General features: G+C 41.4%; 7 protein-coding genes and 1 pseudogene across 17 annotated transcripts in view; 4 read left to right on the plus strand and 4 right to left on the minus strand.

Annotated features, from left to right (window-relative positions):
• Positions 1-3,060, plus strand: part of LOC142378917 (uncharacterized) — a 4,913-nt gene extending 1,853 nt beyond the window's left edge. Inside the window, exons 4-7 of one of the 3 annotated variants that reach the window (XR_012769635.1) lie at positions 1,262-1,352; positions 1,453-1,528; positions 1,617-2,081; positions 2,704-3,060. Coding sequence is in view for 2 of the 3 variants with exons in the window: in XM_075463907.1 (XP_075320022.1) it covers positions 1,262-1,352; positions 1,453-1,528; positions 1,617-1,866 (417 nt within the window). In the remaining variant the exon portion in view is untranslated. Of the gene's footprint in view, positions 1-1,261; positions 1,353-1,452; positions 1,529-1,616; positions 2,679-2,703 lie in introns of those variants that run through there. The other 2 variants (XM_075463907.1, XM_075463908.1) reach the window with 2 other exon arrangements.
• An 18,541-nt stretch (positions 3,061-21,601) lies between these two features.
• Positions 21,602-36,711, plus strand: LOC142378920 (uncharacterized). 5 transcript variants are annotated; one of them, XM_075463914.1, is made up of 6 exons: positions 21,602-21,645; positions 25,411-25,465; positions 25,636-25,723; positions 35,602-35,683; positions 35,784-35,859; positions 35,948-36,711. In XM_075463914.1, the coding sequence occupies exons 1-6, from the start codon at positions 21,606-21,608 to the stop codon at positions 36,195-36,197; spliced, it is 591 nt and encodes a 196-aa protein (XP_075320029.1). In that variant the 5' UTR covers positions 21,602-21,605; the 3' UTR covers positions 36,198-36,711. The 5 variants fall into 5 exon arrangements, with proteins under 5 accessions (XP_075320029.1, XP_075320031.1, XP_075320032.1 ...); XM_075463916.1 differs by lacking the exon at positions 21,602-21,645 and adding an exon at positions 21,724-21,848 and having other exon boundaries at positions 25,392-25,465; XM_075463917.1 differs by lacking the exon at positions 21,602-21,645 and adding an exon at positions 21,724-21,848.
• Positions 36,712-37,409: 698 nt separating this feature from the next.
• LOC142378919 (centrosomal protein of 95 kDa-like) lies at positions 37,410-51,705 on the minus strand. Of its 2 annotated transcripts, none has more exons than XM_075463910.1 (21): positions 51,521-51,705; positions 50,698-50,826; positions 50,040-50,147; positions 49,813-49,923; positions 49,336-49,456; positions 46,905-47,023; positions 46,359-46,582; positions 45,889-45,955; positions 45,684-45,751; positions 44,772-44,965; positions 44,524-44,653; positions 43,473-43,590; positions 42,999-43,210; positions 42,561-42,650; positions 41,621-41,771; positions 40,762-40,931; positions 40,605-40,679; positions 40,298-40,450; positions 39,795-39,941; positions 39,625-39,696; positions 37,410-38,373 (listed from the first exon to the last, which is right to left on the minus strand). In XM_075463910.1, exons 1-21 carry the CDS (start codon positions 51,543-51,545, stop codon positions 38,197-38,199), a joined length of 2,661 nt encoding a protein of 886 aa, XP_075320025.1. In that variant the 5' UTR covers positions 51,546-51,705; the 3' UTR covers positions 37,410-38,196. The 2 variants fall into 2 exon arrangements, with proteins under 2 accessions (XP_075320025.1, XP_075320024.1); XM_075463909.1 differs by having other exon boundaries at positions 46,359-46,588.
• A 1,464-nt stretch (positions 51,706-53,169) lies between these two features.
• Positions 53,170-85,719, minus strand: LOC142379152 (uncharacterized). The gene is made up of 36 exons (XM_075464285.1): positions 85,639-85,719; positions 84,805-84,864; positions 84,157-84,219; positions 84,003-84,071; positions 83,696-83,752; positions 83,499-83,567; positions 83,200-83,256; positions 82,952-83,020; positions 82,616-82,672; positions 81,289-81,357; positions 80,586-80,642; positions 80,387-80,449; positions 80,150-80,218; positions 79,010-79,066; positions 76,487-76,555; positions 75,673-75,729; positions 75,328-75,396; positions 75,151-75,207; positions 74,613-74,681; positions 74,007-74,051; positions 72,702-72,770; positions 72,283-72,339; positions 71,605-71,673; positions 70,787-70,849; positions 70,136-70,198; positions 69,660-69,802; positions 69,134-69,231; positions 68,825-68,966; positions 60,902-61,117; positions 58,256-58,442; positions 57,640-57,729; positions 56,504-56,584; positions 54,891-54,971; positions 53,919-54,064; positions 53,721-53,821; positions 53,170-53,548 (listed from the first exon to the last, which is right to left on the minus strand). The coding sequence occupies exons 1-36, from the start codon at positions 85,679-85,681 to the stop codon at positions 53,401-53,403; spliced, it is 2,979 nt and encodes a 992-aa protein (XP_075320400.1). The 5' UTR covers positions 85,682-85,719; the 3' UTR covers positions 53,170-53,400.
• LOC142378921 (uncharacterized) lies at positions 58,760-67,027 on the plus strand. Of its 3 annotated transcripts, XM_075463919.1 has the most exons (10): positions 58,760-58,849; positions 59,912-60,012; positions 63,244-63,390; positions 63,819-64,018; positions 64,108-64,244; positions 64,606-64,699; positions 64,992-65,336; positions 65,471-65,657; positions 65,837-65,958; positions 66,544-67,027. In XM_075463919.1, exons 2-10 carry the CDS (start codon positions 59,931-59,933, stop codon positions 66,871-66,873), a joined length of 1,644 nt encoding a protein of 547 aa, XP_075320034.1. In that variant the 5' UTR covers positions 58,760-58,849; positions 59,912-59,930; the 3' UTR covers positions 66,874-67,027. The 3 variants fall into 3 exon arrangements, with proteins under 3 accessions (XP_075320034.1, XP_075320033.1, XP_075320035.1); XM_075463918.1 differs by lacking the exon at positions 58,760-58,849 and having other exon boundaries at positions 59,769-60,012; XM_075463920.1 differs by lacking the exon at positions 58,760-58,849 and having other exon boundaries at positions 59,769-60,012; positions 66,507-66,714.
• LOC142378923 (uncharacterized) lies at positions 60,170-62,142 on the plus strand. Its single transcript, XM_075463921.1, has 2 exons — positions 60,170-60,447; positions 60,791-62,142. Exons 1-2 carry the CDS (start codon positions 60,204-60,206, stop codon positions 62,083-62,085), a joined length of 1,539 nt encoding a protein of 512 aa, XP_075320036.1. The 5' UTR covers positions 60,170-60,203; the 3' UTR covers positions 62,086-62,142.
• A 2,649-nt stretch (positions 85,720-88,368) lies between the features above and the next one.
• On the minus strand, positions 88,369-101,264 carry LOC142378924 (C-type lectin domain family 4 member M-like; annotated as a pseudogene).
• An 11,374-nt stretch (positions 101,265-112,638) lies between these two features.
• LOC142379408 (uncharacterized) lies at positions 112,639-121,373 on the minus strand. Of its 2 annotated transcripts, XM_075464562.1 has the most exons (13): positions 121,184-121,373; positions 120,813-120,902; positions 120,156-120,212; positions 117,667-117,735; positions 116,464-116,520; positions 116,268-116,336; positions 115,553-115,609; positions 115,354-115,416; positions 115,081-115,149; positions 114,851-114,913; positions 113,295-113,428; positions 113,036-113,136; positions 112,639-112,937 (listed from the first exon to the last, which is right to left on the minus strand). In XM_075464562.1, the coding sequence occupies exons 1-13, from the start codon at positions 121,314-121,316 to the stop codon at positions 112,796-112,798; spliced, it is 1,104 nt and encodes a 367-aa protein (XP_075320677.1). In that variant the 5' UTR covers positions 121,317-121,373; the 3' UTR covers positions 112,639-112,795. The 2 variants fall into 2 exon arrangements, with proteins under 2 accessions (XP_075320677.1, XP_075320678.1); XM_075464563.1 differs by lacking the exon at positions 115,354-115,416.
• Between the last annotated feature and the right edge of the window lie 523 nt (positions 121,374-121,896).

Genomic DNA, 121,896 nt, shown 5'->3' on the forward strand with positions numbered 1-121,896 from the left:
CAAGATTCTCAATTCTTTTAGTTGTCACTAACATCTGGACATGTTTTGTTTAAAACTATTTCATTACAGCCTTAGCTTTACACAGCTTTGTTTCTTGCTGAAAGATAAAGCATTGTCCCCATCTCAGATATTTTGCAGACTCCAACAGGTACTGCACTGCTCTTGTGATGTGCCATTTTATTTTTTTGCATGTACTTGTGGGGTGCTATTGTTACTTCCTTAGTTTTAATTTTTTTTAAATGCCCAATAAAATGGCAAAAACAATTGATTGACTATACTGAACGTAATGCTCTAAAAATAATACATACATAATGTAAAAGAAAAAAAGTATCTTGCTTGGCTGAGGATTTCCTATTGTTATGCAGTGTTCCATTTTCATAGCGCTTGTAACTGCCATGAACTCATCTGATTGATTGCGTCCATCCCCACTTTTTGGGCCTGTAGAACTAGTGTAACCAAAGATTTTCCTAATTGACCGTCTCTGGTGTAACATTCAGCTTCAGCGCTGAACTCTCGCGTGAATTCGGAACGAGACTTGCATTCGCTTTCAAATCAATGCAACAATACCATATACTGCTTGGTTAGCATTACTACATGTTGTTACATGGCCAGTAATATTGTTGTAATGTTTTAAATACTTGAACGCAGTTTTTCTAGAGAAGATAATTGCTTCGTATATGGGAGTATCGTCCATTGACTCTTTTGGGCTTTCACATGCGCGCATACCAACAACAGGTAAGTGACGGGCTGTTTATAAAGTTGTTTTGTAACGTCCCCATGCCAGTAATGTGAGAACCATGCATATGGTTTTGATGGTAAGGCTTGTGATTTTATTGTCGGATGGTTTATAAAGTGGTGTGACGTTTCTGCAGTGTGCAAGTTGTTGTTTTACGTGGAAAGTTTAGAATTTGCCCCTTGGCCACCACGTATTTGGCTAGCATGACAGGCTGCGCAAACAGCACAATCGCCGCACAGGGAGCGCCGATTTGCACCAGTCTGTGTCCTACTGTCAGTATTTGACAACCTCTAGCAATGGGATTGCGTTTCAAATGCCCCGGAGTGGTCCTTTAAATAAAGTAAATTTAGGCTGTTTGATTTTATGTTAGAAAACAGAGCAGTTTTTGTTTTCTCTCATGCATATTAAAGTGATGTAATAAGCTCAACATTTCCACCCCAGAAATCATTATTTTTAATTATAAATGTTAAACAGCAGCCTGTTTCCACTCCACTTTCTGATGGGTTTCTGTTCCTCGTCTTTAAGGAGCTCCAGAAAAAGAACGCCACTTGTCAAAGATTACCACGCCAAGAAGAGCAGACGAGATCAACGCAGTCAGAAAACAAAGAAAATAGAGGTGAGTCAACCTCACACTAGTCCCACTCTGGCAAAAAGAGGCGACTCGTCTACAGGAAAAGTTACTTTTGAAAGTAACTGTTGGAAATGATTTCACACAGTTCAAGCAGATGAGGATGAAGAATTCAACACCTCACTGAGCGTGGGTGATGGACACTACATGGTGGATTTAAGAAGGTACGTACATGTAAGTCCTACGATCTTTAACATATAACCTCGAATTGCACAATATTTCCTCCGTTCCTGACAGATTTTTCTCCTTCAGCTCCTCGGAGTTGATCGTCGATGAAGAGTGCATCCTGGAGCTCTTCAAGAAATGCCGGAAATGCAACCGACAGTGCACAGTCAGAAAAAATGTCACAGGACTAAAGCTCGTCGTTAATCAGACGTGCTGCTTCTGTCAGCATCACTTTCGATGGACCAACCTGCCAGACGAGGACTATGACAAAGACGATAGTGACTCCCAGATCAACGGGCAGAATGTGGCGATGTCGCCAAGCAGCAATACAAGTTGAAAGGTTCAAGTTAAACGCAGCGGATGAAGCAGCTGGACTTAAGTTCTGCTGCTTTTCTCTGGATTACAACGGAACCATAAGTGCCTCATTTGCTGATGAATCCACACAAAGAGGAACCATTCCATGAGTCTTTGAGTGTGGTTACCTCGTCTCATGATGGCTGTCTTAGTCATCACTTGTATACTAAGATCATGGAGAAGGATTCGTGCTGGCAGGTAAAGCAGTTACTTAAGTCACTGAGTGAATTAAAATTTCTCCCGCGTTTCTGGATTTGCTTTGATCTAAACAAGCTTTACTTCTGCCTGATGGTTAAGGAGTGTTTTTACAAAACTACGCTCATACGACATTGACAGATTATTGTAAATGCAATGAAAGCTTCCAGAAGAAAACAGACTATTTTGCCTCTCCCAGATGTTTCCTCCTTTTATGTATCCTTTTCTTTGTCCCAGTTAGCAACACGATGAATAAACTTTAAGCAGTTTAAATAGTTGCTTATGACTGATCATTTCCAGGTTAACAAACGACTCCATCATCATCGTGTGTTGGGCTAAGGTGGCAGTGATTGTATTGACTGCAGTAGATTTCTCACACTTAAAGTGTGGTCCTCATTCTTAAAGACTTTCCCAATTCCCCGTCCTGCTTATGTACGAGTGTAGCAAAAGCTAGGGACGGTAGATTATTTGGATTAAAAGATGCTGAACAGATATGAACATTTTCATGGGCACCCATTACCACCTGTGGAATGAATCTTATACATTTCACAATTTGATAGAGATGTAAATGGAACCAGTCACATGAACCATGACCATTTAAAAATAAATTGAATTTGGTTTCCAGATAATCTCTCTTTGGTGGTTGGAACAGCGTTCATCCCCTCATCCCGGCCTGTTCAGGCAGATGGCTGCTTTACCTGGTTCTGCTGGAGGGTTCTTCCTCCTCTAAAGGGAGTGGGATTTTATTTCCCTCCCAGTTGATGCCGAGTGCCTTCTCAAAAGGAAACGTTAGGTTTCTTTGTCAAGTAGTCTTGGTGAACTTTGTGCTGTATGAATAGAACTGTTTTAAGGCCAGCTACAACTTAACTTCCTGGAAGTAAAAATGTATCCTTTTGTTTTGTCAACCATAAATCTTAAAACACTAAATAAATTTGTACCTCATGCAATTCACTGACACATTGAAACTGCAGTAAAGAGTGAGTCGAAACATTTAATGGTTGACAGGGCAGATGGATGCTCACAATGTCAGATAGTGTTTAAATGAACCGGACTCTCGGTCTAATGGTCCAAAACTCACATTTTAAGGTCATGTTGGGAGTGGAAAACAATCACAATGAAGCAGGTTAAGGTGAAGTTGCGACGGACTGATTATCATTACTGATTACCCTTGGTGATCAGATCACACCAGCTTAATTAAAAAACATTAAAGTTAAATAAATAATCCACTGGCATGATTAAAACATTAAAGGATGACATCTCGTGGAAAAGTACAAAGTCTAGTAGGTTAAGTTTTGTCAGTGTAACATTCATACAAAGCAACTTTGCATCTGGTCTTTTTTTTTTTTTGGCAAGAGAAATGACAATTTACTGTTTTTCCACAATGAGAGCACACATTTCCTGTACAGTCAGGGAGTTAGAATATTCTTAGTTAGTTTCTTCAACCCAAGGAAAAAGGGGGACTTGGTCCAAGGTGTCTTAAGTTCAGGTGTAGCAGCTGAGGTGGGAGGAAGATTTAGCTAAATTAGCAAAACGCTACATTTTGTTACTGTGTTTAGTTCATTAATAATCAGCAATCAGGATTTGTGTGAGGTCTCATGTAAATTTCCTGCTCCTGTGCAAAAAACTCTGGAGAAAGACGCCCGAGGAGACTGTTCATGCATCAGATTCTCGTACCCTTGAACAGCTGAGGTCCAGTGCAGCTCTTTCCTTCTACGTTAACCAGCCTTTATTTTGAACACAACGTCTGCAGCTTTCCCGTCAGTGCAGATAGCTGGTGTTGTACTGGAAGGAAGCCATGTGGACCCGACTGCGCAGCCTCTGGACCTCCAGATCCTGGAAATGGTCGTCTTCATCGTTCTGGACGATGACTCTCTGCAGTTCACCGATCTCATGCTCCATCCGGGAACGCAGCTCTCGCTTCATCTTTAAAGCTGCGGTCGGCAACTTTTTTTTAGTTATATTAGCTTGAACTGTCAAGGGATTCTTGAAGTAGAATATTAAATAGGCTGTTTAGGAAAAATAACTAAATCTGTAGCTCCCTCTGAAGCCTGTAATCATGCTTGCAAAAACCGAGCGCTCCCGGCTGTTTTTAACCAATCAAGTTAGGGTGGAGGAATCCTACCTGTCAATCACAGCTTGTGCACACGCTGCTGAGCGTGAGTCTGCCCCAGCTTGTGTGCGCTCACACTGGTGTGAACTCACGTGCACAACCTCGTCCACAGAGGGGGAGGGACCTGAAAGTTGTATCAGTTCGAATTTTCCGACTTTAGACTCGCAATTTTGAAAACCTGCCGACTGCAGCTTTAACAGAGCCTGTAAATATAAAAAGATGGACGTATTTGAAAACTTTCTCAAAGAGGTTTAGGTGACTAAACCTACAAAAAAAAGGGGGATTAACAATAACGGTTTGGTCGCTCTTATGTTTATGTTCCTCAAAGCTTCATTCAGACACAGACTCATGATGTGTGGCAAAAAATAAGGACAATCAGATGAAACTTTAATGTCATTTTATTCTATTCTTTGCTGGTTCTACACTTTGGGTGGCAGGCAAATCCTCAGTTTTTTTTTTTTTTTTGTCAAAATAGAGTGAGGGGAATCTTAAAGTGTTAGTTCGCCATTTTGCACATTAAGCCCTGTTTTGGGGGTATTCTGGGATGAGTTAGAGATGTTCTGATCACAATTTGGACATTTGGTGCTGAACGGAGCATTTAGGTATCCACTGCTGCAGCCCCCCCACCTTTGCATTGAGTCAATGACCACTCAAGCAAACAATCATAAAACGGCATTAAACTTTCGTTTTGCAGAGACATGAAACTCACCGTGTGGTCTGTGGTGGACAGCGATACGTTGGCTCGAAAATCACTGCGAAATACGCTTCCAGAGAAGTTATAATACCATTATTGTCCGTCTTCATGTCTGGATGTCTTGCTGCTGCTATTCAACGGTGTCCGGAAAAATAGGTCCACCAAATGCTAAAACAACTGTTAGAAGGCACATTTCGCTGCGATTTTCGGGTCAATTTATCGCTGTCCACCACAGACCACACGGTGAGTTCCATGTCTTTTCAAACGAAAGTTTAATGCCGTTTTATGATTGTTTCCTTGAGTGGTCATTGACTCAATGCAAAGGTGGGGGGGCTGCAGCAGTGGATACCTAAATGCTCCGTTCAGCACCAAATGTCCAAATTGTGATAGAACATCTATAATTCACCCCAGACTACCTAAAAACAGGGCTTAATGTGCAAAATGGTGAACTAACCCTTTAAAAACACTCGCCCTCTGCTGGACTGCAAGGCAAACCACTTGGAATATTCTATTCGACACAGAGGGGTCAGATAAGGCCAGAATGTGTATTTTTTTCCGCCAGCATTTTGAAAGGAAGACTAAAATTTAAAAAAGAAAATGATTTACTTTTTCTTGAGTCTTTTTCCGAACCTGGATCTCTTCCCGCTCCTGTGCAAGTTTTTCTGCTAGTAGTGAAAACTGAAAAAGAGAAAAGCAACGTCATGCAACTCCTGGAAATGAGCAGTCAGTTTGGAAACTACACAGAAGTACGTGCGACTGTGTTGTGTTTGGGTCTCACTTGGTCTTTGTAGTAGTTCTCCAAGGACTCGATCTGATCCTGGTGTTGTCTCTGATGCACCAGTCGCTGCTCCTTGGCATAAGCCCTCTGTTCTCTTAAAGGACAAGACCGTTTTTTTGACATTGGGCCCTTGATTTCACATTATAACATGATGTTCTACTCAACCCTGCTTGTTGTTGGTAATTTGGAGCTGTTCCGAAGATATTCGAGAGGCGTCTGGCTGCTCTCTTGAGATATTCGGCCATGAAACGGTTTCCTATGGGCAACGTTATACAGGCACAAACTATGCTTTTTATAATTTATTAATTACTGTACACTAGCACTGATAACGTGGAGGTGCGTCGCTTACTTAAAAAAATCCGGGTTACTTTCACTGGAGAGAGAGAGAGAGGGAGAGATGGGGACATTTTATGCCAGAGCATCGATATCTGTTTATTCCCCAACTATTTTCCTCGCACAAATAAAAACATTAGAACTAACAAACCCCCCTTTTTCTACAACTTGACAGTCCCATTGAGGGACAATGGAAGACAATGACACCAGTAACATGTTCCAGTGAAGCAGGTGACATTAGCCCAGATAAGGACAGTCCAGTCTTGCCAAAAATCCCAGCTAAAACCAAGGAGCACACAGCTAGTAATACACAGACAGTAGAGCGAAGTACTGGCTAATTAATGCTAGGAGCAACTTTAAGGGCTGGCAAGTGGCTCAGCCAGCCTGAAGCTCTATTTATGGATTTAGGATCATCATTTTGCCACCGAAGGCCATCAATGTTGACAATAACAGTCTGAAGGGTTATTGTTTTAGCCTCTGGTAAGAATACTGATTTAGGAAAAAAAAGAAAACACATTCAGAAATGGAGAAAAAGACCTTAACAGTAAATTCCTGTAGCTAATGTTGAGAAAAACAGCACAAAAATACAGTATGGGCTCACTGTGATGTATCTAGTACTTTATGGGATGATAGAAATATTACTCAGGTCTGTTCCTAAGTCCAAGTAAAAATCACTGTGAGACATGTTTAATATGAAGGAACTCCACACAGTAAACACATCTTTGAACTTACTTGGTGCAACTTTCCTGGTGGGTTCCTGGTGTCTCTGTCCTCCTGTCGTGTGTGTGCTCTGATGTGTCCTGTGCTGAGTCTTTGTTTTGACTGGCGACCGCCTCGCCACTAGGGAAACCTCCCCTAGAATGGCCTCTCTGTACTCTTGCTCCTAAGCATACACACACCACCAAGCTTTAGCCCACTAGAACAAATTGTTTAACTCTTGGATGCAAACAGCAGACTTGTAACTTTATAATTGCCACTTTGCAGCAGTTTGATGTATTTTCATCACATCTGAAGGTTTGAACTGCAGTGAAGTGCACTTATAGACAAATTTGCAAGAAATATTTAGGAGACATTGGTGGGACACGGCCCAACTTTGAAGTGAATAACTCTTAATGTCTCTGAATGCGATTATGGACAGTTCTTATTTGTTAATACTTGTGAAGATCTCTCAGCCAGGCTAAAGATCTCTACTGTGTAAAAGACAATTGTATGTCTTTGTAAATCTGCTCTTTCACTTACTGACAAAGATCAGAAAGAATTTTGAGTTTTAACTTTAAAAAAGTTGCTTTTTCTATCTTTAAGATGCTCATAGTTCAACAAAGTGCTGGTGCATTGGCAGACGTGATTGTAAATGGATAATTAGCCAATATTTGTCTTGTATAATTATTGTATTGTACAATTATTATATTATAAACAAATCAACGGGATGATTGTCATCAAATCTAAAAGTAAACAATTTACATATTAATGTTAGAAAAAAAATGTTTTAATTTATTCTGCTAAATCAATATAGAAACTGATTTTTTTCAGAAAACCTTCTAGTACCAGGCTAAAATAACCAGGTTATTTAATCTTATACAGTCTATTTGGTTGCTCTTGTTTAATTCATTTGTTTATGTTTATTTAGCCTCCAACAGAAGTGTTAAAGTTTAACCTGGTAAAATGATGAAGACGAATTGTCTTTTTCTTTTGCTTTTTCTGGGGATGCAAGATGTAAATATTTTCCAATTTATTCTTTCAATGACACGGAGGTGTGCTTGCTTTACTCGTACTACAGCAGAAATGACATTACCAATTTACAGCTTTCTGAGCTTTTAGACGAGCCTTGTGTAGTTCTGTCCGTTCTTTGTCCTCGTATCTTCTCAACTCCTCCTCAAAGGCCTTGTTCTCCTGATATCATCAAAGAGGGTTGTTTGTTTTTCCAAACACAGAACATGAGAAATTTCATCTTCAGGTCAGAGATGATACAGCAGTAAAAAGGTTCTTTAATCTGGATTAATTTTTACAGGTGCTACAGATTAATAACTACCACTCTTAGCCTTTATTGTCCACAAAATATTAATTCAGTGTAGCATTTAAATCTATTAAGTTGTCTGCCAACTCTAGCAAGTGTTAATGGCGTACACTGCAGAGATTATGCTGTTATTAAATGAATCTATTTGAAATACATGATGAATTATCTGGTTTATTATTATCTGGCTTTCAAGCACTGGATGACTAATACCAGAAAAGTCACGAGGAATCCAGCACCTACTCACTTTACTGAGAGGAAGCAGGAGAGCCGGGCAGCAGGACCACAGCCGGGTAGCGGGGGACCGGCCGTCCTCCAGGAGCAACTGGAGGAACTCCAGAATCCTAGGGACAGGACAGTGCACAGGGTCCTCACCCCTGTCCAAGCACCATGTAGTGAACAGCCGCCACCTCTATTCATAAAGCGCCAGGGTAGAAGGCGCCCTCGCGTTTAGGATGGTATGGCAGACCTCGCCAGAGCACTCAGTCAGCAGCGGGTCGGGCCCTGCAGTGGCCAGACCCACAGCTGCAGGCGGGATGGGTCGGGATGCCAGATCTGACCCTGCCGCTGAGACAGGAGATCCCTCCTGTCGGGGAGGCGCCACGGGGAACCGCTGCAGAGCCTGTGCAGCAGTGGAAACCACGTCCTCCCTGGCCAAAATGGGGCTACCAACAGCAGCCTGTGGCCCTGCTGGAGGACCCTCTGTATCGTAGGGACTATCAGAGGGATCGGCGGGAAAGCATAGAGGAGAACATCTGGCCAGTCGTGGGCCAGAGCATCCTGTCCCAGGGGACTGCTCTCCTCTGTCAGGGAGAACCAGAGGGGGCAATGGGTCGACTCTTCTGAGGCAAAGAGGTCCACGTTTGCTCTGCCGAAGGTGGTCCAGATATTGAGCACCACCTCCGGATGGAGCTGCCACTCCCCCGGCGGAGGCTTGCAACGGGAGAGCAAGTCCGCCGTCTGGTTGCGTTCCCCGGGCAAATACATTGCCCTTAGGCTGGCTAAGCGTGGTGCTGCCCACAGCAGGAGGACCCGGGATGCCTGCAGCAGCAGTGCAGACCTGGTGCCACCTTGGTGGTTTATGTGGGAGACGGCCGAAACATTGTCCGACCGCACGAGGACATGTCGGCCCCTCAAGAAAGGGAGGAAAGCCTGCAACGCCCTGTGCACAGCCCGCAGCTCTAGTGCGTTGATGTGCTGTGAGCGGTCCTGCGCCGGCCACAGCCCCTGAGCCGTCCGGTTCTGCCACACGGCGCCCCACCCCGAGAGGGAGGCGTCCGTCGTGACTGCCTCGCGACGGGATGCAATGGAGCCCATGGGCATGCCCTGGAGGAGAAACGAACAGCTTCCTCCACGGGGCCAGGGCAAGAAGGCAACGGTGGGACACCGCAAGCCTCCTGTGCCGGTGTCTCTTGGCGTCCAGGTGAAAGCTGTGCAACCACCTCTGGAGGGGACGCAGCGACAGCAATCCTAAGGGGACCACAGCAGCCGCAGCTGTCAGTTTCCCCAGGACGCGTAAGAACTCCGCGTAGTGGAACCGCCTGCCTTCCCGAAACGGGAGGAGGTGGCGGAGGATGTCGTCCACCCTCGCCGTGGCGACGGGCAGGCCATCATGGTGACCGCATCGAGGGTCACCCCAAGAAAAACTGTGTTCTGTGATGGGACCAGGCCACTCTTTGTAAAATTCACCCTGAGGCCCAAACGGGCCACATGGGAAAGAAGACACGTAGTGTCGAGGGCCACCTGAGACTGGGACGGCGCACAGACGAGCCAGTCGTCCAGATACGGCAAGATCTTCATGCCCCGCGACTGTAGGTGCGAAAGGGCTGCCGTCACACACCTGGTGAACACCCGTGGGGAGAGGGAGAGACCAAACGGGAGCACCCTGAACTGGAAATGACGCCCCTGAAAGGCGAATCGCAGAAACTGCCGATGGTGTGGCGCCACAGGAACGTGAAAGTAGGCATCCTCCAGGTCTATGGAGGTAAACCACTCCCCTCTGGAGACCGTACGCAGAACCTCTGCAGTGGTCAACATATGGAACCTCAAGACCTTCAGGAACCTGTTGAGGTTCCTGAGGTCGAGGATAGGTCGGAATCCGCCATCTTTCTTTGCTACCAGAAAGTAAGTCGAGTAGAACCCCCCGGGGTGCAACAGGGGGTCTACCGGTTCGATGGCATCCTTGCCCAGGAGGACGAACAGCCCCTGGGCGAGGGCTCGGGCTTTCGCCGGGTCGCGGATGACAGTCATCCTGACTCGACCATGGGTCGGGGGCCGACGTCGGAACTGAAGTTTGTACCCGTGGGTCAAGGTGGAAAGAACCCACGGGTCCCTGGTGGAAGCAGCCCAGTAGCTGAGCTGCTGCTGGGAAAAAAGGCCGACGGTCGGCCCCGTGGCCTCAGCATCGGGCCCCCCGACCTCTAGAGGCTCCAGGGGCACGACGGGCAGTACGTGAGACCTGAGGTTGCCCAGGGGGCAGTCGCTCAGGCGCCCGAAAGGACTGCGCCTGCCGCTGAGCAGGCTGTGGGCGTGAGTACTGGGGCCGAGGGAGGCCCCTGGCCCATGAGTGGGTGCCGCGCTGCAGGGCAGCTGGACAAAGCTATTCATGAGCTGAGACCCAACTAACCTCTGTGAGCTACTAAATATACCTGATCAAGTTCTTCTAGTCGATGGGAGAGTTTCTCAGATATGTGATGCAGCTCTGTGCTCTGTGAAGATGAGTCCATCTCGTCTTCCATCGCGTGATTGTCTGATAAGATTCGCATTCGAGTATGGGGTACACTAAACACCTATGATGACTATGATATGAGTGATATGACTGATGTCCCACTGATGTCCCACTATGATGTCATGGATGACATCACTGTTTTGTCATCATCAGTCAAAGATTACATAAAGGAGCGTGTGTTAGTTTAGGGCGGAGCTTAAGTTGCTCCGCCTCTAAAGTAATTGTGTGGTTCAACTGAAACTAAAAGGGGATGTTTTTCTGATGACATCACACTTCAGTTCCCCTTCCTGATAATTAGAGTCACCACTGCAAGTGCAATTAAAAAAGGGAAGTAAAAATCCAATCATACATCTTTATAAAAATGACTTTGTAGGCAGGTGACGCAGTGGCCAGAGGAGTCCCTGAAAAACAAAAAAAGAAGGATGTTTGTTGTCAAGAAGAGACACAAAGTTAAGAAATGGTCCAGAATAAAATAGAACTCGCATGGTCTCTGATCATAGATAGATACATACATAGATACAATAGAACAGCGGAACAGAACAGAACAGATCTTTATTCTGAGCAGTTTTACAAAATAATGCAGGAGAGGTTTTTTTTATTAATGAAACACATCTTTATTGAAACTGATTGTAGAATAACTTCAAACATTCAGAGTAACACTCAAACACGTTTTACAAGAATATTTTGCAAGATATTTTTAAAAGCATCTTATCTCCTCAGAAAATAACTGACTCTGTGCCTTACTAAAATTTTCACCACACACGTGAAATTCAAAGTTTTAAAATGAATATATAAAAAGACAAACAGGACTGAGAAGACGATCAAACTTGACTATCTAGAGGAAGTAAAAGTCGTAACAAGGTTACAGCTCCCCGTGAGCTGTCACCTTATCGTGGTGGGGGGGTTTGCGTGCCCCAATGAGTCTGGGAGCTATGTTGTCTGGGGCTTTAAGCCCCTGGTAGGGTCACCCATGGCAAACAGATCCTAGATGAGGGACCAGACAAAGAACAGCTCACAAGACCTCTATGATGGATGAAACTATTGGACACCGTGTTCCTTTGCCCGGGCGTGGGTTACCGGGGCCCCCCCCTGGAGCCAGGCCCAGGGGTGGGGCCCGCTGGCGAGCGCCTGGTGGCCGGGTCTGTGCCCGTGGGGCTCGGTCGGGCACAGCCCGAAGAAACGGCACGGGTCCCCCTTCCCACGGGCTCACCACCCGTGGGAGGGGCCATGGGGGTCGGGTGCAGTGTGAGCTGGGCGGCAGCCGAAGGCGGGGACCTTGGCGGTCTGATCCTCGGCTACTGAAGCTGGCTCTTGGGACGTGGAACGTCACCTCTCTGCTGGGGAAGGAGCCTGAGCTGGTGCGCGAGGCTGAGCGGTTCCGGCTAGATATAGTTGGACTCACCTCGACACATGGCTTGGGCTCCGGAACCAGCCTCCTCGAGAGGGGTTGGACTCTCTTCCACTCTGGAGTTGCCCGTGGTGAGAGGCGTAGAGCAGGTGTGGGCATACTTATTGCCCCCCGGCTGTGCGCCTGTACATTGGGGTTCACCCCGGTAGACGAGAGGGTAGCCTCCCTCCGGCTTAGGGTGGGGGGACGGGTCCTGACTGTTGTTTGTGCTTATGCACCGAACGGCAGTTCAGAGTACCCACCCTTTTTGGAGTCCCTGGAGGAGGCACTGGAGAGTGCTCCTCCGGGAGACTCCCTCGTCCTGCTGGGGGACTTCAATGCTCACGTGGGCAATGACAGTGAGACCTGGAGGGGCGTGATTGGGAGGAACGGCCCCCCCGATCTGAATCAGAGTGGTGTTTTGTTGTTGGACTTCTGTGCTCGTCACGGACTGTCCATAACGAACACCATGTTCAGGCATAAGGGTGTCCATATGTGCACCTGGCACCAGGACACCCTAGGCCTCAGCTCGATGATCGACTTTGTGGTTGAATCGTCAGACTTGCGGCCGTATGTCCTGGACACTCGGGTGAAGAGAGGGGCGGAGCTGTCAACTGATCACCACCTGGTGGTGAGTTGGCTCCGCTGGTGGGGGAGGAAGCCGGTCAGACCTGGCAGGCCCAAACGTATTGTGAGGGTCTGTTGGGAACGGCTGGCGGAATCCCCTGTAAGGAGGAGTTTCAACTCCCACCTCCGGCAGAGCTTCAACCATGTCCCGAGGGAGGTGGGGGACATTGAGCCCGAATGGGACATGTTCCGTGCCTCCATTGTTGAGGCGGCCGACCGGAGCTGTGGCCGTAAGGTGGTTGGTGCCTGTCGTGGCGGCAATCCCCGAACCCGCTGGTGGACACCAGTGGTGAGGGAGGCCGTCAAGCTGAAGAAGGAGTCCTATCGGGCCTTTTTGGCCAGTGGGACTCTGGAAGCAGCTGATGGGTACCGACAGGCCAAGCGGAACGCAGCCTCGGCGGTTGCTGAGGCAAAAACTCGGGCTTGGGAAGAGTTCGGGGAGGCCATGGAGAACGACTTCCGGACGGCCTCGAGGAGATTCTGGTCCGCCATCCGGCGGCTCAGGGGGGGGAAGCGGTGCACCGTCAACACCGTGTATGGTGAGGGCGGGGCTCTGCTGACTTCTACAAGGGACGTCGTGAGTCGGTGGGGGGAATACTTTGAGGGCCTCCTCAATCCTACCGACACGCCTTCCGATGAGGAAGCAGAGTTGGGGAGCTCGGACGTGGGACCTCCCATCTCTGGGGCTGAGGTCGCCGAGGTGGTCAAAAAACTCCTCGGTGGCAAGGCCCCGGGGGTGGATGAGGTCCGTCCTGAGTTCCTCAAGGCTCTGGATGTTGTGGGGCTGTCTTGGTTGACACGCCTCTGCAGCATCGCGTGGACATCGGGGGCAGTGCCTCTGGACTGGCAGATTGGGGTGGTGGTCCCCCTCTTTAAAAAGGGGGACCGGAGGGTGTGTTCCAACTATGGGGGGATCACACTCCTCAGCCTCCCTGGTAAGGTCTATTCGGGGGTACTGGAGAGGAGGATCCGACGGATAGTCGAATCTCGGATTCAGGAGGTGCAGTGTGGTTTTCGTCCTGGCCGTGGAACAGTGGACCAGCTCTATACCCTCCGCAGGGTCCTGGAGGGTGCATGGGAATTCGCCCTACCGGTCTACATGTGTTTTGTGGACTTGGAGAAGGCGTTCGACCGTGTCCCTCGGGGACTCTTGTGGGGGGTGCTCCGGGAGTATGGAGTGCCGGACTCTTTGATACAGGCTGTTCGGTCCCTGTATGACCGGTGTCAGAGTTTGGTCCGCATTGCCGGCAGTAAGTCGGACATGTTTCCTGTGAGGGTTGGACTCCGTCAGGGCTGCCCTTTGTCACCGATTCTGTTCATAATTTTTATGGACAGAATTTCTAGGCGCAGCCAGGGCGTTGAGGGGGTCCGGTTTGGCGACCTCAGAATCGGGTCTCTGCTCTTTGCGGACGATGTGGTTCTGTTGGCGTCCTCAGGCCGTGACCTTCAGCTCTCACTGGAGCGGTTCGCAGCCGAATGTGAAGCGGCTGGGATGAGAATCAGCACCTCCAAATCCGAGACCATGGTCTTCGGCCGGAAAAGGGTGGAATGCCCTCTCCGGGTCGGGAATGAGATCCTTCCCCAAGTGGAGGAGTTCAAGTATCTCGGGGTCTTGTTCACGAGTGAGGGACGAATGGAGCAGGAGATTGACAGACGGATCGGTGCGGCGTCTGCAGTGATGCGGGCTCTGCACCGGCCCGTCGTGGTGAAGAAGGAGCTGAGCCAGAAGGCGAAGCTCTCGATTTACCGGTCAATCTATGTTCCTACCCTCACCTATGGTCACGAGCTGTGGGTAGTGACCGAAAGAACGAGATCGCGAATACAAGCGGCCGAAATGAGTTTCCTCCGCAGGGTGTCTGGGCTCTCCCTTAGAGATAGGGTGAGAAGCTCGGTCATCCGGGAGAGGCTCGGAGTAGAACCGCTGCTCCTCCGCATCGAGAGGAGTCAGATGAGGTGGCTCGGGCATCTAGTGAGAATGCCTCCTGGACGCCTCCCCGGTGAGGTGTTCCGGGCCCGTCCCACTGGGAGGAGGCCCCGGGGAAGACCCAGGACACGTTGGAGAGACTATGTCTCTCGGCTGGCCTGGGAACGCCTCGGGGTCCCCCCAGAAGAGCTGGAGGAAGTGGCCGGGGACAGGGACGTCTGGGTCTCTTTGCTCAAGCTGCTGCCCCCGCGACCCGATCCCCGGACCAGCGGAAGATGATGGATGGATGGAGGACAATATGAATTAAATATATATATTTTGAATTTTATTTAAATTATTGGAGAATAACTTTAAATATCCTCCCCTTGAGCTGTCACCTTACCGTGGTGGGGGGGTTTGCGTGCCCCAATGAGTCTGGGAGCTATGTTGTCTGGGGCTTTACGCCCCTGGTAGGGTCACCCATGGCAAACAGATCCTAGATGAGGGACCAGACAAAGAACAGCTCACAAAACCCCCTGAATAATATTTTTGGACACCGTGTTCCCTTGCCCGGACGCGGGTCACCGGGGCCTCCCCCTGGAGCCAGGCCCAGGGGTGGGGCCCGCCGGCGAGCGCCTGGTGGCCGGGTCTGTGCCTGTGGGGCTCGGTCGGGCACAGCCCGAAGAAACCACACACACGGGTCCCCCTTCCAACAGGCTCACCACCCGTGGGAGGGGCCATGGGGGTCGGGTGCAGTGTGAGCTGGGCGGCAGCCGAAGGCGGGGACCTTGGCGGTCTGATCCTCGGCTACTGAAGCTGGCTCTTGGGACGTGGAACGTCACCTCTCTGCTGGGGAAGGAGCCTGAGCTGGTGCGCGAGGCTGAGTGGTTCCGGCTAGATATAGTCGGACTCACCTCGACGCATGGCTTGGGCTCCGGAACCAGCCTCCTCGAGAGGGGTTGGACTCTCTTCCACTCTGGAGTTGCCCGCGGTGAGAGGCGTAGAGCAGGTGTGGGCATACTTATTGCCCCCCGGCTGTGCGCCTGTACATTGGGGTTCACCCCGGTAGACGAGAGGGTAGCCTCCCTCCGCCTTAGGGTGGGGGGACGGGTCCTGACTGTTGTTTGTGCTTATGCACCAAACGGCAGTTCAGAGTACCCACCCTTTTTGGAGTCCCTGGAGGAGGCACTGGAGAGGCGTGATTGGGAGGAACGGCCCCCCCGATCTGAATCAGAGTGGTGTTTTGTTGTTGGACTTCTGTGCTCGTCACGGACTGTCCATAACGAACACCATGTTAAGGCATAAGGGTGTCCATGTGTGCACTTGGTCCCAGGACACCCTAGGCCGCAGCTCGATGATCGATTTTGTGGTTGTATCGTCGGACTTGCGGCCGTATGTCCTGGACACTCGGGTGAAGAGAGGGACGGAGCTGTCAACTGATCACCACCTGGTGGTGAGTTGGCTCCGCTGGTGGGGGAGGAAGCCGGTCAGACCTGGCAGGCCCAAACGTATTGTGAGGGTCTGTTGGGAACGGCTGGCGGAATCCCCTGTAAGGAGGAGTTTCAACTCCCACCTCCGGCAGAGCTTCAACCATGTCCCGGGGGAGGTGGGGGACATTGAGCCCGAATGGGCCATGTTCCGTGCCTCCATTGTTGAGGCGGCCGACCGGAGCTGTGGCCGTAAGGTGGTCGGTGCCTGTCGTGGCGGCAATCCCCGAACCCGCTGGTGGACCCCAGTGGTGAGGGAAGCCGTCAAGCTGAAGAAGGAGTCCTATCGGGCCTTTTTGGCCAGTGGGACTCTGGAAGCAGCTGATGGGTACCGACAGGCCAAGCGGAACGCAGCCTCGGCGGTTGCTGAGGCAAAAACTCGGGCTTTGGAGGAGTTCGGGGAGGCCATGGAGAATGATTTCCGGACGGCCTCGAGGAGATTCTGGTCCACCATCCGGCGGCTCAGGGGGGGAAAGCGGTGCACCGTCAACACGTGTATGGTGAGGGCGGGGCTCTGCTGACTTCAACTAGGGACATCGTGAGTCGGTGGAGGGAATACTTCGAGGGCCTCCTCAATCCTACCGACACGCCTTCCGATGAGGAAGCAGAGTTGGGGAGCTCGGACGTGGGGCCTCCCATTTCTGGGGCTGAGGTTGCCGAGGTGGTCAAAAAACTCCTCGGTGGCAAGGCCCCGGGGGTGGATGAGGTCCGTCCTGAGTTCCTCAAGGCTCTGGATGTTGTGGGGCTGTCTTGGTTGACATGCCTCTGCAGCATCGCGTGGACATCGGGGGCAGTACCTCTGGACTGGCAGATCGGGGTGGTGGTCCCCCTCTTTAAAACCGGAGGGTGTGTTCCAACTATAGGGGGATCACACTCCTCAGCCTTCCTGGTAAGGTCTTTTCGGGGGTACTGGAGAGGAGGATCCGCCGGATAGTCGAATCTCGGATTCAGGAGGTGCAGTGTGGTTTTCGTCCTGGCCGTGGAACAGTGGACCAGCTCTATACCCTCCGCGGGATCCTGGAGGGAGCATGGGAGTTCGCCCAACCGGTCTACATGTGTTTTGTGGACTTGGAGAAGGCGTTCGACCATGTCCCTCGGGGACTCTTGTGGGGGGTGCTCCGAGAGTATGAAGTGCCGGACTTCTTGATATGGGCTGTTCGGTCTCTGTATGACCGGTGTCAGAGTTTGCTCCGCATTGCCGGCAGTAAGTCGGACATGTTTCCTGTGAGGGTTGGACTCCGTCAGGGCTGCCCTTTGTCACCGATTCTGTTCATAATTTTTATGGACAGAATTTCTAGGCGCAGCCAGGGCGTTGAGGGGGTCCGGTTTGGCGAGGTGGTTCTGTTGGCGTCGTCAGGCCGTGACCTTCAGCTCTCGCTGGAGCGGTTCGCAGCCGAGTGTGAAGCGGCTGGGATGAGAATCGGCACCTCCAAATCCGAGACCATGGTCTTCGGCCGGAAAAGGGTGGAATGCTCTCTCCGGGTCGGGAATGAGATCCTTCCCCAAGTGGAGGAGTTCAAGTATCTCGGGGTCTTGTTCACGAGTGAGGGACGAATGGAGCAGGAGATTGACAGCCGGATCGGTGCGGCGTCTGGAGTGATGCGGGCTCTGCACCGGCCCGTCGTGGTGAAGAAGGAGCTGAGCCAGAAGGCGAAGCTCTCGATTTACCGGTCAATCTATGTTCCTACCCTCACCTATGGTCACGAGCTGTGGGTAGTGACCGAAAGAACGAGATCGCGAATACAAGCGGCCGAAATGAGTTTTCGCCGCAGGGTGTCCGGGCTCTCCCTTAGAGATAGGGTGAGAAGCTCGGTCATCCGGGAGGGGCTCAGAGTAGAACCGCTGCTCCTCCGCACCGAGAGGAGTCAGATGAGGTGGCTCGGGCATCTGGTTAGGATGCCTCCTGGACGCCTGCCCGGTGAGGTGTTCTGGGCCTGTCCCACTGGGAGGAGGCCCCGGGGAAGACCCAGGACACGTTGGAGAGACTATGTTTCTCGGCTGGCCTGGGAACGCCTCACGGTCACCCCAGAAGAGCTGGAGGAAGTGGCCGGGGACAGGGACGTCTGGGCTTCTCTGCTCAAGCTGCTGCCCCCGCGACCCGATCCCCGGAGCAGCGGAAGATAATGGATGGATGGAACTTTAAATATTAAGAGACAGACAAAAACATGGCAATAAACAAGTTTTAAAATGAGAAGCACAGTACAAATAAAATATATTCAAGATATTTATTTTGAAATATATGAAAATACTTTTGAAAAGACAAAAGTAGATCAATATAACTGATTGAAATGTTCAATAGAATTCGCCGCCTCCTTCGTCTTCATTTTAAGGTCTTATTAAAAAAACATTTTATAGATGGTACAGTTTCAAGGCTAGCTTGAAACTGTACCATCTTTCCCACCATTCTCCTTAAAGTTGTTTAATCATATAACGAGCACACAGTGCCCTCATTGAAAGGAAGAGAGAAAAACAGGTGGTGTCTTGCATTGTGTCTTAATTTTCCCCTTACACCCCACCCTTTTGATTATAATAATACCATTATATTAATCAACCCAAAAGAAGCAAGAAAAATAATAACTTTATCAGTAAACATCAGCCTGCATTCGCACACAACGTGAGTTTAAAACAAAGGCATCATAGTTATAAAGGGTCCAATAATAAACAATCAAAACATCAACAGTTAAACAGAAACATCGTCATCCTTAAGGGAGAACCTGAAAGCAAAGGAGTTAATTTAGTCGTTTGAACAACGTGCTGGTTACAAATAATAAAATACAAACAACAAACAGTTTCTGCCATTGTTCACACGTGTGACGATCACGTCGCTTCATTGCAGGTCTCAGTGAGGATGTCTGAATCTTCGGTGTCAGAGGTTACTAGCACTTAACACACCGGTGGAGTACAGCTTTTACTGCTGACTCTTTTCTTTGTCCTTCAGGGCGAGTTGGTTAGGTTGATGTATGTCAGGGTGGAAGTCATCTACTGGTTCTGGCACCTTCTTACAGTGACTGGCTTGAGTCCAGGTTGCTCTTTCTGCGACAGCTGTGTGAGTGACCAGTAGCACCTGGAACGGGCCTTGCCAGCGTTTGGACTTCAAGTGTTTCCTGCGAAATTCCTTCACCACTATCCAATCACCTGGTTGGAGTGGGTGCAGGGGTGTGTCTGCTGAGGCTGGAAGTGCTGCTTTCACTGTCTGTGAAACTTGAGAGAGGACAGTGGAAAGGTTTCTACAGTAAGACAACATTGCATCATCACAAACAGTTGTGGAGGGGAGGGGTCCCACTCCCAGGTTAGGAGGTCTGCCACATAAAACTTCAAATGGGCTGAGGTTCACTCGAGCTCTAATTCTCATCCTCATATAGGTGAGCACAATAGGTAATGCTTTTATCCATGGCAGACCCGTTTCTTCACAGCATTTGGCTAGCTTGGACTTTAAAGTACCATTTTCTCTCTCCACAGCACCTCCGCTCTGTGGATGATAAGCACAATGTGTACGCAAGCTTATTCCCAGGAACTTACCAACCGCGGTCAATGCTGTGTTTACAAAGTGTCTGCCATTATCACTGCTGATCTCTGGAATGCCCCACCTTGGAATGATTTCAGTCAGCAGTGCTTTAGTGACTGTTTGCATGTTTTGCAGGAAAAACTTCAACCCATTTACTAAACATGTCCACTACTACGAGTGCATATTTCTTTCCTTCAGCTGGTGTGAGTTCAACAAAGTCCATCATTAAATGTTCAAAAGGCCTTTCTGGTGGACCCCGGGAGGGTCAGAAGCCTGAGACTCACTGTTTCCCATTCTCGGACGTGGAATGGGGGAATATATTCCTTTACTTAAAGGACGTCTCCAATGAGCACCTTAATCTGTACTCACACTTCTTCGGAGTACTTCAGTCACACTTCTTCGGACTGATTTAAGATTCACTTACCCGTGAAATCTTTGTCACACTAATGACACAACCGGGAAACCGCCTTTTTCAAATAATAATAGAAAGCAATCTTAGCGCATCTATTTTCCCTCCCTTCCTGCAGCCAAGGCTAGCTTGAAACTGTAGCCTACCATCTTTCCCACCATCCTCCTTAAAGTTGTTTAATCATATAACGAGCACACAGTGCCCTCATTGAAAGGAAGAGAGAAAAACAGGTGGTGTCTTGCAGGAGGTTATTACAGGTTATACACAGTAACACTCAATACAATGCATATAGGAATTAATTTTTCCCAAAATCTCCATGGTGACAACTGTTGTTCATTTCATCGTGTCTCGATTAACTTGAAGTCATTAAATCAAAGCCAGCAAGTTTCCTGTTGTGCTGTTTATTTCCACTCTAATTATTAGTCTCATTCTCATCTGTGAGGCTCTTTCTGTTGCTGCAGAAAGTGACCACTGGTCACTACCACTGAGGAGCTGGGCATGGCTACATGGACCCGCATAAATAATACAAACAATAGAAGTTTGTATTTTATGGACAAAAGATTATGATTTATTCATCAAACAGTGCTGCCACCACGATCTGAAAAGGGAGAAGGTGTATTAAAATGACAAAAACCGCTTCACAGACCACTCACTAGCCCCTTTCACACTGCGACCCGCTACCTTAGCGGGTCCAAATTGCACCTTCGACCCGCGTCGAGCAACGTGAACGCTTGGCGTGTTAGGTGACCCGTGTCGCCTGAAGCCGAGTTCAGGGGGCGTTGCCTAGTGGCAGAGTGTCACACGAAACACATAAAATGCTGGGCGTGTACAATGACGTAGGCACAAGCCATGCGTCGGAGGTAGGGTTAAATACACCTAAAAAAAAAAAGGGTTAAATACACCTTGAGGACTCGTTTTTGCAATTGTATACGCAGTTCATGGAGATGTTATTTTACGGGGTGTGGATGGTCACAACGTGGGATGCCGCTGAAGAACATATGCGGAGAATACAAGAGCACCATAGTCCCCGAAATGTGGCGGAAAATAACGTCCTCTGCTCGGAGGCTGAGGAGCTCGCGGACCTCCTTGTCTCCCCAGTTGGCCATCTTCAAAAATGTCTCGAACTTGATGTAGGCTAAAACAGAGTAAAACTTGTCCTCACCTGTCGCTTTTGTTCTGAATCAGCTGTCCATTCTGTCCTCTCTCCTCACGCCACGCCCACGTCCGACCCGGGTCAATTGCTTTCACACCAAACTCGGCTCGGCAAAAAGACTAGGGTCCGACGCGGGTCGAAAGGCGAGTCGAGTTGACACGCCAGCCCGGGTCGGCAGTGTGAACGCAATCAGCAGACACGCTAAATTCGCGGATTAAACGCGGTTTATTCCTCAGTGTGAAAGGGGCTACTGATTCACACCACAAGGACCACGGGACAGACCACTGAGGAGCTGCAGGACCAGTATCTTTAGCGCCCCTAGTGGTAGTGACCACTGGTCCGTGGTAGTGACCACTGGTCCGTGCCAGAGGTTTTCCAGCAGCAGCAGCAGCTTCCAAACGGATGCTTAATGCTCAGTCCCTCTGTTTGTACTTGATAAAAGGTTGGTAACTGCTGCAGCGTGTTGCGTTTCAGGAACCTAAGAGCTGTGATGGTGTTAGATTGCTGGAGCAGCAGGAGCAGCTGATAATCTCTTCTTCTCTGCACTGAAGCTGCTCAACAGTCTGCAAACCCTTCAACAAAGCTAACCATACAACAGTCCTGCTTGTGCTGTTCGATGTGTTTTTATCGTTCACCTAAAAGCAGGTACGCCAATTAATCGTTTCGATTGGACGCCCAACTGTAAAGGTCGTAGCGTTATTTCCTTAGTTAGCTAAGCTAGAAACTCATCTCAGCCGTGTTGGTTTTCTCTCCGTGTGAATGCTGTGATTATGTAGTTTCAGCTCTTAATTTTGGCTGATAATGTAGTTTTCAGGGGCGACATTGGAGTGTGGCTCCCGGTATTTGTCGGTATCTGAAGGAGGACGGTACTCGAATCCTCATATTTACGCTTTATAGGCCGTAAGGTGAACCCCGTTTTCGTTTAGGCTCGCTCCGTGCTCTCCGAACTACATGCCCATTAGCTGATAAAAATGACCAAGTTATTTTGCACTTATAAAAAAAGTTACGCGTCACAGAATCCTGTACTTTTTTTAAATCGAGACGTTTTCTGAAGAAATATTTTCCTCGGCTGAATGACGATTTTGACGTCACAAGACACCACGTGACCGCGCTAGACCAATCACGTTGCCGATTTACGACAACAAACTGGAAAAATGACAACCTGCCTGGTGCTGTCAAATCTAACCTACAGAAAGGAATCTCGCAAAATATCATTTTAATGTGAACATAAAATAATAATTATCAACGATAATGCTTATTCATGTATTTCTGAATTGAGCCAAATAAATTCTAAATAGTGCTTTATTTACAGCACGAAGCACAATTATGCAAGTGACCTTTCATGTTGTCATTTTGATCAATTAATGGAATTCCAATAATTATTGATAACCATCCACGTGTTTGTAACGTGGGCTAAATTAATTCCAAACAGTGCTTTATTTATAGTACAAACAACTATTGTGCAAGTGGATGATAAGGTTACCTTTTCATGTTGTCATTTTTTATTAATGAATGGAAATAATTCTAATTATCAATGATAAGGACCATATTCATTTATTGATTTATTCACTAATAACTATGCAACACATAAAAAAGTCAAAACAAGTAGGGCATACACATCAACTGGCATTTACATCAACCGGCATAAACTTATATACATAACCATGATAAAAGGAATGATACAAATGGAATAGAGGTAAAAAAAAAAAAAAAAGCACGCACACACACACACACACACACACACACACACACACACACTATTCCTCACTGTCAGTGCTGGATTTCTTGTCATCCATGTCACTTGAAGATTTCCATCTTCCAGATGCCAACCATGTCCAGTGGGAGATGGAGTGCCAATCTTTTGCTTTACACATGACCTCATTATTTTAGCCTGATAATTTGCCCTTTTGCAGTGCTGGTGGAGGGCATCACTTGTTTGGGGGATAGATAATTCTGGCAAGGCTGATGATGCCATACAGAAAGCTTTGTACCTATCCTCATTGATGTTTTCTGCGGTTGGCTGATCGTACAAATTGCATACATATTTGCAAAGTAATGCAAATGTAGAGTGGTCCAAGTTAAATTCAGTCCCCAGATTTCTGAAAGCCTTCAGGTAGACATCTTTCTCGCATGCCACAGCAAATGTCTTCTTTTAACCTTGTGGTGTCACACCCAGTGAATGTATGGATCCCAATCAAGGCTGAACACACACTGGCTCCGAGAGCTGATGACACCTTGGTAATGTCCATTATGCGTGTTCTGTTGCCCGTCCCTGTGAAAAAGTACAAGCTGCATGGCAAATCTTTCTGCAGACTCACAGCTACATCAGTGTCAGGGCTCTTGATAATGACAGTCTTATGTTCCTGTGCAGCATGTTGTGCATGCAAAAACACCAGTGTCACATTCTTCGTGGTCACACTGCAGGTCTTCCACAGCATGAACAGACTGCACACCTTCCAGTACAGTCACACAGTGATATTGGTGTTGGTGTGCTATGTACAAGCTGAGGTTTCTTCCCACTGCTGTAAGATCAGCATGTGGCCACGCATCGTATAAGAACTCAGCAAGTGCTTCTTTATTTGTTCCTTCTGATTCCTTCCATTCCACATTGTGCAGGTGAAATTCTGTGTTTCCTCATGCTTAACAGAGGACATGTGCATGTAACAAATCTTTCGGTCGAAATTTCGCCTTCTTCGGTACTGCTGGATGATCGCGCTGCTACTGCGGTGCTGTTTGTTTACCAGCTCAGCTGACATACCAGCTATCCGATTAGTCCATTCTGATGACGTCTCAACCGTGGCACCTCTCGCGAGCCAAACTGTTATTACGCCTGCCGAATATGTACATACGCCTTGCCAGGCACTAGTTATTCCTTTAAACGTTGCGAACTAAAAAAGTACTGTGTTCTGAGCGGCGAAACTTTTTTTTAAACCTCAACATAACTCAATCTTTTTATGAGCTGAAGCGTGTTTGGTACGGAGAGCGTGGAACAAGCCTGGTGTTATGAAGGAGTTTCCGAGGTTCACCTCACGGCCTATTAGTATGGAAGTTTTTATTAGTGTTACACTTGATTCTGTACCCCGATAGATTTTGTTCCTTGGGAAATTTGCTGGCTGTAGTTATCGCGACATTTACAAGATAAATAACTTTGCGCGTCTTGAACTTGTAATCGCGCTAATTCAACCTCCTTATTTTATATTCACGTGATGGATTCACATGTAGGTTTAGGAGAAATCCAAGAAAAAGCGTAGAAAAGTCAGAATTCCTCATTTTTAACGCTTCCCCCCAAAATCAGTTTTACACAGTAATGCCAAACCCGCCTCCAAAACTGATTTTGGCACATTGTGGCTCATCTGTCCCTTTTTTGTTGTTGTTGTTGTTGTTGTTGTTGATGACAAGCTCGGGAACATAGCAAGCCTGAAAGCAGCCACATTTGATCCCCACAGTGATGTTAACTGCTGAGAAACGCTACGACTGTCTTTTGCGTCCCAAAAACCCTGAATTCTTACTTTAGGGTGGTGTTTCAACACTCAAAATGTAATCCTCTATCAACGTATCTCAGTACATTTCAATCCTCATAACCACATTTTAAATAAGTAAAAATGAATCGGTTTCAATATTAAAACATACATTTAGTATCAGTAGTGACTCATGATTAAACCTACCATGACTCCATGAAATAAATACATTGCTAAATGTATTATAATCTGTTACCTTAGATAAATTAGCTGTGAAATAAGGGGGTCGGATTTTGCTAGATTTAATAGTGATTTTTAGCCAATCCAGTCTAAATCTGACCCGACAACAATGGTTGTAAATGAACGTTTTGGGTGAGCCTGCAGCACTGTGTGATGTACCTTCATATTCTCTGTATGGCTGCCTCCAGGTTTGATTGTGACAACGATGACAGGCGTGTAGAAAGCCTCTCCGTTCACAGACACAAGGCCACACACAAATTCTTGCTCCTTTCTGGTGTTTTTCATGAGATAATAATATGATGATGATGGCAGGAAAAGGGAAGGTAAAAAGGCTGCATGTGTCTAAGGTGAACGCGTCTGCCTGAGAGTGAAATTTAGTTGCTCTGCCAAAAATAAGAAATTAAAACTATAGACCTATGTTTCTGAGAGTTATGTCCATTTCAGCTCTTAAGTCTCCTGTGTGTGTGTGTGTGTGTTTTTAATTCTTCAGACTGTGTGTGTCGTTGCAGTTATTTTCCGACCAAATCAGCCGAGACTTGAAAGGCCCCCTTCAACTGAAAGCTGGTGAGGGCGCCTGTGTGTAAAAGTTTTATACAGTCCTTCCTCCTTATTTACTGATAAAATTACTGCTTTCTATCTGATAAACAATCACATCTTTTCTTCTATTGTACTTTTATACAATTGAATAATTATGACAAATACTAAAAAAAAGTATATATATATTTTTTTTTAAGTAAAAGTGTGCATGAAGACCTGTTTACAATGAGTTCAAACGAAGCTGAGCAGGACACAGCTCCTTCTACACAGCCTTCAACAATTGAGGTAAATCTGAACGTCTGAGCACTCTGAGAGTTGAAAGGATTAGTCCATCAGTTAATTACTTTATTTCTTAGTAAAATAAAAACGTATTTTTCCGCTACCTTTAAAGGACAAGACCGTTTTTTTTTTACATTGGGCCCTTGATTTCACATTATAACATGATGTTCTACTCACCCCTGCTTGTTGTTGGTCATTTGGAGCTGTTCCGAAGATATTCGGCCATGAAACGGTTTCCTATGGGCAATGTTATACAGGCACAAACTATGCTGTTTATAATTTATTAATTACTGTACACTAGCACTGATAACGTGGAGGTGCGTCGCTTACTTCAAAACACCCGGGTTACTGTAATTTTGAAATTTGTCGTAAAGTGGGTGTTACTGACGTCATCATCGTGCGCGGGCTGGAGTGACAGCCCACAGACCTGCTTGTAGCAACCCAACGCGAGCAGTGGTGTCAAAAGTACACACATTTGTTACTTAAGTAGAAGTATAGATACTGCAGTTTAAAAACATTCTGGTAAAAGTTGAAGTATCAACTTGACCTCTTTACTCAAGTAAAAGTGAAAAAGTATGTGCTCCAAAACCTATTTAAAGTATAAAAGTATAAAGTAACCTTTAAATAAAAAAAAATTCAATTTTTTTTTATTAAAAACCCACACAAAAAGGTAGATGCCACTATATGAATTGCAAGCTTAATTTTAAAACTGATTAGTTCTACATGTGGGTCTTGGGTGTGCAGAGTTTGCATTGCATTTTCCACGAGTCATTTTTGCACCCGACTATTTCGAAAAATTCTTTGAGATAGGGCCATGGATGAGGAAGGTCTTGTTGGTCTTCGTCTCCATCTCCCGATACGCTCTCGCCATCTTTTTCTGAATCCGATATTGTGGCGTGGCATACACTTTGCGCAGCTTCGCGTTTGCAGTTTGTAGAACACCTGCTTGCTTCTGACGAATGACGATTTCCTTGTGTGTCAGCACAAATTTGACAAATAGCCTAACCGATGAGTGTTTGCGTTATATGATCCATCAAATTACACTCGTTCTCACTAGGTGTGGATGGCGCACATGACGTGAAATACATAAACATTAAACTGAAGCCAAGAGTTAAAAAAAAAACTAAAAAAAAACTGAAGCCAAGAGTTAAAAAAAAAAAAAAAAAAACTGAAGCCAAGAGTAACGAGGCTGTTTGTTTTGAAAATGTAAGGAATAGAAAGTACAGATACTTCTGTGAAAATGTAATGAGTAGAAGTCAGAAGTAGGCAGAAAAATAAGTAATGGAGTAAAGTACAGATACCTAAAAAGTGTACTTAAGTACAGTAACGAAGTACAAATACTTCGTTACTTGACACCTCTGAACGCGAGTGCTTACCGGATGTGAGTACTCCGGATATCCGGGCGAGTATTTATATGCCCAGATGTGCTTTTTGAACATCACGAATGCTTTGCGCTACCACTGCTACCCGATGTGAATCACGCTGTAATCTCACGGTTGACACGAAACAATAACAATATAAGATTAGTACGACGCCGTTTGGTGCTATTGTCTACCATTAGCCTAGCTGTTCTCTGCCGTGAATGATTCTTCATTACCACTACACACGCGCTGTCAAGCAGACTGGACTGAAAGTCTTATAAACACCATTGTTTTAAAACTTTAGGATTACACTAATCTATGTTGGGAGTCAAGCACAAGACCAACCAAGAGCTGAATGCGCGTAGTCAATATTGAAATTATAGTAGTAAAAAAAAAACAAAAAAAACATTTTCATTTCAAAATTAAGGGGAAATAAACAGTAGACTAACTGGTTTTATACGATTACTTTTGCATACATTGGTGAATGACAAAAAAAAAATATATATATACACACACACACACTCACTCTCTGTTCCAGCCACTCCATCCAAGGGCAGACAGTGGAGCACGTGGAAGTTTTTAGGTACCTGGGCACCGTCTAATGTCTGTGAGAAAGACCGGAGCCACACCAAAGACAATTTTCTGTTTTTGTGCCACCTGACATTTTTGGGGACAATCTGTCTTTACTTCTGTATGCTACAAAAAAAAAAAAATTAACGCTATTTGAAATTCCACTAACCGTTAAGTATCAACAAGTGTCTAACTTATGAAAACCTGGTGCATGTGTAACCAGGGGATGTTACACAGGTCAAAACTTTGACTACGCCAGTCTCATTAAGGGTGAGGCATCACTAGGGCTGCTGTACACAAACAATTTCCCCTGCAGGTTTGAAAGAACTTGAGGACACAGTTGTTGCAAAACATATACTTTCCTTTATTTTCTTCTTCTTGTATAAAACATTCTAAATGTGCAGAGTTGCAGAGAGGGCAGGCGAGTAATAAAAGCACAGTGCTACTCTGATATTAACATGTATAGTACACATTGCGAACTTGAAGCACAACAAACAAAGAAAACCAACACAGAAGTTAGTCCACTGCTATGCAGTAAGATACATTGAGACAGTCACTAGGTTCAACCTTACTCTGTCAATTGTGCCAGAAGTATATTATATGCAAACCGGAAAAACACTGGCAATTAGATTCAGACAAGGTATAAAATAAAATCCACAAGAGTCAGAAGGCCTAGACCAAAAACAAGTGGTATATAGTCATAAGGAACAGGGTGTTCAGATGCAGCCCCTGGTGGCAACAGGGGTGAGGAAAAACTCCCTTTTCACTTGATTTGATATTTTTCTTGGGATAAAATCTCAGTATAGTCTGAGGAAAAAAAACAAACCCATGAAGTCAGGAAGAAACCTCAGGCAGAGACCGACGGCCACCAAGGGGAGCCCCCTGCCAGGGCTGGTTACGAACAGGTTAAAGGAAGAGGGAGGTATTTAATTTAATAATAAATAATCTTTTCAGAAGTCACTTGCCAGGGCATCCTGAAAAGGACCTGCGTCTTTGGCCCATTTGTCACCCAACCAGGCGTATCCATGGTCTTGCTTCAGGGAACAGGAATTGTATCCATGGTGGTCATGATAGACTGACAGCCTCTGAGTAGTACATAGTAGTAGACATAATACAATAGTCATTGTAGGCCTGGCTAAAACACACCTATTCTGATCATCACCTATTGTCTTTAAGAACTGACCTTCTCGTTCACCGCTTTCATTTTATTGACCGCACTGTCAATGTCCTCCTCTGGATTGCCCAATTCAAAGTCTGTCAGGGGACAGGCGTTATGCACCTCGGGCAACACTGGATGGCGGTGGAACATCAGATAGAAAGGTGTATGCCTTGTGGATGCCTAGACACATAGCACATTTACATTAGGATTATAAATAGACAACAGGAAACAGAAAAAAGCTAGAACGAATAGCCACCTGTGAAGATGTGTTGATGCCATAGATGACAGCATCGAGGTGCAGATCCCAGTCATCATGAGCATCGTTCACATATTTCCTTAAGGCACGCTTGATGTTTTGGTTAGTCCGCTCATCCTTCACATTAATAAAAAGTACAAATTAAAATGCAATAAATTATTTTTTTAAAGCATAAATTCCATGCACGGTATGTACAAAAAAAAAAAAAAACATATTTTTTATTACCTGGCCATTCGTCTGGGGGTGATAGGCACTGGAGACCGAATGCTTAATGTGGAGCATGTCAAAAATTCTCTCATTTAACTGTGGACAAATTATGTAAAAAAGATTATGGTTCCATGAATGATGAATGATTTCATTCATGGAGAAGTATGATGAGCCACAAGTTTGTAAATGGGCCAGAATGACAACAACTGAACTGGATTGAAGGCAGTTCTACTGATGTAAAAAGCTTCTCACCTTGTTTACAAACTCCTTCCCTTGGTCAGTTATTATTCTTTGGACCATACCGAACGTGTACATGATTTTTACAAGTGCTCGGCATACCTCCACCGCTGTCTTCGAAGGAAGAGGGGCGGCAGCGACCCACTTACTGTACAGGTCGGTCATGGACATAATGTACTTATGTCCTCTTTCCGTTTCCTTCAGTGGACCAACAAGGTCCAGCCCGATGACGGTCCAGGGATCTGTAACCTGACAAAAATGCCTCATATTTATGTCACCTACATTTTGCAGATGGATACATAAAAGTAACACACATTGTGTATGTTTTTTCTTAAAAGAATGCAAACCGCCTGCTTGAATTGAATAAAAACTCGCTACCTTTATGGGATGCAGGGCTGGGGCATCCGTTTGGATGGGGTCATTGAGCTGACACTTGTGGCAGCATCTCACCTTAGACAAATAATAACAACACATAGGAGACTTCTTTCCACTCACATTTTTACTGCGTGTGACGACAAAATCAGACACAATGAGGAACTAGGCATACAAGATGATATGAATAAAATTCTGAATAAAAGTAGGCTTCTTACTTACCCAGCTCTCGACGTCCTTTGCCTGGCCTTCCCAGAAATAGCCAGCAATAGTTTTGTTTCTAGTACCCCTTACACCTCTGTGGTTGCCAGACCCAGGGAGATTGTGGCACTCGTTAAGGACGGCAGTTTTTTCCGCGTCACTGGTCACCACCAGCCGCATGTACTGCCGCTTTGGTCCGACATAAAATATGCGACGATCTATTAAAACAAGAAAAATTAAAGGCCTAACGAATTTAGACTTTTGGATAAGTCCTGGTTAAGTCCTGATCGCGAATCATCTCCTTGGCTCGCTGCCAAGTGCTAGTCAGCATCAAGTGAATTCCACACTGACATTCTGACAAAACAACAGAGTAAAACAACAAAAAAGTCTTGATCGCACATCATCTCCTTGGCTCGCTGTCGTGAACGCTGCCTTTATAAGTGCTAGTCAGCATCAAGCGACAGTTCTGACAAACATTGACATTCTGACAAAACAGAGTAAATTAAACAACAAAATGTAATAACATGATTAATGACAGTAATAAATGCGCCTCCGCTTCCGAGCAAGCGGATAGGTAGGCTTATAATTGCTGACATAAATTAAGTTTATTATTTATATCTCGAGTAAGATTGAAAAAAATGTCAAGTCGGGAATGTGATGAAATTGGGCTTACCTTTCAGTACAAAGTTTTTCGATGCGCGGCGAACCTTCCATCTTTCCTCCTTCCCCCATAGGGGCAAAACTTGCCCCGTCTTTAAAAACGTTTTTACGTTCTCATAAAACTGAGAGCCTTCCATCTTCTGTCAGGAGTCAGACCTGTCAGGAGTCTGACCACATATTCTCTCCTCCTACTCAACTAGGTTTGTGCTACTCAAATTAAGTAGTTGAAGTAAAACTGTCGTAAATACGCGCCCGGATATCCGGAATACGCGCCCGGATATCCGGAGTACTCACATCGGGTTAGCGCCTCTGGTAAGCACTCACGTCGGGTCGCTACACTGCTGCCTTATTATTCATTCGGGTAGCTAACCTGAATTCGCACAGCAACTTCAGAAGAAGCCGAGAGAAGACTAGTGAAAATCCTATTTGGTTACAATGGGTCGAGTGTGCGCATATCCAGGATGCGAAAATAAAATGTCAACTTGGACGAAGTACAGTTTTCACCGGCTTCCTCTCCGTAATCGTGACATTTTGAAGCTCTGGCTCGTTGCCTTGAAGATGGACCCGAACATCACCGTTCCACGGTTACGACGCTTGGACCATCGGGTGTGCAGTGCGCATTTCTCCCCAGAGGCCTTCAATCCTCTAAGGGAAAAGAAAGAGGGACAGAAGTTTCAACACCAGCATATAAAAAAGAATGCTGTGCCGATGGCCGCGGAGGAGCCCACACAGAAAACGGAGGTAAGATGGTCTTACCTGTTTGAATGTGTAGACGTGCTCATTTTGATGGGAGCTAGCACTCGCACTTAGATCAGTGCAGTGGCCTGAACTAAACCCACAAAGCTTGAATGTAGAACTTACCTCCGCATCCGAATACTCTGGCTCAAATCGATATGGTCCAAATGCTCCAAATGACCAACAACAAGCAGGGGTGAGTAGAACATCATGTTATAATGTGAAATCAAGGGCCCAATGTCAAAAAAACGGTCTTGTCCTTTAAGGGATGGTTCGGAGTAGATTCACCTTCTACAGTAGTATAAATATGGTCTGTACTCACAAAACGATGCATTTGGAAGTTTGTACATAGTCCAGGAGTTTATTTTTATCAACACAAGCCTAATAGCTTCTCTGCTGCTAAAGCTGCGTCGACATCACTTCCTTGATCTGGGACGAGCCCGTAAAGGTCCTCATCGAAACTCATAATATGCACAAGGAAAAGTGAAATCCTTGTCTAATTGATAGTAGGTAACATTTGAAATATATTTTAAGTGTTGCCTTGAAAATATAAGCCTTTATCGCAATTCAGTGAATTTTTTTTTTTTTTATACTCTCGTCTGGAACTTTGTTGACGGAAACAACCGTGTACACGTGACTGAGGATAGCCAAACACGGTTACTTCGGGCTACTGCAGCGAAAGAAGAAGACAGTTATTTGCTGCTACAGCGCGAGGTGAAAAGATAGGACAAGATGCCATACTCTTGTATCTATCCCGGCTGCGGACTAAAACGCAAACTGTTCCATCAAGAGAGCTTCCATGAGCTGCCGTATAGACACAATGACCAGGAACTTCTACAGCAGTGGATGGTTGTTCTGAATATGGACATCGCGACGCCGGTCGAGACGCTGAAGAAAAAGCGCTATCGTGTGTGTAGTCGACATTTCGATAAGGACGATTTCATTCATCCTAAAACTGCCAAGGAGTCTAAAAGGGTGCACCGAGTAAGAGTACAGCTAAGAAGAAATGCCATTCCACGAGTGGGGCCACCGGCAGACACAGTGGAGGTAAGTTTTAGCAGCAGAGAAGCTATTAGGCTTGTGTTGATTATTATAAACTCCTGGACTATGTACAAACTTCCAAATGCATCGTTTGGTGAGTACAGACCATATTTGTACTACTGTAGAAGTTTGGTGTCATGGCAAGGGATTTTTAGTGTGGTAATTTTGGAGATACTGCCAGGCTCCGTTAGCGCTTATACTAAGCTATAAGCTATTCTAGCCTGATTAACATAGACTTTCAAATCTCTTCGAGATTCTGGTCTGACCAAGACCATAACGAATACGATTCGAAATGGCCTGGTCAACCCGCCTCCCTCGGGTTGCTACTGGTTGTGGCCAGAAAAGGCTGTGCCTAAGCTCAAGCCAATCACACCACTCTTTCCTCTGACGTATGATTTAGCTACCAGCTGGGCTAATTGGTAGATTAAACTCTTACCAAAGCCAGTAGGGAGCAAGCCAGGCGAAAACGTCTTTCCTGTCAAGAAACGATTCAAGGGCTGTTCTTTGCTCGATTTTAAACAAGAATCTCCCGTCGAACACTTTCATTACAGCATCTACAGCAGTGTCAAAAGCTTGATGCTGCTCCATGTTGATATTGAATGAAGCGCTTCCGTGTACAATCCATGGGTTGAGTGGCAGTTCAACCACGTCACTACCTTGAACCCGCCTTGGTTGGCGCTGCTCAAAGTTGATTGCTTCCCGACAAAGTGGGTGGAGTTCCCATTTTTTCGGGAACTCGAATCCACCTGAATGAGCAGTTGGCCTGAGTAAGTGTAGCAGAGCCGAAGGTGTTGCGTCACTGCGAGGGCGGAGCCTGGGTAAAGCTATTCGGGATAACTCGGTAACTCAGCTGATGTTCGGCCAAGATCGGAAAAACTTCGGGTGGGCTACTTGGCTGGATGTCACGGTTCAAATGACCCTAGGGTGAATCTACTCTGAACCATCCCTTTAATGTATGAGTACTTTTTATCCATTTTAAATCATTGTAAACAAACAAAACTATTTGAAGAACGTCTCAAATTACACTTTTTAAAGGGATACGCCACCCCCAGGCCAAATTAAGTGTATCCCCGCATTCCAGAGACATAAATAAGTGTGTGGGAGCGTTTTCCTGGCGACCCAGGCATTGTCCGAATCTCACAGCACTGACCACTGCTTGGTTTCGCGTAATATCTTCATGCTAGCGTCGCCGATCGAAATATTTCGCCCAACGTGAATTAATTTACTTGATTTACCTTCTAATTACTGTGTGAGTGGTGTACTTTCACATCGAGTGCAAATGACTGTGTAAATCAACACGGAAGGCTTGGGTGCCGTTTACACATACCCGGGTATTTTGAAAAACGAAGACCTTTCCCTTCGTTTGTGCCTTTCGTTTACACACAAACGGAGTTTTTTCCTCCGAAAACGAAGCTAAAAAAAAACTCCGGCAAAAGTGGAGATTTTTTAAAAACTCCGTTTAGCGTTTGTGTGTAAACTGGTTGAAAGACGAAAACGGAGTTTTCAGAATGGAATGCGGAGTTGTCGTCATAGTACAGAGCCCCGCCCCTATCCACCATAGTGGCAGGATAACGCCATTCATTGTTTATCTGGCAAGCATGGAGGTACTAGCAGCATTTATTTTGTTGAGAGCTATACTCGCTTGTGTGATTTTGAAAATTACACTCCTACAAAGTATTGAACAACAAAGGCGCATTACGGCGCGGAGGGCAACAATTGCGGAGCTTCTGTTGGCAGACAGAGCCTGGCCATACCACCGCCAGCGACGGCGATTCTGGATTAGACCCGGACGGACTGCTTTATGGTGGGAAAATTTTGAAAATGGCTTTGTTGTCCCGGAGGAATGGAGGGAAAATTTCAGGATGTCACGATTTTCACTCCTTTCCCTATCAGAACTGCTACGCCCGCACATCCAGGGTGAGAGTACTCACATGCGCGCTTCTGTTGATGTTGTGAAGAAAGTTGCCTGTCAGCGGTTCTCTATTAGGCTTCTGATTGGCTTGTGTGGAATTCTCATTGTTCTAACATTGCCACCGTCAGGCTTGGCGTAATTTAACAGCTCCTGATAGCGTATTTCTCCGGATCAATGTAGACGGGGTTTTTTTAAAAAACGGGGCTGTGTGCACGGTTTTTTTTTTTTTTGAAAACGAAGGTTAGAAAATATGCGTTTTTCAAAATACCCGGGTATGTGTAAACGGCGCCTTGGTTTGCTCATGTCGGTTTGGGAACTAGTTTCCGGTGCAGACAACACAGCCGACGCACACTCCCCGCTACGTCATTGGGAATCCCCACCCCAGACTTCCTCAAACAAACCAGCGTGAAGCAGCCAGGGACAACCCAGACAACCGTGGCTAGCTAGCTAGAGTATTGGTGTGGTTTGAATCAGTGTGGTTACTACGGTAGTTGTTTGATTTCACTGAGAAAAATAGTGAATACGTGCATAGCAAGGGGCTGCGAGAACATGCAGAAGAGACACCAAAAGACAATGTTCCACAGAATTCCGAAGGATGAGCAAGGAAGAAGACTTTGGCTGGCTGCCCTCGGAATTCCTGAGACAACACCGGGTTTGCGAGGAGCATTTCAAGCCAGAAGACTATGACCAAAAAATGGCCCACGCTTCGCAAAGGATGGTGCTAAGACTGAAACATACAGCTGTCCCATCTGTGTTCGAAACAGAGGTTGAGCGGAGTAATATTTCGATCGGCGACGCAAGCATGGAGGTATTACGCGAAACCAAGCAGTGGTCAGTGCTGTGAGATTCGGACAATGCCTGGGTCGCCAGGAAAACGCTCCCACACACTTATTTATGTCTCGGGAATGCGGGGATACACTTAATTTGGCCTGGGGGTGGCGTATCCCTTTAAATAGTAATTGTGTGGTATTTATATACATTAAATAAAGTAAATTTAGGCTGTTTGATTTTATGTTAGAAAACAGAGCAGTTTTTGTTTTCTCTCATACATATTAAAGTGATGTAATAAGCTCAACATTTCCACCCCAGAAATCATTATTTTTAATTATAAATGTTAAACAGCAGCCTGTTTCCACTCCACTTTCTGATGGGTTTCTGTTCCTCGTCTTTAAGGAGCTCCAGAAAAAGAACGCCACTTGTCAAAGATTACCACGCCAAGAAGAGCAGAGAGAGTCAGAAAACAAAGAAAATAGAGGTGAGTCAACCTCACACTAGTCCCACTCTGGCAAAAAGAGGCGACTCGCCTACAGGAAAAGTTACTTTTGAAAGTAACTGTTGGAAATGGTTTCACACAGTTCAAGCAGATGAGGATGAAGAATCCAACACCTCACTGAGCGTGGGTGATGGACACTACATGGTGGATTTAGGAAGGTACGTGCATGTAAGTCCTACGATCTTTAACATATAACCTCGATTTGCACAATATTTCCTCCGTTCCTGACAGATTTTTCTCCTTCAGCTCCTCGGAGTTGATCGTCGATGAAGAGTGCATCCTGGAGCTCTTCAAGAAATGCCGGAAATGCAACCGACAGTGCACAGTCAGAAAAAATGTCACTGGACTAAAGCTCGTCGTTAATCAGACGTGCTGCTTCTGTCAGCATCACTTTCGATGGACCAACCTGCCAGACGAGGACTATGACAAAGACGATAGTGACTCCCAGATCAACGGGCAGAATGTGGCGATGTCGCCAAGCAGCAATACAAGTTGAAAGGTTCAAGTTAAACGCAGCGGATGAAGCAGCTGGACTTAAGTTCTGCTGCTTTTCTCTGGATTACAACGGAACCATAAGTGCCTCATTTGCTGATGAATCCACACAAAGAGGAACCATTCCATGAGTCTTTGAGTGTGGTTACCTCGTCTCATGATGGCTGTCTTAGTCATCACTTGTATACTAAGATCATGGAGAAGGATTCGTGCTGGCAGGTAAAGCAGTTACTTAAGTCACTGAGTGAATTAAAATTTCTCCCGCGTTTCTGGATTTGCTTTGATCTAAACAAGCTTTACTTCTGCCTGATGGTTAAGGAGTGTTTTTACAAAACTACGCTCATACGACATTGACAGATTATTGTAAATGCAAAGAAAGCTTCCAGAAGAAAACAGACTATTTTGCCTCTCCCAGATGTTTCCTCCTTTTATGTAAGATTTTTTTCCTTGAATGTGTTTTTAATCCTTTTCTTTGTCCCAGTTAGCAACACGATGAATAAACTTTAAGCAGTTGCAAATAGTTGCTTATGACTGATCATTTCCAGGTTAACAAACGACTCCATCATCATCGTGTGTTGGGCTAAGGTGGCAGTGATTGTATTGACTGCAGTAGATTTCTCACACTTAAAGTGTGGTCCTCATTCTTGAAGAATTTCCCAATTCCCCATCCTGCTTATGTACGAGTGTAGCAAAAGCTAGGGACGGTAGATTATTTGGATTAAGAGATTCTGAACAGATATGAACATTTTCATGGGCACCCATTACCACCTGTGGAAGGAATCTTATACATTTCACAATTTGATAGAGATGTAAATGGAACCAGTCACATGAACCATGACCATTTAAAAATAAATTGAATTTGGTTTCCAGATAATCTCTCTTTGGTGGTTGGAACAGCGTTCATCCCCTCATCCCAGCCTGTTCAGGCAGATGGCTGCTTTACCTGGTTCTGCTGGAGGGTTCTTCCTCCTCTAAAGGGAGTGGGATTTTATTTCCCTCCCAGTTGATGCCGAGTGCCTTCTCAAAAGGAAACGTTAGGTTTCTTTGTCAAGTAGTCTTGGTGAACTTTGTGCTGTATGAATAGAACTGTTTTAAGGCCAGCTACAACTTAACTTCCTGGAAGTAAAAATGTATCCTTTTGTTTTGTCAACCATAAATCTTAAAACACTAAATAAATTTGTACGTCATGCAATTCACTGACACATTGAAACTGCAGTAAAGAGTGAGTCGACACATTTAATGGTTGACAGGGCAGATGGATGCTCACAATGTCAGATAGTGTTTAAATGAACCGGACTCTCGGTCTAATGGTCCAAAACTCACATTTTAAGGTCATGTTGGGAGTGGAAAACAATCACAATGAAGCAGGTTAAGGTGAAGTTGCGACGGACTGATTATCATTACTGATTACCCTTGGTGATCAGATCACACCAGCTTAATTAAAAAACATTACAGTTAAATAAATAATCCACTGGCATGATTAAAACATTAAAGGAAGACATCTCGTGGAAAAGTACAAAGTCTAGTAGGTTAAGTTTTGTCAGTGTAACATTCATACAAAGCAACTTTGCATCTGGTCTTTTTTTTTGGCAAGAGAAATGACAATTTACTGTTTTTCCACAATGAGAGCACACATTTCCTGTACAGTCAGGGAGTTAGAATATTCTTAGTTAGTTTCTTCAACCCAAGGAAAAAGGGGGACTTGGTCCAAGGTGTCTTAAGTTCAGGTGTAGCAGCTGAGGTGGGAGGAAGATTTAGCTAAATTAGGACAAAGCTACATTTTGTTACTGTGTTTAGTTCATTAATAATCAGCAATCAGGATTTGTGAGGTCTCATGTAAATTTCCTGCTCCTGTGCAAAAAACTCTGGAGAAAGATGCCCGAGGAGACTGTTCATGCATCAGATTCTCGTACCCTTAGTTATGAACAGCTGAGGTCCAGTGCAGCTCTTTCCTTCTACGTTAACCAGCCTTTATTTTGAACACAACGTCTGCAGCTTTCCCGTCAGTGCAGATAGCTGGTGTTGTACTGGAAGGAAGCCATGTGGACCCGACTGCGCAGCCTCTGGACCTCCAGATCCTGGAAATGGTCGTCTTCATCGTTCTGGACGATGACTCTCTGCAGTTCACCGATCTCATGCTCCATCCGGGAACGCAGCTCTCGCTTCATCTTTAACAGAGCCTGTAAATATAAAAAGATGGACGTATTTGAAAACTTTCTCAAGGAGGTTTAGGTGACTAAACCTACAAAAAAAAAAAAAAAAAAAAAAAAAAAAAAGGGGATTAAAGGGATAATCCGGAGTAAAATGCACTTTAGATCAATTTACGGGATGTTGGGAGTACATACATTGAGTTGACATCACAATCATGTCATTCGGATGTGTTTTGAGAATTTCGATTTGACCGTTTTTAGCCAAAAGTCGTTAGCGTGGAAGTGAATGGGGCAAATCATGTCACCGCTACAAAATGCTATTTTTATACCTCTTCTACAGCTCCGAACAACATAACACTTACGTGGTAGTGAGTAGAGGGTCCCTAAAGCCAAACCGAAGTGTCCCGAGGTCTTCATGTGGTCGGATATAGAGTCCAGAATGAATTTAATCAAGCCAACCTTTCCGGAAATGTGTCTGCTGCAGCTGCCGCTACAGACCATGGTGAAGTTGGTTTGATATTGGATATTCGACAGATATTCACAATGATGAAATAAGGTGTCTTTTTTTTCAAACCAATATCAAACCAACTTCACCAGGGTCTGTAGCTGCAGCAGACACATTTCCGGAAAGGTTGGCTTGATTAAATTCATTCTGGACTCTATATCCGACCACATGAAGACCTCGGGACACTTCGGTTTGGCTTTAGGGACCCTCTACTCACTACCACGTAAGTGTTATGTTGTTTGGAGCTGTAGAAGAGGTATAAAAATAGTATTTTGTAGCGGTGACATGATTTGCCCCATTCACTTCCAGGCTAACAGCGGTCAAATCGAAATTCTCAAAACACATCCGAATGACATGATTTTGATGTCAACTCAACGTATGTACTCCCAACATCCCGTAAATTGATCTAAAGTGCATTTTACTCTGGATTATTCCTTTAACAATAACGGTTTGGTCGCTCTTATGTTTATGTTCCTCAAAGCTTCATTCAGACACAGACTCATGATGTGTGGCAAGGACAATCAGATGAAACTTTAATGTCATTCTATTCTATTCTTTGCTGGTTCTACACTTTGGGTGGCAGGCAAATCCTCAGTTTTTTTTGTCAAAATAGAGTGAGGGGAATCTTAAAAACACTCGCCCTCTGCTGGACTGCAAGGCAAACCACTTGGAATATTCTATTCGACACAGAGGGGTCAGATAAGGCCAGAATGTGTATTTTTTTTCCGCCAGCATTTTGAAAGAAAGACTAAAATTTAAAAATGAAAATGATTTACTTTTTCTTGAGCCTTTTTCCGAACCTGGATCTCTTCCCGCTCCTGTGCAAGTTTTTCTGCTAGTAGTGAAAACTGAAAAAGAGAAAAGCAACGTCATGCAACTCCTGGAAATGAGCAGTCAGTTTGGAAACTACATAGAAGTACGTGCGACTGTTGTGTTTGCGGCTCACTTGGTCTTTGTAGTAGTTCTCCAAGGACTCGATCTGATCCTGGTGTTGTCTCTGATGCACCAGTCGCTGCTCCTTGGCATAAGCCCTCTGTTCTCTTAACCGCATCTTCTGTAACTCCAAACCTTCATCAAATAGCTGCCGAAACATCTAAAAATACACACAACCACAACTGGGTCATACTATCGTCTTTTTAAGACGGGGTGCAAACTTGACAAATGATGTTTGGTTTTAAAAGGAGATGGATGAAATGAATGTTAATGTTCATTAAGTTCCTGTAGTTTGTAGAAACGTTCAGCTTGAGTCTGATAAAAGTGTCTTAGTTCACTTTCTTTCAATACATTTATTTTAATCTGCTTAAGATCTAAGGAAGCATTGAGCATAAATACACACATGAAACACCTCATAAATTTGACAAATGATGAAAACTGTGACTAAGTATTTGTTAGTTGCATGTTTAGTCCAATAACTTTGGTACAAAGTTATGACCGGCCCTTATTACCCACCCTCTCCTCCTTAGTGCGAGCCCTCATCAGGCGGGCGCGGTGCTGAACATGGTACTCGCTGTGATACTTCTTGGCGCGGGCGACCTGCTGCCTCTGTTCCCTCAGCTTGTTCTGTAGCGACTTCTGCTGCTGGATTCGATCCTTAAAATCGCTCTGGAGGAAAAACATTTTAAGCTTGTAACTGGTCACCTTAATGAGAAGCACTCCGGTGCAGAGTGTGCCAGGTGAGGGTGTTCCTGCGTGGACTGCACCTCTTGCTAAACAGGTTTTTACATGTGAACGGATCTGTCTGTGTGCTGATGCTCACCAGGCGTCTGCTGTGGTCCTGATCTTTATGGACGAGCTCCACCAGCAGGTCGTATTTCCTCTGGGCTTCTTCCACCTGAAACAGTTTAATGTTTAATGATACGATTCTAAAGGGATAGATGCAGCAGGCACTGGCACTCTCATTGAATTCGACCTACCTGACTGGAGAGTTTGCTACGAGGCCGACTGTGAGAGGACGACAGTGCATGGAGTCTGTCCACTTGCTGCATTTGCTGTTCCCACATCCGACCGAGGGCATGAGGGGAGATGTGAAGGTGAGGCAACTCCTCCCGGAGCATAGGGAGGAGCTCATTCTCCTTCACTTTCACTGGAGAGAGAGAGAGAGAGAGATGGGGACATTTTATGCCAGAGCATCGATATCTGTTTATTCCCCAACTATTTTCCTCGCACAAAAAAAAACATTAGAACTAACAAACCCCCCTTTTCTACAACTAGACAGTCCCATTGAGGGACAATGGAAGACAATGACACCAGTAACATGTTCCAGTGAAGAAGGTGACATTAGCCCAGATAAGGACAGTCCAGTCTTGCCAAAAATCCCAGCTAAAACCAAGGAGCACACAGCTAGTAATACACAGACAGTAGAGCGAAGTACTGGCTAATTAATGCTAGGAGCAACTTTAAGGGCTGGCAAGTGGCTCAGCCAGCCTGAAGCTCTATTTATGGATTTAGGATCATCATTTTGCCACCGAAGGCCATCAATGTTGACAATAACAGTCTGAAGGGTTATTGTTTTAGCCTCTGGTAAGAATATTGATTTAGTAAAAAAAAGAAAACACATTCAGAAATGGAGAAAAAGAGCTTAACAATAAATTCCTGTAGCTAATGTTGAGAAAAACAGCATGAAAATACAGTATGGGCTCACTGTGATGCATCTAGTACTTTATGGGATGATAGAAATATTACTCAGGTCTGTTCCTAAGTCCAAGTGAAAATCACTGTGAGACGCGTTTAATATGAAGGAACTCCACACAGTAAACACATCTTTGAACTTACTTGGTGCAACTTTCCTGGTGGGTTCCTGGTGTCTCTGTCCTCCTGTCGTGTGTGTGCTCTGATGTGTCCTGTGCTGAGTCTTTGTTTTGACTGGCGACCGCCTCGCCACTTGGGAAACCTCCCCTAGAATGGCCTCTCTGTACTCTTGCTCCTAAGCATACACACACCACCAAGCTTTAGCCCACTAGAACAAATTGTTTAACTCTTGGACGCAAACAGCAGACTTGTAACTTTATAATTGCCACTTTGCAGCAGTTTGATGTACTTTCATCACATCTGAAGGTTTGAACTGCAGTGAAGTGCACTTATGGACAAATTTGCAAGAAATATTTACCTGAAGTTTGTGGGACACGGCCCAACTTTGAAGTGACTAGCTCTCGTCTTAGTAGACGATTATGGACGGTTCTTATTTGTTAATACTTGTGACGATCTCTACGGTGTAAAAGACAATTGTATGTCTTTGTAAATCTGCTCTTTCACTTACTGACAAAGATCAGAAAGAATTTTGAGTTTTAACTTTAAAAAAGTTGCTTTTTCTATCTTTAAGATGCTCATAGTTCAACAAAGTGCTGGTGCATTGGCAGACGTGATTGTAAATGGATAATTAGCCAATATTTTTATGATTAATATAATAAACAAATCAACGTGATTGTCCTCAAATCTAAAAGTAAACAATTTACATATTAAGGTTAAAATAACCAGGTTATTTAATCTTATACAGTCTATTTGGTTGCTCTTGTTTAATTCATTTGTTTATGTTTATTTAGCCTCCAACAGAAGTGTTAAAGTTTAACCTGGTAAAATGATGAAGTCGAATTGTCTTTTTCTTTTGCTTTTTCTGGGGATGCAAGATGTAAATATTTTCCAATTTATTCTTTCAATGACACGGAGGTGTGCTTGCTTTACTCGTACTACAGCAGAAATGACATTACCAACTTACAGCTTTCTGAGCTTTTAGACGAGCCTTGTGTAGTTCTGTCCGTTCTTTGTCCTCGTATCTTCTCAACTCCTCCTCAAAGGCCTTGTTCTCCTGATATCATCAAAGAGGGTTGTTTGTTTTTCCAAACACAGAACATGAGAAATTTCATCTTCAGGTCAGAGATGATACAGCAGTAAAAAGGTTCTTTAATCTGGATTAATTTTTACAGGTGCTACAGATTAATAACTACCACTCTTAGCCTTTATTGTCCACAAAATATTAATTCAGTGTAGCATTTAAATCTATTAAGTTGTCTGCCAACTCTAACAAGTGTTAATGGCGTACACTGCAGAGGTTATGCTGTTATTAAATGAATCTATTTGAAATACATGATGAATTATCTGGGAACTGAATCGCAGTCGTATCGTTATATCGTACAGAGTACACAGAAAAACATACCGCGCTACGTTTCCTGTGAGACGGCCTGTGGCGTTGTTCTCCTCGCCGTGAAAGATCAGATATTGTGAGGTTTGTTTGCCTCCCATCGTCCAGGCTCAAAGCCTCTGCCATGGCTTCCTCCAACGGTCCGTGCAAGGAGCGACGGACGCGAGTAGGGGAGGGCGACAAGGAGCGCGTCCGTTGGGTGGGTTCGGTCTCAGTTGTTCCTGAAACTATTAAATGTTATAAATCAACACACTTTAATACTTTTAAAAGTATTTCACAAGATTTCTAGGAAGGCCCATCTCAGTATATTTCATGTTTTAGCCAATTATCTTCTAAATCCCTGCAGTTTCACACAAGACATCAAGTCCTCTCGTGCAGCATATTCAGGATTACCTTTAACGGCTGTGACAAGCTGTTGTAGGTCAACATTAATGGTGTAAAAAACACAAGTGCTGCTTGCAAAGAATTGAGTTTTTAGCTAGAATGTACCCATGTGTTGTCTGGGAGTCCTCCGACACTCCATGACGCTGTCACTGTGGTGGGACTGCTTATCCTCCTCTCTGATCTCACTGGACTCTCCACTTTCACCCAAGACTCGTTTAAGCATCTAGAGGAATTACACAAAACACAGCTTTACATTACATTACATTACGGTCATTTTGCAGACGCTTTTAACCAAAGCGACTTACAATATGTGCGTTCAACATCGGTAGGCAAAAGAACTTCAGGTCAAAAGAAATCATAAGTGCATTTCCTTCTAATACCAAACAGCTAAGAGCAAAACTAGTGCTAGAGTAAGTGCGATAACCAACCAGCCTCTCACCAACTGCACACCAGTCACAGCGGGGTGGGGATGCAAACCCTGGTTCGGGTAGGGGGAGAAATAAAAGAGGTAAGAAAAGAAGGACTGGGATTCAAACCCTGGTTCGGGTAGGGGAAGAAATAAAAGAGGTAAGAAAAGCAGGACTGGGATTCAAACCCTGGTTCGGGTAGGGGGTGTCTGCATTACAAGCTATCACACAAATAAAAAAAATGATACAAGTACGCACTGAAAGGGTTCCCACTTTCAGTGCAGTTCTTACTTTTTGGACTGAACGGCAAACCTAATGATTAGGGACAACCCATTCTCCACCTGATGTAAACCCTCCTTCGGCCATGAGTGTGCCTGGTGTCTGTGGGTTTAAACTCTAAACATGCAGCCTTATAACAAATATATATAGATATAATGCTGACAAGCGCCCTGCTTGATAAATACTTAAAAAAAAAATAAAATAAAATTCAGATTTTTATCCTAAAAAAACTAAACAGAAAAAACTGACCTTTTTCCACTTCTCCATATTTATTCAAATCTAATTTAAATTTGACACTTTTTAAAACTGCGTAGGAACCAAGAACTCCCTAAAAAACCCGTGTGTAGTGTGTAAGGGCCTCAACACTACAAAACTGATCGAACAGAAAAAAAAAAAAAAACCACAAACAGTGATGACAAAGCTATTCATGAGCTGAAACCCGACTAACCTCTGTGAGTTACTAAATATACCTGATCAAGTTCTTCTAGTCGATGGGAGAGTTTCTCAGATATGTGATGCAGCTCTGCCTCTGCTTGTTTGTTCCTCTGTCTGCGGTAAGACAAAGGCTCTTCAAAACCCTCTCGTGCTGTCCTGCTCCCGCTTGAGCATGTGATATCAAAGAGAACATTAGTGCATCGTATTCACATAAAAATAATAGATGATTAATGAGGACATCCAACTTATATAATATTTAAACAACTGAACTCTAAAGACCTACCCAAGGCCTGTCCTATGTCTGTGATTTATCCCTCTGTCTTTAAATCTTTGTGTATAACTCAGATCCTCCTCCTCATCTTCCTCCTCAGTGTCAGGTGGTGATGGGGTGGTGGTCATCGTCTCATTTTGCAGGGTGAGGAAGAGCACATCTGGCTGGGTACGAAATAAGACCCTCCTGGGACCTCCATTAGTCGGCTGATATTTGGTGAAAGAATTTGTTTTAATTTGATTTTATGCCCGTCTACTGTATGCCACTATACATCTCAATGAATATAAAAACATTAATGAACGAGCTGCTGTAGTAAATTCTGAGAGAGGTCGTCTTCAAAAACCGGTGTAAAAAATGAGTGATGAAGAAAGCTGCTGAAACGGACGTAGTCGAACAAAAGAAATCTTTATTTCTGGCATCAGGTCCGTCTCAGTTACACAAAATGCATCCTCTGGGAGAGTCAGTGGTCAAATCGAAAAACTCTCTCCCGGGAAGAGAAAGTCCCTTACTTTTAAAGAAGATTCAAGGCCACTGGTCCAGGCGTAAAGCCAAAAGATATGGTCTGACTGTAAGGTCCCATATCAAATCTACCTTATTTGGTAAAACTATTTAAGAGTTTGTTTTTCAGTGTATCTCAGTGTCTTGCACGGAGACGCGCGGAGGCGTCTTGAAATTAACCAGCTGTGGACTCATTAAACTCTGGTTCGTCCATTTTGTCTGTGGACTCAATGAACTCAGTTCAGATTTCCTCATGTGCCTTTGGGCCCCATTTTGCCTGTGGGTCCATACACCTCACTGCATACACATATAAACCTGAACTTTAGCTAGACTGTGTATTAGCAGAACAAAAACTCAAACAACAGAATTTCCAACATGCTTTCATGTGTCAACACTTGCACAAGCAGAAGGGTGCTGCTCTCGTACCTCTATCGACTCCCCCTCCACCTCTGCCCTCCCTCTTTGCTGGCTGGATACAGACTTCTCACTCACAGCTGGAAGTTAAACATAAAGAAGGAAGCAACACCTCATTGTGCTGGAGATTTTCAGTCATAATCACTTCCATCAAGATGTAGAAGGTCTTTGTTATTTAATGATCAATGATACCAAAGATGCCTGTATTCATACTCACCAGGTGACAGGCAGAGTGCAGAAGACTGTATTCCATTGGTGACAACCTCCGCTACCAGTTTAGAGTTCTGTGAAAACAGAAAAATCAAAGGAACAATGAACTACGAACATTAACTACAGATGAAGATGGTTTAGTGCCGAGTTTAATCTTTCTAAAGGTTTAAGAAACCGAACTAAAGACTAGCAGAACACGCTGGTCTGTGTGATGGGTAAAAAGTTTCAACATGGTGGGTGTTCCCATGTGTTCTGAGTTATAGAAGCAGATCAGAGGTTAAGATAGATGAGGAGCCCCACGGCTGTGCTCAGGTGCACGTCACTGCATGTTCATGAAGGTCATTTTACAACGAGGTACTGTCTAACTGTGGCAATTCCTGTTTTGAGTGATTTACCTATGAAATGTTGACTAGATGGCAAAAAGACTTGACACGTGTAAGGAAAACTTAATTTCATCACACTGCATTACAAGGCTACCTCTGTTGTGACAGGAGAAGCGTCCTCTGACAGCCCCTGACTGAGGCCTGTAGCTGCGGGAAGATGGTTGGGTGATTGTGGGCGAAGGGCAGGACCGTTCGGGGCGTCGCCCTGGTTTGGTGGCTGTAAAGCGATAGCTGAGTGCATCGGTTCAGTCTGTGGAAGTTCCTTAATGTCCACGGGATCCGAGGGAGTGACTGCATCTGAGGTCTGGACGGGGACAACTGACCCTTGCAAAATGACAAAAATCAAAATGAAAAGAAAATAGTGTCTCAAGTCATCATTAGAAAACACTTATTATTGAATTTGTCTACATTTTACTGTGGTTTATAGTAGAATCATACAAGTTATCAGGTAGCCACTGTTTACTCCAACAAATACACAAGAAGGTTTGACTGATTCATAAATCAACAAAACCAGAACATGACCACAGAATAAACTAAACCTAAAGGAGACGCCTTAGTGGTTAATACCGTGAGCATAAAAACAAGAAGACATTTTGCCAAAGCACTGAATATCAGAAGCAAAGATGAGCCGTGTTTTTACCGTCTTGTTTGTCCGTAAATGTGTGTGCAGAGACTCCCAACTCAATGAGCTCACTAGCTGATCCCAAGTCTTCGGCATTCAGTGAATGGAGGGATTGTTTACTGGACTGGAAAGCAGATCTGAAAAAGGAAATTAGATAATCTACCACAGGTTCATACTGCACTATGGCAAGTTACTGGTGCCAAGCTGGACTCAGGTCAGCTAGTCCAGTCCAGAGTCCAGACTAAACATGGAGAAGCAGCATTTAGCTGTTATGCTGCAAACAAGTGGAACAAACTGCCAGTGGAGATTAAACTTTCACCAAAGGTAGGCATTTTTAAATCATTCTCATGTGTCTATGCATGGAATCTGGAAGGTATCTTTTAATTTATCTAAACTGTTGCTTATTTTTAATAATTTTAATTTAATTTTAATTATTATATTTGTTTCTCTTTATATTATTTTATGTATCTTTAATGCTTCTTCCACTCTCCCCACTGTAATGCTTGTTTTACTTTATGTAAAGCACTTTGAATTGTTTTGTACATGAAATGCGCTATACAAATAAACTCGACTTGACATACAGTTGCTCTGATAAGTAAAATTCCACAAAAAACTAATTTGTGGCATTGAAAAAACATGTTAAATGGTCAATTATTTGACTTTGTCAGGGCAGATGTCCTCATTGAATACTTGCAACCCGATTTGTAAATGCAGTTTATAACAGTATACAAACATTTATAAATTGTCATTATAGGAGAACTGACACTACAGTTACTTAACAGGTGTAGAGCATGACTTAATCGTCACTTCTTCTGTTATTGTAGGCGCTACCACAAAAAAGCTATTTCCATAATGCCATCAAAGTATTGCTATTGCAAGTCCCTTTTGAAAAAAAGATCATCTGTTCAAACATTTTAAATTTGTTTAAATTTTCTTTTTCCTTTATCACATCAACACGTGATACATTTAAAAATGATGTGGAGGAAAAAAAACATTCTCAGAGTCTCTTTTTAAGTTCATAACGCTGTTTTTTTTTGTTTGTTTTTTTACAAACAGGATAAAATCAGACATGACTATCAATACTGAATACTAAATGCAGCAAAGTGTCAGACAAACTGCGGCTGATTAACTTTCAGAAGGTCGCTAGAACAGTGGAAGCTCACTTCTCTTCCTTCATTTTACATGCAAATACAATCAGACAAGCAAAGCTGAAGCGAGCAGGACGTCTGTGGCTGTGAATCTAAGTTACTTTGTTCTCAGTTAGTTACACTTACTTTAGGTTATTTCCAAAGGAATTCAAGGTGATTAAAGGTACACCTTGTAAACTTTTCAATCTACTTAGCTCTGTACATATATCAATGTATATATCATAGAAGTGTATATATTATATATCATAGTAATCTATTTGTAAATATACTTTATTTATACAGCCCTTTACAGACAATCCTTTCGGTGTACCAAAGTGCTTTACAGCAGGTAATAAATAAAGAGAAGAATAAGTAAAAACAAATAAAAACAATAAAAGAACAGTGAAAGCAATAAAATATAACAAAATCGAATAAGATGAAATAAGATAAAAGTGCCATCATACTACTGGGTATTATAAGCAATCCTAAATAAGTAGGTTTTTAGCCTAGATTTGAAGAGGCCCAGGTCAGAAATAAGACGCAGCTCAACGGGGAGCTTATTCCAGAGCCTGGGGGCAGCGACAGAAAAGGCTCGGTCACCCAAGTGTTTGTATTCTGACCTGGGCACTTCCAGCAAAAATTGATTTGTTGACCTCAGAGCTCTACCAGGATTGCGCACTGTTAAAAGCTCAGATAAATATGATGGGGCGAGGCCGTTAAGAGCTTTAAAAACTTTCATGAATTTCCCCCATTGGGGGATGAATAAAGTATTTTTCTATTCTTTCTTTCTTTCTTCTATTCTGTGAGTTGGTTAACTGTGGGGTGAGAGAGGTGTTGGTAATTTGCCATGAACTTAATGCATATACTTATATTTTCAGTTATTTGGGTTTTTAAATCAGAAGCAACAGCATACCTTAAATTCCCGTTCTCATTAACTCACATTGACATCTTTGTCAGGTTCATTGTTTATTGAATTAGCTGCTGTGCACCCATGATGTCATAATGTAATTGTAAATGCTGTAAGAAATGTGTAAAGTCTGACAGTCTGGGGTAGTTAAAGTTGTTATTCTTTTAAGTCGTTTTGATAATTAGGCATATTTTTAACCCAAAAAATGCATTTCCACAAGGCAACTATTAATAATAATCTTAAGAGCCCATCAATCTCTGAGGAGTCTGACAAAAGTCACAGCAGCAAAGTATGATTGTTGCTGCTATAAAACATAAACCCCTTTAAATTAATCACAAATGGGATGGAATTTGTTTGTGTTTCATAAAGTCACCTAGTGTTTCTTAGTGTTTGTGGAGTGCAGACAAGCTCTTACTCTACACTGGATGACACAGACGTCCCCTCCAGCTTTGACTCCTTTCGCTCCATGGCATCAAGACTCGTTGGTTCCTTGGTTTCACCAGGTTCATCCTCATTGAGAGTGTCACTAAATTCTTCTGAAAACAAACAGAGAAAGAACAGCAAAGCTGACCGAGAGGGCTAAACAGTGAACAAAGAAAAGCTCAAGAGCAAAAGCAACACTTGTGATTGTAGCATGTGATGAGCTTCCTCAAATTTTAAAGAGGAAGAAACGCATTAAGTTGGACTCAAAGTCAACAAGATGCAAGACAGTGTATCAAAATTTCACTCCTGTAACATACTGTAAGGCTTTTCTAAATGCCTTTCAGGTACAAAAAGTCACTGAGTCACTGAAACAGCAGGCAGTTAATGAGGATCAAAACATATATACATATATAGACACACATCTTAAAAAATTAGGTATAATCGGGTCATTTAATGAGAGACAATTTACCACTATTCTGTGATTCCTCATTAATCTCTTCATTAAGATATTCCAGGAGACCATCGAAGATTTCCAGGAGATTCTTGATAGACTCTTTATCCCCTCTGACAACATTTTCTCCTGCGAACACACAGTCACTATATGAATTGTAATAATTTAAATGATGAAGAAGAAAAAAAAAAAAACAACTTTGCCGTCACATTTTGTTGATACAAATGAAAGTTTTTTTCCCCAACCTGTAATGTGTGAGAGACTGATCTGAAGATAATCCAATGACAGGGAATCAATCACAGACTGAACATTATGGACATCATCCTCTTGACTGCATGGTGATGCAATATAATCTAAACATAAAAATGTGAACAACCAAACCTGTGAGCATGACATCAGTTAAACAGTCAAATATGGACATATGATGAACAAGGCCAAACTTACTGAAGCATGCATTCGCACACACTACCTTAAATACTTTGGGCTTTCATTTAAACCGTTTCCTTGTACTTGCAAATACAAGAACAAGCTCAGGGACTTCATAATGGCATGTTTGGTCTTTGGAAGCATTTCTGACATACTAGGCACACTCCAAAGATCACATGCTCCACTAAATCCTCACTGTTCATTTTCAGAGTTGATAACAAAATGACTGGAATTAAATTTGCTTGAGATGGCAACAAATCGTGGTTATTTTTACCCATTATTTGGCAATTTAAGTAAATGATTAGATTTGTCTGCAAGTATGAGGGAGATAAAAAACAAAAACAAAACAGAATTGATTCCATCGGGGCTACTCTTCAAAAGTTATCATCACTACACATGAGAAAAGAGTGAGTATTTGGCACATCTAACCAAACTGACTTTAAACTCATTTATATTGACATTTAGTAGATCCATTACCTGGAACCTTCTCCCCAAAGATGTTTTCATACAAAGCAATGAAAACATCTGCATTACAGTCCGTCAGCTTCCTCAGCCTCAAGTTTATGTGACACTTGCTGAGTAGATCATTAGCCACATTAACCCAATCTGTAAAGAAAAGGGAACATGTTCAGGAAAGCCTTCAAAGTAATGTTGATAACAGCTGTAATCCTGTCGGTTATGCAACATTTTCCATATGTGGTGCACAACATAACGTAGACATCGGTGTAGCATGTCTACGTGTATGAGTTTTACTGGTACATAACTTATTTAGACAACATTTATAAGATAAGTTCGTGCCTTGTCTTGGGGGATGACTTTGATCAAACAGAAACTGCCCGGCAAACTTCATCTTAAGAGCGGGGAGAGATTTTTCCCTTACACCAACTGCTAACTAGACTGTCTAAAACTACAGATTATATTGGCATTGGATCTTTTATAGGTTTCATTGAATCAATGTCGAAGTTCACGAATTGGGGGCGGCTAAACAAAAGCAAACTACTGTACAAACCGACCTGCAACATTGGAGTCACCTCTACGATCGTTTACATCAACTTTGTCAGTTAGGTTAACTTAAAAAGTAGCTAGCTAACGTTGCTAATCGTTGCTTCCAGGAACACTGTCGAAGCAGGTTAAATGGCGACGTACCATCGTTACAATAAAACCAGCTCTACGATATGAATAGCTGATATCAGGTTCAGTAAAAATGGGGAAGCAAAAGACACTCAGTAGCTAGCGTTAGCTGTAAATTAGCGTTACGTGTCGTTAGCTTTCACTCGGACAGAGGAGTCGGCTGCCTTACTTCTGTCTCCTTCCTGGGTTCCCATGAAACGACTGTTGACAAAAGGCAGTAGGAGCTTAAAAACCACTGACTAGATTCAAAATCGTTTTTTAAAGTCCAGAATCCCGGTTTTGACAGGAATAGTCAGTGTTGGTATTGTGGTTTCTTGTTAACAAGGACAAGGAACTATCAGCCAATATTTAAAAGGGAGCTCTCGTTTGATTGGACGTTAGGTCGCTCTTTGTTTCCGGAAATGAATTTAGATTGGTCCGTATCGCCCCCTAGTGGTTATCCAGTTCAAATTGTGGTAGTGTTGTCGTATTTGTACAATAATTTTACCTTCTGTACAATGTATGATCAATTATTCCAAAAATCCCATAATGTACATTTCAGCCCCTCGTTATTTATACAAGTTATTTCATAAGCACAACAGGATACGGATCCTGCGCATACAGTGGTCATGCGCATCGTCTCATATGCCTCTTGACAAAAAGTCACGTTTCAGCAGATGTTTTCAGGACATTAAAGCTGCCGTCGGCAACTTTTTTTTAGTCATATTAGCTTGAACTGTCATGGGATTCTGAAAGGAGAATATTAAATAGGATGTTTAGAAAAAATCCCGAATTCTGTAGCTCCCTCTGAAGCCTGTAATCGTGTCTGCAAAAATCGAGCGCTCCCGGCTGTTTTTAACCAATCACGTTAGGTTTATTATTGATCTATTATCTGAGCAGAACAGTCACCAACCACGTCTTCCATGCTGAGCGTGAGTCTGCCCCCAGCTTGTGTGCACGCACACTAGTGTGAACTCACGTGCACAACCTCGTCCACAGAGGGGGAGGGACCTGAAAGTTGTATCAGTTCGACTTTTCCGACTTTAGACTCGGAATTTTGAAAACCCGCCGACGGTAGCTTCAAGTAACATGGTTAAAAGTAAGCTATGAGGTTAAAAAAAAACATGATTTTTAAAGTTGTATATTATATATGTTAAGATATAGCAATGCAAAAATGTTACATTGAACTATTTTGTATTTAAGTTTTTAGCTGAGAACAGAGCATGTGAGGGGTCCAGTAGGATGCTGCGGCAGAATCCTCAGACTCTGCTGGTCACACAAAGCGGAAAGTAATCTGAGTGGAAGTCCAACAGTTTCAGAGGAGATTTTCACTGTCTTTTGGAGGCTAATGGTGTGGAACCAGCAAGTGATTGAGAATGTGATAATACTGAAATGATATGAGCTCTCAAACTCACTGATTTGCAATGCCCTCCCAATTATTAGGTAATAAAATATTCTTCAGGATTAATTCACTTGTGGTGCAAAAACGATTATAGATAGTTCACTGTTCAGTGTAAAAGAATATTTAGAATCTAAAACAATTAAGGATCATAATTAATGTTGTCTACTATTGATAATATTATATATGATGTATTATTAATAATATATGACACAGCCAAGGACACTGACACAGAGAGTGCTTATCTTTGGGGATTGTTACATCAAGTCCTAAATAATGAATGAGTGAGGATTTTAGAATATAATATATATATATTATAAATATATATATATATATACTGTATATACAATATATTATAATATAATATATTTTTAGAATATAATATAGTCACGTAATAACTTTGGTTTTTCATGTAAGCAGTTTAATCAACAAATAGTGAAATTCAATACAGTCAGACAGTAGCATGTTAAAATATATGAACTACAATCAAATTTTCAAGTCATAATGCAACTGTTATTGCAGCCAGCAACATGACAACATGACTTTTGGGGGATTAAATTTAAAGTTCCACAATGTGTGTAAAAAGTGAAGAGGTCTGAATACTTTCAGCTTATCTTATCACATTAGTAGAAAGTGGTTAACATGTTCACACAAACCTTATATTCGAATACCTAGAAATCAGCAGTCTTTTCACAAATCCAGAAATTTGCTTTGTTACAGGGTGCATCATTCCAGACTTCTTCATTACTAAAATATTTTAACTCTCCACAGTCTTCATCTTCTCCTTCATAATTATTGGGCTCACCGGAGGCCCAATAGCTGAAAAAAAGGAATATAAAAAACATAATGAATGTGAATTTTATGGCGAAAAGGCAATTATCGTCAAACAGCAGCTATAAAAATTCAGGCTATGGTCAATGCCTAAATTACTTAAACATATAAGATACTAACACTGATTAATAGAAGTGTGACTGATAAACAATGTGTTAACCTAAAGGTCAGTGGGGTCCCATCCACCCATTTCCATTTCCCTTCCACTTCTTGGTCAGTCAGTCCAATCCAGATCACCTGGCTGAAGAGTTCTATGAATTTCTTAATGGAAAACATAGAAACAAATTACATTTTTCCACAGATCACTTGTTTAAGATACATTTTTTTCACTGTCTATATTGGTCCCTCACACACACACCTGTTCTTCTTTGCTGTTGATAACTACGAGGTCTGCCCCTCGCTGCAGGCAGTCATATCTACTGTCTTGCCAGGTTTTTTTCTCCCTCAAAGAAAAGCGATAGAGGCTATTGCTGAAAGGAACCCATCCCTGGCGTGAATAGTCAGCTGTTAAGAGGCAGTAAGAAAAGCATTAATGACTGATTAAGCAAGAGCATAGCGCCACACTGTGGACCTCTACCTCATTTCAAGACCCTGTGTTTAGCATTTGTGAGGCATATGTCTAATTGTGTTATTTAAAAATCAACCAATGAATATTTAACAGTGTTAGACACATTCTTTGAAAAGAAAGAAATCCATATAACTTTGTAAACGCATTTTTTTTTACATTATCTACTGCATGTCTTGCAGCACTTGTGTACAGAATGTGGTTATACTGTAAGTTCTGTGTAGAACTATAACTAAGAAAGCAATTTCATACATGTCATGGTTTGCATTGTCCTCTCAAATCTTCTCTGAATGTTTGATTTCCGTGTCTTGTTTTCTTTTCCTTTAATTTGCTCATTGATAGGATACCCATATCTCATTTAGGGGCTTTTTGAGTGTTGAATGTAAAGGTCAAACTGAGCAGTTAGAATAATACAACGAAATAGTATGAAATAGGCTTTATAAACGTCTAATAGCCAATCTATTCATGGCCACGTTGTCTGAAAAAGAGATGGCCATGCACAATTTTTCAATAAAGGTACTCGGTAGCTGATGGAAAAATTGCCCATCATAACAATACTAAAAAATATAAATGTATTTAACATGTCTCTGTCACATCCGACTGATACCACTTCCACTTAAAAGACAATCAATACCAAACCAGGGCTAATTATTGGCTCAATCCAGCCAAGTACTCGTCCATAAAGGTGTAAAGCAAATCCAGGCAAGATTAAGTGATCAGGGACAAAACAGAACGTTACGTTGGTGCTTTTATTTCTGCACTTACTAAAACTCGCCAGCTTCCTCTTCAACTCGTCTCTTTCCATTGTCAAGTTTTTCAAGTTAGCTTCAGTGTCTCCACATGGTTCTGGCAGCACAGAAAGATGTACACAGAACATTTAATTAATGTCAAACACTGAAGAAAAAAAAAACAACACAAAAACAGAGATTATCTGAGGTCGCCATACTGAGGGGACATGTTGACGTAAAACAGGGAAGAGGCTGAGCTCATCAGGGAACTAAACAGCAAAGAAAGTCTCAGAGGCTATTGCTGAAAAGAACCCATCCTTGGCGTGAATAGTCAGCTGTTTAAGAGGCAGTAACAAAAGTGCGAGTGTTTAATTAAGCCAGAACATAGTGCCACACTTCTTCGGTTAGTCAGACAAATCTTCACCAAATCTGCTTGTTGCAAAACCTCTTCTGTCTAAGCATTTCAGGATTTGTCCCTAGACACATTAGAATGAAAAAACATTTTTTGAATGATTGCCCAAACCAGGACTTTACCCTCCTTGGTTAATAAAAAGCAAACAGCTCAACTTTCCAGAATATAATGCTTTGTAGATAATAACACCAGCTGCCTCTCTCTGTTAACAGAAATGTAAGTTTGCCTGCTTGGATTTGTTAGGAGACAGAAGAAAAGTCACATAAAAACATTTACAAAATCCTCTTGCTATAATTTCCTCTAAATATATTGATATAAAATAAAGAAACTTATATTGTTTGAAACTTGTAGAACACATGAATCATAGGTAGACAGAAGGATTCAGAGAAATGCCTTAATGAGAAGCAAGCTATCTTACATTTCCAAGCTTAAAATCAAAACTTGTTGCTCTTGTTTAAACACTGTGGACCTCTAATATTGTAACACCTCATTTCAAGACCCTGTGTTTAGCATTTGTGAGGCATATGTCTAATTGTGTTATTTAAAAATGAACCATTGACAATTTAACTGTGTTGGCACTCTCTTAGAAAAGAAAGAAATCCATATAACTTCATAAATGTATTTTTTTTTACATTATCTACTGCATGTCTTGCAGCACTTGTGTACAGAATGTGGTTATACTGTAAGTTCTGTGGAGAACTATAACTAAGAAAGCAATTTCATACATGTCATGGTTTGCATTGTCCTCTCAAATCTTCTCTGAATGTTTGATTTCCGTGTCTTGTTTTCTTTTCCTTTAATTTGCTCATTGATAGGATACCCACATCTTATTTAGGGGCTTTTTGAGTGTTGAATGTAAAAGTCAAACTGAGCAGTTAGAATAATACAACAAATTGGTATGAAATAGGCTTTATAAACGTCTAATAGCCAATCTATTCATGGCCACAATTTCTGAAAAAGAGATGGCCATGCATCATTTTTCAATAAAGGTACTCGGTAGCTGATGGAAAAATTGCCCATCATAACAATACTAAAAAATATAAATGTATTTAACATGTCTCTGTCACATCCGACTGATACCACTTCCACTTAAAAGACAATCAATACCAAACCAGGGCTAATTATTGGCTCAGTCCAGCCAAGTACTCGTCCATAAAGGTGTAAAGCAAACCTAGGCAAGATTAAGTGATCAGGGACAAAACAGAACGTTACGTTGGTGCTTTTATTTCTGCACTTACTAAGACTCGCCAGCTTCCTCTTCAACTCGTCTCTTTCCATTGTCAAGTTTTTCAAGTTAGCTTCAGTGTCTCCACATGGTTCTGGCAGCACAGAAAGATGTACACAGAACATTTAATTAATGTCAAACACTGAAGAAAAAGAAAACAACACAAAAACAGAGGTTATCTGAGGTCGCCATACTGAGGGGACATGTTGACGTAAAACAGGGAAGAGGCTGAGCTCATCAGGGAACTAAACAGCAAAGAAAGTCTCAGAGTGATTTTTCTAAGGTTATAAGGATAAGTCTTGAGTTGGACATAGATCACAGTTCTAACATTTTGTTGTAATTGTTAATGTTGTGGTAACTATTGAGGGAATAAAGCCTGTATTCCCGTAGCTTAGGCAGAAGAGCAGTCGCTGAAAAAAACTTATTGGAAACCATACTGTTCCTAACTACCTTTACCCTTTATGTAAAAAGGTGGATATCAAGAACACTCACACATTCAGTTTTTTTCCTTTTACTTTAATTCAAGGTGTGGATAATAGTTTATGAAAGAAAAGTTTGCTTGATCAGTTAAAAGCATTTTTGTGATACATTACCTTTCAGAGTGTGTTCCTAGTGGAGGCCATATTACTCTTCTGTTTTTAAAGGAAACCGGCCTCCACAGCACTTCTTTTATAGGACGTCAGTATGTGCGTTCTCAACTTTGATTGAATAAGGAATGTGTTTAAATTAAGATGCAATACAAATGCAGAGAAAGGTAGAAATGGGTAGGTTTTAATGTTGTTAATGTATGAGCTGAGAAAAAGGAGTTGGAAACATATCAATGCAATGTATTTACCAATGTCAATATATATGTGAAATATGTGTATATATATATATACATCTGTGGGTGTGTACTGCCAAACAATAGCTTTGGCCTGTTTGGAGGTGTCTCACTGTTTTGTCATTTTGGAAGCTGCTGATCTTCTTTGAGGTTAAAAAATAAATGTCAATGATGATCATGTCTAGCCTCATTGCTTCCAGCCTCTTTTGTTACGTTTGCCTCTTGGTGAAGAATTCAGAGCATTTGCTCAAAGAAACCCTCCCAACAAGTTTTATGACAGTCAGCGTAAGTTTGATACTGTGTGAGATAATAAAGAAGATTTAACTCACTGAGATAAAGACGGAGGGAGATGTTGAGACCAGCTTGAAGGACACACAGGATTCCAACACTCACAGCAACCAGTATGAACACTTTTACGCCTGTACATAACATTTAACATCATGTTTGTGTTAGATGGAACAAGACAATATCATACTCTTTCTATTTCACTTCCTTTACTTATTTTCATATAGAAGAAGGCTGTAAGTAAAAATAGAGGTACAGGCTTCCTTCTGGGCTGTGTTGTGAGCAAACTTATTCTTCATAACAATTGAAGGGTCTTTTTTGGATAAAACCCTTCATGTCAGTGTAAATATATCTCTCTAAGACTCTCAGTTTACTTTAAATGCAACCTGCTTTACTGAATTCCTTTTATATGATCGGAAACATCCAGAAAATGTTTCCAAAAATTCTTAAATAAATGGTATCATTCTGCTGTGACAGACGTTTTTACCCCTTTTTTTTTAAGGCTAACTACCTGTAACTAGTTGTGAAATCATAACCAATCACATCTATTTTAGTTTCATATGTATACTTTTTAAAGAGATAGATTCTGAGACATGTTGCAAAGCAGACAAAGTAAAATAGCCCATATTAAAACGGAACACAAATAAAAATCAAACTTACCAGAATGCCTTTTTTGAATGTTCAATGTTCCAGTGTCTTCAGTGAAGTTGCAGACATATGTTTCCTCCGACATGTTTGGACACAGGCTTGATGAGGCAATGGAAAGACACAAATCAGTCTGCTTCCACTCTCTAATAATTTCAGGAAGCTGTTGAGCTACATCTATTTTCATTCTTTCTCTCTCTCTCTGAAAATAATAAACTTCCCCTTTTGATGTTGAAATGCTTACATGTATGTTTTCTTACACAGCAAATGCCAAAGTGTTAAAATCCCAGAGTTTTGATGACGGGAGTAGAATATTTAACACTTTGGTGTCAATGGGCACAAAGTACACTTTGCAGGTTGCACCATAATCTCTCTCTGGTGTTCTTTCTATGCATAGTGTTGGTGTAGAGTTTTTGTAGTGTTTATTTTACAATGATAGACTCCCTGAGAGTCTATTTCTTGATTGAGTCTTTCCCGGCTGCACCAAGAGTTAGGTTTCGATTTCATCATCAACGCTCCACGCCCTCTCATTGGTTGAATCCAGTCGCATCATTGAGGAGTGCAGCCACGACGCTAACCGACGTCTTCAACAGCCCCGCAGGACTGCAGGTAGGCTAAAGGCTGATTCATACTCGGCGCAAACGCGCAACTGTTCTGGCTCGAGAACCATTAATGACGTCATCGAAAGCGCCAGCCCCTTCACAGTTCCTTCAGCTCAGTTTGCGCCGAGAATGCGTCACATTTGCAGTTCTCTCCAGACCAGCGAGCATCACTGTTGAGGAAACAAGCTGAAAAGCATACGAAGAAAGCATACACAATGCCACCTGTGGTGTCACGTCAGCAGAGGCTGGCACATCTGATGCGGAATGAATTTACTCTGGGTGTAGAACTGTATATGTATCTCAGAGCTAAGCGGCTGCGGCAAAAACAGAAGAGAAGGTGGAATGTTTGTCCTTTGCAACAAGACAAACTTTGTCAAACGTTGTCCCAGTGTAACTTCATAGACGTGTCATACAGATGTTTGTAGAGGCGCATCCTCTCGGTCACCGCGGTCTCTGCAGTGTTCATTTTTTCTTTTTCTTGGTCAGCTGTTTCCGGTTGAGCGCGCGCGAAGTCAGAAAAAAAGTTGTGTGCGCGACCTTGCGCCGCGCGAGGATTTTCTAGCTTGCGACGGGGGGCGTGGCGGAATTTTGGGACACGTGACCGTTTGCGCCATTTGCGACCAGCTAGTATGAGCGAGGTTGCGCCGAGTATGAATCAGCCTAAAGAAACTGAAGTGAATAAATAATGCATGGAATATTTTTTTCACGTTTCAATGCATGGAATATATTTTTCACGTTTCAATCCGTAAATATCTAAAAACCTTAACGGTAATACATTAAGGGGGCAAACACGGTTTCAATGTGGTTTAGCTAACTTGCTATATCGGTTTTAACGGCACTGCAAATGTTTAATTTATCAGAATTGATATTGTGTTTGTAATGTTAATCACGGTTAAGCAGGTTATTTGACAAAGAAAAACACAGAATTCGTTTGTTAGCTATCTTAAAATAAGCTAGTCTCTCCCGGTGGCTAGCTTTACCGAAGCTACTTAAAAGCTCCCGACTCCCGCCTGAAGTTACGTTGCTAGTGGGTAACTGCGCACTAATTGTATGTTTGTGTTATGTGCAGTTGTGGGAGGTCTACAGCAATGCTGTTCAAAGTACAGTACAAAGGAAAGAAGAAATACGTCAAACTAAATGGAGCCTCACATTCAGAATTTCTCAAGGAGGGTAAGTTAATGTGTCTGCTTCTTGTAGCCTAAACAATTGAGAATGAGGAGTTGTCGTCATAGCACAGAGCCCCGCCCCTATCCGCCATGTTGGCAGAATGCTAGCGAGAAAACGCCGTTCTCTCCGTTAGTTTACATTGTACGCGTGTGTTTTTAAATCAGTTAGTGTTAACATTACGGAATTGCAAGAACATGCCTGGAAATCAGTGCTGTGTGAAGAACTGTTCCAGTACCTCACACAATACGTTTGGGAAACATAGGAACAACGAAATTCGTTATTTTAGGTTTCCTAAATGGATGCAGCATCAGGGAGAGCAGGTTTCTGACCTGACCAGGAGACGCCGGGTTGCTTGGTTGGCTGCAATAAGAAGAAAGGACCTTACTTTCGATTGCGCCCCTCCGTGGTTGAGAGTGTGTTCTCTGCATTTTCACTCGGGTAAGTTATCTAAAAATCTCTTTATGTTGTGGTCTCTTAAAGCTACGAAGTTACCTTATGTTGTTGCAACCGTTGTTTTACCGTTGTTTTACCGTTGCTGCCTAGCTAACCAGCGAACTGTTGCCTCTTCGAAAATGCTCAATTTGCAAACTGTTGCCTCTTCGAAAATTAATGTTAACTACCCCCTAATGTGGTTAATGTGTTAATGTGTACCCCCTCAGCCCTTTAGTCATACCATGAGCAGCGTTACCCTCTCAGTCTGTATCTTTATTTTGCATGTGTTCTGTGATGGGTTTGCCATTGATTGCATAGATTTTTTCATAAACTATTTATTCTGTTGTAGGTAAGCCATCATATGAGATGTTGGAGAACCATCCTGACTGGACACCATCCCTGCAATTAGGCCACAATCATGTTAAAGAGACAGATGTAGCGCGATATCAGCGGCAAGTACAGCGCAGGACCCAGCATCTGGAGCAGCAGCCGCCAGCCCAGGACCAGCAGCTGCCTCCATCGCCAGCCCAGGACCAGCAGCTGCCTCCATCGCCAGCCCAGGACCAGCAGCTGCCTCCATCGCCAGCCCAGGACCAGCAGCTGCCTCCATCGCCAGCCCAGGACCAGCAGCAGCCTCCATCGCCAGTCCAGGACATGGGATGTGGACTCTGCACATCTAGACGAGATGTTATCAACAGTCTTATGGAAGAAAACAGAGAGCTGAAGAGGGAGCTTGATGAATATCGGATGAATGAGAACTTTCTGAGTGGTGACGATAACGCAGTGAAGTATTACACGGGGCTTCCAAACTTTGCATTGTTCCAGACACTTCTACTCACCCTCACTCCATATCTGCCTCAAGGTCGGATGAAGAAGCTCTCACCCTTCCAGCTTGTCCTATTGACTTTAATGCGCCTCAGACTAGACCTTCCAACACAGCACCTCAGCCATCTGTTTAGAGTACACAGGACAACAGTCGGCGATGCCTTTCACCATACCCTTGGAGTGATGTACGCACAGCTGAGTCCATTGGTGCTCTGGCCAAGCAGGGAATGCTTATTGACCAGTATGCCACACGAGTTTGTGGAGTCATTTGGGAAAAATGTGGCTGCCATTGTGGACTGCTTTGAGGTGTTCATCGAGAAACCCTCAAATGTACTGGCAAGGGCACAGACTTTCTCTCAGTACAAACACGCATACACCATGAAATACCTAATTGTGATCACGCCCCAGGGTGTCATTTCCTTCATATCTAACGGGTGGGGTGGGCGCACAAGTGATAAGCATATAACTGAGCAAAGTGGTTTTCTGAACAAACTGTTACCAGGTGACATTGTGCTGGCAGATAGGGGCTTTAATATAAGAGAGAGTGTGGGTATGATGTGTGCTGAAGTGAAAATACCTACATTCACAAGGGGTCGTGCACAGCTGGAGGCAAAAGATGTGGAGGAGACTCGGGCCATAGCACATCTCAGAATTCACGTAGAGAGGGTGATTGGTGTTGTGCGCAACAAATTCAGATTTTTACATTCAACTGTACCTGTGCACATGCTGCTCAAATGTGAGGGTGAAAACCTAATGCCTTTAGATAAGATTGTCACTGTTTGCTGTGCCTTAACAAACATGTGCAAAAGTGTTGTTTGAGTTAATTCCTCATTGTTCATTACTTTTGAATTTGTTTGAAATAAATGCTTGAAACAACTTGATATGGCTTAACAATGTTTATTAACAGAACAGGAAAAAAGAATAAGGGCGCAAGGTGCAGAATGCAATATACCTCTAGGAAAAGTTAACAGTGCAAAAGAACATGTGTGCAATCAAAATATAAAAATTTCCAGCATGTAAACATTGACAACAAGCAATAATAATACAATAATACTGTTACTAGTGCAAAAGAACGTGTGCATTCAAAATATAAAAAATTCCAGCATGTAAACATTGACAACAAGCAATAATAATACAATAATACTGTTACTAATGCAAAGGAACAAAAAAACACTATTCAGCACAAGAAGAGCAAAACCATGGCGTGTCAGCGGAGGGTCTGTCCACAACTTGTCACCTTTCGGCGAAATTCGCCGTTTTGAATCCCAAATGGGTCACTTGTGTGATTCGTGTAAAAACGCAATTTTTTATTTTTTATTTTTTTGGGGGGGGGGGGCGAGGCAATGCACCTGTCTCTAACCGGAAGTCCCCCGTACGTGAGATGCACACACAATACAGACGACCAGCGTCTGCTAGGAAGCACCAATCCTAACAGGTAGAAGTGCTTCTGCTACTTTCACCACTTCAACCAAACAACACAAACGGTATCATGTGAGAGCAGAGACTCCGCTGATTACAAAGATATGTGTCTCACCGATGCGATGAAAACTCGGCGAGCCAGCCCCCAAAGAGTAGCAAAAAAAAAATCCACAAAACGATACAGCATGTCTTATCTTTGCTGTTTTGTGGTCAAAAGTTATATTAAAGTTATATTCCAGCGCGAAAACGCTGCTAATGTCTACTGCTATGTCTCTGCTTCAGTTTGAAATCAGTCACGAAGGTCCTGCTTGTTTACATAAAGACAAAGGGGCTTTAAAGGGGAGTGTGACCTCTTGGTGCGATATACTATCTTTGAGTTTACTTCACTAGGGGGTCAGTATCTTGTCACCTTTTTTATCCCTGATGAGTTTGCACCCCTGTATATTGTGTTCTTGGGAAATGAACTTGTTTTCCCACTTTGTCTTGTGTCTGTGGTGGTAGTAAGATGAACAGTAATGCACCCCAAACTTCATTTATTTTTTTTCTCTGTATTCAAAGCTAAAATGAAGTTCAGTATACCCAATGAAAAAGACATGTATGTGCTGGATGACACTGGAACAGAGGTCGATGAAGAGGTATTCAGTGACATTCTGGAGGAAAAAACAGACATCCTGTGGACAATTGTCGACACTCTTTCAGTCACTGGTAAGTGGTCATTTGATGAAATTGTACTTTTCAAAGTTACAGTATTATCATGTGATCATTGAAATTGACGTAACTATACAAAAATAATTAGATTAAGTTAGACAGAATTTGCCTTTTATTGTTTTCAGAACTGATCCATTTACCTATGAAACATGTCGACTGATAAGAATACTGACCTGAGCACTCAGTTATCAGCTATTAGACTGTCTGCCATGGCCTGAATTGCTCAAAATGTGGCCGTATCAACCACTATTGTTAGCACTTCTTTAATAGATCAGAATGCTAAATTCACAGAAAAATTGCAGATGGGGGGGGTATGGCTTGGCTGCAGCTAATCCTTATCACCTTCTTTCAGTTTAAACTCTCAGTCAATTCAAGAAACCATACCTAACTAATATTTTTGAAAATGATGTGCTCCATCTTTTCAGACTCTCCTGCATCTTCATGCACGGACACCTTGTCACTATCATCACGCTCATCCGAGAGTGATACTTTTCTGATGTCTCCAAAAAGACAGCACATTGATGACACCTTTCTGATGTCTCCAAAAAGACCATGCATTGATGATGACATCCCAAAGTCCCGAAAGAGTCAGCATATTGATGACAGCTCTTCACAGGCCAAAGAGGTGAGTTTTTTTGTACATTCTTTTGCCAAGTTCTAAATGTGTTTTTGACATCAGTTTTTTGTTTTGTCTTATTTTTACTTGTTTTCAAGCTTGTCAAGAGAGTTCTGGAACAAAAGCCTGGAGGGGAGAAAATACTTAAAGAATATGCAACTAAGGGAGAGATGAAGGATCGAACACGCCGTGAACTTGTCAACATTGTTGTTGCTGATATGTTGGAAAAGTATGGGTAAGTCAAATACTCCTTGTACACGATGCAGTCAAGAGCATATTCATAGTGTTTGATTGCAGACATGTTGTTTATAAAAAACAGGTGATTGTAATCAAATGAGATTATCAGTACAACCATGGCCAGTAAACTGTGGTCTTGTGCCACATGGCTAAGTTATTTCATATATACAGATATTCTAATCTAAATGAATCATTACCCATCTTCAAGACACACGCAGCCTTATAGATTTAGTCAGTCCATGCTACTTATATACTTATATATTGTTTACTAGTTTATTTGAGTTGACCTCAGAGTCCCCATTGTAAATTGTCATACAGCTTTTTTCCCTGTCAATGCAACCTATCATTTACCCCCACAGAAGTGCTCCGCCAAAGGACAAAAGAACACAATATGCATTGGGGATTGTAACACTGTTCCCTGCTCTGAAAGATCCCTATTCGAAAAAGGGCTATGTGAGTATATATTTTAACGAGAAGTTTACCAACTTTTCAAATTATAATAATAAAAAATATTGTTTTTCATAGGAGCAATAGACATAGAGGTTTTTCTTGATCAGGCAGTAAGGAGGGCAATTAACATTCTCGAAAATGACAGCAAATTCAGGACTGTGTTAAGCTCAATATTTTGTTTTTAAATTTTGTTGATGAATGAATAATGTTTTGATGTATTTTCATCGTATAGTTTCTTTCACCAGGTGTCTTACCATGCTCAAATTTCTTAATTTATTTTCAAATTTGTTTTTAGGAGCATTTCTTTGATGCAGATAGCAACGAGGGCTACATTGCCTGGAAGCTTAAAAACACACAGCGAGAACTCAGCAGTGGCCGTAGCAGTGGAGTTCGGAGAAGGAGCTCTCAAACCTCAGACAGCAGTGGACCAGAGTTGGAGAGGAAAGTGACTAAAGAGCAACAGCTGGAGGGAGACCAGTGCTGCGAGGCCATATCTCTACTGAAACACAGTACAGATAAAGAACAGATCTTCATGAAAATGAGAGCAACCTTCCAGCACAGACAAAAGTTGATCCATGATCCAGAGCGATGCAGCACAGTGCTTACAGTTTTCCCAAGGTTCCTTGACACAAAAGGCCTTGTAAGTTCACATTAATTAGGTTGATAATGTTTTTTTCCATCAATAACAGCTTTGTAAAGATGAAAGTGGTACCTTCCTTCCATTGCCACCATCATCAACTACACATGCACTTGCTTGCACTTCCTCCCCTTTAGGTTCTACAAGACTTTGAGCTGTTGTTTGGAGCAGAGACTTCATCAAAATTCTTGGAGAAATGGGGAACACTCCTGAAGGCGAAAGTAATCGAACAAGCCAAAAACCTCAGCAAAACCCCGCACCTTGACTATCTCATTCAGTCTGCAGACGAGAACCCTGATGAGGATGGAGATGAGGAGGTCCCAGGTAAGTGACATAAATGAATTCCCTGTGTATCTCCACCCACCATTTCAAATGTTGTCTTATTGTGTTGACAGTGATGTGGTTGTGCTGATAGTATTTTTTTCAAGAGCCTGATGAGTGTTGATATTGATTTGTCAGGTGCATCTCATACTGAAGTTGAGTTTCTCATCCCCTCTTCTCAGGTTGGGATAGTGACATGGCCTCAGTCCTCCTGCTTGTCTACCTCCTGCCACCAAGTGGAAAGAAGGGAGCCGTGAAGATCAGTATCCGGGAAGCTGTGGATCGCGTAGTGAAGTTTCATAAGGTCAGTGTATCCTGATTTCCATTTTGAAAGCATCCAATATCAACGAGTGGAATTCACATTCCAAAAACAAACAAATGTTTTGACCAATTATCATTTCTGTTGATACAGAGGAACTTACCCAAGTGCATTTTCACATGGTGGGGTAGCACGACAACATACTCAACATAAGTAAATCTCAGCCAGGAAATATCTGGATCTAAGAATATTGTTAAGAGGGTTGACTTAATCTGTTCTTCCATAATTCCTCTGTCTAGACAAACTTTTCCACAAATAATTTATAAATGTAAATGGCAATAAATATAATATCAGCACATTTTTATAATAATGGTATCAATAGCAATAGATATAAACATCTTTATATAATAACTTCATAAATAGCAATAAATACAAACATATTTCTATACTAACTTTATAAAAAAATAAATAGCAATACATAAAAACATTTTTTATGATATTATAAATAGCAAGTCACATAAATACGTTTTCTTTTTTTTTCTTGAAATCCTCCAACTGTGCTGTCAGATTTCTGACTTTGCAATAAAAAAAAGATGTATAGTGTAGTAACACTTTTGTGTTATCTTGCAGTCGGGCCGAAGCCTACAAGAACACTCTGGTCCAGCCCAGCGGAGGCAGCCCTACATCCTGGCAGTTGGCATCACAAGAAAAAACATCCATGATTACTACATTGCGATGGATGGGGAGCTCCTTCCCTGCAAGGCCGGGTCTTCCCTTTCAGCCTTTGATGAACTGTTCAAGACGCATTATGTGTTTGGGATCTCCTATGACCAGGCCTTAAACAGCCTGTACACATTTGTGCAAACCACTGTCTACAATATCGATGTGGGGCTTTCTCGCGAAACTCCCAGAGTCAAGGACCTCAGGGCAAAGCTCCTCAACTCAAGTTGTGATGTATAAATGCTTTGTTTGCCTGTGCATGTTTTTGTGTAAGAAATGTGTTACGAAAGTGATTGCCCCCTTTTTGTTTTTCATCTTTTTTTTTTTAATTATTTTTTTATTATTATTATTTATTATTTTTGCAAAAATTGATTTTACAGGGTTTTTTTTGCACCATGGCTTCTAACATAATATGTCCTTGTAACAAGAGTTAACTTCCATAACAAGACAAGATACTTGTTGGGATGTATTGTAATAATAAAGATATTATATTTCAGGAAACTTTTGTGAGGACTACTAATTCTTTAAGTGTTAACAATTCACCTCAAAAGTGTTTGGTGTACACCAGTCATAGAGTACATTCTCACTCTGAGTGTTAAATAATCAGCTCTGCAAAGTGCTACAAATTACTAAACTAGAGTATATATTTTTACTCTCTGGGAGCTTTAGGATTACACTGCAAGTGTCACAAAGCACTGAAGTAGAGTCTAAAAGTACCAGTGACGGAGTAAAATTGTACTCTCAGAGGGTTCAAATGTAACTCTTTATTTGGAGTATATTTTTCACACTTTTGGTGGAGTTCAGTGAACACCAAACTCTTGGACCTATATAAGCACTGAAACTGGAGTTAAATGTACTCTTATAGAGTACAATACAAACTGGGATTTTTGCTGTGTAGACTAAGCCTTTCTGTAAAAGCTGAGGTTACATTTTCTCACGTGAGAAACAATAGCACAAGACTTAAACACAAAACAATTGTGAAATATGAGAACCAACTTTGGGTTTATTACTGGTCAATTAAAAATTAATAATTTGTAAGGATTTAAATTTAATCTCATTATTATGAGAATCATTTCTATAACCTCAATATTTTTGTTCAATAACCAGAACTTAACTGTGGCATTAGTAGATCAGAACAAAACCCAGAATAATTGAACTAAAGTCCTTCAGTATAGAAGATGACCCATTGAAAAGAGGAATGAGGGTGTTTTTTCCTTTTTATTTTCAACTTGAAAAGTGAGTGAAAGGAAGTTGTGCAAGGGAAATTATCACCTTATTAGGTGAACTTGTTTTGGACCTTGTCATCCCTTTACACCAGCTTTCACAATTCATTTGAAAGTTAAACTGATGTTTTATGGTATGTTAAATACCATACGATAAAAAAGAAGAAACCCTAAAAAATTGGCAAGTTTGAGTGTCAGTTGTCCCTCTGAAATAGTGAAAAAGCAAACTATAGAAGTTTAGTTTACATTTTTCATTTGAATTTCTTTCATTTCAGCTGGCAAAAACACAAGATCAACACATTATTCTGTGGGGCTAAATATAAATTAAAGTAAAATTTAATCTCACAAATAGAATTTCTCCTCTAAATACAGAAAAAAAAACATTCCAAAAATCCACTGCACTGTCTATGTTGGATGATGGACATGATCTGTGCTCGTTATACCTCTATAATAACACAATATTTTATTCTTTACTCAGGACAGCTGTCCGTTTCCCCACTGTGAATCATGATGATTATCATAAGGACATCAATATATACCTGTCTGCATTTATACGGTCATCTCCAAGCTGTCGATATGCTTGACATTTTATCTGTGTTGAGCATTCCTTCTCATTACACAGGATCACAGAAGGCTGTGAATGTTCTTCACACAAACATTGAATTAGATACTATGACCCTTCCTACTGGAGACACCACAAACACAAATCAATTATGAGCCACAATAAAATGATTACTTGTTTAAATGTTTGACAGCAAACAGCAATTGATTGGTAACAAGGTCAAACTCAGCATTAATGATCATTAAAAAGTTTACCTGCCATATTTCTTAACTAAGCAATTACATTTATTTAAAAATCTGTCAAAGCAGAACTTAAGAATTGTTTTTCCAAGCAAACATCTCTTGCTAAAAATGGTAAATAGATCAAAACTTTTTGTGCTCAATATACAGAAGATTCTGTCTTAAACATTCATTTTCTTTTCACAGGTGAAGAAGTTCTCATTTGTGCAGGGGGCATCATTCCAGCTGGTTTCGTAGTTGTAGTGCTGTACTTCTGCACAATCTTCAACTCTGCCTTTGTAATTGTTAGGTTCTCCAATGTACCAGTAGCTGAAACAAAAAACAAATCAAGAAACCTTTAGCAAAGTAGACCAGTTAGCACACAATCAATGAAGAAAACACAGCACGTGACCAACAACAGTTGAATTATTTTTTCTACATACACCTTTGACATAGTCATGGAATGATTGAAATGGATTAAACAGTAATGTGTGAACCTTCTTGTCAGTGGTGTCCCATCCACCCATTTCCAGAGGCCTCTCTCTCTTTCAGTAAGCCCAATCCACAACACCTTCTGAGGCTTTCTTGTGAATACCTTGTTCATAAAAAAACAAATAAGTTATCAAACATTTAAAAGGTGACACATCATCCAGTACTTTAGTGCACTTACCTTGTACTCCCTACCCCTTCTACTGCCCTCTATGCCTGCACTCTGTTTCTACACCGTCATCCCTGTCACCTCTGACAGAGCCTGACTAGTGGTTTTCCTTCTATGTATCTTGTTGTTAGCTTTGATGTTAGCTGTAATGTTATATCCTCATCTGTAAGTCACTTTGGATAAAAGCTTCTGCCAAATGTATAAACATAAACATAGTATTTTTTTTTTTTAATTGTTGAATTGTTGGGCTTGTTTGGGTAAGGATGCATTACACATGGCTTTTTGTTGTGATTTTGTGATACATGAATAAAACACAATTTTTACTATTTCCTAGAGCAATTATTCAGACATTAGTGTGTATACACCTCTTCTTCTTTGCTGTTGATGATCACCAGGTCTGCCCCTCTTCGCCAACAGTCATATCGACTGTTCTGCCAGGTTTTCTTGATTGTAGAAACATAATAGAAGCTACCTCTGAAGTACGTCCACCCGTCCTGTGCATACTGAGCTGTTGTCAAAAAGAAAGATCATGTTGTAAGTGCAATGATAAGCAATATCACAAAACTTTTGCATGATATACATATGTATATATATTTCAATCTAAATTCTAGTTCTTAAGTTAAAAATTTATCTAAAAATGTTTTTCCATTGTCCAAAATGTCCATTGTGCTGCTTTTGAGACACTCCTGATTTCTGACCTGACTTTAAATCATCTAAAATATTTGATAAACACAAATGAGAGACAAAAAATAAAGAAATCAACATGTCTCTCTTCTTTTGAACATTTTACTTAAACAATATGAATGTCATTATGGAGCTTCAGTTACTGCCTCACACTAACCAAAGTCATTTACTTTCTTCTTCAACTCGTCTCTCTCTGTAGTCAGTGAAATCCTCTGCGAAGCTGCCACAGCAGAAGAAAGAAATTAATTTGATGATGAGCACATTTCATCTTATATATGCCCAATGCCCAAAGTAAAAGTGCAATGGAACTAAAAGCAGTTTAATTGTTAGCACTGTGGCAACATTTCTGATAACATATCAAAGTTTCAATCAAGGCTAACTAGATAATAAAAACTGACTTGAATTGAAAAAGTGCATTAAACCCTTCAATACTCAAAATGTTGAGTTGAGAATATTTAAACTGACAGTAGCGTCTCGTGCATTGATCCTTCAGGCAAAACAAAAGCTTCAGTGTAAATCCATTGTTGTCAGATTTTTATGGAGATGGCACACTTTTTTTTCCCTTCTGTCTGGTGGTTTCTTGCACAACGTCATACATACAAAGAGGTTTAAACAAGTACTTTATGGTATGATGAAGACACTTTGGCTTTGGGCATTTATCGGCATCATAATAAAACATGTCCCAAAGACCATTTTTAATCAGGCAAGTATGAAACTAAAAACAATAAATAATAATAAAGCTCTACAAAAGCACACTTATAAATTGGTTAATGGATGAATGTATCTTCAGTTACTGCCTCACACTCACCAAAGTAATTTACTTTCCTCTTCAACTCGTCTCTCTCTGTAGTCAGTGAATTCCTCTGCAAAGCTGCCACAGCAGAGGAAAGGTGAAGTCATTTACATGTTGATAAAATTATATTCTAATCACCCTAATATCAAAGGAACAATTCCACATTCGCTTGTGAGACAAATTCAAACTGTCACACAACTGGTTTTATGAAAAATGAAAATGGTACAGCAATGTGTGTTTGAAAGTATCATCACTGAGGCTGGGGTCAGTGAATGCCAGCTGCAACGAAGCATGTTACGCATTATCGAGAAGGCGCTGTGAATCAGCTTCCAAAGCAGTGATTGGAGTTGTTGAAAGAATTGGTTATGCAACACACAGGCAGATACAGCCCCGCCCCAACCTTTCTGAATTGCTTTACTGGCATCAGATAAATAATAAGCAAATCTTACATGCACATATGTAAAGACAACCAGGCAATTTTACAGCTCCAAGATGTGGTTCTGTTGAATTTTAGTGTTTGTAAATCTCTCCAGTTACACATTTATCACTTCATATATGAGTTAAGGTTGTTTATAGTTAAATAATCACATTTATAAAAGAATATATATATGCATTATAAAACCTTTCCTGAATACTGTTTTCTTTTTTATGTGATGTATGATATAAAACATTACATACAATTGTACATGTTTACTTAACTTCTATTTTGTCTGTGGTCTTATATTTATATTTATACTTATATTATATTATACTTATATTTGCAGACTGAGCATGTAGAGTATTGATTCAGATCTACAATAAAAATTTAAACGAAGTTTATCTTTCAAACTTACTGCAAGTATTTACCCTCCTGGTCAGCTCATCTCTTTCTACTGTGAGTCTTCTGGATTTCACCTCATTGCCTGAAAAACAATTTATTGCATTTTTAAAAATTCTACTTAACCTGCTATTTTGTCATCATTGTAGTATCATTGTAGATTAGTGCTCATTAATGAGGCTGATATAGCATTTGAACCTTGCTCTAAAATATGTTAATCAACAGAAACTACATTCACAGAAATCACATTGCAATGGAACTAAATAAAAATGCCCACTTTGTGCTGACAGGAGGGAGCTGGAAAGGAGCATGAAAATGACGACGAGAATGTAACAACTGAGTTTGAATTGTGGTGAAAACATATGTGTTGCACAGAGAATTGTTGGTCTGGTTTGATTTGTCGAAGGACAACATGCACATATCACACGGAGAAACCATGAAAATGAAAAAGAGAAAAAAGCAAATAAAAAAGACAAGAGTTGTTGTAGATTTGATTCAACCACAGATGTAAGTTCTACAACTCAAACAGCAGAAACAAAACTCAGTCAGCACACAAAGCAACACATTTGCACATAAATTAAGCATCATAAATAAATAAATTCAATGCAATGCAATACATTCCCATGTTTATAAGTTTGAGCTCCATCTGTCATAGAAACAAGTTGTCTTTTGAAAAAGTAAAATTCAAGCTTACCATCATTCATCCTTTTCAGTGCATCTCTTTCGTTTGTCAGGGAATTTTGTTGTGAAGCTATAATTTGAGAGGTTAACATCATTTGCAAAACAATAACATCACATTCAACATGAAATTAACTTTAGGGTTGATATTTTTTCAATAGTTTGTTTCGGTTTGTGGGGACAAATTTTCACTTAACTGCACATATTAGCACTTAACTGGTAAAGCATTTAAATGGGACCTTTTGTATATTTAAACATAATATCCTATTTAAATACTATATATCTGTATATGTATAAACATAAAATATATATACGGAAAAAAAAAATATATGTTGTATATACAATATATATACTACCTGTTTCGGACCCATATTAGATATTCAACAACTCTTGTATACACCAATGTTCTTAATGAGGTTTAGTTTTCATACATACTGCAGGTATTCAGTCTTCCCTTCAAGCCATCGCATTCCACTCTAAGACTTGTGGACCTGGCCTCGATCACTGAAACAGAAAGTTCATGGCTCGAAGCATTACTCTATCTTTAATAATTGCTTTTTTCTACTTGAACTAAGACAGTATTAATCTCCTCAAGTAGTATGTTATCCCATAGATTATAATATAGTTCGTGTTTGACTCTTGGACTTAATAGCAAACACAGCTGTATAAGAAATTATCTTATGTTATTAACTGTTTTATTTGATTTGTCTTTTTTCTGTTTGTACTTTGTTAAACCAGTTACTGGCCAATAGAAGTCTCTACAGACTGTTTTCGGTCAAATTCTACTCTGGCCCCATGAAATGCACGTCATCTAGATGAGAGCATATGTTGCTCTAAAACTCATATATGCCTTTCCATGTGCTAGTTGGCAGTACCGTAGATACTGATCATTTCAAGCTTGGGTCTTCCCAGAGGCCTGGGAGCCTGAAGGTTCAATGCACTAGCTTTTATTTTCTGTTCCCTTCACTTCCCACATCTTTTCAACTTTGTCTTTCAGCCCTTGGTAGTTTTCAAGCTTATCAGTAATTTAGCCACGACCAGTTTATCCATCTGGATCAGGAAGTCTCAAGGATCTCTGTCATTCTCCACCACCCTTGGAGGCATCTCCACCTTTGATTTTGGGACTTCCGATCCAAACTCAGTGCAGATGTTCCTGTACCCTATTCCAGCCACTTGGTAATGGTGTTCCATGTCTGCCGTACCTGCCGGTATCTTACACCCCGCTGCTATGTGTTGGACTGTCTCAGAGGCCTCTTTGCACAGCCTGCAGTATCCTGGCTGGTTTGGTACACCCCAGCCTCTATTGCACTTGTGTTCAGGGCCTTTTCTTGTGTTTCCATGATTATTCTCTCCATGCTGTTTTTCAGACAAGCCTTTCCTAGTCACTGAAAGGACCTCTCAATATAAGCCACTTCTTCAATTTGTTGGATGTATGCTGAGATGAAGGTGGAACTCTTAAAATGATCATAACTGCATCAACATTTGATTTGCACAGTAATTTACTCTCAGATATTAAACATATACAAAGTTGTGCTGCATGGAGCCTTTTAAATCTACTTTAGGGCAAACATCAAACAAATAAAAATGTGGAAAGAAAGAACATAGAAACAATAGACCATAAACCTCAGGAACAAAACAAGCAAAATGTGTATTAATTTTTTTAGATAGTCATTGTATTCGACTGGTGGGCCATCTGACCCCAATCCCTGATAACTGTAATAATTGATTTATCCCACTTACGAGCATTTGTCCTCTTCAGTCTGTCTCTCTCTTCAGTCAGGGAAACTGTCATTTTAAGTACAAAGGTTACATACTTTGCAACACAATCAGATTATATCCAAAACTAAAATAACTGTTTATATTAAAACTTATTTACTTGTAGTTTTGTAAAGATAAATTAGCAAACTTGTTCCCCCCTCAGACAGAAATATCAACAATATAACATCACTGCTACTGCTGATACTATTCTTATTTTTATTATTATCATTTTTAATAATAATAATGATAATAATAACACAAATAATAATATCAATAATTGACATTAAATTAAATTAAACATTAAATAATTAAATTGATATTAATAATTAGCCCGTTGTAACAACTGATAAAAGATTAATTTAGTGTGGTGCAATCAGTGGCCAAGTAGAGTACTGAAAATATCATCCCGTTACTCCAGCTGGTGCCAATAAGATAAAACATCAAAGGAAAAATAAATGACAAAACTGACTGATGTAAAGAAGTCAGCTCAGATATAAAACACCTCACTAATATGTAGCATCTATGAATTACATGTTCCCTATCGGATTCACACTTTGGTGACGATTGGAGTATCATTTTCATACATACCAAAGTCCCTCAGCTTCTTTTTCAGCTCATCTCTCTCATCAGTCACGGTTTTCTTACTGGCGTCAATATCTGAAAAGAGAATTTTAATTAAAGGTAGATTAATTCATCAGTCATAACTTGTTTCTTTCCCTGGATTATTCTTGAACAGTATAATCTGCGCATCTGCTGTTGCAACACTGATCACTAATGACCCTGGTATGGTTTGTTTTCAGATCGTCTCATTTGAAATACAGATCATGTTTCAATCACCTTATTTGTGCATTGTGCATTTGTCACAGCACAAAAGCACAGGTTTAATATAACAGCAAAAATGATGCATTTTGAGCGAGCTCAAGGGTCTTAATTATTGTGCAGTCTTGATTACTGTCAATGAATCCTTCTGTAATGGAGCTGGGCTATAGTCAGCAACAGTGTTTGACTGAGTATAAAAACATATAGATTGATCATTTTTATCTTCACTCATATTCAGCACTTATTGGACTTACAGCTCCTCTGACTGAAGCTGTAACCAATGGAAAAACGGAATTGTCAAACTTACCAATGTTTCTCCTCCTCAGCTCGTCTCTGTCTTTCGTTAGAGAATTTTGCTGTGAAGCTGTCAGAGATTACCTTTATTTTCAACAGAATCTTATTTCACTCATAAACAATATCACAATTTATATCAAAACTTTAATCCGTTAGTTGATTATTGAGTTTTGAACTTTATTATGCTTACTGCAGGTATTTAGCTGCCTCTTCAGCTCATTTCTCTCCTCTGTAAGGCCTCTGGACCTGGCATCTATATCTGAAACAGAATTAACAACAATTCCTTTTTTCTAGTCTCATGTAAACACTCTTATTGTTTGTCTTGCACAAATGAGAAGTCTCTCATCAAAAGACAACAACATTGGAAACTGCGGCATGAAATAGAAATGTGCAAAAAATTGGTCACTGTGAAGAAACCAAGCTGCTTCAAAGTAAACCATTTGTGCATGATCCTTATTTATCTATATATTAATTTATCTAAATTCAATGCCCTTCAGATCCAAAGCCTGATTATTCAGGTGATCATCAGACTTACCAGTGTTTGTCCTCTTCAACTCATCTCTCTCCTCAGTCAGGGAATTATGCTGTGAAACTGTAATGATAAGTCGAGTGGTTATAATTTGCAGCACAATTTTTGAAAAAAAGTTATTTTTTTACTCACAAATGCTTTTTCATGTTGTGTCACAACTGGATTTTAAAATTCGAGTGAAACTGACATGAATAATTTGACCTACAAACTCTCTGTGTGTACATGTGTCACTTGAATTATTCACTGTAATAATATTAAACCTTATAATTTAGAAAAAATACCTTTATTTTACCATTTGTCTTTGTGATCAAATAAAAGAAAGTCCCCTTTATCCCCCTTTTACCCTGATGGTATGAACCTTGTCTTGTCTGGTCCCACAACACCAGTCAATCTTGTGACAGAGTAATAGCTACGTTGGTCCACGGTGTATTATGTTGCAGTTTTACAATGAAGGCTAAATAATGGCACAGTGATAATGATTTCCTTGGTCGTACTCATTTCTTCACAGGCACAAAGTTTGGATCCTGTTTGCAATGGCGCAGATGTTAAGTGTCTCAATACGATTTGACAATTTTTCAACAAACCCTTAAATGGTAAGGGTTAGGAGTTAAAAATATATTGTCATTGTTCTAACTATCATGTATCATGAATATTTAGTTTGGTACAGCTTGAGTTCAGAACAACACTCAACATAATCCCCCCCTGCCTCCAGCTACAAAGACACTGGACCCACAATCTCCCTGTCACACCTTCATCATCATTTGCATTTGTTCCTTGTTGGATCTGTGCTGATATATGTTTTATCATCATACATACTTACCAACAACACTCAGCTCCCTTTTCAGCTCATCTCTCTCTTCAGTCAGGTTCTTACTACTGGCCTCAATATCTGAAAAAATAATTTCCAATTTTATAGTGTCTTTACTATAAAAAAACTGAGAACTCTTAACTATGTTGTACTGAAATGTGGATTGAGACAATTAAACAATTTTCCATTGTTTTTGTGCACAAGACTTTTTGGTTCAGAAATCCTGATCCCTGGTGCAGTATAGTAGGGTTTTTAAGACAGCCCAGCCCTGTAAGGGATAGGGTTAGGGTCCGTAGTTTAGAGTGCTTTAGCTTAAAGGGACACTATGTAATATATATTAAGTCATTTATTAGCTCAAATCAACATATTCATTCATAAATTAGTCCTCATTGGTGTAAAATTATCTCTGTCAAAAATCTCACTTATCCTCCTGAGTGAGGAATAACTTGTCTGTATCTACATAGAGCGGGCAAGCTCTATGGAGGCTGCCATGTCCTTCCAGTCTATGAAAAACGACAAAGTGCCGACAGGGACATAAAGCACTTTGAATCACTTTGAAGCACTTTCCCCAACGCCAGGCCTGCAAGCGGAAATGACGTCATTTTGACGTCACGTTTAGACGGTGGTAAATTATGGTCTTATGCATGCCATGAAGTAGTAATATTATTTTTTAACCTCTTTCTACACCCAGCGGGGTTGGGGTTGCGGGGGAATGGTAATGAAGCCTTGTATGTATGTATATATATGTGTGTGTCTAACAACGTAAGAATGCTCAGCCTAAACAGCATGGTCTGCTAGGTCGGATAGCTAAGGAGCTAAATCCTAGCAAAATAATGTGTATACATCACTTCAAACCGGTCCCGTTAAAGCGATGACCTAGCGTAATTTCCACCATGACATCCAGCCAAATACCCCATCAGAAGCATTTTTAGCAATGGTCAACACTGGTCAAGAAAGGGCTATCCGCCGAATGGCTTATTAATGGAGCTAATGGTAAATAGATTTTATCTCGTAAATTATCCCATTAATAATGCATTGATTGTTACCAAACTTCTGCCGTAGTACACATAGGCTCTTAACTCACAAAACGAGGCATTAGAAAGTTTGTAAGTTTACCGGGAGTTTATTTAAAAGAACACTTTCCAGATAGCAACTACACACTGCTGCTAACGCTACCGCTGCGTCGACGTCACTTCCGGTAACTCCCGGAGTATGACTAATTGCATTGTTTGCACACCAAAGGCTATGTCAGCTTATGTTATCTGACATGTTATCTGTCATCTGTATTTATAGTGTTATTGTGTGTGCATTATGTAATCCTTTGTACTGTGTGTCTTGATGGCTTTTTGTTTGTATGGACCTTGAGTCTGAAGCTATAGCTTCTTGAATCTTGACACATGCCGCCTGCCGTAGTTCAAGAAGTTGCAATGCACATTTGAAAACGCGAGGCGCTAGAGAGCAAATTCATTCGACTTTGCAAAATAAAATTGCACCACTAGATGGGGGAAGAAATTACAGTGTCCCTTTGAACCAGCCAACTTTGCCATCCAGCTGTGTATCTGACCACTAGCTTACAAGCTAACTACTTTCCCTTCATCTTGGAAATGCATATCCCCATGAAACCACAATTTACAGAACAACTTGGGCTGCGAAGATCAAATTACATAGAATAAAGGAAATCATCAATCAAAAAATTGATTAACTTTGTAAAGTGAAGCTGAAACGCAGCATCAGAGATGACGGAGTGCCTACAGACCAGCTCAGAGAACTAGAAGTACACTTGTTGATTTGAAGTTAAAGATTTTATTAGGGGACAGTGCATTTATGTGACCATAATCACTCAAGTTACACACAGTTAATTTTGTCGTCTAGTTGAAATGCTGCCCTGCAGAGGTAACTGGGTTTTGCATGTATTCAGTTAACCATAGTTAGGTGTTTAAGAGCTGAGGATCACCAAGAACAACAATGTCTGAACAAAGTTAATTTCACACATTGAAGTTTCTCTACAATAGAAACAATAGAAAATAGATTCTCTCCTTCTGCTGGTCTCATCCTTCTTCATCAGCAGGTCATGCCAGCCAGAGACAGTAAGTGTCTTAGTTTAACATGAATTTCATGAAAGGTAACTTATTCCACAGGTGAAGAAGTGTAATTGGGAAATTTCATATGTATGCATATACTGTTGGTTTGGTTTAAAAAAAAAACTTCTATTTGTCCACCTCATCAAGGTTTATTTGATCTAGTCAGATGACACGCCCCCAGCCTCTCAGAACAGAGTACTGCTCATACCTTTATGATTTTATGAAGCTGGCATCTGCTTAAAATCATTTATGTTTGGCTGAGTGATTAATAACGTTTTTTCTTTGATAACAAACACATTTTTGTCATTGTCATTGTCTTTTAACTTTAAATAAAAATGTTCGGCCTGAACTCTCTGATCCATTTCATCACTTGCTAAAAAGATTTCAAGATTTCATGTTTAACGGGTTATCAGCTGTAAGATCCAATCCTTGATTATTGCGTTTTAATACTCACCTAAGTTGAATCTCTTCAACTTGTCTCTCTCTTCAGTCTGGGAATTATGCTGCAAAACTATCATTTTGAGATAAGTTATTTGCATTATTTGAATAACTTGCAAAATATTTAAAATAACTTTTCAGCTAATAAAACATCCATCAAATCTAATTTTACAGGTTGACTTTGTTAGGTTTCACTGATTTTCTTGTTCTCTGTGTCTCCCCCATGGCTTCAGTATATTCCATATCATCCGTTTTTTTTTAAAGGGAAACTTTGTTTGATTTGGAATTTAATTAAATTGTAGGTCTCTGTGTCTTTTTGCTTTCTGTTGTGGGTTTCCAATCTTTCTGTCTGCTCCATCATTCATTTCGCTAGTGTACTCGTACTCTACTTCTTTCCCATGCTAAACATAATTGTGGAGCAAATCTACTCAGCTGTTCAGCATTTTTGTGTGCAAGTGTTTGTGGACAGGCCAGAAGTCAAGGATCAATGATGCACTGCACCCCTATGGAATACAACCCCACCTGTAACTCAGTTATATCATATAGACCTCCAAAATCAGCCTCAGCCTCTGGGTCCTCCACAAGCAGTCTGACTTATCTCTAGTTTTCAGGACTTTCGCTAAGTTGATACAGCTATCTGGTCAGCCACCAGAGAAACTTCGGATGTGATCTATTAATCGTCTTGGCTGTTCCTGTGCTTATTGTTTGCCTATCCAACATTTTTTCTTGGAGTTTACATCTTGCCAGGACAGTTCCCTCCATCATTTCCAGCCTTCTGCATTGGATTTAAAGGGCTCTGCTTTTGCTGCTGGTTTAACCCTGTCTGCCTTGCCTTTACCTTTTCTGGTCTGCCAGCATCCTGTTTCTCAGCATCCCCTCTTTCTGCCTCATCACTGGGTTATCCTTCTGAGGTCTTCAGTTTCCCTATTTTGCTGCTGTTGGGCCCAAGCTTTCTTTGTCCTTACATCATTTTCCCATAAGTGGATTTTGCCACTTTATTTCTGCGGCCTAAGTCTTTTATTGCTTTTATTGCTTTACCTCATAAAGGCTTGATTTGTGTTTTAGCAACCTGCTTCTGATGTCCTATGATCCCTCTTAGCAAGCCACAGTTGGATCCATGCTTTAATGATTGATATAGTTCTAATGTAATACTTGCCTAAGTTATTCAGCCTCTTCTTCAGCTCATCTCTCTCTTTAGTCAAGTTTTTATTGCCGCTCTCAATATCTGAAATATAATTAACATAAATTATTGCTTAATTTTAGCATTGGAAATAGTGATAATCTTTTTATTTATATAAAAAAAGCAAAACTGCAACACTGCAGATCACTCAATATGCTGATCCATTCATGTCTGAATCTCATCCTTTAACTTCTCCTATTTGAACGTACTTACCATAGATGGTTCTGTTCAGCTTGTTTCTCTCTTCTGTTACACTCTTTAAACTGGCTTCAGTACCTGGTTGAGAAGTTTTAAACTGGAGCTCAGATGATACTCAAATCTTATTACTTTTTACATGATGTATTTAGTATTAGATGGGTCCCTCATCAGATGAAATCCTTGGTTACTGGTGAAATGAAATCCTCATACTTACCAAAATTGATGTTCTTCAACTTGTCTCTCTCTTCATTCAGAGAATTTTGCTGTGAAACTGTTAATAACGAGGAAAGTCAGTGTCATTTATTGCATTTTCTCCATTATTTCCATAATTTGTAAAAACAATTAGATTACATTCATAACTATAATGAAAATACATATCATACCTTACTATTTACAGCAATAATTCACACATTTGATATAATGTACTATAAAGGTCCCAATTGTATCACAAAAACATTCAGGGGCATTGACATAGGACCTCTGAGGTTTTCCTGTGAATAATAATAATAATAATAATAATACATAGGTTTTATATAGCGCTTTTCCAAATGCTCAAAGACGCTTTACATAAGGAACAAACAGAAAGCATAGACAAAAAAACAAGACATTATAAACAAGAGAAAAACACTGTTACAGACTTTAGGCACATGGGGGGGGGGGGGGGGGGTTTCTAGCAGAATATTTCCAATCAATACTATTTACTTCGTTTGTCAGTAGCATTGGTCTGTGAGTGACTGATTGGTGTGTGTTGAATTTATAAAGTTTGGGTAGTTTGTTTAGTTTGAAAAGAAAGAGGAGTCGGTCCACTTCTGAGAGAATTTAATAGGGTTTAATGGAAATTTCAATTCAAGTTCATAGGATTTGTTCCCTGTTAGAACAAACCTTCAGTGACTGATATAGTTTTATAACATTCTTACCAAAGAGATTCAGACTTGTCTTCAACTCATCTCTCTCCTCTGTCAGATTTTTATTAATGGCCTCAATATCTAGAAGAAATTAACAAATATTGATTTCATTGAGTGACTAATATCTTTTTCTTGATCTAACCCCTGTGCACAACCATGTGCAGCCAGAAATGTGTGTCCAAACCTCTAATCATCCATTTTTAGCTATGAATGGATGCTGACACTACTATAAAACACATTCTGCACCACAACTATACAGACATGACAATGAAACCATTGACAAAGTGGAAGAAAATTTAATCTGTTTTGTAATATGGTTTCAACTCTGAAATTGCAAACAGAACAGAAATGACTGGACTGATTAGAGGAAACATCAACTCCGTAAGTTCAGAGCACGAAGGGATTCTGCAGGGTTAAAAAAAATGGTCAGATTTAAAATGAGAAGCCAAAAAAACACATGTGGATCAAACAAAAACAGCATCAAGGATGTGGGAGGAGGAACGGCAACTCCTGCTTTATCTGCAATAGATAAATGTCGTCTTTATTTTTGGCAAAACATCCTTGTGTTGAAATGTTAATCATTAGCTGGAAGACACAGATATACAGACTGTTGTATATTGTAATACAGTCTGGTGTATAAACCAGCTATTATCTTGTGCCAGATAACAAGAATTATCTCTTAATATTTGTTCTCTTCGCAAAGGCACATTAGTGAGGTCCTCCAACAATGCCCGAGCAGCCATCTTCTTTACCCATAACCTGTTTGCATTATACATGCACAAGGGCACTGAAACCATACAATTTTGTTTAAAACCTTACAATATACCTAATAATAACAACAAAAAGAGATAAAGACAAAAGCCATTTGTGTACAGCTTGGATTTTCTCACTGCCTTGAGGATTAGGCAGTTTGCAATCAGTGATTCAGCCCCGAATTTCACTTCTTGTCAAGGAGGTGGATCACAACTATGATCCAAAACACACCAGGAAATACAGTAAAAGCCCAATGGCTAAAAAAGAAGCAAGACATGGTACTCTGAAGTGAATAACCTACTCAAAGCACACATTCCAATGTTTTGGGGATGAGAGAGTCTGAAATGCAATAAACTTGCTAACATGCAAATCACCGACAAGATGTATTGTTTCTGCTAAATGAAGCAACACAAAGCTCTGTAGCCAAGGAAGTACTTACTTTTGTGACTGAACAATAACATCTCTGCTCAATAGATACTTAAAAAGCCGATAACTTCCATAAGGAATACTCATTTTGATATGATTGTATATTTAAAAAATCAGATTCAATCCCAGATTACAGGAGTGATTGTACCATTATACTTACCAAAGTTCGACTTCGTACATTTGTCTCTCTCCTCAATCAGGGAATCATGCTTTGAAACTGTGATTTTGAAAATGCAATCATTTGTTTTAATACCAGTATTTTGCGTTTTTACAAAACATTCAAAGTCAAAATTATTTGTAATTCTTATCTCATTTATGATACCAATAGCTTTCTTATTTCTAAGATGATGATAGCGTATATTCGTCCTGCAGCTATGACAAGCAGAATCTACATTTAACTGAAAGCTTTCCATGTGACCTGTGACAACTATGAAACAACTTGTTCTGTGTTAGGTTTGGCATCTGATTATTGATGTAGTTTTATCAGCATACTAACCCGAACTATTCAGCTTCTTCTTCAGCTCATTTCTCTCCTCTGTCAAGTTTTTATTTATGGCCTGAATATCTGAAACACGGTAAAAAAGTTATAAATAAAAAATGGAGCCAATTATTTCTAAAAGAAATACAATTTTTTTTTCAATTTATTGCATGTTTACTAACAGTCATGTCAGTGTCATCTATGACAGGTACAAGAATTGCATCCCTCAAAATTCATTAATGAAAGTGTTTAATCATCATACTTACTGGCGTTAATGCTCTTCAACTCGTTTCTCTCTTCAATCAGGGAATCATGCAGTAAAACTGTCATTTTGAGAGGTAAAGTTACCGTTACTTGAAACATAATAAAATTACATTCAGAATCAAATTCTGATTCATATAGAAATTGTATCTATAAGACAAAACAAGCATTATTTTCTGGGAGCTGAGAAAAAATAAAACAGAATAATAATAATTATTTGGGAACTTTACTTAATACCTATAAATGAATTGATGCTTGATGCTCCAAGCTCTGATGACGAATGCAGTTTTATTTTCATACTTACCAAAGTCATTCAACTTCCCCTTCAACACATCTCTTTCTTCAGTCAGGTTTCTTTTACTGGCCTCAGTGTCTGAAAAATATTTCTAAATGAAAAACTTTTCAATAAAAGTAGTTTTTTTTTAGCAGTTTAATGTTTTTGATTTTTAAGCTGTCAAAGAGAAGTTCTGAATAATGCGGTCATTTCATCATCATACTTACCTAAACTGACCTTCTTCAACTCGTCTCTTTCTTCAGTCAGCAAATCATGCTGTGAAACTGTAATTTAAAGTGGAGATTTCATTTGCATTACTTCCATTAATAGTAACACACTTATATTACGTTCACATTCAAAGGGCCTATGATCCCTTCAGACTTTATTTTAAACCATAGATGTTACATAAAAAAGCACTATCCTATAATATATCATAAATAATGCATTTTAAAAAGGAAGGTACAGGTCTAATGAAACATAACCTGATCTGAGTCCTGAAATTTTCCCAAAATTAGATTTTTTCATCATAATTACCAAAGTCAGTCAGTTTCCTCTGTAGCTCATCTCTTTCTTCAGTCAGGTTTTTAGTACTGGCCTCAATTTCTGAAAAAGAAAATCCATTATCTGTTTAACCAATCTTGGTTATAGTTTGAGTCCCGACTCCCGATGTCTTCAGCATCATACTTACCATAGATAGCCATGTACAACTTGGTTCCATTTTCATGCAGATTTCTGACTTTGGCACCAAAACCTGTTTGACAGTTTATCATCAATTATAAAAGAATGATCTTACATCCACAACCGATGAGACACTTTATTTTGACACACGTTCGATTGACAACAACACGGTTTTGAAAGACAGATTTTTTACAACATTCTGCGACTTTCTCTATTATGAGTAAAACCCTGGTGTATGAGATTTGCAAATAATTGCATTCAGTTTTCTATTTAATTTTAACACGGTTTACAAACATTTTTATAATTGGAATAGTATGTTTAAGTGTCATCTATTACCCTGGGATTTAATGTGTAGGCCTTGTGTGCAGAGGACCTGTTGAGTACCCTAAAACATTATTTCCTTGAAATTGGTTAAGTTCTTATATGTCTTTATATGCAATTCTACACATAAACAGGTGCTGCAGAAACAGAACAATAGAAGCATTTGTTAACAGATTGTCTTTTCTGCAGAAACTAACTCAATAATCTATTTAGAGAACATATAAACAACTTCCACCGATCCTCTTAAAACATTAGCTCATCACTGATACTTGATACAATGCATGTTGGACACTTTTAGCAGTCCTGATAACTGGAGAAATTTCAACAGCATACATACCAAAGCTGATCTTCAGCTCTTCTATCTCTTCAGTCAGGGTTTTGTTACCAGATTTAATGTCTAAAACAGAGATTTCAGAATCAATTACTTTGATTTGTCACTGACAATTATCAGTTTATCCTACTTGATCTAATCTACTTTCTTTAGCTCTACCATCTATTTAGAAGTGATCAGTTTAGTTTTTCACACTCATAGAAATGTAAATTTTCACATCACTGAAGTTAATTGATTTCTAATCAATCATTTTCTGCACAAATGGCTAAGAATGAAAATGTGTATCTCTATTAGATTGTTCACTATCATTGTTAAATGTACAAATTGGTTTTAAAAAAGAGATACTGTAAGGTTCCATTTCCCAGCTGTACTGTACTAAACAGTCATGAGTTGTGGGTAAGTGATGATCTAGCTTTTTAGATAAATGCAGGAACTCATAAGCTTCATGTGAAATGCTCAAAGAAGTGAAATGCTAAACAAAGCTGTTTTCACAAATGAATTCTGGTTATCAGACGACCCACTCGACCAGACGACTGGTTTCTTTTAGATTTTAGTACTATGTGTATTTGGATGAATATAGATATCTACATGCAGAAAAGGTATAACAACTATCAACATCACGTGCTGTTTCTTGCTAGGAACTCACAGAACAGTTTCCCGATTTATTTACATAACAGCTCAATTTAACATAAACTGTACTATATACCAGGGAGCTGACAAGGGGGGAGCCGGACTAAGTTGGAAAATAGTATTGCACTGCTTCTAAATACTGCAAAAGGCAGGCCTGCAGTTCATCTGTGGAAAGGACTTTAACAACAGTGAGGTGTAAAGGTTACTCACATAGAGCAAAACACAGAGAAATGTTGAGAGCTGCCTGTAGCATGCATATGAGTCCAATGGTGACAGCAATCAGCTTGTACAGTTTCACTCCTGTGTGTAAAACCAACATGCATCACTGTAGAGAACAATAGTAAAGATATGGATTCATCTCCTGAAGATTTCCTCTTGTCAAAATCACTATTTTCTTAACCTTAACTGTTAAGGATAAAATGAAACCATTAACACCATGGGGACATAGTCAGGTGCCTATACCGCATGAATGCGTGAACCAGATTTTATAGAACATGAGTAATACAAGTACAAACTTGCACACAAAATAAGATAAATTTGACATATATATTTATTTATTTTACTAAAAACTACTTGTTTAATGTAAGCTTAATGTTGTTCTACCTCAAAGTACTTTACTTTGAGGAGTCGTTTCTTTGTTTTCCTTCAGTTCTTCATCCTCATTATAATAATAAAAGAAAACAAAGAATCCCAAATGCTACAAATTCATATATAACAATCATAAAGTGTCAATTTTGAAAAATTTTAAGAAACTTATCCCTGATCTGAAGGGTCTTGAAATAAAGCTGAAACATTGACTGGGTAGTTTAAAAATGAACTAATAAATAATCTAAAGAGTGCAGTTTTATTAGAACTGAATTAAAACAAGAAGGTAACACGAGATGCAAAGACATATAAACAGTCGATAAAACAAGATTTTTCGGAAAATTTGATATTTTATTCACTAATCTCTTGAACATTTTCAAAATTTTTCTCTTTTATTAACTATAAGAATACAATTTGAATTTCACTTTCAAATTAATGTCAATCAATGTTAAAATTTGCTGTCCATGTTGCTTTATTGATTAAAATCCAGCCTCTAAATTATTATTGAATCAAAGGATTTCCTTCTCACCAGCTGCTGCAGGAGCCACTTTTCTGTCTTCACAGGAGCAGGTCTTTAATGCAGCATTCTTGGCCAAAGCAGCGTTGACATTTTCGCATAATGTGGACATTTCATATTCTCCTTTGTGGAGAACCATTTGTGATGGTAAGAGTGTTTTCCTCAAATAGTCCTAGTGTGTGATCTGATTCTCCTTTTATAGCTTTCTCTTATTTTCACTAGTGTCAACAGAAACTTTCACTGCCGATTCAGCTGAAAGATTAAGGATCCGTGGGAGGCAGTGATCTTTGTAAACCACTATCTATCTATCGGTAAAATTATCACAGAAAAACATTTCGGTACAGTAGATTCAACAGGTTTTTAACATTTTTTTGTACATGGGGATCTACTAGTAGTAAGGCATACACTATATTGCAGAAGTATTCGCTCACCTGCCTTTACCCGCGTATGAACTTAAGTAACATCCCATTCTTAATCCATAGGGTTTAATATGACGTTGGCCCACCATTTGCTGCTATAACAGCTTCAACTCTTCTGGGCAAGCTTTCCACAAGGTTTAGGAGTGTGTTTATGGGAATTTTTGACCATTCTTCCAGAAGTGCATTTGTGAGGTCAGACACTGATGTTGGATGAGAAGGCCTGGCTCGAAGTCTCCACTTCAATTCATCCCAAAGGTGTTCTATCGGGTTGAGGTCTGTACTCTGAAGGCCACATGAAGCTTGGAGGTCTGTAGCGATTGACCTCTGCGCACTATGCGCTCTGGCTTTGTGGCTGAGTTGCTGTCGTTCCCAATCACTTCCACTTTGTTATAACACCACTGACAGTTGACCGTGGAATATTTAGTAGGGAGGAAATTTCACGATTGGACTTGTTGCACAGGTGGCATCCTTTCACTGTACCATGCTGGAATTCACTGAGCTCCTGAGAGCGAGCCCTTCTTTCACAAATGGTTGTAGAAGCAGTCTGTATGCCGAGGTGCTTGAATTTATACACCTGTGGCCATGCAAGTGATTGGAACACCTGAATCTCATTTTTAGGGTGGGTGAGTGAATACTTTTGGCAATATAGTGTATGAATATGCTTCATCCCATTTTGTGTCCTTTTAGTCCCTCTATTCAGCCTGATTTACCCAGCTGTAAGAAGGTTTAAATTCTTCCCGTTTCGGTTAATGTTGCAAAGTCTTTTCCCACGCCTACACAGGGTGTATCAACCAATGTTGTCCTCCAAGACTGCTTGGAAGACATATTGCTCAATACTCTGGTTGTTGTAGCTGAAGTTGCTGGTTTCAGTCTGCTGCTGCTGAATGTGTCGGTAGTTTCCAATGAGGGTGGGACCTTAGCTGTGAAAGAGAAGTCTTCCCCTTCCTCTTTGTTCTCGTTCTACGCTTGTGAAAAACAAGTATACATCACTCTCCATTGTATAACAGAGGTATAAGTTTAAGCTCTAATGTAATCTTCAAGTAGTCTTTATCTAATTTGTAAACATCATCTGTCACATACATTCTAATGAACCTCAATGAATCAAATCAAAGAAGCATGACTGGCAGAGCTAGCTGGTGGTGAATAGAAACTAGAATAAAACCAGCACAGTGACTGCTACTTAATAATTCCACGCTCTGAGCTGAGCAATTTCTGCATCATCAGTAAAAATTGTCATCTCATAATTAAGTTCAAAAAGGATCTTTAATGTAGCATCGTGTTATTGTTAAATTTAGCGCCTCAGAAAAGAAAGTGTATTGACTCGTGTCTTTCAAATTGTGATAAGTATGTGCAGCTTTGTGTAACTTCTGAAATTGCACTTCTGCAAAATTTTTTGAAATGAGTAATAAGACAAACTACTGATAAGGAGAAGTTTTATTTTTTTCTTTGGTCAAAGTTTTGCAGTTTTCCAAGTTGCTGATACTCAGTAAACGGCCATTTGCCATAATGTACTGAATGGATTGCATGTTACACACAGCTGTGCTCGTGTTTGTGTTGTTACTAGTTTAACTGTTTTTAGCATGTGTGTTTTGTTCTGATAAGCAGGAATCTAATCTGATGTATGTTGTGTTTCTGATGATAGGCAACCTGACTTCCTCAAAAATGTGAGTTTATGTTAATTTTTGAAAAATTGAGGAAGGCTCTGAAAACCACTGATAGCAGATCGAGAATATGACCACTTTAGCGGAGGCTAATCTCTCAACTTTACATGCACTCCATCCGCTATCTGTAAATATCATTGACAACTGAAAATTAATCAAAATTTGAAGGAGTGCATTTTCTCATCAGCTGTATTTGAGAGGTGTCACACAGGTGCTGTGTGAACTATCTTTCTGCCTCATTGCGTAAAGTTCCCCTCACATATCCAGGGCAGCAAAATGGAACAATCTGCATCATTCCAACTCTTTTCTGCTGTAAAAGTCTTTATTTATTTCCCCACAGTTTTCCGCTGTGCCACCATTTGGCTCCTTTGAAGTCCAGTAGCTAAAATAGAAAAAATAAAAGGTGTGACAGAAATTCAGTGAATAATTTTTTTGTTTTTTTGTTTTCAAGATTACAGATTAAAATTATTCATGTGAACATTGGATAAGAAGAATAATTTATGAACAAGCAATTAAACTGTAATAAAAAATGTAAACCTTGTGTTCAGTCGAGTCCCATCCACCCATTTCCATGTTCCTTCTCTCTCAAAATCATTCAGTCCAATCCACATTCGCTTCTTGAAATGGTTTGCAAAATCCTAGGTTAAAAGAAAGGAAATCTAACAATAAATATGAACTGATGTAAAAGTTTTCTCTGCCTCAATGATCTTTGCATCCATTCACTATTATGCTTTTTATTGTAAATGATATTGGTATTATGTTTGTCATGCACACAGATTCATTCACAGACATACCTGTTCCTCTTTACTGTTGATAATCATCAGGTCTGCACCTTTTTGGCGACAATCATTTCTACTTGCTTGCCAGGTTTGTGCGTTAGAGGAAACATAATAAGCACCACCTCTGAAAAAGTTCCATCCTTGGTGAAAATCAGAGAACATTCATTTCAATAATTTCTTCAGATTTATAAAAGAGAAACTGACCTACATGAAGCTTTATAAATCTGCCAAAAATAATGCACATTTCTGCGTTTATGTGTAAACAGACATGACCCAAGTAATTTAGATGATAACATTTTTTGAGGGAGAAGACCATAAAAGCATCACAGTGACATACTTCCCCCAAAATAAGCCCTGGATTATTGACCCCAAGGTGCAGGTGCACAAAAAAACTGATAAGCTTCAGGGAGGTAGACAGTATATTTGTCTATTATATTGGTCATTCAAGAGGATTCTGCTTGTCCATCTTCCCACAGCCTCATTTGCCACCTGTCTTATCGAGCTTCACATATCCGACTACCTCTCCTGCTTGCCTTAAAGCCTGCCACCAGTTACCTGGATTCCTGGATGGATAAACTACCATGTCTGTGGCTTGGAGGGACTGTTCTGCCTCTGTTTGAAATCATTCTTCAAATCCCTGAGCCTACAACTTCCTACAGCTATAAAGTTTCACCACTGCAGCCAAAGTATTGCAAGCTGAAAAGCATGCAATGTAGTGTGCCAACTATAACAATTCACACGCTTACATGACTAAACAGTTTTATTAACTGGCTCTTTAAGCACGATTAAGCATTTGCATCTACATATGTGATTTTTTTCAACACTGGAATACCTGTCAATAATAGCATTTCACTACTTCAGTATTAAGTCCACAGTTTAATGATTTTTACTTTTCAAATATATATATTTTTTTTCATCAGAGAGAAGAGTTCACTCATACTCATTGCAGCCAGTATACTTTTGTCAAACTACATTTATCAGACATTTTTACTTGTCACAGCAAGAGAAGTACAGATTATATGAATATTTTAAACTAAACTAAACGTCCTTGCATTAATCCAAATATTATTTGATAATCAATTAATTTCCCTATTGGTTATCTATATGTTTGATGGATCACATAGAGGTTCACAGGATGAACACTGTGACAAAGTTCAATGTTGATACCCACATCTTATTTAGGGTTTTGAGTGTTGAATGTAAAAGTCAAACTGAGCAGTTAGAATAATACAACGAAATAGTATGAAATAGGCTTTATAAACGTCTAATAGCCAATCTATTCATGGCCACATTGTCTGAAAAAGAGATGGCCATGTATCATTTTTCAACAAAGGTACTCAGTAGCTGATGGAAAAATTGCCCATCATAACAATACTAAAAAATATAAATGTATTTAACATGTCTCTGTCACAACCGACTGATACCACTTCCACTTAAAAGACAATAAATACCAAACCAGGGCTAATTATTGGCTCAGTCCAGCCAAGTACTCGTCCATAAAGGTGTAAAGCAAACCCAGGCAAGATTAAGTGATCAGGGACAAAACAGAACGTTACGTTGGTGCTTTTATTTCTGCACTTACTAAGACTCGCCAGCTTCCTCTTCAACTCGTCTCTTTCCATTGTCAAGTTTTTCAAGTTATCTTGAGTGTTTCCACATGGTTCTGGCAGCACAGAAAGATGTACACAGAACATTTAATTAATGACAAACACTGAAGAAAAAGAAAACAACACAAAAACAGAGGTTATCTGAGGTCGCCATACTGAGGGGACATGTTGACGTAAAACAGGGAAGAGGCTGAGCTCATCAGGGAACTAAACAGCAAAGAAAGTCTCAGAGTGATTTTTCTAAGGTTATAAGGATAAGTCTTGAGTTGGACATAGATCACAGTTCTAACATTTCGTTGTAATTGTTAATGTTGTGGTAACTATTGAGGGAATAAAGCCTGTATTCCCGTAGCTTAGGCAGAAGAGCAGTCGCTGAACAAAACTTATTGGAAACCATACTGTTCCTAACTACCTTTACCCTTTATGTAAAAAGGTGGATATCAAGAACACTCACACATTCAGTTTTTTTCCTTTTACTTTAGTTCAAGGTGTGGATAATAGTTTATGAAAGAAAAGTTTGCTTGATCAGTTAAAAGCATTTTTGTGATACATTACCTTTCAGAGTGTGTTCCTAGTGGAGGCCATATTACTCTTCTGTTTTTAAAGGAAACCGGCCTCCACAGCACTTCTTTTATAGGACGTCAGTATGTGCGTTCTCAACTTTGATTGAATAAGGAATGTGTTTAAATTAAGATGCAATACAAATGCAGAGAAAGGTAGAAATGGGTAGGTTTTAATGTTGTTAATGTATGAGCTGAGAAAAAGGGAGTTGGAAACATCCAGCCATCCATTTTCTGTACTGCTGAATCCGTCGGTCGGGTCGCGGGGGGGCTGGAGCCTATCCCAGCGGTCAATGGGAGAGAGGCGGGGTACACACTGGACAGGCTGCCAGTCCATCACAGGGCCACACAGAGACAAACGAGACAAACAACCATGCACGCTCACACTCACTCCTAAGGACAATTTAGAGATGCCAATTAACCTGACATGCATGTTTTTGGACGGTGGGAGGAAGCCGGAGTACCCGGAGAGAACCCACGCATACACGGGGAGAACATGCAGAGTTGGAAACATATCAATGCAATGTATTTACCAATGTCAATATATATGTGAAATATGTATATATATATACATGAGTGGGTGTGTACTGCCAAACAATAGTTTTGGCCTGTTTGGAGGTGTCTTTCCCTCACTGTTTTGTCATTTTGGAAGCTGCTGATCTTCTTTGAGGTTAAAAAATAAATGTCAATGATGATCATGTCGAGGCTCATTGCTTCCAGCCTCTTTTGTTACGTTTGCCTCTTGGTGAAGAATTCAGAACATTTGCTCAAAGAAACCCTCCCAACAAGTTTTATTACAGTCAGTGTAAGTTTGATACTGTGTTAGATAATAAAGAAGATTTAACTCACTGAGATAAAGACGGAGGGAGATGTTGAGACCGGCTTGAAGGACACACAGGATTCCAACACTCACAGCAACCAGTATGAACACTTTTACGCCTGTACATAACATTTACGAGCATTCAGTAAATGCTCTGACTGGACCTGACTGGAGAGTTTGCTATGAGGCCGACTGTGAGAGGACGACAGTGCATGGAGTCTGTCCACTTGCTGCATTTGCTGTTCCCACATCCGACCGAGGGCATGAGGGGAGATGTGAAGGTGAGGCAACTCCTCCCGGAGCATAGGGAGGAGCTCATTCTCCTTCACTTTCACTGGAGAAAGAGAGAAAGAGAGAAAGAGAAAGAGAGAAAGAGAGAGAGAGAGAGAGATTTGATTTTTGAAACACAACTTTATTGTTCGTTTGTGTTTAGTTCAATTTACAACATCTTTCAAGAAAAGTATAGATATATAAAATAAAAAACTGGCTAAAACAGATCAGACCAGCTGATCAGAGAGCACCAGTTCGTCACCCTGGACAGAACACAGCACTCCACCATATGTCCACATTTTTTTGAACTGCTCCAGGTCCTTCATTGCTCTGTAATAATTAAAACCCATCAGCAGCCTCGCCCTCACCATCCCACTCAGCATCCTCACTATGTCACATTCCACATTGTTCTCTATCTTCCTTTTTCTGCTCACGTAGATCACCATCTTCGCTTGTCCCACAATAAAATTCATCAGCTGACATTTTTCCTTCTGAGTTTTTCTGTATTTAAAACCATAAATAAAAGTTCTCAGGGAGAAAACCTCTCCTGCCTTCCTGAAAAAAAACTCCAGGATGGCAACGAGGGGAGTCAGACGGGGACAGTCGGTAAAACATTGGAAAACAGTCTCTACAGTCTCACAGAAAGGGCAGATGTTAGTGACAGAGGAGTTCAGGATGGATATGAAGGCGTTCACCGCTAAAATCCCATGGAGGAGTCTCCACTGTAGGTCCCCCACCCTCTTGGAGAGAGGAGGCTTGTAGAGGCTCCTCCACTCAGGCTGGACCTCCTCTCCCAGGGCCATGCGAGCTCTCCAGGGGAGCTGGGAGCGCCGTTGTAGTCTCTGATGGTTCAGACACCTCACCATCAGGAGTGACAGTGCTTTGCCCCCCGGCCTCCTTCAGGTTCAGCCCGTACGTCAGGTCTGAGCCGGGACAGATGCTGAGGGAGGGGAAAGGGTCATCGGGGCAGGGGATGCTGGTTCCACGGCCGAACAATCCCAGCAGCTGACGCTCCTGACTAGTCAGACAGCCTCGCCAGTGATTCAGCAACCGGCCGACGATTCTCTCCGATCTCCACCTGAGCCCGGCTGCCAAACCTGTCGTCTCCTGCAGATCAGGCCCCGTGTGCTCCAGCAGGGACCCTAAAGTGGAGATCCCGGCCGCTCTGAAGGCGTCTGCGTCTGCCGCACCGATCCAGGAAGGGGTGCCCAGCAGGGCTCCGTGCCCCAGTGGCTCCTGCAGCAGCCAGTACAGCGACTGGTGTTGCACCCTCTGCTTCCACAACAGCTTCCAAACGCTAAAAACTCCTCGATAAAAAACTAGCAGGGAGGAAAAGTTCACAGTCTTAAAATCCAATAAAAACACAGACTCCTGTAATCCCAGATGTCCGGTGTCTTTCAGGATCATCTGTGCCAGCGGTCTCCACACCAGGTCTCGTGGTCCATAAAGCAGTCTCTGGATAAAGTTTAATCTGAATGCTGCCCCCCTGCTGGCCAGGTGTACTAGCCCCTGTCCTCCCTCCTCTTTAGGGAGGTACAGGATTGCTTGTGGGAGCCAGTGGAGCTTGTCCCAAAAAAAATTAATCAGGGTGGCCTGGATCCTTGCAAGCAGGTCAGAGGGGGGGTCCACCACCGCCAGCCTGTGCCACAAAGAGGAGGACACCAGATTGTTTGTGATGAGCGTCCTACCTCTAAACGACATGCTAGGCAGCAGCCACTTCCACCTCTTCAGCCTGCCCTCAATGGACTCTAAAACCCCCTCCAAGTTCTTTTTTAAAAACGAGTCGTCTCCCAAATACACCCCGAGGTATCTCAACCCACCCGTCTTCCAACTCAGGCCTCCAGGTAAAATGAGTTGGTTCAGCGAGTCTTTCCTCGTTTTAAAAGTTACGCTCTTACCCCAGTTGACTTTGGCTGATGACAGTCTGTTAAAAAGCTCCACATTTCCCTCTTAAACCTGGATGTCTGCCTGCGTGTTTAAAACCACCATGACGTCGTCGGCGTAAGCCGTCAGCCTTACCACTGCGGGGCACCCCGGAAATGACACCCCTGACAGCTCCCTCCTGAGCTTATGCAGCAGGGGCTCTATAGCCAGTGCATACAACATGCCTGACAGTGAGCATCCCTGCCGCACGCCCCTCTCCACAGGAAAAGGAGCAGCCAGACTACCATTAATCTTCAGTATACTAGCAACATCACAGTACAGAAGCCGGATCCTAGCAATGAAACCAGGGCTGAACCCAAACGCTGCGAGTGTTTTCCACAGGTACTGGTGTTCAACCCGGTCAAACGCTTTTTCCTGATCTACGGAAATCAAACCAGTGCCTACACCCAATGATCCAGAGATGTCCAAAACATGCCGAATTACAGTGATGTTATCACTGATTAACCTGCCAGGCACACAGTAGGTCTGGTCAACATGAACCACCTCCGCCATCACCTCCCTCAGCCTCAGGGCCGGAGCCTTGGACAGGACCTTGTAGTCCCCACAGATCAGCGAGACCGGCCTCCAGTTCTTCATCTCCTGGAGGTCACCTTTCTTTTGGAGCAGAGTGATCACAGCTCTCCTGCAGCTCTGGGGTAGCAGTCCACTCTTAAAGCTTTCCTGGAACATCTCCAGCATGTCCTCTCCAACAACAGGCCAGAATGTCTTGTAAAAGTCCACAGGAATCCCATCCAGACCTGGAGCCTTTCTGTTGGCCAGGCTCATGAGGGCCCCATGGAGCTCATCTAGTGTCAGGTCTGCTGTTAAAAACGAGTCCACTGATTCCCCAACCTGAGGCAGATCAGCCAGGAAAACCTTCTCCAGCTCAGGATCTTCCACCAGCTCAGATTTAAAAAGGTCTCTGTAAAAGCTAGTGGCGTATCTCCTGATCTCACTAGTCTCAGTGAGTGGGACCCCGCTGCTGGATCGCAGGCTGTGGATGAGTTTCCTCTGGCCGCTCTTTCTCTCCAGGCTGAAGAAGAACTTGGAGGGGGTGTCATAGAGGTGTTCATGAAACGTGACCTGACTAGAGCTCCCTGTGCTGTGATACCCAACAGGTTGGCTAGAGCCTCCTTTTTACTTTTAAGGGCTTCAGTATGCCCTTGATTTCCTGTACCGCTCAGTAAGAGCTGTACTTCAGTCTCCAGGTCCTGAAGGGATCTGGTTATCTGTTTAGTGACATTGCGAGTATACTGTTGACAAAATTGCTTGAGGACAGTTTTTCCGAAATCCCACCACCCCTGCACTGAGGAGAAAGTGGGTTTTTCGGCTCTATGTGCACGCCATAAAAAACTAAAAGCTTCTCTAAAAGAATGGTCTTCCAGAAGGGCGGTGTTAAAATGCCAATAAGCGCTGGATGTCTTCACAGTCTTAATAAAAACACTACATTGCACCAGGGAATGATCTGACACACCCACCGGGATGATGCAGCAGCTCTTAAACGTGCTAAAATGATGCTTAAAACAGTAAAAGCGGTCTAATCTGGCCAGAGACAGCATGTTGTCTCTACAGTGAGACCAGATGTATTGTTTGTCTCTGCTGTTAAAACCTCTCCACACGTCCGTCAGATCGTGTGTCTCAATGAGGCGCCTGAGCCGAGCAGACGACGCAGGATGGGGTTCCAGGTGATTCCTGTCCAACACTGCGTCAGCAGTGCAGTTAAAATCCCCCCCCAGAAACAAATATTCATCATTAAAACCATTAAAAACATCACCCAGCACATCCAGAAATCTGATCCTACTCACGCCTGTCACGGGAGCATAAACACACAGGAAGACCATTTTTACATCTTCATAGGAAGCCTTCACCATGAGGATGTGTCCCTCCATCACCTGCTGCAGCTCCACAGACTGAGGGCAAAAACCCCTAGAGAACAGGATCCCCACCCCAGCACTGTTGGACAGCCTGTGGCTGAGGAAAACCTGCCCCGGCCACTCCCTCCTCCACTCACTCTCATTCTTGCTGTCACTGTGTGTCTCCTGGACAAACAGCACATCCAGCTTCTTTAACTCAAACAGCTTGAAGAGAGAAGCTCTATTTGTAGCTGAACGTGCTCCATTAATATTTATAGTCCCAATGTTTATGTTATTCATGGAAAGACACTCAGTGAAAAAAAAACAACACAGATAATAAAGAACACACCGCCATGAATTAATTCATTGTCTTCTAACAGTGCAGCTTTGGCCTTCGTCACCAGTTTTTTAAGTCTAAAAACCTCTGGATCGTTAAAAAACCCTTCCCTCTTCAGCCGGTTCACAGACCTGATAAAACCATCCAGATCAGGGAAAAAGTCCTCGGGCCTCACTCCCCTCTGACCTTTGGTTTCTGCTAAAAACCTCTGGATTTTTTCCCCAGAATAGGCAGTCAGTTTTTCCTCCTGAGAGGCTGTCATCACAACTTCCTCCTCCTCCTCCTCTTCTTCATCTTCCCCCTCCTCAGAGAGACTCTGCTGAGTTCTCCTAGCTTTGCCTCCCCCCTTCTCCTTATCAGCTGTTTTTTTCCTTTTACTGTTTCTCACACTGAGACACGTCTCCATTGACTCTCCATCATTTACATTTTTATCACCACCTATCCTCGCTACATTATCCTGTCCCGCCCCCACCGTGTCAGGACTCGTAACACCGGCCTTCTCCGCCGGCACCGGGCCCAGGACAGCGGCTTCCTCCGCCGGCCCCGGTCCCGGGACAGCGGCCCCCTCCACCGGCCTCGGTCCCGCGGCATCCGCCTCCCCCACCGGCCTCTCCAGAGCTGGAGACGGAGCCGGAGACGGAGCCGGGGCCACCGCCGCCCCGGGAACCGAAGCCCCAGCGGCCGCGGAAGCCGAAGCCCCGGCGGCCGGGGGCTCAGCCTCATCCGCCCCCCGTCCCGCACTCGGGACCTCGGCAGTCTCTTTCCTGGCCTCGGGGCACGCCCTGATGAGATGCCCCTCAGCTCCACACCCAAAACACTTCATCGTGTCGGAAGTGACAAACACGACGTAATTAAAACCGTCAATCCTGAAATTGAGGGACAGGTTCAGAGGACTGTTGGGCTCTTTTAAAATAATAAATACTTTCCTCCTGTGCAGTGTTGGGTAAGTTACTTTAAAAATGTAATCCGTTACAGTTACAAGTTACCTTGTTTAAAATGTAACTGTAGTGTAACTTTTTGGATTACTTAAAAAAAGTAATGTAACTAATTACTTTTGGATTACTTTTACCTATTTATGGTATAGGATAATCTGTATATTATCTGTATGATTCTATCTGTATTTATCACATTTATTTATACCATGATATTTTTCTTTTCATTGTACTGCCATATCTACATTATACATTCTCTGCACATACATGCATTTCCCTAGGTAATTGATCTATTCAGCACATTTCTATTAACCATCTTTCCTTACACTAGCTATTAATAACTGCATTTTATCTCTAAATACTGCAGGCTATACAATCTGCACACGTTACACTTGATAAGATGCCAAACTGCATTTCATTAATAGTCTGATTAACATGGACCTTCAAATCTCTTCGAGATTCTGGTCTGACCAAGACCATAACGAATACGATTCAAAATGGCCTGGTCAACCCGCCTCCCTCGGGTTGCTACTGGTTGAGGCCAGAAAAGGCTGTGCCTAAGCTTAAGCCAATCACACCACTCTTTCCTCTGACGTATGATTTAGCTACCAGCGGGGCTAACTGGTAGAATAAACTCTTACCAAAGCCAGTAGGGAGCAAGGCGAAAACGTCTTTCCTGTCAAGAAATTATTCAAGGGCTGTTCTTTGCTCGATTTTTAACGAGAATCTCCCGTCGAACACTTTCATTACAGCATCTACAGCAGTGTCAAAAGCTTGACGCTGCTCCATGTTGATATTTAATGAAGCGCTTCCGTGTACAATCCATGGGTTGAGTGGCAGTTCAACCACGTCACTACCTTGAACACGCCTCTACCCTGGGCCGTTGGCGCTGCTGATTGCTTCCTGACAAAGTGGGTGGAGTTCCCATTTTTTCGGGAACTTGAATCCACCTGAATGAGCAGTTTGCCTGAGTAAGTGTAGCAGAGCCGAAGGTGTTGCGTCACTGCGAGGGCGGAGCCTGGGTATTTCATTAATACATGTGCAATGACAATGAAGTGCTCTACTTTAGTAATAAATAAGCAAAGTAAGACTTTTACATCACATTTTATTTTTCTTTGCACACCCTTGCTTGTGTGTGTGCGCGAGTACTTCCGGTGAAAACTTCCGGTGATTTGATAGCTAGCGCGTCAGGTTAGGGCCAGTGGCCGTAAACAAAGGTTAACTTATAGCCGAGAAGAAAGATGATAATATAACGTAGCTAAAAAAGACTAGCTTTCTTCAGTTGCCTAATGCTTACCATTTAGCAAGCCTAGCAGCCTCGTTGCTAATGCTAGCCGCAGTAACGTTACCAACCATACCCGACGTCAAGGAGTTGGCTGAGCAGGGGCAAGAGTATGGGGCTGGCAGAGTTAACTTCATAATGGGTGAGTGCAGGTTTCATTCACTTGTTTTCATTCTTTCACAGGATTGATTCACTTCATTGGTTTATCCGGTTGCTGGCCGCCGAGCCATTATGTGTCTGGGTTTGTGTAGGTTACTGATCATGGTTGTTATCAGTCGATAGTCAGGTTGTGTGATTTGTGTGTGTGAGTGTGTATTTTTTCTATGGGTACGTGCCATTGACTGTATGAGCGGTCTGTGCTCGTTTTTTTATTTTTATTTAATTAGATTGGAGATACTAATTAATACTGAGGGGGGGCTGGTCCCGGGGAAAATTGCCAGAGCCGATTTTTTTCCCCAGTCCGACCTGCCGCTCTGTACTTCTGTCACTGCAACCTCGCACAAATTGTAATCCTGTTAAGTAACCCCCATTCTCACTGAATGTAACTGTAATCTGAGTACATCGTTTTTGCTTGTACTGTAACGGATTACAGTTACTTTTATTTTGTATCCTTTTACCGTAACGCCGTTACATGTAATCCGTTACTCCCCAACCCTGCTCCTGTGGCACACCACGTGCCTGAGCTTCAGGGATTTACACCCCAGCAGCAGCATCCTTATGGGGGACACTATCTGTCCATATCTGGACAGAGCTTTGCTCAGCTCTTCATTCTTTATGAAGGGAGGAGCGTTCGAAATGGTGACCCCTTTCGCCAGGTTAACCAGCAGGTACACCGGGGTAAGCACGTCTCTGAGGACAATGCCAGCCTCGACCACCCGCTCCACTTTGTGCACCGCGTCCAGATAGACCACCACCTCGCTGTTCATTCTGGACGCGGATTTTACGCTGTCAAATCCCACCACTTCCCCCACAGCACAGACCATCCTCCTCCACTGAGCAACCTGCCTGCGCCAACACCCTGATGGCATGTCGGGGTGTGAGCTTCTCCAGCTCCTCCTGACCACCACCGGCAGCGGGCATCCTGCCCGACTACCCCCCTCCCCCCACCCTACCACCACAACACCAAACAGATAACAGACACACAAGACAAAAAACACAGAAAACTGGAAAAAAGTTTTGATACAAGCTCAAAACACTCGCCACGCTCTCACAAACACTTGCTCCGCAAACCGCTCACGGTTGCGCACAGAGAGAGAGAGAGAGAGAGAGAGAGCGAGAGAGAGAGAGAGAGAGAGCGAGAGAGCGAGAGAGAGAGAGAGAGAGAGAGAGCGAGATGGGGACATTTTATGCCAGAGCATCGATATCTGTTTTTTCCCCAACTACTAAAAACATTAGAACTAACAAACCCCCTTTTTCTACAACTAGACAGTCCCATTGAGGGACAATGGAAGACAATGACACCAGTAACATGTTCCAGTGAAGCAGGTGACATTAGCCCAGATAAGGACAGTCCAGTCTTGCCAAAAATCCCAGCTAAAACCAAGGAGCACACAGACAGCAGAACGAAGTACTGGCTAATTAATGCTAGGAGTAACTTTAGCTAAATGAGTGCAGACAAAAATAACTATTAAATCAACAGAGGAGGATATAATTAGACAAAAAGGGCTGGCAAGTGGCTCAGCCAGCCTGAAGCTTTATTTATGGATTTAGGATCATCATTTTGCCACCGAAGGCCATCGATGTTGACAATAACAGTCTGAAGGGTTATTGTTTTAGCCTCTGGTAAGAATACTGATTTAGTGAAAAAAAGAAAACACATTCAGAAATGGAGAAAAAGAGCTTAACAATAAATTCCTGTAGCTAATGTTGAGAAAAACAGCATGAAAATACAGTATGGGCTTACTGTGATATATCTAGTACTTTATGGGATGATAGAAATATTACTCAGGTCTGTTCCTAAGTCCAAGTGAAAATCACTGTGAGACGGGTTTAATATGAGGGAACTCCACACAGTAAACACATCTTTGAACTTACTTGGTGCAAACTTCCTGGTGGGTTCCTGGTGTCCTCCTGTCGTGTGTGTGCTCTGATGTGTCCTGTGCTGAGTCTTTGTTTTGACTGGCGACCGCCTCGCCACTTGGGAAACCTCCTCTAGAATGGCCTCTCTGTACTCTTGCTCCTAAGCATACACACACCACCAAGCTTTAGCCCACTACAACAAACTGTTTAACCCTTGGACGCAAACAGCAGACTTGTAACTTTATAATTGCCACTTTGCAGCAGTTTGATGTACTTTCATCACATCTGAATGTTTGAAATGCAGTGAAGTGCACTTATGGACAAATTTGCAAGAAATATTTACAAGACATTGGTGGGACACGGCCCAACTTTGAAGTGAATAACTCTTAATGTCTCTGTATGCGATTATGGACGGTTCTTATTTGTTAATACTTGTGAAGATCTCTACTGTGTAAAAGACAATTGTATGTCTTACTAATAGGACAGGCTTGAACGTAGTCTCTTATGTCCTTGTGGAGAGCCGGCCACCAGAAACGTCTAGAGATTAGGGAAATGGTGCGACTGATACCAGGATGCGCTGAAAACTTCGAAGTATGACCCCAATGGATGACACGGGATCTCACAGACGAAGGTACGTAGATTCTGTTAGCAGGACCATTACCCCGGATCGGGTTCACGATGTAGTGCTTGATTCACCACCTCCTCTATATCCCAGGACAAAGGACCAACAAAACATGAGGGGGGAAGTATAGTAGTGTCTGGAGAATCATCTTATTTTGTTGCATATTGGCGTGAAAGGGCATCTGGTTTAATATTTTTTGAACCAGGGCGGAATGTAATGTTCAAGTTAAATCGAGAGAAGAATAATGACCATCGTGACTGCCGGGAGTTCAAACGTTTAGCTGAGGACAAGTACAATAGGTTCCTGTGATCCGTCCAGACCAAAATGGGAGTCTCCGTGCCCTCCAGCCAATGACACCATTACTCTAAAGCTAATTTGATGGCCAGTAATTCACGGTCACCCACATCGTAATTTCGTTCTGCGTCGGATAAATTTTGGGAGAAAAAGGCACAAGGATGCAGTTTGTTATCATGACCAGAACGTTGAGAGAGCACAGCTCCTACTCCAGAATCGGAGGCGTCTACCTCCATAACAAACTGTTGGGATGAATCAGGATGAACCAAAATGGGTGCTTGAGAGAACCTCCTCTTCAATTCCCGAAAAGCAGCATCAGCTTCGGGGAACCAGGTAAACCTTTTCTTGGTTGATGTGAGAGCAGTCAATGGTGCGGCCACCTGGCTGTAATTTCGGACAAAGCGGCGGTAAAAGTTTGCAAAACCGAGGAACCGCTGAAGCTGTTTACGGTTCTCTGGAACAGGCCACTCTAAAACTGCCTTTATCTTGGCTGGATCCGACCGAACCTGCCCACCCTCGAGAATGTATCCCAAAAAGGTAACAGAGGTCTTGTGAAACTCGCATTTTTCTGCCTTGACGAACAGCCTGTTCTCCAAGAGTCGGTGTAAGACCATACGCACATGCTGTCGGTGTTCTGACAGGGACATCATTTATCAAGGCCTGAAAAACTGCTGGTGTATTACATAATCCAAATGGCATGACCAAATATTCAAAATGACCCAATGGCGTCTTAAATGCAGTTTTCCACTCATCTCCTTGACGAATGCGTACTAGATGATAGGCATTACGCAGGTCAAGCTTGGTGAAGATGGTAGCCTCCTGCACAGGTTCAAATGCAGAGGATATCAAAGGCAGAGGATATCTGTTCTTAATGGTTATTAGGTTCAGACCCCGATAATGCAAGGACGAAGAGAGCCATCCTTCTTCCCAACAAAGAAAAAACCCGCCCCTAGTGGTGACGTAGAGTGACGGATTACACCTGCGGCTAAAGAATCCCTTATATATGTCTCCATAGCTTCCCTCTCGGAACGTGAGATATTAAAAAGCCTACTAGAGGGAAGGGGAACACCGGGATGTAAATTAATGGCACAATCATAAGGCCGATGAGCTGGTAAGGACAACGCCTTGTGTATATTGAAAACCTGTCCTAGGTCGTGATATTCCTCAGGGATCAGCGTCAGCTCAACCGGTTCGGATCCTCCCTCACCAGTCGGGGATGGTCCCGGAGCCACTGCTGACTGCAAACATGAGGAGAGACCAGGAACTGATAGTTAGGTTTACCCAATTAACCTGAGGATTGTGTAACTTGAGCCATTCAAAACCCAAGACCACCTCTGACTGTTTAACAGGGAACACATAAAAAGAGATCCACTCACGATGGTTACCTGAGATGATCATCTCAACTGGCTTGGTCCGGTGGGTCACTCTGGGAAGATCCTTCCCATCGAGAGCAGTAACGTGCATGGGTGAGTTCAGGGGCTCCGTGGCAATGTGGTAACGTGAGACAAAATCTTGATCAATGATATCCTGATCACAACCAGAATCAATGAGAGCAGAGACCTCATGTTGTCGGCCATTAATCAGAAGTGTGGCTGCCAGGGTACAATGAGGGGAATTTGCTTCAGGGGTTTGGTCCACCGGTCTCCCCTTTACTTCCGATGGACCCTCTCTTTTGGCCGAAACAGGCATCTGGAAACAAAGTGATTAGGAGAGGCGCAGTAGTAACACTGCTTGTGTTCCCTACGTTTAGCCCTCTCTTCTGGATTGAGTTTTGTCCCTCCTAGTTGCATGGGTTCAGGTTCATTAGCCACCGGTCCTTGAACAGTGGCTTGAGGAACAGAAAACCCTCTGGTGGAGTCCAGATGAGACCTTTTCCTTTCTCTGAGTCGATTATCCATTCTAGTGGCCAGAGAGATTAATTCATTCAATGTCTTGGGCTCCTCTATAGTGGCCAAACTGTCTTTCAGTGATTCATCGAGTGCCTGATAAAAGGCTGATTCTAGTGCTTTGCTACCCCAACCAGATGATGCAGCTAAAGTCCGGAACTCAATAGCAAATTCAGTGATGGGACGATTTGCTTGCCTTGTCGTCATTAATCTCTGTGAGCTATCAGCTGAATCAAACTCAGGTGAGAAGACTTCTTTAAACTCCGTTAGAAAATCGTCAAAGGAGCAGCCAAAATTATTTAAGTCAGTGAAACGAGCCTCAGCCCATCTTAAAGTCTTCCCAGTGAGCAGACTAATCATGTAGGAAATCTTATCACTGTCCTGAGGAAAAGACTGGGGATAACGATTGAATACTAGGGAGCATTGTAACAGGAAGCCACCGCATGATCTGGCCTCACCAGAGAATTTCTCAGGGCTGGGTGTAGCGACCTCACGTGGATGAAGGATGGTAGGTCTAGGTGATGACGTGGCAGTCTCCTCCGTTAACCCGGAAGTAACTCGAGCCTGACTCTGTTGAGAAAGCTGGGTTAATCTCTGTAACTGCTGAGTATTTTCACTTAGTTGGTCATGCATGACTCTCAGGAGGGACTCGTGGGAGTGAATCTCCTGTTGCTGATCAGCTATCGCCTTCCTGAGTGCGTCCGCTGGGCTGGTTTGGTCAGAGTGTTCTGTCATGTTTTTAGCCAGGTGTCTAGCCCACATGCAGAACACACTCAGGAGAACGAGGTAAGTTTTAAAGTCTTTTTCTTATGAAAACTGTTAAACTGGATCGGGAACCCGGGAGCTGGCACATCCACTGGACAGAGACAGATGAGGTTAGTGACTTGAGTCTTTGGAGAGTAATATCGGCAGTAGATTTCAGTGTAGCTTACTTCTTGATCTTGTGGTTCCTTGCCAGAGAGAGGTGAGCCAGATCTTGAGCCGTACTGCTTGTTAGTGGCTGAATCCGAACGTAGGTGGCGTGGAAGCGGTAGTCTGGTATGTTGGAGGGTAAGCAGGGTTCGGTCTCAGTGGGAGCGATCAGAGGAGCTGTCAGCGTGGTGTTCGACCAGAACTTGACATCAACGCAGTAAACTTGAATCGTGGAGCTTGGAACCTGGTAACTTGATAGCAGGTAATCCTGGAAACAAAACAAGGTACGTGAGTATCTTCTTAAGAACCAGACAAGAAGCATGAGCATAAATCCAATAGGAACAAGACGAGGTAGCATGAGCTATGAGCATGAAGGAGCCAGGCGGTAACACTCGTACCAACTTGTGTAACACTCTGACAAAGAGGTGCTGGCAGCCAACTCCCTTTATGCTCCCACTTAATGAGCTCCTGATGCAGAACACCTGTAGAAGCACCACCAGATACCGACGCCACCTGTCGGAAGCAGAAGAAAGCAGCAGGCAAAAACACCACAACAAGCAGACATTTCCAGATCCTGACATGCACTTCCGCAAAAGGTTTTGAAATGAGTAACAAGACAAACTACTGATGTTTAAAAGGAGAAGTTTTATTTTTTCTTTGGTCAAAGTTTTGCAGTTTTCCAAGTTGCTGATACTCAGTAAATGGCCATTTGCCATAATGTACTGAATGGATTGCATGTTACACACAGCTGTGCTCGTGTTTGTGTTGTTACTAGTTTAACTGTTTTTAGCATGTCATGTGTTTTGATCTGAGAAGCAGGAATCTAATCTGATGTATGTTGTGTTTCTGATGATAGGGAACCTGACTTCCTCAAAAATGTGAGTTTATGTTCATTTTTGAAAAATTGAGGAAGGCTCTGAAAACCAATGATAGCAGATCCAGAATATGACCACTTTAGCGGAAGCTAACCTCTCACCTTTACATGCACTCCATCCGCTATCTGTAAATATCATTGACACCTGAAAATTAAACAAAATTTAAAGGAGTGCATTTTCTCATCAGCTGTATTTGAGAGGTGTCACACAGGTGCTGTGTGAACTATCTTTCTGCCTCATTGCGTAAAGTTCCCCTCACATATCCAGGGCAGCAAAATGGAACAATCTGCATCATTCCAACTCTTTTCTGCTGTAAAAGTCTTTATTTATTTCCCCACAGTTTTCAGCTGTGCCACCATTTGGCTCCTTTGAAGTCCAGTAGCTAAAATAGAAAAAATAAAAGATGTGACAGAAATTCAGTGAATAATTTTTTTGTTTTTTTGTTTTCAAGATTACAGATTAAAATTATTCATGTGAACATTGGAAAACAAGAATCATTTATGAACAAGCAATTAAACTTAAATCTTGTGTTCAGTCGAGTCCCATCCACCCATTTCCATGTTCCTTCTCTCTCAAGATCATTCAGTCCAATCCACATTCGCTTCTTGAAATGGTTTGCAAAATCCTAGGTTAAAAGAAGGGAAATCTAACAATAAATATGAACTGATGTAAAAGTTTTCTCTGCCTCAATGATCTTTGCATCCATTCACTATAATGCTTTTTATTCTAAATGATGTTGGTATTATGTTTTTCATGCACAGAGATTCATTCACAGACATACCTGTTCCTCTTTACTGTTGATAATCAACAGGTCTGCACCTTTTTGGCACAATCATTTCTACTTGCTTGCCAGGTTTGTGCGTCAGAGGAAACATAATAAGCACCACCTCTGAAAAAGTTCCATCCTTGGTGAAAATCAGAGAACATTCATTTCAATAATTTCTTCAGATTTATAAAAGAGAAACTGACTTACATGAGGCTTTATAAATCTGCCAAAAATAATGCACATTTCTGCGTTTATGTGTAAACAGACATGACCCAAGTAATTTAGATGATAACATTTTTTGAGGGAGAAGACCATAAAAGCATCACAGTGACATACTTCCCCCAAAATAAGCCCTGGATTAGTGACCCCAAGGTGCAGCTGCACAAAAAAACTGATAAGCTTCAGGGAGGTAGACAGTATATCTTTGAGAAGTTTGAAGAAAGGGCTGAAAGTAAGTGAGAACAAAAAGGTCCAGAAGAAAAATCTGGAGAGCAAACTCCAGTATTCAAATTTAGAACAACGGTATTATTTTCAACTTGACACCAGTTAGTTTTCTCACCTTTTTTTTTGAAAAGTATTTTTTTATTTGTCATAAAAAAAGTTGTATGTTTGGATAGTGAAAAATGTGCAATCGTTATCTTGACTCTCTGTTTATCTTTGTCTCTGTGAAGGTCTGACAACCTGTCCAGGGTGTATAGATTCATAATAAGTAAAAATGTGGTTGTTTTCTGCTCAGTTGTTAATTTTTGAATCATACTTGTAATAACGTGCCACTTAGTCAACTTCACAGGTTCCACTTTATTGAACACTTGCTGCATGCATCACTCATTACATACTAGCAGCATACCTGCTATCTATTTATACTTGACCCCGAGGACCCCTGGTGGCCTAATCTAACTGCCTGAATGAACACAGTAACACAATCACATTACAACAATACTGTATAATGCTTTAATCATGAGTGCTTATAGACAATATAATGTAATAATAATAGTCTCTCTCTCTCTCTCTCTCTCTCTCTCTCTCTCTCTCTCTCTATATATATATATATATATATATATATATATATATATGTGTGTGTATAATAAGATTAAATAATTAACTTTAACTTACACAATGCAAGACGCAGTGAAATATTAAGAGTGGCCTGAAGGATACACAAGAGACAGAAATTCACGGTAATGCCTATGAGCAGTTTTCTTCCCGGGTACAACAAAACCATAAACAAAAAAGTTAAGTTTACATTACTGCCAATGAAATTTCATTAACATGCATTTATTTACTAAAAACCAGCTGCAACTCTTAATGATATTTGTTTAAGCTTTAACCTGATTTAAACCTCAATTTAACATACATTAAACTATGTCTTTACTCTTTATGAGCTTTGTTTGTCCATGTTCTCAGAAGATAACGTGACACATTTGCAAGGTGCTATATGTAGATCCCTATTGGAGGCTGTGTAGAGTGACATGTTATGTAGGTTTTGAAGACTTGCTTGTAGAGAAATTCTGCAATGACCTGCATCTTCATGATGTGTCTTTGGCACTGAACAGTAACAAAAATGCTTGTGAAAATTGCTGGCGAGAGATCAGTATCATTTTGAAAATGTTTGTGCATGATGAAAAAATGCTGGAGAAACAGAGTGGAGACAGTGCCGAGAGCCTTTTCGTTCCGGTCTCAGTCATCTGGTGCACCACCCTAGTGGAAACCTCTGGGACCAAGCGCAGTACACAGGCAAGTATGTGAACGATTATACCCATGACGAAGTAAATATATTCCTGACCCAACCAAAAAGCCAAACCTCATGTCAACCCTGTTGTATATCACTGGCGATTATCCTGAAATTTTGAAAACTTATTCTAGCTACAAGGAAGTGTGTAGATACCCCTTATCTCCCTACTCTAGCTGCACAAAATAAACTAGATCATAACAAGGACAGGGCCAGAATGCCAAAACTTCCTGATTAACCCACTGAAGTGACACATCCAGAATGTCTCAAAATCCAAAATGTCTCAAATACCCTACTTTACCCAGAGCTTAACCTTTCTCTCTCCTCCTTTTCCCACTCACCTCTAACTTCCCCTTCATCCTCCTCCTATCCATAACCCCACCAACCCTCCTTCATTCTAGCCTCTCCCAGTTTCTCTCCCTTATTTCAACTTTCCCCCAATTCCCTTTCCTTGATCCCAACCTATCCCTAAAACAGTTCCCCTCCAAAGTCTTCCAGTCACTCTCCCCAACTCTTTCTCCCCACCATATAACACACACAAACAAAACGGGGGCTCTGGACTGTTCCCAATGCACACACCAGCTCAGCATATCCAGACCACAAGGCATTTTTGATACTCCTGACACCAACAAAGCAAACTCCACCATATACAACTTACTTCATTTTTCACTTTGTTTCTTCTTACCTCCTTTTCCCCTCCTGACTAAGCGTACAAAAACCAATGTGTCTATACATGGTCACTACTGCGGTAAGCCCAGAATGATCGACCAAGACAGCACATTTCACAGCACTTGGAGTATACCCACAGCCAGCTTTGTCACTTGAGCACCATATTTAACATACAACCATATACCCAGGGTACCATATACCCAGGGTTTTGACCCAGTCTCAAGGGAGAGTGCCCACCTTTAATCTCAACACCAAACCCTGGTAGCTATCATGCAGTCTAACAGCAGTCTTTGTGGCTGAAATACTCATAACACACACACAACAGTACACACTTGTTCTGCAGTAAGAACACAAAGACATAACTAAAAGCTTCTTCTTTTTCTCCTCTCCCCCTCTCTTTTTCTTTCAACTTCATCTTTCCTCTCTTATTTTTTTTACCACTCCCCTTTTTTATTTTCTCCCTCTCCCTCTCCTGCTCTCTCCACAATCTTTTTCCGCTTTTCTCTTTTGTTCTTCCTTCCCCCTCCCTACCATTACCTTCCCATTTCCTATTCCTCCATTCTGCCCAAATAGTAAAAGTTTCAAGACTACCTGCTGAAAATAAGTCTACTAAGAAATAAACTTCTTCCTACTGGAGCATTTTCTTAATTCAAATGATAATATGAATATCTAAGTGACATTATCCGGGAAATGAGATCAACAAATAGTGTGAAAACAGTTATAAAGCACAAAATATTCACAAGAAAGACTTTATGACTAGAATGTAACTCCCACCATTTAAGCTTTTGCTTTCTATATCTTGATGATACCCTTATGGTTAACTAAAATAAATCTTAATGGATTCATGGTCATAACGGGCCATATTTCACCCCAGTAACCGTGTTGGACTAAAGTCGGTCTGTGAACTGCTTCTTGTTTTTGGCTGACAATGTAGTACGTTCTTCCTCATTTTAACTATTTTTAATGATAAAAGTAAAAAATGCAGAAACAGCGACTCTCTATGTAACCTTGAGAAAACGTCTGCTGAAAACATTAGTTTTGTTCTTGATCAATGAAACTATGTATTACATGATAAAAATAACCTGTGAAATCAGCTGTAACCACAGTCTGTACTTTGAGTTTCTCGTGAAAAAGATATGACAACATGATATGAGGTTGGTACATGGTACCAAATGGTAAAATGGTACATTTGATATATTGTTTCTGCATTGAAATTAGTGAACACATTGATTCGGTTGTTGTTAGGTGGTCATTAATTTAAGTTATTGCTTTGACAGTGTCCTCTTGATTTTGTTGGACTGCGTCAGTCACCACAGTTGGCTCCATGATATACGACTGCCCCTGTTTCTGTGACCAACATAGAAAAAATATATTTCTACATGAATGTTGTATCACTTTTATTTTCAAATATAATTTCATGGTGAGTCTGTTGTTTAATTGAAGATTGATTTTATAGCCTTGCCCATCAAAAACAATGATCACAAGTAACCAAAGTTTTGTCAGATGAGTTGTATTGCTCAAGATTCAAGATTCATTTATTTAGTTTTCATACGACAATGACAGAAAAATTGAAAAAAAAATACTTTTGCACTGGCTCTGGTTGGTGTTTGTTGACCCACTACTTTCATTTGAAGCAAAAATCCAAACAAAGTAAACAAATAAAACCGAAAGAAGAAGTAGAAAAGACATTAGAAGTGAAGGCAACAGTTGCACCAGTGGTATCAGAGCAGATAACACTGTGACCCCCAAACTGGGAAAATGGTTCCAACAGATCCAAGTAACAACATCAGATAGATTGTCAAGAAGAATACAGTCCTTGCAGCAGCTAAGATGCTACGTAGAATCTGTATACTTTACCAGATTTGAAGCAGGTTTCCCCCATTAATTGTCAAATTAAGGTTGCTGGTGAGTTCAAGTTAATAAGTAAATCATGAAGCAACATTGGTGGTTTGAGCATAATTCAAAGCAAATTACATCATGGCTTGTTGATGTAGGCTAATCTGACCCTTTCATCGCAGTATATAACAGAGAGAGTTCTTTTGTCAAACTTTTAACTCACTATTCACTGGTTTTTTGGAAATGAGCAGCAGAGTTCCAACTAATTTATGTTTTAGTGTTGGCATATAATAATCAGTGCTATGACATTGTAATATGGCAAATGACTCATAAAGTGGGTAAAATGAATGAATTAATGAATGTCAGTTTTGATGATTTGAAATTTAATTTCTATATAAGAGTTTGCTCTTATATAGAATATATTGGGTTACACAATCTGTTTGCTTTGTCCTGCTGTCTGAGCTAACATACAATATGTGTTAACATAGCCAGACTCCCAATAAAGCTGCTCTGATTCACATATTTTTCTGTTTCTCTGTTTCTGTTTAAACCTTAGTCACTATTAAAGCATTTCAATGCTGTTGCTTTGTTTTGAACAAAATCCTGATTTTGTGATCACCATTCAACTATGTTACAGACAACATTTGTGCAGTAATTCAACTACAGCTTCATGTACAATTATCTCTCAGGGAGAAAGTTTGAAGGTACATAATTTCTCAGCTGCTGCTTTTGACGAGCAGAGTAGAGGCGGTGAAAGATGTTTCTGCAATGGGGGAAAAGATCTCTTTGTTGTGACGCAGCACTTGGAATGTTCGTCCTAAAAGTCGCTAGATTTCTCATTGAATCCTTTAGGCTCTTGTTATTATCTTTCAGTAAATATCAGATAGAATAAGCGAGCAGCAACAACAAACTATTGCCTTGTATACATTGTGGTGGGTATTTGCCTAAATTCCTGTTTGCAATGCTCTGAATGGATCGTATGTCAAGCACAGCGGTGGAATCAGCTCATAGTGTTTGTGGTATTACTTGTCTGAATGTTTTTCATCTGATTTCTGTGGCATACTGGCTGGTTAGGTAAGATGGCGTTTTAAAAAATGTAGATGTATATTATTTGAGTCACAAGATGCAAACTGTGGGAACACTGAGAGATGAGTAACTTTTGCTCACAGCCAGCGATAGCAAATGGAAGTTAAGAGATCAAACCAGAAATAGAACAGATAACTTTGGTGTGCTGCATTAGGTTGTGATGAGTATGAAAATGATTTATAAAACTTAAAAGCCAAGTTTGACACATGCATACATCTGAATGTATGCCCTGATGCATTTTGATCAGGCTATGAGATGGTACATGGTACGGACAATGGAAAGTGATCAGATGCAAAATGACTACATAGGCAAAGGTTTGAAGATCATTTACACTACAGCTGATGCCTTACAAACATGGCAGAATTTATAGATGAATTTCCTCACATTGATGTTGTTGCACAAGCTTAATTTACAACCTGTTTGAAAGTACCAACCATCATTCCTGTCCCAAAAACTGCTTTAACAGGTTTACTGTAAGGGCACTCTGCCTCTTTACTTTACACAGGACAACGCACAATGAAGGTGCATCAGTCCAACCTTAAAACAAATTAAGTAAAAAGAGGGTTTAATGGGGGTCATAGATGATGCACTTCTGAAACAAAAGGCAAAGAAGGTAATCAAAGCCAAATCGATGTATTTGTTTTGGTACAGAAAAACACACCTTTCTACATTCCAACGCTGTTTTCATTGTCTCATCTAACAACACTGCCATGCTACTTGACTGCACACATTGAGAAGGCATGATTCCACCTTTGTTTGGTCAGTGCGAGCAAGCAATGGTAAGCAGGCTTAATAACAATGTGAATGCTTTGAGAATAATGTCTGATTAAGAAACATATTAAGGCTTTATAGAATTTAATTGCTGTATAATGATAACAGAAACAAAATGATAAACGTTTAATGTTTCAACGGTTGATCAAAGCACACCTATTACAGTCTTTATTTTGCAAGTAAAGCAGACTACAGAGCAGTGTGTGGCTGAATCTAACCTCTCACTTTACATTAACGCAAAGCCGGTAAATCTGTATATGGCAGTCGTACCTGAGAAATACTTTGAAAAGGTGTGATTTATTTTCCAAAGCTTTATTTGAGAGCTACATTTTACAGTTTTATTTCTGTACTTCTCATCTATTCAGGAAGTTTCATTTCACAAACCCAGTAGAGTGATGTGGAGCATAATTCATCATTCCAGCTTCTTTTGTTGTCAAAACTCTTAATGTTCGCACAGTTTTCATTTCTTCTACCATTTGGCTCACCTTCAGTCCAGTAGCTAAAAAAAGACACAAAAAGAGGGTCAGAATATCGGTCAGATTTTACCTGCTTAGTGGTTAACAAGAGTGATTTAAATGGTATTTAAAAAACTTAAACCTTGTGGTCAATCGAGTCCCATCCACCCATTTCCATGTCCCTTCGATCGCTGAGTCAGTCAGTCCAATCCACATGTACCTTTTTAATTGGTTTGCAAAATTCTAGTTTACAAAGACAGACACCAACATGAGTCAACCATCAGGAGGTGATGTAAAAGTATTCTCTGCCTTGATGATCTTTGCATTCATTTACTATTGTGTGTTGTATTCCAAAATATATTGGTGTTATGTCTGTCATGCACACGGATTCATACACCTACCTGTTTTTCTTCACTATTGATAATCATCAGGTCTGCACCTCTTTGAATACAGTCATTTCTACCTCCTTGCCAGGTTGTTTTGGTAGAGGAAACATAGTAAGCACTACCTCTAAAAAGTACCCATCCTTGTTGACCTTCGTACAAAAAAAAACAAAGAACATCAATCTATCATTAATATCAATCAACATAATTACTGGAGAAATATTAGAGAGAAATTTGAGTTAATTATTTATCCATGTGTCGTACTAACTGCGTGTATTGCATGTATGTTTATTATGTAACCTCACAACCACAGAAGTCTTCATCTGTGCTATTAAAAAGAAAATGTGACGGGGAGTGTCAGGCCTTTTAGTTAGGAAATATGAAGACAGGAGAGAGGGCAAACCTTGAAGGATGCACACTCAGTAGAATGAAAGGTGAAACCCCAAGGCAATAGGTAGAGTGTTCCAGAGCTGTCTCACAGCATGTTTGGTCTGTATTTGGATGTTGGCTAAATAAATGCAACCAGCTTGCACTTTGCTGTCTACAGAAGATTATTTTGGTCACATGTCTCTTGACTTTATTTTTTGCCACTGATATAATAGAATACTTTATCAAAGATTTTGAACCTGCAAGCCAGTCCGACTGAGGTGACAAGAGACAGGGGGATATAGTGACAAAATTTCATACATTAGGCTAAAAATAAACACATGCACAAAAAACAGACAAAAAGAGTGCAAGAATTTAAATGATTTTGCCATACATTATTTGGTGATTTTGTTAAAGAGATCATGAACAAATCAATACTGAGAGCACAACACATGAGAGCCAGCTCCTCAGGTCAAGACTCAGCAGTTCACCTTCATCTCTAGGAGAAGGGACGCTCTTTTGATGACAGCAATGTATACATTTTGGACAAAGAATATAGCTGTTTTGACAGAGGAGTCAAATAAGCCAGCCATGTTAAACTGGAAAAATCTTCTTTGAGTAGGAGGTGGTCTCAGGTATCACCTTACCAGCACTAACAATACAGCCATGACTCTTCTCCCCAGGTGGGTTCACAACCATTCATATGTTGGATCTTCTGACCAAAACTACCTTGATCAGGCAGGTGAACAACTTACAGGTAATAATGACTCAAATTACTCGCTCAATGATCAGGTGAGAAAGTGACACATATGTGACCTTAATGACTTGCCAAGTGTGGGTAGATGTTCTTTCAACTACTTATCAGCTGAAATTCTCCTCCAACTAGTTAGAACTAAAAAGCCTTTCGGATGTAATAAACGCTTTTGGTGTCAGATTATGTTTACAGTCTGCTCTGCAGTCATGGACATTTCCTATGAAGTGTTGTCTGAATCCACCATATATGATCTATTATTTCAAGTGGGTCCAATGTGACGTTCAGAACAAATTATAAATCAGGGTCAGCATTAAGCAAAAAGTTATACAGCTGCTACTTTACAAATGTCTGTTACGGAAGTTTTGTCAGACTTAATGTCTGCATTGCTTAAACGTGAACCATTTGTTGCTGAAATGTCAAAAGCTAAATGAGTTAAATAAAAAGAGGTTCTCACCCAAGTATTTTAGGTGTGCCTTCAAGTTGTCTCTTTCTTCAGTCACTGCACGATGCCTCACATCTGTTCATTGAAAAAAAAGAGTTTTGTCTTGTCACAGCAGAAAAAGTGCAGGTGAGGCAAATATGGGTGCGCACACGCAAGTGATCAGCTCTGAGAAATCCTTATGTAACATGTAAAAACTATAAAAAATTGGTTTCCTCTTGGATTCAACATCTGATGATACTTACCAAAGTCATTTAGTTTCCTCTTGAGCTCATCTCTCTCTTCAGTCAGGTTTCTGTTAGTGGCCTCAATTTCTGAAACAGTTTCCACAATTTATTGGATTCATTTTCACTGATAAATTGTTGATTTTCCCAGGCTTTATAAAAGATACTTTTCATGTTACTGCCCACATGATAACCATAGATCCTGATACTGTATACTTGCATGAGGAAGTCATTTTTAAAATATATTCCCCTCTCTAAATGTAGTGGAGCAAATGTCTTGATCTTTAAACTTACCATAGATGGTTCTGTTCAGCTTGTCTCTTTCTTCAGTTCGATTTTTAAGACTTGCCTCGATGTCTGATTGAAATATTGGCAAAATTTAAAACAAAGTCCACAACAAAAGACATATTCACTTTACTGAAGAATTCTCCCTATTTCAGTAACTGTTAATCATTTATCCCGCCAACATTGATGCTTCCACCATCCCACTTACCATATTTTGTCTTCTTTATCTCATCTCTCTCCTCAGTCAGAGAATTATGATGTAAAGCTGTCATTTTGAGAAGATAAGTTACTTGTTATGTTTGACACATAAGTAAATTTCATCCATCCATCCATCCATGAACATTCTCTCCTAAGGTAATTAAGCAATTTATGCTAACTGTTAAGTTGCTGGTTTCTTTTACTTGATCAAAGACAAAATTTGGGACTTTCATGTAGCTACAACAGTAACATAGGTAGACATAATGTGTGGACAGGTGTGTTTGGACCCCTTTCAAAGTAAAAAATAATAAGTGATGTATCAGTGACTGCCTCGATCTTTTATATACAGTCTGGTTTGTGCCTGAAGAGCACGGGCACAGATGCATGAAACTGTGTAAATTCATGAGTAAAACTGTGTTAGCACAAAAGCAGAAATGTGTATGTGCATTGTTTTCAACAGATGTATAAAGCCATGTGTACATATGGTTCTCTTTTATGAATCTAAACCTTTGAGAAATGATACACACATTTATTCAAATTCAAATTCATGAAACTTTATTTAATCCCGGGGGATAATTAAGCAAGCTGAACCTGATTTCTACTCCCATTTTTAGCCATGTATGGGTGCGCACACACAAGTGATCAGCTCTGAGAAATCCTTATGTAACATGTAACAACTATAAAAAACTGGTTTCCTCTTGGATTCAACATCTGATGATACTTACCAAAGTCATTTAGTTTCCTCTTGAGCTCATCTCTCTCTTCAGTCAGGTTTCTGTTAGTGGCCTCAATTTCTGAAACAGTTTCCACAATTTATTGGATTCATTTTCACTGATAAATTGTTGATTTTCCCAGGCTTTATAAAAGATACTTCATAATCATTTATCCCGCCATCATTGATGCTTCCACCATCCCACTTACCATATTTTGTCTTCTTTATCTCATCTCTCTCCTCAGTCAGAGAATTATGATGTAAAGCTGTCATTTTGAGAAGATAAGTTACTTGTTATGTTGGACACATAAGTAAATTCCATCCATCCATCCATCTATCCATCCATGCAGAGATCCCCAGACCTCTTTCATCTTTTCTTGGGGAACAAATCCTTCCCACCAAAGTTACGATCAGTACGATCAAACAGACAGGTAAATCAATACTGTGAGTAATTCTCACAGTCTTAAATAAATACAAATGTTATGTAGATTCCACTAACTCACTGTGAGCTGAAGTGTGGGTTTATTGACTAAAAACCATGTCTGTATATTAACTTTATTGTATTAAACCATTTTCTGGTCTCAACACTTGAAACAGAATTGCCATACCTGCATTATCATTATCACCAAAACTTGCTGGTTTGTTCTTCTTAATCTGAGACAGTATATTTATATAGGTTCCCTGTCCCTATTGTGATCAGTTTAGATATTGACACACTTGACTTTGGACCTCATCCAAAACATATTTTCACCTATCTGAATGTTAATACAGTAAATACACAACTAATTTTAATACAATATTTTTAACAAACTTCAGTAACATATCTATTGTAGATAAAGTTTGATTATGTACAGTGCAAGTGAAAAATGGGACACAACTGTCCTTTCATTTTGAATGAACAGGTGTGCCCAGAGTTTTACTGGTAGTGCATTAAGTCAAAACATCCCATTATTTTACTGAAAGTAATCTGATATGATGCCTTATACATACAGCCATTATATTTATCTTGTCTTAAAATTACATAAGTGAATCCATGCAGTCATTATAAGGACAGATAAATCATCATACTTGTCATACATCAACTTGTTCCTCTATTCAGTCAGAGAATTATGCTTTGAAACTGTTATTTTGAGAAGAAAAGTTAATTGTGTCATTCCCATTACTTGCAACCAATCCATATAAAATTCACAAGAAAACTGACAATTTACATTATATCTAACTATATTATATATATATTCATAAATCACACTCATTTCGAGAAACTACTTTTATTTTTCATCTAGATATAAAAAACTTTAACAACATAAACATTTACTTGCGCTTCGTTTAACAACTATAAATTACTATTTGAGTAAACATCTGTTGATTGATAATAGTGTACAGGTAGACTGTAGTTTAATCATCATACGTACTCAGGTCATCCAGCTTCCTCATATGCTCATCTCTCTCTTCAGTCAAGTTTTTGTTACTGGCTTCAATGCCTGAAACATATTACCATAACTGCAATTTAATTGATTTAGATACAAACAGGAAACCCGGCTATCATTTGACAATTGCAGTAGGCACATATGAGCGTTACCATACAAGTGGACTATCATGTTTGTGTACTCTGGTTGGATCACTATGATGTCTTGTTGTGTCTTTGATGTGTAGTTGACTCACAGATCCTTTGTAGTAAAAGTTTACTTATGTTTACTTACCAGTAAAAAAAAAGACTGGACACAACTGCCCATTCATTTTGAAGGACCTGGGGCCTCATGTACAAAGGGTGCATACGCACAAAATAGTGGCGCACACACATTTTTAAGTCAACGATCAGATGTATCAAGAGCGAAAAGAACGTGGAAATGTGCGGTGCTTCACGCCAACTTCAGGGCTGGCATACGCACTTTTCTACAGCTGTTGATTCTTTGGCGACACCTAAGGTGATGTTGGGAAACTGTTATAATAAATAAACAATTAGTCTAATTGTCTAGTTAGACATTGATGTGCACATTTCAGATACATGAACAATTAATACTGATAAACAATTAACACACCTATGTGTCTGCAATTACACGAGTGGATATAAAAGCATGTGCAAAGTGGTGATATGCATACCATTAAAACAATAGCTGCTTTAGCAGTATTAGAAGACTTTGCAAATGGTGCAATTCGAAGAGAGTGTGTGTTCACTAGACAGAGAGGATTTGCTGGCATATGATGGCGACTCATTAGCCGTTTTGAAGGAAATCCTCCTAGAACTGTGCGCAGAGCTGCGGCCGGCGTTGAAGCGCAACACAGCGAGGAGCCATGCGCTGCCTGTGCTCACAGGTGATGTGCACACTGGGGTTCCCATTGCAACCGGGGCATTTCAGAGGGAGCTGTCCAACCGATTGGGACTGTGCCAGTCTACCCTGACCCGAGCCATGCCAGCCGTGTGGGACAGAATTATCCGCATCTCAGCCATGTATATCAAATTCCCACAATGCAGTTGAGCAGGCCAACATTAAAGCTCAATTTGAAGCGAGAGCCGGTTTTGTAATCGGAGCTATCGACTGCACACACATTGCTATAAAAGCGCAATTACATGATGAATTTGTATGTTAACAGGAAACATTTTCATTAGATCGATGTACAGATCATATGTGATGCGTAAATGCAATTAACCAACATTGTGGCGAGGTGCCGTGGTTCAACGCACAATTCATACATTCTGAGTAACAGCATCGTTGGGAACAGACTACAAGGTGGCACTGTGCGTGATGGCTGGCTTCTTGGTGAGTAACTTTATTGTGTAAAATTTTGTCCTTATATTATTCCCCCTGACGTGCATTGAGTATGTGCGCCCCCAATTTCTATCCCGTCTTCACTGCATCTTAGTCGGTGGTTAAAGTTAGTTTCTTGCTGTTTTTTTGCTGGTTAAACTTCAGCTTGAGATCTTTCTAACAAACCCCTGATCGTCTCTGTGGGCATATATTAATAACCCTGTGCGTAAAGTGTGAAATGTCTTAATCAGCCTCACCTTTTCCCCGGCGCACTTCTGCACGTTACTGTATGAACACGTTCGTTGCGAGTTACACAAAAACATCGGTATTTAGCTTGGGGGTAATCAGAGTCACCCACATGTGCTCCCACCACCCCAGAGAGAGCAGTGTCACCCATAGTTGCGCCGACTCTCTGTTCAAACAGAGTCGGTCACCCCCCTACTCGTCTGTTTTGGCCACTCTGCAGCGGTGGGCAGCCAGTCTCCGCTTCACATCCACCTTAATGTCGAACCACTTATTCTTCACCTCTGCTTGTGTGCGCTTCTCAGACCCCACATCATTAACAGCCTCACACAGGCTCTCTCACCCACTCCTCTTGCGTTTGCTGCTTATGCCGGAGGACAGCGTGCCAAACAACACATTTTTGCGGGCCTCCACTTCAGAAAGTAGCACCGACATCTCACTTTCCGTGAAGTTCTTTTTTCCCAACTTATTCATTCTTTTTTCTTTATTTTCTGACCGTACACAGAGGAGAATCGCAGGTGCAGGGCTCATTTAAATATGATTTGCGTATTTAAGTAGGGGCGTGGACAGGGAGGAGTCGGGTGCTCCGACATGTGCGCTCAATTCCACGTTGATTGGGATGTACAAAGGAAATGTGCTTGGATTGATGCGTGCGCACAGATTCATACATCCGACGTTGGAGGTCATTTGGGTTTGAGTGTACGCCATGTTTCAATAGGAAATCCACGCAAGTCTTTGTACATGAGGCCCCAGGTGTGTTCAGAGTTTTTCTGGTTGTGCATTAAACAAAGTAATCTTACACTTTACTGAAAGTATTATTATATGATGCCTCCTACATGCAGCCATTATATTTATATCATAATAAAACTACATAAGTCAGTTCATGCAGAAAGTTATATCACCATACTTACCAAAGGTGATGTCTTTCAGCGCGTCTTTCTCTTCAGTCAGGGATTTATTCTGTGAAGCTGCAATTTTACAACCAGAGCATAATGACAAGAAAAGAAGAAAAAACTAAAAGAAAAACATTTATTTATTGAACAGTACATGTAGGATGACATTTGTGTTTTTCTACTTAAATATGAAAATTATTCTTCATATGAGTTTAAGATATTTCCCAGTTCTACCTAACCTCAGTGCCAAATTCTATTTAGTCAAGAATATTTTTCAAAACCTCCGAGCATGTGACTGTCATCATAGGCAGGGCACTTACACAAGTGTCAATGCTGCTAATCTCGTAGTAGTCACTATTTTCATTTTCCTGTTTTAGTGGTGTAATGCTAAGCTAAGCCATTTTTGTAAAGGAACTCCAGCATTGTCAGCAGTTACCCTTACAAACATCTGCATGACAACAGAAGAGTTTCCATATCAGATGTTTTCTAAACAATACAAACAGTATCCATTACATTATACAAAGGAGCAGGGTTATTTGTGGTGTCTGATCTAACTCATTCTGATGTAACCGCATTTGTGGTCTCTATCTAAAGTCCTTCAGATGTTGCCTGCAAAAGCTCGGAACTGAAGTTCACATGTGAAAACTTCTTTGGTAACATGTCGGGGTCACTTACAATGAGCAAGACTCAAGTAGATGATGAGAGTGGTTTGTAGGACACAGATTACTCCGAAGCTCACTGCAACCAGTCTGTACAGTTGTACTCCTGCGTACACACAAATAGACATGCACGCACACACACACACGTGTGTTTATCACTTCAATTCAATTCAGAGACACTATTAATGTAAATGGAAAGTAAAATGAAAAGTAAACTCAGTCAAGCCAATTTTGTGTAAGCAAAGTATTTTTCAAAATGTCAATATATATATTAACATTTGGACAGAATGTTGATGTAATATTAATGTTAACGTTGTTTCCCATTTCACTTTAATGTTTCAAACTAAACCTTTAAATTATTATTGAATCAAAAGACGTCCTTCTCACCGGCTGCTGCAGAAGTCACTTTGCTGTCTTCATCTGAGTGGCTCTTCAGTGCATCATTACTTGCTGAAGGATTGTTCAAGTTCTCATATGCCATAGTAGACAATTCATGTTCCTCTTCATGGAAAACCATCATTATCTTGAACACTGGAAACTGATAAAAGCGTTGGCTGAGTTTCTTTGAACCCCACAAATGCTTGTCGTCTATAGTTGGATTATCCTTTTATAGTTTTCTGCCTGAAATACCAGTACTTCCTCATTTTTACAATGTGACCTATTTGTCCCATCAACTCAGCAGTTTGATCAGCAATTTTGTTGAAAGGTTGAAAATCCTCAAAAATCAATGCTGGGAAGCATTTCTCAGTTTCCTCATTTTTGCTGCTCATTATTTTCACAGAGGCTTGTACAACAGAATAATTTATTTAATTTCATCACGCACTGTATTCTATACCCGCTTAATTCAACTCAGGGGCAGAAACTTTACAACAAATATTTGTGTAAATCTAAGACACAGTGGCATCAGATAGAGATTGGATTTTGACCATGTGGAGGGGGCGTGGTGCATCAGCTGCAGGAGAGAGGTGTGGAGAGAGCTCAGGGGAGCAGCACCAGGTGAGTGATTGGAACACAGGCATCCACTTGGCTAATCACTCTCCTTTATATAACACAGTAGCGTGCTGGAACCAGAAAAGAGAGGAGGAGAACGAACCGGCTCG

Source organism: Odontesthes bonariensis, chromosome 4 (assembly GCF_027942865.1).
Source record: "Odontesthes bonariensis isolate fOdoBon6 chromosome 4, fOdoBon6.hap1, whole genome shotgun sequence".
Lineage (NCBI taxonomy): Eukaryota > Metazoa > Chordata > Actinopteri > Atheriniformes > Atherinopsidae > Odontesthes > Odontesthes bonariensis.

What these genes read in the sequence shown, in the direction of transcription:
- LOC142378920 (XM_075463912.1), top strand. Translation starts at nt 32,208, where the DNA reads ATGCCATACTCTTGTATCTATCCCGGCTGCGGACTAAAACGCAAACTG. An exon ending in CACCGGCAGACACAGTGGAG is followed by an intron (nt 32,523 to 35,601) that starts GTAAGTTTTAGC and finishes CTCGTCTTTAAG; the next exon opens with GAGCTCCAGAAAAAGAACGC. An exon ending in AGAAAACAAAGAAAATAGAG is followed by an intron (nt 35,684 to 35,783) that starts GTGAGTCAACCT and finishes GGTTTCACACAG; the next exon opens with TTCAAGCAGATGAGGATGAA.
- LOC142378919 (XM_075463909.1), bottom strand. Translation starts at nt 51,545, where the DNA reads ATGGGAACCCAGGAAGGAGACAGAA. An exon ending in GACTCCCAGACAACACATGG is followed by an intron (nt 43,211 to 43,472) that starts GTACATTCTAGC and finishes AACATTTAATAG; the next exon opens with TTTCAGGAACAACTGAGACC. An exon ending in AGAACTACTACAAAGACCAA is followed by an intron (nt 39,697 to 39,794) that starts GTGAGCCGCAAA and finishes TCTCTTTTTCAG; the next exon opens with TTTTCACTACTAGCAGAAAA.
- LOC142378921 (XM_075463918.1), top strand. Translation starts at nt 59,904, where the DNA reads ATGTGCAGTTGTGGGAGGTCTACAGCAATGCTGTTCAAAGTACAGTAC. An exon ending in TTCAGAATTTCTCAAGGAGG is followed by an intron (nt 60,013 to 63,243) that starts GTAAGTTAATGT and finishes CTGTATTCAAAG; the next exon opens with CTAAAATGAAGTTCAGTATA. An exon ending in TGGAGATGAGGAGGTCCCAG is followed by an intron (nt 65,658 to 65,836) that starts GTAAGTGACATA and finishes CCCTCTTCTCAG; the next exon opens with GTTGGGATAGTGACATGGCC.
- LOC142378923 (XM_075463921.1), top strand. Translation starts at nt 60,204, where the DNA reads ATGCCTGGAAATCAGTGCTGTGTGAAGAACTGTTCCAGTACCTCACAC. An exon ending in TTCTCTGCATTTTCACTCGG is followed by an intron (nt 60,448 to 60,790) that starts GTAAGTTATCTA and finishes ATTCTGTTGTAG; the next exon opens with GTAAGCCATCATATGAGATG.
- LOC142379152 (XM_075464285.1), bottom strand. Translation starts at nt 85,681, where the DNA reads ATGCTACAGGCAGCTCTCAACATTTCTCTGTGTTTTGCTCTAT. An exon ending in GAAGAAGCTGAATAGTTCGG is followed by an intron (nt 82,673 to 82,951) that starts GTTAGTATGCTG and finishes TCAAAATCACAG; the next exon opens with TTTCAAAGCATGATTCCCTG. An exon ending in GGGACACCACTGACAAGAAG is followed by an intron (nt 68,967 to 69,133) that starts GTTCACACATTA and finishes TTTTTGTTTCAG; the next exon opens with CTACTGGTACATTGGAGAAC.
- LOC142379408 (XM_075464562.1), bottom strand. Translation starts at nt 121,316, where the DNA reads ATGATGGTTTTCCATGAAGAGGAACATGAATTGTCTACTATGGCATAT. An exon ending in CTACTTGAGTCTTGCTCATT is followed by an intron (nt 120,213 to 120,812) that starts GTAAGTGACCCC and finishes GTAAAATTGCAG; the next exon opens with CTTCACAGAATAAATCCCTG. An exon ending in GAGGAAACTAAATGACTTTG is followed by an intron (nt 115,610 to 116,267) that starts GTAAGTATCATC and finishes TCAAAATGACAG; the next exon opens with CTTTACATCATAATTCTCTG.